This window comes from Daucus carota, chromosome 7, assembly GCF_001625215.2.
Source record: "Daucus carota subsp. sativus chromosome 7, DH1 v3.0, whole genome shotgun sequence".
Lineage (NCBI taxonomy): Eukaryota > Viridiplantae > Streptophyta > Magnoliopsida > Apiales > Apiaceae > Daucus > Daucus carota.
In genome coordinates this window covers 34,126,052-34,231,305 of record NC_030387.2, presented here as the reverse complement: position 1 = coordinate 34,231,305, position 105,254 = coordinate 34,126,052, and the positions used below count along the sequence as shown (strand labels likewise).

Sequence of the window (105,254 nt, the reverse complement as noted above, 5' to 3'; positions counted from 1 at the left end):
GCGCGCGCGCGTATAATTTGCTTAGTATTTCATGAGTATTTTAAATATGAATATATTAGACATATTTGTATTTTGAAATTTAATCGGTCTCATAAGGTATGAATAATTTAAAATTAGATGATTTTGATGTCAATATAATTAGCTCAAAAACAATCATGTTGAAACGTTTTAGATGTCTAGACAACTTGAATTTATGAATTGAAATAATATTAAATATTAACTTATTTAAGTTCTATCAACTCTTTCAACTTATTAAGTTTCTCAAAATAAAATATTAAATATTTTTTTGTTCACACGACGCATACATATTATATGTATGGTAGTAAAACACAAATGTCAAGTTAGCACAGTGGTATGAAAGAAATGGATGTTAGTGGATGCCCCATGTTGGGCTATTATTAATATAATAGATTTTATAAAATACTCTTTTTTGAAAAATATACTCTCCCCTTTTTTTTAATTTATTCAAAATATTTTATTAAAAATATGCAAAACTTTCATTTTTCTGAATTTTTTAATAAATAAATTGTGTTGCAAATAAGTGACCGGAGAAGTTAACATATAATGCAATAGAAAGTAACTCCAAATTTTTTCAAAAAAAATTTGCTTTGTATTTGATTACTGATCGTATTAAAAAAAATTTATATATAATTACTTATAGTCACATATAATATTTTCGTAAATATTTTTGGAAGATAATAAAAATATAGTATATTTGGTAAATTTTCAATATCTTATACAAATTAATTTCCAGTGCTAGCTGGTTGATTTAAAAGAATTTTTTTTTTGTCACAAGATACTTTCTGGTATAACGAATTGTATCAGAATACAAAAGCTGGTGCCAGGAGTTCCTTTCGTTCAAGAAAGTTTACCATCTACCCTCGCACATGCAAAGATGACCGGGGACGCTTAGACAATAAAGCTTTAATGTTCGATATGAAAACACCCATAAGAAAATTTGTTTAATAAAAAATCATATAAAATTTTGTGGCCATTTTACATCACTTATACTTTGGTAGTTTGGTAGAGAAGTCACGCGTCGGACGGGGGTGCATATTCTTTCCGTGCTCACACGCTTTTGCGACTACATAAACGTTTCAGCCTGCATATGTATCTCTAGTTAACAAGTTTCTCCCTGATTTTATACTGTATTTGCTTCCTTGTTCTTCAAGATTCACGCCTCCTCTGTATTAATCCTTTTCTTGCTTTCTACTTTTACTATCCTCTCTACTACTTGTACTCTTTACGGTTTATACGTCGTCATTGCATTGATTCTTTTCTCTGTTTTCACTTTGCCTGATTTCGCTACAGCCGAGACTGCGTTATTGAATGATACTCCTTCCGTCCCTCCCATTTTTTATCGAATGGGTTGGACACGGAGGTTAAGAAATATGAATAAAATAGTGGAAAAAAGAAAGAAAAGTGCGTGAAGTGGCGGTACCCATTGATTTTTAATGTATAAAAAGAAAAGAGTGGAGTAAAAGTAGTTTGAAAAGAAAAGAAAAGTGGACAAATAGTGGGACCCATTGATTATTTTTTGGTAAGTTTTGAAATGTCAAAAATTGGATGAAGTGTAATTAAAGAAATGCGTGGGGACTGGGACGGAGGGAGTATAGTTTAAGTACTTGACTGATCGATCCGGTTGCCAAAAATATGTCTGCCAGGAGTTTGTTGCTGTATTTTACTCTTCTTGTCTTCTTTGCCCTAGGTTTGCAAGCTTCGGCTGAGACATGTTCTCGATGGTATGTTTTTTTATGTTTCTTTACGTTTTACAATGAATCCCACCTGTATAAGACTTTTATATATAAATGACATAAAATACATGTCATTAAGATGTTCCAGCAAAGACAACAATGTCATTTATATACCTTCAGGGTGAAGAAATCCTGCATTTCTTTGAGATTTGTGAGTCTTGTGAAAACGTTTCCAATTGGTCCAGATACTGATTCATTGTAAAACATAAAGAAACATCAAAAAACATACCATCAAGAACATCAGTCTCAGCCGAAGCTTGCAAACCTAGGGCAAAGAAGACGAGAAGGGTAAAATACAGCAACAAACTCTTGGCAGACACATTTTTCGCAACCGGATCGATCAGTCAAGTGCTTAAAAAAAAAAAAAAACTTTTGCCTCGGCAGGAGTTTGTGTCTTTTGTAGTGCTTTTCTTGCTTAGCTTTCGCGGTGTTTATCCGTTGGAGATTTTGTTGTTTTTTACTGTTATTCTGGTTTATTTCTTCTTGGTTGGTGCTGCCTCTTCGAGTCTGTTCTTAGAGGTGGTGGTTGAGAGGAGTCCTCTCGTTGTAAATTCTCTTTTCTATTTATAAATTCTCACGAGGTGCCGCCCTCATTTACCCAAAAAAAAAAATTACCAAAAATTGTCAATGGGTACCATCATTTGTCTACTTTTTTTTTCATTTCACACTATTTTTACTCCACTATTTTCCTTTTCTACATTAAAAATCAATGGGTCCCTCCTGCCACTTCACCCACTTTTCTTTCTCTTTTCCACTAATTTATTCATATTATTTTGATTTTTTACACATAATTTTAAATTATAAAAAAGTTTTTATTTATCAAATGTTGGTCAATAAAATGTTTATAACTCACATTTTTATTTTAGAAACTAATAATCAAAAACATGTATGTTATAAATTTTATATCACTCGAAAAAATAAATAGACATGAGTCGGCTCAAAACAAATTTAGTTGAATCAAACTTATTTTCCATCATCTCATATTATAAAAATATATAATTTCATAATTTTATTCATTAAATAATAACCAAAAATATCTATTTTACACATTTTAATCACATGCAAAAAGTCACATAGACATGAAATACATAATGTACACATTTATATGAGTACTAGCTGTCTGCTGACAACTTACACAAATTTAATATAATCAAACTTATTTTTCTCGATATTTTATTACATAACATATTGAACAACCTTTGTTCGTAGCAAATTGATCTCATATCCTCCTATTAAAATGTAATGATGTTATTGATTGGGCCACGAAAATCTAAAGAAGCAAACCTAGTCATTAGGTTATTTCGCAGGCCCACTAAACAAAAGGTCTCAAGTTTTATCTGACAAGTGTACGTGGCGCCTCTCAGATCGCTTCGTTCTAATTTTCTAATTTTCTATAATTTTTGAATGAAAATTATCAAAAATTAAAACTACTTTTTTTAGTTTTGGGTATATTGGAAGCAAATTTCAGAATCTGATTTTGTTTCAGATTATTTATGGAATATAGAAATTTGAAAATTTTAATCTGATTTTGTTTCAGATTATATACTTATATAAAGGAGAAGCGAGGAGCGTGTATGTGGCGCCTCTCACATCGCTTCGTTCTATTTTTCTAATTTTCTAGAATTTTTTAATGAAAATTATCAAAAATTATAACTACCTTTTTTAGTTTTGGGTATATTGGAAGCAAGGTTAAGAATCTGATTTTGTTTCAGATTATTTATGGAATATAGAAACTTGAAAATTTTAATCTGATTTTGTTTCAGATTATTTAATTATGGGAAAGAGTAGAACTATTTTTTTAGTTTTGGGTATATTGGAAGCAAGTTTCAGAATCTGATTTTGTTTCAAATTATTTATGGAATATAGAAACTTGAAAATTTTAATCTGATTTTATTTCAGATTATTTAATTATGGAAAAGAGTAGCATATAAGTCTCTCTGCACCTATAAATATCTCTATAGATTGTAGGATTTTGGATCATCTAAACACAACATCCTCTCTCTCAATATCACAACCCTATCTACCTCTGGTGATAGTTGTCTTTCGATTTCTAACTCGGTTGTGTCGTTCTTCTGCAACGAAAAATGAAGGCTGTTTATACAGTATTAAAAAAATAAAAGTTGTTGCAAGCAAAGGTAGTTAGAGACCGCTACGTAGGAGTCGACAAATCCAAATATGGGAAAAAAAATAAAGTCTTTGACATGATATTGATGGTCAATAAATTAACTATTAGTGAGGTATGTTTGTTGGTTATTATTTTATAATATTTGTTTTGTTCATCGGACATGTTTGTTGTTGTTAATTTTTATATGATTTATTTTGTATACGGAAAAAAATTATTCATGTATTATCTGTTTGCTCCGTTCAAGCAACCTATTGTGCACAATCAATCAAAAAAATTGGAGGAGGTGACAATGTAAGAACACGATTACTTTAAAAAAAACATAAATAAAATTAAGATTCATCGTACTTTAAATTGTTAATTACGTGCTTAAATTTATTTTCATTTTTTCATCATGAATTATAGTCCAGTTTTGCAATTTTATATATTATTAGTGGTATTACATCAAGATTTTCATAATATAAAATTTATTTTATCCTACAAATATTAATTTTGAATCATTAATATACTTTTTATAAACATCCATAAAATTATTTTATTCTACAAATATTAATATTAAATCATTAATATAATTTTTATAGGCCGCCGCAACGCGCGGCTTCTCAACTAGTTTAATATAATCAAACTTATTTTTCTCGATATTTTATTACATAGTAACAAATTGAACAACCTTTGTTCGTAGCAAATTGATCTCATATCCTCTTAAAATGTAATCATGTTATTGATTGGGCCACGAAAATCTAAGGGGCCGTTTGGCTGAGCTTAAAATAAGTGCTTCTTGCTTAAAATAAAAAAGTGAAGTAGAAGTTAGAAGTTAGTTAAGACTTATAAGTGATTAAAGTGTTTGGCAAAAAAGTAGAAGTCATGAAACAAAAGCTAGGAATCGTAGCTTTTTTTAAGTGCTTCTCGACTTTTTACACAAACGGTACGAATAAGTGCTTCCAACTTAAAAGTCCAGAAGCGGAGCTTAAAAGCCCCGCCAAACACCCACTAAAGAAGCAAACCTAGTCATTAGCTTATTTCGCAGGCCCACTAAACAAAAGGTCTGAAGTTTTATCTGCCAAACCCATTAGTAATCAATATCAATTCAATATTTCAATATCAATATTCAATTCATTCAATATCAATATTCTTGATAAAACAGGCAAGATCATTCATGTTTTTTCAAAGCCTGTGATGGTAAAGAACGCGTTTCATGCGGAAGTCGAAGCAATTAAATACATAATGGACTTAATTCTCAGTCATAAATTGCCAGGAGGGCAAGTAGCTATCTGCTCAAATTGCACAGAGGCAATTCGATTTTTCCGTAAGGTGCATCTATGAGCTTGTACTCGAAACATCAATCCACAATCTTTGATCTTTATTGAACTCTACACTAAGTCTATTTTATATTCCTAGAGAGCTCAACATAGAGGCCGATGCTCTAGCTAAAGGAGGCCTGCATAGAGCTTTATCAGCTTCATATTGGGAGTTATGATTATTACGCTAAAGATATGGACTAGGGGAAATCTTCTTGGATGGAGATTTAGATTGTAAGGTCATCTCAGCATGGTTCTGAATGAAATAGCGAGGAGGCGACTAGAGTGAACAAGCATGGATGGTAATACAGTGCTATATAGTTTATGTATTTGGGTGGTTAGTGGTGCTCATATATGAGCATCCATTTTCTGGGAACTAGTTTATCTTTATTCTCGGGCTCAAGTTGGTTGTAGAGTCTGCCTTGAGTCAGGGCCGGCTCAACACTAAGGCGAGCTAAGCGGTCGCTTAGGACCCCAACCCTAAAAAGGGGCTCAAAATTTTTCATAAGTTTTACATTATTATATATTATGTGTTTTCTATTTCTTGTGTTATAGTACTTTTCAATGTTTAATTAGTTTAAATGTTACATTAATATACAAATAAACCTAATAATAAATAAAAAAACAACATATAAAATGGTATATAAATTTTGTGTAAAATAGAAATATAATTAATTATCATCTCATCATAAATAATTTTTGTGCATAATTCTATAATAATCTAAAATATACATTATTTTTAATAAAAATTATTTTTTATATATAGAAAAGGCCTCTTGTTAAAGTTTGCTTAGGGCCTCAAATCTAGTTGAGCCGTCACTGCCTTGAGTCTGTTTGTACTTTTATTATTAATCAAGGTTTATAAAAAAAAATAATATTCAATTCAATTCAACATCAATCAATATTCAATATTTCAATTTATTCTTAATAGTTGCTAGTAGACCTGACAAACAGTTCGTGTCGTGTACTTTCGTGTTTTCGTGTACTGAACCCTAAACCCGAACCCAAATTGTTTCGGTTTCGTGTACCAGTTCTGGAACACGTACACGAACCGAATTATTTCGTGTCAACACGAACCGTACACGTTAAGTACACGAAAAATTTCGTGTACCTTCCGTGTACCACAAACAGTCCGGATGAAATGTACACGAAATACACATTTGTACACGAAAGTACACAGATTTCACAATTAATCTATTATTTTTATATTTTTCTGTGACAAACAATAGATTAGACATATAATAAATTCATAAAATAACATAAATGAAATAATATAACTGAAATTGATTAAAGAATATATATAAATATGTATAATATATTTTTTTCATTTATATTTATTTATTTAGTTCGTGTACTTTCGTGTCGTTCATGTACTTATATCAAAAACCGAACCCGACACTAATAGTAACGTATCAAAAACCGAACCCGACACTAATAGTAACGTGTACTTTTCGTGTTCGTGTACTTTCGTGTTCGTGTACCGAATATTGAAAACCGAACCTAAACTTTTCGTGTCGTGTTTACGTGTCGTGTACCGAATTGTCTGGTCTAGTTGCTAGCACTAGCCTTTCTTTTTTACTGAAATCACCCTCCCTCTTTTTTAGCATTACACTATCTCTTTTGGGCATATCAGTATTTTCCTTTTTTCTGGATCTTCTGATAACCCATCGGATCTGACCCAGATATTTCCTATACAATTTTGTACTGGAGCTTGGAGGTGCTTAGAGCAACTCCAGCAGCTTCCCTATTTGGAGTCTTAAACCAAAATATGAGGAATATGGGAAAATAATCCACTCCAACAGTATCTTAGTGATTCCCTAAATCACTAAGATCCACTAGCCATCCCTTATCTTTAGGGAACCTCTCTCCTCTCCTAAATCTTATTTTATAATAAACTAGTTGAGAAGCCGCGCGTTGCGGCGGCCTATAAAAATTATATTAATGATTCAATATTAATATTTGTAAAATAAAATAATTTTGTGGCTGTTTATAAATAGTATATTAATGATTTAAAATTAATATTTGTAAAGTATATTAATGATTAATATTAATATTATAAAAATCTTGATGTAATACCAATACTAATATATAAAATTGCAAAATTGGACCATAATTCATGGTGAAAAAATGAAAATAAATTTCTACACGTAATTAACAATTTAAGGCACGACGAATCTTAATTTTATTTGTTTTTTTTTTTTTGAAAAGTAATTATGTTCTTACATTGTCACTTTCCTCCAATTTTTTTGGATTGATTGGGTACAAAAACATCTAACTTAAATCCGTGAGACAGCGGTCTATAATTACCATTGCCTGTAACAACCTTTATTTTTTAAAACTCTATAAACAATCTTCACTTAAAAGTTGCTTGAACGGAGCAAACATATAATGCATGAATAATATTATTTTCCTGTATACAAAGTAAATCATATAAAAATTAACAACAACAAACATGTCTGATGAACAAAACAAATATTATAAAAGAATAACCAACAAACATACATCACTGATAATTTATTTATTGATTCATCTATCAATATCATGTCAAGATTATATTCTTCTCCCGTGTTTGGATCTGTCGATTCCCACATAGCGGTCTATAACTAACTTTGCTTGTAACAACCTTTATTTTTTTAATACCCTATAAACAACCTTTACTTAAAAGGTGCTTGAACCGAGCAAATGTTGCATAAATAATATTTTTTTGCAAATATTATAAAAGAATAACCAACAAACATATATCGTTGCACAAGAACGGCACCACCGAGTTAGAAATCGAGTAAGAGAACTATCACCAGAGAGAAGTAGGGTTGTGGTATTGAGAGAGAGGAGGTTGTGTTTAGATGATTCAAAACCCTACAACCTATAGGGGTATTTATAGGCACAGAGACTTGTGTGCTACTCTTGACCATAATTAAATAATCTGAAACAAAATCAGATTAAAATTTTCAAGCTACTATATTCTATAGATAATTTGAAACAAAATCAGATTCTGAAACATGCTTCCAATATATCCGAAAATAAAAAAGGTAATTCTAATTTTTGATATTTTTTATCCAAAAATTCCAGAAAATTAGAAAAATAGAACGAAGCGATGTGAGAGGCGCAACCTACACGCCCCTCGCTTCTCCTTTATATAAGTATATTGATTTTGAATACAAACATGTTCTCTCTCTTCACCTATTGCAATAATGGTAACTTTTAATAATAAAATAGTATATAAGGAATGAATATAAGGAATATTGTTGGAGGTGAGAATAGCTATTATTATCTTAAGTCACTAGGATCCAATATTTTATATTATATTTAAGGAATGGGCTAAGATGCTGCTGGAGATGCTCTTAGAGCAAGTCCAACACTATGCTAAGAGGTTCCCTAAAAATATTATAAAATAATATGTCTTTGTGATTTAGCACAAAATTTAGCACATGAGCTCCAATAGTACTCCCTATATCCATTCCCTATTTTATAATAATATTAAATTTAAACAACTGCCATCTATTTGGAGTGGAGGAAAGAGGGAAATGATGTGGAGAGAGAGAAATGAATATTTTAATGATAAAAATAGTTTAAAAGTGGCTAGCATATTCTAAAAATAGGGAAGGGGATGCTTGTGCTAGTGATTTAGCACATCACTAGCATAATGTTGGAGTGCAATTTTATCCTATATTCCCTATTTTTGAATTTAAGACTTGATTTAGCACACCTATTAGACTTGTTCTTACTATCGGGTCAGAGTGCTTCACTGGGTTTTGACCAGTCCTTTGCTGTTTCCTGGCATAACTGCTGGCGGAAATCATGGCGTGTATACACACACTCCTTTTCTTCTGGCGGAAAAACTCACAATTCAAAATTTGAGAATGATTGATAAACTAATCATTCATCGTCGCTGTAGGTGGTCGTGAGCACGTTCCGTTCGCGCAGTTGTCTCCTTCCTATGCTCGAAATTCTTCAAAACATCGATCTATCCGTGAAGATGCCAAAGATGTTTTTAGTCAATACAGGCAGAAAACAATGGTGAACAAGGAGAATATGTTGCCTGATTTTGTTTTGCAGCAGACTTTAAAACCGGGTAATTGGATTGTGTGTTTATCGCCTTACAGTTTTTTCTCAGTTTCGTTAGATTTGTTCTTAATTGAGTAATTTTATTTTTGTTTTGAATTAAGTCATGTTATTCACATCTCCGAACGATATATAAAATTGTGCAAGATTTTGTGAAACTATGCCTGTTATTATGTTTAAATTTTAATATATCTTGATGTATTTGTGTTAACGTTTTGTGTGCAGAAAATTAAGAATCCAATCAACAAAGGAGGGTGGAAGACATTGTTTTTCAAATGGAGTCATGGGTATACAGATATGAGTATGTAAATTTGTACAAACGGAGGAGTCACGGGTATACAGATATAAGAATTGTTTTTCAGGCAAATCTGTATACTTCCGCCATCATCTAGGTAATGCCATCAGGAAATAAAACTCTTTTATTAGTTTATTTAGATTAAGAGATAAAGGTGCTCATTCCTCTCAAATCATTATTTTTTTTGCCCATGCCAGCGTGTTCAACTGAGGCCCATCAATACAAATTCTCTGGCTTTTCTCATTACCGGTAAGTATGTATGTTTATTCTTCGTATGATATGCAGTTAACTCTTTCATTACACATCTAACTCTGTAAGTTTTCCTTATTAATATTTTTTCATCCTGATCTCTTTGCTGCAGTTTGAGGACTGTACATTTGAATGGCTCTACTTACAAAGTTAGATGAAAGAGTTACAGGGTTCAAAAGAAATTGCAGATTTCAGACGAGGAGTTCTCGAAGGTATGATCTTTTTGTTTTATTTAACCATCGAAATTAACGATTGATATTGGATCCCTGTTCTTTGTATGTTTGTTACTGTGTATCATACATTGTGTTGGATCATCTAATGTTGATTTTTATGTTTTGTTTCGGGAACTTAATCCTAGTAAACAGTGGAGATTTGCATTCTTATCTTTGGGTAGACCAGAGTATATATCTGCTAGACTCAGACATTGATAGTATATCATGTTATTAATAAATATTGATTTAAATGATGAAAATATATTATTGTGATTGTAACTTCAATCCAACTGGACTTTGGCTGATAAAATTCGACGGGTAATGAGAAAATCGCTATATTCTGCACAAAAGACATGCTATCATCCATATCTAGAACTTCTAATTACACACATTCAGAATCCGCTCTTTTTCTACAGGACACGAATACAAACTCCACGACTATTAGAATAGAGGGCCACCTGAGATTTGCCTATGCTATGACACCACGAATTCTAGCTTGAGCCATCCTCACGGCGAGTCTAATTAGGAGTATATAATAAAGGTATCTTCTTTGCGGACTTACTTTCACAGTATTTTTGATGCAATTGGTGTTCTAAATTCTACACATATAAAATCACTTATTGTCATAAAAACAGCGCAACTTTTCTTGGTCTTGCATTGTTATCTTTATCAGTTGTGTATAATTTGGCCTTGAGCTAAAAGAACTAACTTAAAAATGAATGCTGAAACTATTGGTTCTTATTTGGGTGAAAATAGTGATCCGAACACTATTCAGATTTCTACTGGACACCGTGGTATATTCCAGTTGTATTATGTTTGCTTTAGTGACACTTTAGAATGCTAAAGAAACCACCTCTATATATTATGTAGGTTGATGCATACCAACACCTTTACATGATGTTTCTTTAAAAATTCAAAACAAAAACTCTAGTGATGAATATGCATACTCTGGTACCTGCATTCTTTAAGAAAAGTGATGAATATGCATACTCTGAAGTGATAAATATGCATACCTGCGTTATAGTCTATAATCGATAGCTTTGTACATTTGCTATATTTTAGGAGTATCGCTGGAAAGGCAAGAAAAATACTGTAAGGCCGTTCAATAATATTCTGTGGTTCTAACAGTTTCAGAATGAGAAAAGAAAATTCTGTAAAATAGGGGTACGCCATCCAGGTAAGTGTCTAATATAAAACACTCTGATGATGTTATTTAAATGCAAGTGTGCACAATTTGTTAACGCTTTTTGTCCTCTGTAGCTTGGTATCATAATGACTCAAGTACAAGACCGAGAAATTTGTTGAATTCTTTCAACAAAGTTGGTGATAACAATGTTTCAGGAAGCCAGTTTAGACCAGGTATGGTCAAGTACATCAACACATGAGATTTCAGCTATTTGTTAAATCTTTAAATTTATATATTGTTTGTGATTGTGTTTTTTCCTAATTATCCATATAAATTAATATAATTATGTATTGAAATATTGTATCATTTTTAATAGAAGATTAATTTTTAAAATAATAGTTATATTTTTGTTAAATATTTAAATTTATTTATTATTTGTGTTTGTATTTTTTCCTAATTTTCCATATAAATTAATATAATTATGTATTGAAATATTGTATCATTTTTAATAGAAGATTAATTTTTAAAATAATAGTTTTTTTTTATAGATGGTTGTTAAGTAGACACTTTTATGGTGTCTTAATATTTTTATGTTATTATTTTTTTATTTTTATATTACATGTTTGATCGTCACTTCTCAGTCGATAAATCTCTAAAAATGTAACTCACTATGAGATATATGAATAACAGATTTTAAATTTCCATGCACCTCAATGCATAAACAAAATGCAGCTCATGCAGGTGATAGTCATAGCAGCAGCTTCGCATCGATGTCAGGAACTAAGGCCGGTCTGAGGAAAACCACCTTTCCAGATGCAGGAGACATGGGTTAGTACCTCTGTTGACAAATATTTTGGTCATTACCTCTTATGACTCTCTAATCTCTCTAATACCGATGTTCCTCATGTCCTGTTATGAACAGACAATGTTGCGGATGACGATACTAACACTGACTGAGGAAGAAGAAGGTTTGCAAGCTTTTAATCCCCTGCAATTCCGTGTTCCTTGCATGTGTCTTGGATTTTTGAAAGAAGTATATCACCTTCGAAATTTCACAGAGCCCAGACGCGGACAGTACACACAGTGGCGGAGGCACATTAAGGCCAGGGTAGGTCCAGGCCCTCCCTGGAATTGGGCCAAAAAATTTTAATTTTTTTTTTTTTGATTTTGGAAGCCCAGCCCAGCCAGCATTAGTCCCGAAAGCCCAGGCCCACAAATCAAATAACAAAACCACGCAACAGGGAAGCGGCAAGCGAGAGCAGTAGCAAATTAAGTGAAAAATATTAGAAAAAAAACAATACCCAATTTGTGATTTTTGAATTGTGAAGACAGAGTGAGTGACGGGTACAAACTAAAAAGCACCGGAGCAGTCGAGCAGAGCCCCTGGACATAGGGGTGTCAATGGATCGCATATCCGGTCCGACCCGGTCCGATCCAGGAGCTAACGGAGCGGATATGGATCACCTAAAATAATATCCGATCCGGAAAAAATCCGGTCCGAAAAATATCCGATCCGATATGTATAGGATATGGATTTAATACGATCCGATTTGAAAAAAATCCGATCCGACTAATATATATATATATATATATATATATATATATATATATTTATATTTATGTGTGTATATATATACTCTATTAAGATATTACATATATAAATAAATAAATAAAATTAGAGAGCATTTGAACTTGGATAGTTGAACTTATTAGACATTTGGTTTGAGAGTTTTGAGTTGCATTAGTACAACTTTTTTAAATTTCAAAGTTTCTAATATTTTATTAGAAGATTTGTAATATTTATAAGTTAACGTAGTGTTTTTAAATCCTAAACTTCCGGAATTTATTAAAGACTCTAATATTTGAACAAGTGTGTTTTTGTATTTTAAAACACCACATTTTGATTTTATAAATTATTATTATTAGTGATTCCAACAAATTTTTATAGGTGAAGACTTTTTTTTTTAAATATAAACGGAGCGGAGCTCCGATCCGAAAATCCGAAATCCTACGGATTAGGATATGGATCGTGTTCTAAAAAATCCGGTTGAAATCCGATCTGAATCCGGTAAAATTAAACAGATCAGGATATGGATCGTGCCTGATCCGATCCAGATCCGATCCATTGACACCCCTACCTAGACACAGCACGCTCTTCAGTCTTTTACTCTTCTCCGCTTCATAACTTCAACATTCTTGATTCTTCCAATTCCAAAAGTTCATTCAAATTTTTAGGTAATTTCAGTTTAGTATTTTATTTGTGTATTTGTAATTAGATTTTAGAAAATTAATTATTTTTGATTTATACACCACTACCGCAATGACATATTCATAGATATTTTGGAAAGACAAGTTCAAGAGTTAAATGACCGGTTTGACGAAATTGGTACTGAATTACTTTTCGGTATGTCATGTCTTGATCCTCAAAACTCATTTTCTGCATTTGACAAGGAGAGATTGCTAAATTTTGCAAAATTGTATCCGTTTGAATTTTCACCGGTTCATATTATGGAACTTGAATGGGCACTTCCTGCCTACTTTCAAGAGGATGAAAGATTTGTGGATCTTGATGGAATTGCGGAACTTGGTAGAAAAATGGTTGAGACAAGAAAACATTTGATTCATCCTTTGGTTTATTTACTTATCAAATTGGCTATGCTTTTACCGGTCGCAACAGCTGGAGTGGAAAGAGCATTTTCTGCTATGAATATTGTCAAGACTCGGCTTCGTAATAAGATTGGGGATGAATGGTTAAATGATCTCTTGGTAACATATATTGAGCGAGACATTTTCTTAAGCATAAAGACTGAAGAGGTACTTCAAAGATTCTCACAGGGGAGCACTTTAAACAGGTAATTGTAATGAATTATGTTGTTTATGACTCTTTTTTTTTTTGCACTTTTCTACTTGTAGTTGGGAAAAAAATTAGTTTATTTTGGCGCTCCCTAATTTTTATTCCTGGCTCCGCCATTGAGTACACAGCCCATGACGAGAATGATACCAAAGGAGATCTGCCTGGTTTGCAAAAATTCAGTTATTACATGCTTCTATGATTATTCAAAAAAAACCGGTAGAATGCACATACATCTTCTGCATAACCGCATTGTTTACAAATTTCTGGAAAGGCTACTTGTACCTTGGTCCACCAACAAAACTTTGTTCTAAATGTAAGGCTGTCATGTGGAACGAGGAACGGAACAACAAAGGTGCAAAATATAGCGATCCGTCTTTCTCAATCTGTTGTAGGTAGGGGTGCCCATGGGTTATCAAAACCCGCCCAAACCGATCTAACCGACCCAACCCAACCCTAAACCAACCCGAAAATATTTAACCCGAATTTTGATTGGGTTGAAAATTATTAAAACCGATTTAAATGGGTTGGGTTAGGGTTTTGCCTATAACCCGCCCATTCTAACCCGACCCGCATATTTTATTTAATTTTAGTATATTTTATTTGTTTTTATTGAAACAATTTTAGGTTTCTTTCTATCTAAACTAACATTATATCACATATTACTTAAATTCATAATAAATGCATGAAACGATTTCTAGTTTGAACGAATCATGAGTTCCGCTTAATAAGAACTAAGCTATTGGCAAACAAACTTGATAATGAGCTCAACTTGTCTTGAAAAGATTGTGAAGGTTAATAAGAACTAAGCTATTGCCAAACAAACTCGATGATGAGCTCAACTTTTCTTGAAAAATTGTGAAATTACAAAACTAAGTGATCTTATCTCGCACTCATTTTCTAGTAACCTATTCTACCCAACCCAAACCGACCCAACCCGAAATAAAATCTAACCGACCCAACCCGATGAATTTTAAACCGAATTTTAGTTGGGTTAAAAATTAAAATAACCGAACTAAATGGGTTGGGTTAGGATGTAACATATAACCCGCCCAACCCGACCCGCGGGCACCCCTAGTTGTAGGAATGGTCAAGTAGAGCTGGAACCCGAAAAACAACCACCTCCTTATTTGGCAGAGCTCTTATCTGGTGGTGAGAAAACAACGCATTTTCTCAGCAATTTAGTATCAACATGCTTAAATATTATAGCTTTGCTGTAGTGTTATTATTTTCACCATTAATGTTTGGTGCAGAAATATATTACAGATTCAAATTGACTATAAAAATGTTACTTTCTCTTCCCCGATGTAGAAAAATTATTCTTGAAAATCACTGCTTCTTATTACTTTGGTGAAGTTGACTGTTGCATTGAGGTTTGTGACTATTAGCACTAAAACTTCTCAGAGTCTACTCCAAGTAATGGATCTGGACTTGATTCACAACTATAGCCACTACTTTCATTTACAGGTTTCCGGGATAATTTGATTCTACAGCTTATCAACTTTATGTGTTGGGTGCCAGCAGTAGTACAGGCCCCTGTATGTAGTATACAAAGCCACATTATCTTGAATCAGATGAGGTCCATTTCCATGCATTGTAGGAATAGCTAAATTATAAATGTCAATATCCAGATTACAGAGGCTATTTCCCTCCCATTTGCAGGTATTGTGCAACTATTAAGTAAGTTCTCCAGGAGAGAATCTGTTAGAACCAGGATGTTTAAAGTGCATTTTTCTGTAATGGCTCAATATATCTTAAAATTGCATATTTATGTCAGGGTCTGGAGGATAAAGCTTGGCGGACAAAGCAAAGTAGTGTTCAGCTTCTAGGTGCAATGGCTTACTGTGCTCCTCAGCAGCTGTCTCAGTGCCTTCCCAAAATTGTGCCTAAGCTGACGGAGGTATAACTTTATATAGGCTCAATAAAGATGTATTATATGTAATTTAGTACACTTCGTTATTTGGGGAAAATGAAAATTATATTTTGATGCTAAGTATATTCATTTTGTCCTTAAAGGTTTTAACTGATACCCACCCTAAAGTACAGTCACAGCACAGACGGCACTACAGCAGGTGATATCATGTTATTGGTTAAAAAAAGAATCTACTGAACACTTTAAACAATGTCACTATGTGATCAACTGGTTTAATGAAGAATGCAAATTAATCAGATGTTCAAGACTTCAGCCAGTGATAACATGCAGATGCTTATGCTGAGGCTATGTCCAGCTGACCCGTGTCTGCAAAAAGCTTGCTTACTTTCTTGGTTGCATATTACAGGACTAATGCTCCAAATGTGGCATCTGACATTGAGTTTGGTATACAAAATTGAACTTCAGTGAGTTGGGGTCTGAATCATTGGATTCTATGTCTAGGCTCCTTAAATTTCCTGAGTTACATATAAAATTTTTGTGAATAAATACCTGTGAATGACCAATATAATCCTAATTTGTAACCACGCTTGATTTGACTACTTAATTATATGATATGGAGAGAGGATGACAATTTTTTAATAAATCTTAACACATAAAATTGATTTTTGTTATATTAACCTTAAAAGCTAATTTAGTATGTACATATCATTTCTGTATTTTCAATCATAACTATTATACAAATTTTCATTTTCCATTCTATTGATGATTATTTATTTTTTCACTTATAGAAAGAAATTCAGTCAAACATATTTCGTCTTTGAATCCGCTCAATAATATCTATTCATAGTTGAAGTTTTAATTACTAAATATATATTATCATATCTATGTATACGTACATAATAAGATGCTAATTGATATTCAATTGTAGTGCTCTATCTAGATGAAATGCAGATGATTTTGATGTCAATATGATTAGCTCAAAGACGTTCATGTTAAAACGTTTTGGATGTTTAAGCAACTTGAATTCATGAATTAAAATAATTTTAAATATTAACTTATTCAAGTGCTATCAAAATTTTCAACTTATTTGAGAGTTTATGTTTCAGTTCTCTTTTCAAATGAATAAAATAACTCATGAATTAATTTAAAACTGATGGTGATTAAGTTTCTCAAAATAAAATATGGTTCACGTGGTTTGTAGCTCTATTGTGTGAGCTCGTGGGTTTACCCAGTGCGCAAATGAAGAGTAGCGGCTGCGGATTCCTACGTTAAAATAAATAAATATCAATTATTCTTTTGTTCACACGACACATAGGTATTATATGTATGGTATTAAAACACAAATGACAAGGCAGCGTAGTGGTACGAAAGAATGAGATGTTAGTGAATGCTCTCGAGTTCGATTCTTCAAAGCCATAATTTTTTAAACAAATATTAGACAAAAGGATAAACATGTCTTTTCACATGAATAAAAAGTCTCATAATTTACTTGCTCACATGCCCATGTTAGGCTATTATTAATAGAAAGCCCTAAAACCCGGTATCTAGTAATTTGATTTTTATAGAGATTAGTTTTTGTTTTTGAATAATTTGATGCGATCAGTTTAATATTTTAAAATTTAAGATGATTGTTGATATATATATTTTATGAACATTTAGTTATTTTATGGTCTTGACTATCGCTCTAACTTTCTAATATTATCGTGATTAACCATAAAATGTATGCTACTTTTTTACATCAATTTTAAGAATTTTACTTGTTTGAACAATTTTATTTGACTTAAATTTTCATATTTCTCCATCCATGCTACAACAACTTCAAGTTTCGAATCTCGTCAACAACATATCATAATAAATTATTAATTCAAACACATATAAAAAATTATTAACTATTGTAATACACACCTGCATCGCACGGGTTATTAGCCAGTATATTATCAAAGCTAAATATGAAAAAATTTGAGCGTCGGTTTGTAGTCAGTACGGTGAGTTATAACCATTAAATCACTTGATTAAATTGACCACAATTGTTAGATTTAATTTTCTATATTTCTACATCTATGCCACTAAAGATTAAGGGTTCGAATCCGGTCAACAACATATCCAAATAAATTATTCATTTTAACACATATGAGAAAATTATTAGCAATTTAAATACACACGTGTATATATCATACGAGTTATAAGTTAGTGTATCGTAATCGACAATATAATATATTTAGTTATAGTTAATTATATTCCGCTCTAAAGTATAGTATGAAAAGTATGTTTTACACGGCTTTACATGTATTTAAGTGATATAAGATACTGTATTCGCAATGACATACTACATGTCAAATACAATATTTAAGTATATCATCTAAATTATAGAAATTAACTTGACAAAAATGATTCCTATAAAGATTGTACCATTAAAGGCAAGAAAAACAAATATACACTCATTATTCTAATAAAATCTAAGACGGACGATTTGTACTTTCGACATATTTGATCAATAGTGCAAATCAGTACAACTCATACATTTATCTACAGTCGAATCATCTACATTATTTTTAAATTTTATCTTGTATAAACACAAATTCATGTTTTAATTCATTTAGTTTGTTTGTTAATTTTTAATAATCATCTAATATATTTAAAACGAAACATAATCCAATTATTAGACTAAAAAGATGTATAATTTAAATGAAAACTAATTTAAAGATAAGTTACTATTACTTAATTATATGATATGGGGAAAGAATGACCATTTTTTTATATATTTTTTTTCATAAATCTTGACACACAAAATTGATTTTTGTTATTTTAATCTTATAAGCTAGTTCAGTATGTATATATCAATCATAACAATCATACCAATTTTCATTTCTCATTCTATAGATGATTTTACTTGATTTTTTACTTATTGGAAAAATTTCAGTCAAACATATTTTGTCTATGAATCTGATTAATCATCTATTCATGATTGAAGTTTTAATTACTAAATATATAGATATTATCATATCTACGTACACGTACATGATAAAATACTAATTAATATTCAATTGTAGTGCTTTATATAGGCGAAATGCAGGTGAATATAACGTTATTAGCCATATGCTGCATTCGAGAACGCATCATTTTCAAAAGTAACCATCATTTAAATATAAAATGATATATTAGCACATATCGGGTCGAATTCATGTACCATTTCCGCAACTGTTTCTTTTAAAGACAACGTTATCTCAGACTGAGACAAATTATTCTTAAATAATATATTTTCAGAATTTACGATTTTTAATCCAGTCACTTTTATGATACAGAAATTATCTCTATAAATAAAAAATAGACTACAAATCATTTATTATAAATTTATATTATTAGATGATATATTATATATTAATAAATATAAAAAATAAAATCATTATTGAAAATTGATGGTATTTAAGTCTGTCTAAATAAAATGTCAAATATTTTTTTGTTCACATGGCATATACATATTATATGTATTATATTAGAATACAAATATCATTTGACATAGTGGTAAAAAAAGAGGTAAAGTTTAGTGGATTCATGAAGTTAAATTTTATCAAATTACAAGAATAAATTAGTCTTTTCAAATGAATTAAATGTCTTGCAATTTAAATTAGTAGTTTAATTTAGTGTGTGTGCGCGCGCGCGTATAATTTGCTTAGTATTTCATGAGTATTTTAAATATGAATATATTAGACATATTTGTATTTTGAAATTTAATCGGTCTCATAAGGTATGAATAATTTAAAATTAGATGATTTTGATGTCAATATAATTAGCTCAAAAACAATCATGTTGAAACGTTTTAGATGTCTAGACAACTTGAATTTATGAATTGAAATAATATTAAATATTAACTTATTTAAGTTCTATCAACTCTTTCAACTTATTAAGTTTCTCAAAATAAAATATTAAATATTTTTTTGTTCACACGACGCATACATATTATATGTATGGTAGTAAAACACAAATGTCAAGTTAGCACAGTAGTATGAAAGAAATGGATGTTAGTGGATGCCCCATGTTGGGCTATTATTAATATAATAGATTTTATAAAATACTCTTTTTTGAAAAATATACTCTCCCCTTTTTTTTAATTTATTCAAAATATTTTATTAAAAATATGCAAAACTTTCATTTTTCTGAATTTTTTAATAAATAAATTGTGTTGCAAATAAGTGACCGGAGAAGTTAACATATAATGCAATAGAAAGTAACTCCAAATTTTTTCAAAAAAAAATTGCTTTGTATTTGATTACTGATCGTATTAAAAAAAATTTATATATAATTACTTATAGTCACATATGATATTTTCGTAAATATTTTTGGAAGATAATAAAAATATAGTATATTTGGTAAATTTTCAATATCTTATACAAATTAATTTCCAGTGCTAGCTGGTTGATTTAAAAGAATTTTTTTTTTGTCACAAGATACTTTCTCGTATAACGAATTGTATCAGAATACAAAAGCTGGTGCCAGGAGTTCCTTTCGTTCAAGAAAGTTTACCATCTACCCTCGCACATGCAAAGATGACCGGGGACGCTTAGACAATAAAGCTTTAATGTCGATATGAAAACACCCATAAGAAAATTTGTTTAATAAAAAATCATATAAAATTTTGTGGCCATTTTACATCACTTATACTTTGGTAGTTTGGTAGAGAAGTCACGCGTCGGACGGGGGTGCATATTCTTTCCGTGCTCACACGCTTTTGCGACTACATAAACGTTTCAGCCTGCATATGTATCTCTAGTTAACAAGTTTCTCCCTGATTTTATACTGTATTTGCTTCCTTGTTCTTCAAGATTCACGCCTCCTCTGTATTAATCCTTTTCTTGCTTTCTACTTTTACTATCCTCTCTACTACTTGTCCTCTTTACGGTTTATACGTCGTCATTGCATTGATTCTTTTCTCTGTTTTCACTTTGCCTGATTTCGCTACAGCCGAGACTGCGTTATTGAATGATACTCCTTCCGTCCCTCCCATTTCTTATCGAATGGGTTGGACACGGAGGTTAAGAAATATGAATAAAATAGTGGAAAAAAGAAAGAAAAGTGCGTGAAGTGGCGGTACCCATTGATTTTTAATGTATAAAAGGAAAAGAGTGGAGTAAAAGTAGTTTGAAAAGAAAAGAAAAGTGGACAAATAGTGGGACCCATTGATTATTTTTTGGTAAGTTTTGAAATGTCCAAAATTGGATGAAGTGTAATTAAAGAAATGCGTGGGGACTGGGACGGAGGGAGTATAGTTTAAGTACTTGACTGATCGATCCGGTTGCGAAAAATATGTCTGCCAGGAGTTTGTTGCTGTATTTTACTCTTCTTGTCTTCTTTGCCCTAGGTTTGCAAGCTTCGGCTGAGACATGTTCTCGATGGTATGTTTTTTTATGTTTCTTTACGTTTTACAATGAATCCCACCTGTATAAGACTTTTATATATAATTGACATAAAATACATGTCATTAAGATGTTCCAGCAAAGACAACAATGTCATTTATATACCTTCAGGGTGAAGAAATCCTGCATTTCTTTGAGATTTGTGAGTCTTGTGAAAACGTTTCCAATTGGTCCAGATACTGATTCATTGTAAAACATAAAGAAACATCAAAAAACATACCATCAAGAACATCAGTCTCAGCCGAAGCTTGCAAACCTAGGGCAAAGAAGACGAGAAGGGTAAAATACAGCAACAAACTCTTGGCAGACACATTTTTCGCAACCGGATCGATCAGTCAAGTGCTTAAAAAAAAAAAAAAAAAATTTTGCCTCGGCAGGAGTTTTTGTGTCTTTTGTAGTGCTTTTCTTGCTTAGCTTTCGCGGTGTTTATCCGTTGGAGATTTTGTTGTTTTTTACTGTTATTCTGGTTTATTTCTTCTTGGTTGGTGCTGCCTCTTCGAGTCTGTTCTTAGAGGTGGTGGTTGAGAGGAGTCCTCTCGTTGTAAATTCTCTTTTCTATTTATAAATTCTCACGAGGTGCCGCCCTCATTTACCCAAAAAAAAAAATTACCAAAAATTGTCAATGGTACCATCATTTGTCTACTTTTTTTTTCATTTCACACTATTTTTACTCCACTATTTTCCTTTTATACATTAAAAATCAATGGGTCCCGCCTGCCACTTCACCCACTTTTCTTTCTCTTTTCCACTACTTTATTCATATTATTTTGATTTTTTACACATAATTTTAAATTATAAAAAAGTTTTTATTTATCAAATGTTGGTCAATAAAATGTTTATAACTCAAATTTTTATTTTAGAAACTAATAATCAAAAACATGTATGTTATAAATTTTATATCACTCGAAAAAATAAATAGACATGAGTCGGCTCAAAACAAATTTAGTTGAATCAAACTTATTTTCCATCATCTCATATTATAAAAATATATAATTTCATAATTTTATTCATTAAATAATAACCAAAAATATCTATTTTACACATTTTAATCACATGCAAAAAGTCACATAGACATGAAATACATAATGTACACATTTATATGAGTACTAGCTGTCTGCTGACAACTTACACAAATTTAATATAATCAAACTTATTTTTCTCGATATTTTATTACATAACATATTGAACAACCTTTGTTCGTAGCAAATTGATCTCATATCCTCCTATTAAAATGTAATGATGTTATTGATTGGGCCACGAAAATCTAAAGAAGCAAACCTAGTCATTAGGTTATTTCGCAGGCCCACTAAACAAAAGGTCTCAAGTTTTATCTGACAAGTGTACGTGGCGTCTCTCAGATCGCTTCGTACTAATTTTCTAATTTTCTATAATTTTTGAATGAAAATTATCAAAAATTAAAACTACTTTTTTTAGTTTTGGGTATATTGGAAGCAAATTTCAGAATCTGATTTTGTTTCAGATTATTTATGGAATATAGAAATTTGAAAATTTTAATCTGATTTTGTTTCAGATTATATACTTATATAAAGGAGAAGCGAGGAGCGTGTATGTGGCGCCTCTCACATCGCTTCGTTCTATTTTTCTAATTTTCTAGAATTTTTTAATGAAAATTATCAAAAATTATAACTACCTTTTTTAGTTTTGGGTATATTGGAAGCAAGTTTAAGAATCTGATTTTGTTTCAGATTATTTATGGAATATAGAAACTTGAAAATTTTAATTTGATTTTGTTTCAGATTATTTAATTATGGGAAAGAGTAGAACTATTTTTTTAGTTTTGGGTATATTGGAAGCAAGTTTCAGAATCTGATTTTGTTTCAGATTATTTATGGAATATAGAAACTTGAAAATTTTAATCTGATTTTATTTCAGATTATTTAATTATGGAAAAGAGTAGCATATAAGTCTCTCTGCACCTATAAATATCTCTATAGATTGTAGGATTTTGGATCATCTAAACACAACATCCTCTCTCTCAATATCACAACCCTATCTACCTCTGGTGATAGTTGTCTTTCGATTTCTAACTCGGTTGTGTCGTTCTTCTGCAACGAAAAATGAAGGCTGTTTATACAGTATTAAAAAAATAAAAATTGTTGCAAGCAAAGGTAGTTAGAGACCGCTACGTAGGAGTCGACAAATCCAAATATGGGAAAAAAAATAAAGTCTTGACATGATATTGATGGTCAATAAATTAACTATTAGTGAGGTATGTTTGTTGGTTATTATTTTATAATATTTGTTTTGTTCATCGGACATGTTTGTTGTTGTTAATTTTTATATGATTTATTTTGTATACGGAAAAAAATTATTCATGTATTATCTGTTTGCTCCGTTCAAGCAACCTTTTGTGCACAATCAATCAAAAAAATTGGAGGAGGTGACAATGTAAGAACACGATTACTTTAAAAAAAACATAAATAAAATTAAGATTCATCGTACTTTAAATTGTTAATTACGTGCTTAAATTTATTTTCATTTTTTCATCATGAATTATAGTCCAGTTTTGCAATTTTATATATTATTAGTGGTATTACATCAAGATTTTCATAATATAAAATTTATTTTATCCTACAAATATTAATTTTGAATCATTAATATACTTTTTATAAACATCCATAAAATTATTTTATTCTACAAATATTAATATTAAATCATTAATATAATTTTTATAGGCCGCCGCAACGCGCGGCTTCTCAACTAGTTTAATATAATCAAACTTATTTTTCTCGATATTTTATTACATAGTAACAAATTGAACAACCTTTGTTCGTAGCAAATTGATCTCATATCCTCTTAAAATGTAATCATGTTATTGATTGGGCCACGAAAATCTAAGGGGCCGTTTGGCTGAGCTTAAAATAAGTGCTTCTTGCTTAAAATAAAAAAGTGAAGTAGAAGTTAGAAGTTAGTTAAGACTTATAAGTGATTAAAGTGTTTGGCAAAAAAGTAGAAGTCATGAAACAAAAGCTAGGAATCGTAGCTTTTTTTAAGTGCTTCTCGACTTTTTACACAAACGGTACGAATAAGTGCTTCCAACTTAAAAGTCCAGAAGCGGAGCTTAAAAGCCCCGCCAAACACCCACTAAAGAAGCAAACCTAGTCATTAGCTTATTTCGCAGGCCCACTAAACAAAAGGTCTGAAGTTTTATCTGCCAAACCCATTAGTAATCAATATCAATTCAATATTTCAATATCAATATTCAATTCATTCAATATCAATATTCTTGATAAAACAGGCAAGATCATTCATGTTTTTTCAAAGCCTGTGATGGTAAAGAACGCGTTTCATGCGGAAGTCGAAGCAATTAAATACATAATGGACTTAATTCTCAGTCATAAATTGCCAGGAGGGCAAGTAGCTATCTGCTCAAATTGCACAGAGGCAATTCGATTTTTCCGTAAGGTGCATCTATGAGCTTGTACTCGAAACATCAATCCACAATCTTTGATCTTTATTGAACTCTACACTAAGTCTATTTTATATTCCTAGAGAGCTCAACATAGAGGCCGATGCTCTAGCTAAAGGAGGCCTGCATAGAGCTTTATCAGCTTCATATTGGGAGTTATGATTATTACGCTAAAGATATGGACTAGGGGAAATCTTCTTGGATGGAGATTTAGATTGTAAGGTCATCTCAGCATGGTTCTGAATGAAATAGCGAGGAGGCGACTAGAGTGAACAAGCATGGATGGTAATACAGTGCTATATAGTTTATGTATTTGGGTGGTTAGTGGTGCTCATATATGAGCATCCATTTTCTGGGAACTAGTTTATCTTTATTCTCGGGCTCAAGTTGGTTGTAGAGTCTGCCTTGAGTCAGGGCCGGCTCAACACTAAGGCGAGCTAAGCGGTCGCTTAGGACCCCAACCCTAAAAAGGGGCTCAAAATTTTTCATAAGTTTTACATTATTATATATTATGTGTTTTCTATTTCTCGTGTTATAGTACTTTTCAATGTTTAATTAGTTTAAATGTTACATTAATATACAAATAAACCTAATAATAAATAAAAAAACAACATATAAAATGGTATATAAATTTTGTGTAAAATAGAAATATAATTAATTATCATCTCATCATAAATAATTTTTGTGCATAATTCTATAATAATCTAAAATATACATTATTTTTAATAAAAATTATTTTTTATATATAGAAAAGGCCTCTTGTTAAAGTTTGCTTAGGGCCTCAAATCTAGTTGAGCCGTCACTGCCTTGAGTCTGTTTGTACTTTTATTATTAATCAAGGTTTATAAAAAAAAATAATATTCAATTCAATTCAACATCAATCAATATTCAATATTTCAATTTATTCTTAATAGTTGCTAGTAGACCTGACAAACAGTTCGTGTCGTGTACTTTCGTGTTTTCGTGTACTGAACCCTAAACCCGAACCCAAATTGTTTCGGTTTCGTGTACCAGTTCTGGAACACGTACACGAACCGAATTATTTCGTGTCAACACGAACCGTACACGTTAAGTACACGAAAAATTTCGTGTACCTTCCGTGTACCACAAACAGTCCGGATGAAATGTACACGAAATACACATTTGTACACGAAAGTACACAGATTTCACAATTAATCTATTATTTTTATATTTTTCTGTGACAAACAATAGATTAGACATATAATAAATTCATAAAATAACATAAATGAAATAATAGAACTGAAATTGATTAAAGAATATATATAAATATGTATAATATATTTTTTAATTTATATTTATTTATTTAGTTCGTGTACTTTCGTGTCGTTCGTGTACTTATATCAAAAACCGAACCCGACACTAATAGTAACGTGTACTTTTCGTGTTCGTGTACTTTCGTGTTCGTGTACCGAATATTAAAAACCGAACCTAAACTTTTCGTGTCGTGTTTACGTGTCGTGTACCGAATTGTCTGGTCTAGTTGCTAGCACTAGCCTTTCTTTTTTACTGAAATCACCCTCCCTCTTTTTTAGCATTACACTATCTCTTTTGGGCATATCAGTATTTTCCTTTTTTCTGGATCTTCTGATAACCCATCGGATCTGACCCAGATATTTCCTATACAATTTTGTACTGGAGCTTGGAGGTGCTTAGAGCAACTCCAGCAGCTTCCCTATTTGGAGTCTTAAACCAAAATATGAGGAATATGAGAAAATAATCCACTCCAACAGTATCTTAGTGATTCCCTAAATCACTAAGATCCACTAGCCATCCCTTATCTTTAGGGAACCTCTCTCCTCTCCTAAATCTTATTTTATAATAAACTAGTTGAGAAGCCGCGCGTTGCGGCGGCCTATAAAAATTATATTAATGATTCAATATTAATATTTGTAAAATAAAATAATTTTGTGGCTGTTTATAAATAGTATATTAATGATTTAAAATTAATATTTGTAAAGTATATTAATGATTAATATTAATATTATAAAAATCTTGATGTAATACCAATACTAATATATAAAATTGCAAAAATTGGACCATAATTCATGGTGAAAAAATGAAAATAAATTTCTACATGTAATTAACAATTTAAGGCACGACGAATCTTAATTTTATTTGTGTTTTTTTTTTGAAAAGTAATTATGTTCTTACATTGTCACTTTCCTCCAATTTTTTTGGATTGATTGGGTACAAAAACATCTAACTTAAATCCGTGAGACAGTGGTCTATAATTACCATTGCCTGTAACAACCTTTATTTTTTAAAACTCTACAAACAGTCTTCACTTAAAAGTTGCTTGAACGGAGCAAACATATAATGCATGAATAATATTATTTTCCTGTATACAAAGTAAATCATATAAAAATTAACAACAACAAACATGTCTGATGAACAAAACAAATATTATAAAAGAATAACCAACAAACATACATCACTGATAATTTATTTATTGATTCATCTATCAATATCATGTCAAGATTATATTCTTCTCCCGTGTTTGGATATGTCGATTCCCACATAGCGGTCTATAACTAACTTTGCTTGTAACAACCTTTATTTTTTTAATACCCTATAAACAACCTTTACTTAAAAGGTGCTTGAACCGAGCAAATGTTGCATAAATAATATTTTTCTGCAAATATTATAAAAGAATAACCAACAAACATATATCGTTGCACAAGAACGGCACCACCGAGTTAGAAATCGAGTAAGAGAACTATCACCAGAGAGAAGTAGGGTTGTGGTATTGAGAGAGAGGAGGTTGTGTTTAGATGATTCAAAACCCTACAACCTATAGGGGTATTTATAGGCACAGAGACTTGTGTGCTACTCTGACCATAATTAAATAATCTGAAACAAAATCAGATTAAAATTTTCAAGCTACTATATTCTATAAATAATTTGAAACAAAATCAGATTCTGAAACATGCTTCCAATATATCCGAAAATAAAAAAGGTAATTCTAATTTTTGATATTTTTTATCCAAAAATTCCAGAAAATTAGAAAAATAGAACGAAGCGATGTGAGAGGCGCAACCTACACGCCCCTCGCTTCTCCTTTATATAAGTATATTGATTTTGAATACAAACATGTTCTCTCTCTTCACCTATTGCAATAATGGTAACTTTTAATAATAAAATAGTATATAAGGAATGAATATAAGGAATATTGTTGGAGGTGAGAATAGCTATTATTATCTTAAGTCACTAGGATCCAATATTTTATATTATATTTAAGGAATGGGCTAAGATGCTGCTGGAGATGCTCTGAGAGCAAGTCCAACACTATGCTAAGAGGTTTCCTAAAAATATTATAAAATAATATGTCTTTGTGATTTAGCACAAAATTTAGCACATGAGCTCCAATAGTACTCCCTATATCCATTCCCTATTTTATAATAATATTAAATTTAAACAACTGCCATCTATTTGGAGTGGAGGAAAGAGGGAAATGATGTGGAGAGAGAGAAATGAATATTTTAATGATAAAAATAGTTTAAAAGTGGCTAGCATATTCTAAAAATAGGGAAGGGGATGCTTGTGCTAGTGATTTAGCACATCACTAGCATAATGTTGGAGTGCAATTTTATCCCATATTCCCTATTTTTGAATTTAAGACTTGATTTAGCACACCTATTAGACTTGTTCTTACTATCGGGTCAGAGTGCTTCACTGGGTTTTGACCAGTCCTTTGCTGTTTCCTGGCATAACTGCTGGCGGAAATCATGGCGTGTATACACACACTCCTTTTCTTCTGGCGGAAAAACTCACAATTCAAAATTTGAGAATGATTGATAAACTAATCATTCATCGTCGCTGTAGGTGGTCGTGAGCACGTTCCGTTCGCGCAGTTGTCTCCTTCCTATGCTCGAAATTCTTCAAAACATCGATCTATCCGTGAAGATGCCAAAGATGTTTTTAGTCAATACAGGCAGAAAACAATGGTGAACAAGGAGAATATGTTGCCTGATTTTGTTTTGCAGCAGACTTTAAAACCAGGTAATTGGATTGTGTGTTTATCGCCTTACAGTTTTTTCTCAGTTTCGTTAGATTTGTTCTTAATTGAGTAATTTTATTTTTGTTTTGAATTAAGTCATGTTATTCACATCTCCGAACGATATATAAAATTGTGCAAGATTTTGTGAAACTATGCCTGTTATTATGTTTAAATTTTAATATATCTTGATGTATTTGTGTTAACGTTTTGTGTGCAGAAAATTAAGAATCCAATCAACAAAGGAGGGTGGAAGACATTGTTTTTCAAATGGAGTCATGGGTATACAGATATGAGTATGTAAATTTGTACAAACGGAGGAGTCACGGGTATACAGATATAAGAATTGTTTTTCAGGCAAATCTGTATACTTCCGCCATCATCTAGGTAATGCCATCAGGAAATAAAACTCTTTTATTAGTTTATTTAGATTAAGAGATAAAGGTGCTCATTCCTCTCAAATCATTATTTTTTTTGCCCATGCCAGCGTGTTCAACTGAGGCCCATCAATACAAATTCTCTGGCTTTTCTCATTACCGGTAAGTATGTATGTTTATTCTTCGTATGATATGCAGTTAACTCTTTCATTACACATCTAACTCTGTAAGTTTTCCTTATTAATATTTTTTCATCCTGATCTCTTTGCTGCAGTTTGAGGACTGTACATTTGAATGGCTCTACTTACAAAGTTAGATGAAAGAGTTACAGGGTTCAAAAGAAATTGCAGATTTCAGACGAGGAGTTCTCGAAGGTATGATCTTTTTGTTTTATTTAACCATCGAAATTAACGATTGATATTGGATCCCTGTTCTTTGTATATATGTTTGTTACTGTGTATCATACATTGTGTTGGATCATCTAATGTTGATTTTTATGTTTTGTTTCGGGAACTTAATCCTAGTAAACAGTGGAGATTTGCATTCTTATCTTTGGGTAGACCAGAGTATATATCTGCTAGACTCAGACATTGATAGTATATCATGTTATTAATAAATATTGATTTAAATGATGAAAATATATTATTGTGATTGTAACTTCAATCCAACTGGACTTTGGCTGATAAAATTCGACGGGTAATGAGAAAATCGCTATATTCTGCACAAAAGACATGCTATCATCCATATCTAGAACTTCTAATTACACACATTCAGAATCCGCTCTTCTTCTACAGGACACGAATACAAACTCCACGACTATTAGAATAGAGGGCCACCTGAGATTTGCCTATGCTATGACACCACGAATTCTAGCTTGAGCCATCCTCACGGCGAGTCTAATTAGGAGTATATAATAAAGGTATCTTCTTTGCGGACTTACTTTCACAGTATTTTTGATGCAATTGGTGTTCTAAATTCTACACATATAAAATCACTTATTGTCATAAAAACAGCGCAACTTTTCTTGGTCTTGCATTGTTATCTTTATCAGTTGTGTATAATTTGGCCTTGAGCTAAAAGAACTAACTTAAAAATGAATGCTGAAACTATTGGTTCTTATTTGGGTGAAAATAGTGATCCGAACACTATTCAGATTTCTACTGGACACCGTGGTATATTCCAGTTGTATTATGTTTGCTTTAGTGACACTTTAGAATGCTAAAGAAACCACCTCTGTATATTATGTAGGTTGATGCATACCAACACCTTTACATGATGTTTCTTTAAAAATTCAAAACAAAAACTCTAGTGATGAATATGCATACTCTGGTACCTGCATTCTTTAAGAAAAGTGATGAATATGCATACTCTGAAGTGATAAATATGCATACCTGCGTTATAGTCTATAATCGATAGCTTTGTACATTTGCTATATTTTAGGAGTATCGCTGCAAAGGCAAGAAAAATACTGTAAGGCCGTTCAATAATATTCTGTGGTTCTAACAGTTTCAGAATGAGAAAAGAAAATTCTGTAAAATAGGGGTACGCCATCCAGGTAAGTGTCTAATATAAAACACTCTCATGATGTTATTTAAATGCAAGTGTGCACAATTTGTTAACGCTTTTTGTCCTCTGTAGCTTGGTATCATAATGACTCAAGTACAAGACCGAGAAATTTGTTGAATTCTTTCAACAAAGTTGGTGATAACAATGTTTCAGGAAGCCAGTTTAGACCAGGTATGGTCAAGTACATCAACACATGAGATTTCAGCTATTTGTTAAATCTTTAAATTTATATATTGTTTGTGATTGTGTTTTTTCCTAATTATCCATATAAATTAATATAATTATGTATTGAAATATTGTATCAATTTTAATATAAGATTAATTTTTAAAATAATAGTTATATTTTTGTTAAATATTTAAATTTATTTATTATTTGTGTTTGTATTTTTTCCTAATTTTCCATATAAATTAATATAATTATGTATTGAAATATTGTATCATTTTTAATAGAAGATTAATTTTTAAAATAATAGTTATATTTTTATAGAAGGTTGTTAAGTAGACACTTTTATGGTGTCTTAATATTTTTATGTTATTATTTTTTTATTTTTATATTACATGTTTGATCGTCACTTCTCAGTCGATAAATCTCTAAAAATGTAACTCACTATGAGATATATGAATAACAGATTTTAAATTTCCATGCACCTCAATGCATAAACAAAATGCAGCTCATGCAGGTGATAGTCATAGCAGCAGCTTCGCATCGATGTCAGGAACTAAGGCCGGTCTGAGGAAAACCACCTTTCCAGATGCAGGAGACATGGGTTAGTACCTCTGTTGACAAATATTTTGGTCATTACCTCTTATGACTCTCTAATCTCTCTAATACCGATGTTCCTCATGTCCTGTTATGAACAGACAATGTTGCGGATGACGATACTAACACTGACTGAGGAAGAAGAAGGTTTGCAAGCTTTTAATCCCCTGCAATTCCGTGTTCCTTGCATGTGTCTTGGATTTTTGAAAGAAGTATATCACCTTCGAAATTTCACAGACAGTACACACAGTGGCGGAGGCACATTACACTACAAGAATATGCGTCATTTACGACGGATAACTTACGACGGATTCGTGGGGGCGCGCGAACTTACGACGGAAATCATAATATCCGTCGTTAGATCACTGTTTACGACGGCAAACTTACGACGGAAGTCTTGTGCGCCTGATCTTACGACGGATTATTGATTTCTGTCGTAAGTTATTACGACAGATTTATTACTCCGTCGTAAGTTTCTTATTATAATATATTTAAATTAGAAAAAAATCAAAAGAATTCAGTTCTGAGTACGGTGTCGTTTTTACATTAGTAACTTACGACGGAGTTCGGTCTTCCGTCATAAATTCGTTATTTTAATTTTTTTTAAATTAAAAAAAGAAGTGAGTGCCAGATCGAAAGGCGGCGCCGTTTTTTGCATACAAACTTACGACGGATTCCGTCGTAAATTCACCAACCATATTTAATGCCACCCGCCACATTTAAAAATCATTTTGGATGATCTGACCTTACGGATGTTATTGTAATGTGTTAATATTGAGTAAAATAAATTTTAAAAAATTAGCCTTTTATTTGGTGTGTGAATTTTGTAGTCAAATGCGGTCAAAATACTTAGACTTTAATGAAATATTTACCTGAAACATGAAACTATTTTTTTAAAAAACGTTTTTGACGATCCAACCGTACGGATGTTATTATAATGTGTTAATATTGATTAAAATAAATTTTTTAAAAAATAGCCTTTTATTTGGTGTGTGGATTTTGTAGTCAAATGCGGTCAAAATACTTAGACTTTAATGAAATACTTACCCGAAACATGAAATTATTTTTTTAAAAAACATTTTTGACGATCCAGTTATTATAATGTGTTAATATTGATTAAAATAATATTTTTAAAAAATAGCCTTTTATTTGGTGTGTGGATTTTTTTAGTCAAATGCGGTCAAATTACTTAGACTTTAATGAAATACTAACCTCGAACATGGAATTATTTTTTTAAAAATCATTTTGGATGATCCAACCGTACGGATGTTATTGTAACATGTTAATATTGATTAAAATAAATTTTGTAAAAATTAGCCTTTGATTTGGTGTGTGGATTTTGTAGTTAAATGCGGTCAAATTACTTAGTCTATAATCGAGTACTTACCTAACACATGTAACTATTTTAAAAAAAATTATTTTGGACGATCCAACCGTACGGATGTGAATGTAACATGTTAATATTTATTAAAAATAATTTTTGAAAAAAATAGCCTTCGATTTGGTGTGTGGATTTTGTAGTCAAATGCGTTCAAATTATTTAGCCTATAATCGAACACTTACCCAAAACATAAAATAATTTTAAAAAAAATCATTTTGGACAATCCAACCATACAGATGTGATTGTAAGATGATAATATTGATTAAAATAAATAATAAAAAAATTAGCCTTTTATTTGGTGTGTGGATTTTGCAGTAAAATGCGGTCAAATCACTTAACCTTTAATCAAATACTCACCCGAAACATGAAACTATTGTAAAAATAATCATTTTGGACGATTCAACCGTACGGATGTTATTGTAACGTGTTAATATTAATTAATTTTTTTAGAAAAAATAATTTTTTATTTGGTGTGGATTTCTTACTCAAATGCAATAAAATCACTTGGTTTTTAATGGAATATTTACCCGAAACATTCAATTATTTTTCTAAAAATCATATAGACATTTAAAATATAAATTTTAGTTATTTTATATAAAAATACAAATATTTTCAATATATATTTTAAATCAAAAATATTTTAATTTATAATTATATATATATATATATATATATGTCTAGTACAGAAGGGGGAAAAAAGGAGCGGGATTACGAAAAAGAGACTGAAAAAAAAAGCGGTGAAATTCCCCCCAAATCCAAACGCATCGGGCGCTCTCTCACAAAACACACATCCGATGCAATTCTTACAAAATCCTCTCACTACTCACCCTCAATCTGCAGTATGTTTCTAGCTACTGATTTCTATTTTTTTTCAATCATCTGTTCTCTTATTCTTTTCCAAAATAGGTCGTTGTCCTTCGGAAGACACTATGTTCGCTGCAAGTTGCATCAGAGAAATTCATCGATTCATCATTACTCTTCCTACAGGAACCTCCAAATTAGAGTAAATTAATCTTCGGTTAGTTTATTCTCATCTTTGGTCTTCACTTTATCTCATCTTTAATTGTTGAGACTACAAACCAGAAATTAGGTATTATATTTATGTTTGGGCAACTTAATTTAATTATTAATTGAATATTTGGGCTAATCAATTCATGTACTATTTGTGTGTTTGGGCAAAAACAAATTAGTAATCATTTTGTGGAATTTGAGTATGAATTTTTTCTTGGCTAAGAAGCACGATTGAGATTAGAGGTGGACAAGTTATAATTTGAGATAATAAGAACATAATCTGGGTAGGGATTGTAGGTTTTCAAATGATATTTGACAGGTGGAAAAATGATTACATTGTCTTTTAATATTATAACTACTTGAATTTTTTATTAGCTTATAGCATAGTATTAAAACTTGGTCCTCTGGTTTTTGGATTCGCTGAGTTCTTCCTCTGGTTCAGATTGCTTGGTTAGAAAATGAGATAACATTTTTTGACCATTTGGTGGACTAGAAATAATTGAAAGAAATGCTGCAGGCACCGCAGCTAGTCGGACATATTATTGTATCTCATTTTTTGAACATACACTGAACAAAATCCTGGTGCAGATTTATTGATCATAGTAGGAATACAATAATGGGTATCAATAATATTAAGTTGGAGCATTATCAATATAATTGAATCTTTCTTTTTTCGTATTATTTTCTATTTGTATTTGCAACTTTTGTAGGATACAAGATTAAGTTTAGATCAATATAAAGGAAGGTGATATAATTAAATTTTTAAATAGAGTTTAGATTAATGTGTATGATTTTTGTGTGCATTACAGCTATGCAGAGTCAACAAGTGTGCGGTGGGTGTAGGACTATTCTTCTCTATCCAAGAGGAGCAGCAAATGTTTATTGTGCAGTTTGCAATGTAGTTACTACGGTACCACCACCTGGTATGGTCTACTGCTCTATTTCTCTATTTGCATTTGTCTATATTATCTAGTAGTCAGTAAACATATATTTTCTAACATGATTGTCCTATTGTTTCCTATTGATATGGGTCTGCAAGTCATATTTTTTTTTAAAAAAGGAGCGATATAATTTATTATGTTAATGTAATTACTTTTACTTGAGTATTCATGTGATATCAGACTTGTTGTTTACCTTAAATGGTTGAAATTAAGTGTTATCTTGTTAATGTATCTGGTACCTGTTTCTAAAGATATTATCGATTCCCATGAAGATAATTTGGCTGATTTCAAAAAGATGTATTTCTGTCAGTTGGAAAAACTATTCTGTCTTAAGTTGTAAAACGACATATAGAATTTGAATGTTGGGACTTAGGTGCATTTGATCTTGCTGTCCTGTGTCGGTGTTTGGTTCTGGAAAAACTAGTGTGGCGTATATTGTGATGCCACAACTGGATAAGAAACAAATATTATATGCGTTACAAGTAGTTCAAGTAGTACATATTTTTTTCAAGTAGTTTAAGTGTACTCTTTGATTTTTCCAGTGCCTCATGTAGTACATATTTTCTTTCTATAAATCTGCTGAGCTTGTTTTACCTTGCAAGCTAACTGTTAATTTTCCGTGTTTTCTTAAGATTACATATCAGTGTTTTACTGGAAGAAGAGAACACGAAAATCAGCTAACTCGGAATAGAAAGTTTTTGACAGTTGTTCATGTTGTGATGTAAGTTTTTATAGCACTAAAGCTTAGCAGTTTATATTAAATTATGAAGCATCAAGTGTACTTTGTGTAATGTGTCATTACTATTAACAGCATGTTCCTGAGATGTTGCTGTGATAGAAGTCACTGATGAACCTACATATAATGGACCAAATGCTAATGAATTGACAAGAAACAACATAAACTCCATGGTCCTGTGCAGCATCTGAGATGTGATGGCAGTGACAGCCGAACTTTAACAGACACTTGAGAATATGCATGCCCTTAACAAGATGTTTAGTCTGGAAGCTGAAATATCTGTTTTGGAGCAAAAGGTACGAGCTAAGGTGGAGCAGAACCAGAAGAAAGCACCCTTACATTTATTTAGTTTATTATAACGACACTGATCATCATGTTTTGGAGTCTGAATAAGAGAGAAAGTTTCTCATCTTGCTGTCACTATTTGAGCTGTTGTGAATCTTCATCCGGATATATACAAATATTTTTTAGGATGTTATTTAATGAAATTATGATATAGCGGATTGATTCATTTGTTGGATTGTTTCTAAATGTTTGTTATAGTAGTAAAAGATATTGAAGAGGATTGGATGTGTGGACTAGTTTCGGACCTATTTTGAATGCTATAAATGGCAGGAATATAGAAAATAAAACAGTTTTTTTTAATAGATAAATTTCAACTTACGACGGAAATATATGTCGTAAGTTTAAGTTATCTCTAGAACTTGCGACGGACGTTCATAATAGAATTCGTCGGTAGTTACTTTACGACGGACAGTTCTGTCGTAAATTGAATACTTACGACGGATTTAATATGTCGTAAGTTTAGTTATTACTTTAATGAAATTGTGGGTCCCACCAGGTAGAATTTACGACGCTTTACTATACTTACGACGTTTGACCATACTTACGACGCACGTGAAAAATTGTGACGGTTTTTCGAACTTACTACTTGAGAAAAACGACGGAAATATTCCGTCGTAAATTGTGAATTTACGACGGATATTAGGCTTAATTTCCGTCGTAAATACCCTGTTTTGTTGTAGTGTTAAGGCCAGGGTAGGTCCAGGCCCTCCCTGGAATTGGGCCAAAAAATTTTATTTTTTTTTTGATTTTGGAAGCCCAGCCCAGCCAGCATTAGTCCCGAAAGCCCAGGCCCACAAATCAAATAACAAAACCACGCAACAGGGAAGCGGCAAGCGAGAGCAGTAGCAAATTAAGTGAAAAATATTAGAAAAAAAACAATACCCAATTTGTGATTTTTGAATTGTGAAGACAGAGTGAGTGACGGGTACAAACTAAAAAGCACCGGAGCAGTCGAGCAGAGCCCCTGGACATAGGGGTGTCAATGGATCGCATATCCGGTCCGACCCGGTCCGATCCAGGAGCTAACGGAGCGGATATGGATCACCTAAAATAATATCCGATCCGAAAAAAATCCGGTCCGAAAAATATCCGATCCGATATGTATAGGATATGGATTTAATACGATCCGATTTGAAAAAAATCCGATCCGACTAATATATATATATATATATATATATATATATATATATATATATATATTTATTTATATTTATATTTATGTGTGTATATATATACTCTATTAAGATATTACATATATAAATAAATAAATAAAATTAGAGAGCATTTGAACTTGGATAGTTGAACTTATTAGACATTTGGTTTGAGAGTTTTGAGTTGCATTAGTACAACTTATTTAAATTTCAAAGTTTCTCATATTTTATTAGAAGATTTGTAATATTTATAAGTTAACGTAGTGTTTTTAAATCCTAAACTTCCGGAATTTATTAAAGACTCTAATATTTGAACAAGTGTGTTTTTGTATTTTAAAACACCACATTTTGATTTTATAAATTATTATTATTAGTGATTCCAACAAATTTTTATAGGTGAAGACTTTTTTTTTTTAAATATAAACGGAGCGGAGCTCCGATCCGAAAATCCGAAATCCTACGGATTAGGATATGGATCGTGTTCTAAAAAATCCGGTTGAAATCCGATCTGAATCCGGTAAAATTAAACAGATCAGGATATGGATCGTGCCTGATCCGATCCAGATCCGATCCATTGACACCCCTACCTAGACACAGCACGCTCTTCAGTCTTTTACTCTTCTCCGCTTCATAACTTCAACATTCTTGATTCTTCCAATTCCAAAAGTTCATTCAAATTTTTAGGTAATTTCAGTTTAGTATTTTATTTGTGTATTTGTAATTAGATTTTAGAAAATTAATTATTTTTGATTTATACACCACTACCGCAATGACATATTCATAGATATTTTGGAAAGACAAGTTCAAGAGTTAAATGACCGGTTTGACGAAATTGGTACTGAATTACTTTTCGGTATGTCATGTCTTGATCCTCAAAACTCATTTTCTGCATTTGACAAGGAGAGATTGCTAAATTTTGCAAAATTGTATCCGTTTGAATTTTCACCGGTTCATATTATGGAACTTGAATGGGCACTTCCTACCTACTTTCAAGAGGATGAAAGATTTGTGGATCTTGATGGAATTGCGGAACTTGGTAGAAAAATGGTTGAGACAAGAAAACATTTGATTCATCCTTTGGTTTATTTACTTATCAAATTGGCTATGCTTTTACCGGTCGCAACAGCTGGAGTGGAAAGAGCATTTTCTGCTATGAATATTGTCAAGACTCGGCTTCGTAATAAGATTGGGGATGAATGGTTAAATGATCTCTTGGTAACATATATTGAGCGAGACATTTTCTTAAGCGTAAAGACTGAAGAGGTACTTCAAAGATTCTCGCAGGGGAGCACTTTAAACAGGTAATTGTAATGAATTATGTTGTTTATGACTCTTTTTTTTTTTGCACTTTTCTACTTGTAGTTGGGAAAAAAATTAGTTTATTTTGGCCCTCCCTGATTTTTATTCCTGGCTCCGCCATTGAGTACACAGCCCATGACGAGAATGATACCAAAGGAGATCTGCCTGGTTTGCAAAAATTCAGTTATTACATGCTTCTATGATTATTCAAAAAAAACTGGTAGAATGCACATACATCTTCTGCATACCTGCATTGTTTACAAATTTCTGGAAAGGCTACTTGTACCTTGGTCCACCAACAAAACTTTGTTCTAAATGTAAGGCTGTCATGTGGAACGAGGAACGGAACAACAAAGGTGCAAAATATAGCGATCCGTCTTTCTCAATCTGTTGTAGGAATGGTCAAGTAGAGCTGGAACCCGAAAAACAACCACCTCCTTATTTGGCAGAGCTCTTATCTGGTGGTGAGAAAACAACGCATTTTCTCAGCAATTTAGTATCAACATGCTTAAATATTATAGCTTTGCTGTAGTGTTATTATTTTCACCATTAATGTTTTCAAAATTTATAGTCTATTAAAAATTTATATATAATTACTTATAGTCACATATAATATTTTCGTAAATATTTTTGGAAGATAATAAAAATATAGTATATTTGGTAAATTTTCAATATCTTATACAAATTAATTTCCAGTGCTAGCTGGTTGATTTAAAAGATTTTTTTTTTTGTCACAAGATACTTTCTCGTATAACGAATTGTATCAGAATACAAAAGCTGGTGCCAGGAGTTCCTTTCGTTCAAGAAAGTTTACCATCTACCCTCGCACATGCAAAGATGACCGGGGACGCTTAGACAATAAAGCTTTAATGTTCGATATGAAAACACCCATAAGAAAATTTGTTTAATAAAAAATCATATAAAATTTTGTGGCCATTTTACATCACTTATACTTTGGTAGTTTGGTAGAGAAGTCACGCGTCGGACGGGGGTGCATATTCTTTCCGTGCTCACACGCTTTTGCGACTACATAAACGTTTCAGCCTGCATATGTATCTCTAGTTAACAAGTTTCTCCCTGATTTTAAACTGTATTTGCTTCCTTGTTCTTCAAGATTCACGCCTCCTCTGTATTAATCCTTTTCTTGCTTTCTACTTTTACTATCCTCTCTACTACTTGTACTCTTTACGGTTTATACATCGTCATTGCATTGATTCTTTTCTCTGTTTTCACTTTGCCTGATTTCGCTACAGCCGAGACTGCGTTATTGAATGATACTCCTTCCGTCCCTCCCATTTCTTATCGAATGGGTTGGACACGGAGGTTAAGAAATATGAATAAAATAGTGGAAAAAAGAAAGAAAAGTGGGTGAAGTGGGGGTACCCATTGATTTTTAATGTATAAAAGGAAAAGAGTGGAGTAAAAGTAGTTTGAAAAGAAAAGAAAAGTGGACAAATAGTGGGACCCATTGATTATTTTTTGGTAAGTTTTGAAATGTCAAGAATTGGATGAAGTGTAATTAAAGAAATGCGTGGGGACTGGGACGGAGGGAGTATAGTTTAAGTACTTGACTGATCGATCCGGTTGCGAAAAATATGTCTGCCAGTAGTTTGTTGCTGTATTTTACTCTTCTTGTCTTCTTTGCCCTAGGTTTGCAAGCTTCGGCTGAGACATGTTCTCGATGGTATGTTTTTTTATGTTTCTTTACGTTTTACAATGAATCCCACCTGTATAAGACTTTTATATATAAATGACATAAAATACATGTCATTAAGATGTTCCAGCAAAGACAACAATGTCATTTATATACCTTGAGGGTGAAGAAATCCTGCATTTCTTTGAGATTTGTGAGTCTTGTGAAAACGTTTCCAATTGGTCCGGATACTGATTCATTGTAAAACATAAAGAAACATCAAAAAACATACCATCAAGAACATCAGTCTCAGCCGAAGCTTGCAAACCTAGGGCAAAGAAGACGAGAAGGGTAAAATACAGCAACAAACTCTTGGCAGACACATTTTTCGCAACCGGATCGATCAGTCAAGTGCTTAAAAAAAAAAAAAAAAATTTGCCTCGGCAGGAGTTTGTGTCTTTTGTAGTGCTTTTCTTGCTTAGCTTTCGCGGTGTTTATCCGTTGGAGATTTTGTTGTTTTTTACTGTTATTCTGGTTTATTTCTTCTTGGTTGGTGCTGCCTCTTCGAGTCTGTTCTTAGAGGTGGTGGTTGAGAGGAGTCCTCTCGTTGTAAATTCTCATTTCTATTTATAAATTCTCACGAGGTGCCGCCCTCATTTACCCAAAAAAAAAAAATTACCAAAAATTGTCAATGGGTACCATCATTTGTCTACTTTTTTTTTCATTTCACACTATTTTTACTCCACTATTTTCTTTTTATACATTAAAAATCAATGGGTCCCGCCTGCCACTTCACCCACTTTTCTTTCTCTTTTCCACTACTTTATTCATATTATTTTGATTTTTTACACATAATTTTAAATTATAAAAAAGTTTTTATTTATCAAATGTTGGTCAATAAAATGTTTATAACTCACATTTTTATTTTAGAAACTAATAATCAAAAACATGTATGTTATAAATTTTATATCACTCGAAAATATAAATAGACATGAGTCGGCTCAAAACAAATTTAGTTGAATCAAACTTATTTTCCATCATCTCATATTATAAAAATATATAATTTCATAATTTTATTCATTAAATAATAACCAAAAATATCTATTTTACACCTTTTAATCACATGCAAAAAGTCACATAGACATGAAATACATAATGTACACATTTATATGAGTACTGTCTGCTGACAACTTTACACAAATTTAATATAATCAAACTTATTTTTCTCGATATTTTATTACATAACATATTGAACAACCTTTGTTCGTAGCAAATTGATCTCATATCCTCCTATTAAAATGTAATGATGTTATTGATTGGGCCACGAAAATCTAAAGAAGCAAACCTAGTCATTAGGTTATTTCGCAGGCCCACTAAACAAAAGGTCTCAAGTTTTATCTGAGAAGTGTACGTGGCGCCTCTCAGATCGCTTCGTTCTAATTTTCTAATTTTCTATAATTTTTGAATGAAAATTATCAAAAATTAAAACTATTTTTTTTAGTTTTGGGTATATTGGAAGCAAATTTCAGAATCTGATTTTGTTTCAGATTATTTATGGAATATAGAAATTTGAAAATTTTAATCTGATTTTGTTTCAGATTATATACTTATATAAAGGAGAAGCGAGGAGCGTGTATGTGGCGCCTCTCACATCGCTTCGTTCTATTTTTCTAATTTTCTAGAATTTTTTAATGAAAATTATCAAAAATCAAAACTACATTTTTTAGTTTTGGGTATATTGGAAGCAAGTTTAAGAATCTGATTTTGTTTCAGATTATTTATGGAATATAGAAACTTGAAAATTTTAATCTGATTTTGTTTCAGATTATTTAATTATGGGAAAGAGTAGAACTATTTTTTTAGTTTTGGGTATATTGGAAGCAAGTTTCAGAATCTGATTTTGTTTCAGATTATTTATGGAATATAGAAACTTGAAAATTTTAATCTGCAGATTTTATTTCAGATTATTTAATTATGGAAAAGAGTAGCATATAAGTCTCTCTGCACCTATAAATATCTCTATAGATTGTAGGATTTTGGATCATCTAAACACAACATCCTCTCTCTCAATATCACAACCCTATCTACCTCTGGTGATAGTTGTCTTTCGATTTCTAACTCGGTTGTGTCGTTCTTCTGCAACGAAAAATGAAGGCTGTTTATACAGTATTAAAAAAATAAAAGTTGTTGCAAGCAAAGGTAGTTAGAGACCGCTACGTAGGAGTCGACAAATCCAAATATGGGAAAAAAAATAAAGTCTTGACATGATATTGATGGTCAATAAATTAACTATTAGTGAGGTATGTTTGTTGGTTATTATTTTATAATATTTGTTTTGTTCATCGGACATGTTTGTTGTTGTTAATTTTTATATGATTTATTTTGTATACGGAAAAAAATTATTCATGTATTATCTGTTTGCTCCGTTCAAGCAACCTTTTGTGCACAATCAATCAAAAAAATTGGAGGAGGTGACAATGTAAGAACACGATTACTTTAAAAAAAACATAAATAAAATTAAGATTCATCGTACTTTAAATTGTTAATTACGTGCTTAAATTTATTTTCATTTTTTCATCATGAATTATAGTCCAGTTTTGCAATTTTATATATTATTAGTGGTATTACATCAAGATTTTCATAATATAAAATTTATTTTATCCTACAAATATTAATTTTGAATCATTAATATACTTTTTATAAACATCCATAAAATTATTTTATTCTACAAATATTAATATTAAATCATTAATATAATTTTTATAGGCCGCCGCAACGCGCGGCTTCTCAACTAGTTTAATATAATCAAACTTATTTTTCTCGATATTTTATTACATAACAAATTGAACAACCTTTGTTCGTAGCAAATTGATCTCATATCCTCCTATTAAAATGTAATCATGTTATTGATTGGGCCACGAAAATCTAAAGAAGCAAACCTAGTCATTAGGTTATTTCGCAGGCCCACTAAACAAAAGGTCTGAAGTTTTATCTGCCAAACCCATTAGTAATCAATATCAATTCAATATTTCAATATCAATATTCAATTCATTCAATATCAATATTCTTGATAAAACAAAAGGTCTGAAGTTTAGAATGCTAGTCATATGATGTATTTTAAGTTGATTGTTTTTTGTGGAAGTCAAGTACTACCTCCGTCCCATTTTATGTGAATGGGTTTGACTTTCACGGAGATTAAGAAAAATGTAGTAAATGTAGTTGAAAAGTGGGTAAAGTGGTGGCACCTATCAATATTTAATAATAGATTTGAGATAGTGGAGAAAAGTAGTGGGTGTAATAGTGTTTATTTAATAATAAGAGAGTATAAAATATAGAGTTAGTGGGTGTAATAGTGAAAAGTAGTGTTCAAAAATAGTAAGTATTCTAGGTTCATTCTTTTTGGGACGTCCCAAAAAGGAAATGAGGTCACATAAAATGGGACGGAGGGAGTATATGAAAAGGATATGTCCTGGTTATCTCTCTCTCTCCCCCTCTCTCCCCCCTCTCTCTCTCCCCTCCCCTCATTCTCTCTCTCACTCATGGCCAGCTTTAGTATTTCGGCCATTGTGGTATTTCGACCTGATTCAGGATTCAAAATTTCCTTTTGGATCAAAAGTAATATACTTTTGCAGCGGGAAACAAAGATGTTGGATCTGAGATTCAATTCATCGGAATATGGGGAATATGATGACTAGAAGATATTACTACATGTTTATTAATCGATGTTTTAACATGTTTTTCTTTAGCCTTTTGTCATTTTATGAATGTTTTTTGTGTGTATTTACACCACAATCAAGGTACGCTATTTTAAACTTTTGAAGATTTATTATTATATTAATTTTGTTGGGTTTTATGTTTATAAGCGTTAGATGTAGACGTGAATTTTGACAGTCTTGAATTCATGTATCTGCTACTTGTTTTTTTCTCGATCACTTTGTTATGAGATGTTGAAGACCAGTACTATAGTTGTTTTGGTTAATCGCCATAGCCTTTTGAAGGATTATTTCTTGTTTAAAAGTTTAAGTTTTTTGTGCACTAACTCTTGCTAGTTTACACCTTAAGATTATTATTTGTTTTTATTAATATTTGATTGGTTTTGTGATTACTTGTTGTTTCTTTTTCTTCTAATTTTTCCAATTAATGAAATGTGTGAAAAAAATTTAGTCAATGTTGGTTCGTTGGGATAGTTCGTCAAGTTTATTTGCAATTGTGTTTTTTGAGTTTGTAAGAGTTGGAGTTTGTATATCGATCACTAGTACAAAAAACACCTTTTGCAACGCACCTTTTGTGTCGCCTTTTTAAAATGCCGTCGCCTAAAACACTCTTTCGCGTCGGTTTTGATATTAACCGACGCAAGAAGTATTTTCTTCAATTTATTGCGTCGGTTCTTCAAAGCACCGACACCTAAAGGCATCCTTTTGCGTCGGTTCTTCAAAGCACCGACACCTAAAGGCATCCTTTTGCGTCGGGCTTGAAAACACCGACGCCTAAAATTTGGTTTTTGTGTTGGTTCACCTAACACCGACGCAATAGAGTTGGTCAAAGCAACGCCTCTCTCACATGCCGACGCCATAGATAATTGGTTTTTAAAAATTAAAAATTAAAAGTCAAAACTTACGAGCAGTACTGAAATATATCGGGTATACTCAGGACATAATATATCGAGTAATCTCACCTCTCACCCACGATAGCTTCACACTTACACGTAAATTCGCTTCTCTCTCAATTCGCTCGCTGCTCGTTGGGTTCGTTGGCCTCTGCTGCTGCGATAGATTCGTGTATAGATTCTTTGGCCTCTACTGCTGCTAAATCTTCTATATCTATCTACAATTTGCTCGTTGGGTTTATACACAAGAAGAGGGGTTGCTGCCAAATCCATTGGTTCAATTCACAAGAGGGGTTGCTGTTAAATCACAAGTAGAAGGGTTTCTGCCAAATTGCTGGGTATGTAAATCGCTGGGTTTTTATTATTTTGTATTTAATCAGAAGAAGATGGGTTCTTGCCAAATTCGTTGGTTTAAATTTGTTGGGTTCTACTAAAAGAGGGGTTTCTGCTATATTTGTTGGGTGTATCTTTAATTGCTATATTTGTTGGCTTCAAATTGCTTTGATTGCTCTGATTGTACAGTATAAGAGTGATTTGTACGGTTTTTGGTGAAACTGCCCACTTAGAAATGATCTTTTGCTGAGTTTGATTATACTGATCGACATACATAACATTGAAGAAGTTAGAATCTTCATACATACATAGATACATATGTAAATTGTTCTGTTTTTTCTACCCTGCAAACATGAATTTTTACCATATTTGATACCATTTCTTAGCTTAATTATAATGATATTTTGAAACTTGTGTGTGCCCTCTGATCTGAATATGCTGTGTGGCTCAATGCTAATTGATTATGTACTCTCTATGATGATAAATGTTTTAAATCGAACATGCTGTTAAAATATGTATTGTTACCCTGTACAATGTTTGATTAGTCTTCTTTCTAACTCGTGACATAACTATGGTAAGAAATTTTGAGAGATTTTTTGGGCATGTTTAGAGCATAGCTGGTTATAAAAGATTTTCCAAAAATGCTTGTATTAAAATTCTCAGTTGACTTAAGTACTATTATTTTCTCTTAGCAGAACGCAAAGTATGTCTAAGTGATATTTTGAATAACTAAACTATGGTGTCTTAAATGTCTTGATATACCTGCTCTGTTACTGGTAGTAGTTACTAATTTAATATCTGATTTTAGGTGTTAATTGTTAGCTTTTGATCATGTACAAATTAAGCTAGCTAGCTCTGCAAATTCTACTATTATTCTCAAGGCCATTACAGATTTTAGGAGAGGATATATAAGATCAGTCTCTTTCGTGTTATGAATGTTCTTGAAATTCTCTGTTTCTATTTTTCTTTCCGTGTTCTGAATATCGTAAACTGGAAATTCAGTAGAAATTGCAGTACTAGCAAAAATGTACAATATAGTCTGGCAGTAGGCATTTTGTTGTGTTATTTATGTCAGAAGAGGCATGAAAATAATAATACCCTGTTTTCCTTAGAGTATCGGCTTGTGCCAATTCAGGTTCTAGTATATACCACATGCCTCCATATAACTTAGTTATTGCTCGAGTCTGCTAGTTCTACAGATTCAACCTAACAGACAACTCGACTTAGACTCGTGAGTTTCAATAGGTGGTTAACTCTAGATAAAGATTAAAATATAATACACTAAACAGGTAATTCTCTAGCACAACACTGAAGCTCATAATATCAAAAAGCATAACAGAGTACTGCTGTCAAAAGAAGTTATGAGCTTCTTTTCTCTTTTTCCTATTAGGTCTGCTTAGTATACATTAACATTTTCTAGAATTCAGTAGCTTATGTCTGTATATATAGACACTGTTAGTTTAAAGTATAGAATATGCTACTTAATTCTTGTTCTCTAAGCCTAGCAGTAATTAACAGAAGTTGTAAGGGGCTCTGGGCCATTGGTCTACTTCACATACCTTCATTGTATGCGTATGATAATCTTATCAACTTGCTCATGCATATTCCACTGTCTTTTTATTTCTGTGCTAATAGGACCACTGTGAATCAATCCTTCAAGATAAATATAGATTATTACATTATACCCTTTTTACTTAAGTAGTCCACCATTTCTGGTTCTCTTGTCTCTGGTCTTTTAAATGATAACTTGCTGTTGGATCCAGGTAGGTGAGTAAACTACAGGACTTCTTTCTAAAAATTTTATAGAGGAACAAAGACTTCTACTGCTTGGTGATACTTGCATGCTAATTGCTTCGTAAGTTCTGTTTGCTCTTTACAACTTTTTTTTTCGTGGAAGATAGTTGAGCTATTAGTACTTGTACAACTTGCATCAACTTAAATTATATTATGACTTTTCTGTTTATTGTTTGTTAAGGGCCTGAGAAATTATGATATTTGAAATTATATGGTAGAATCTTGCTTTTGAAAGTACAAAACAACTAATTACAACAGAAAAAATAATTGACAAATTTAGCTACTTCCCTACTTCTCAGCTGTAGCTATAGATACAAACAAATAAACCGTAAGACATTAACACAGATATACCAGCACATAACAGAAGTTAACTTCAGCTACAGATTATAGATGTGCCAGCTAGATTACCTTAAAATCAACCTTTACATGAAAAATGGTTTTTTTTTTCTGGTAAGGATTTACATTAAGAATGATTTAATACTTCAAAATCAGTCATATAATTATACATCTCTTTGGTATAACAATTTAGAAAAATCATATTTTATTTGTTCTGAAATAATATTTTAACTTTTTATATTTAGTTTGAGCTATGAAAAAAAAATCATTATTCTTTCTATATTGTTTTTAATTTTGTTATAGATAAATTTAACATTTATATTTCAAAAAAGAATATCGGAAAGATAATATATAAAAATATATTTTCCACCTCAAATTATGTGCTAAAAATCAAAAAGACTATTATTATAGAATATATTTAACAAGATCATATGTATCTCATATTACACATAAAATATTTTTATGATTATTAATGAGTTTAAAGTTTATTTAACTAAACTATATATTTATTAAAAAAATAGTCATTCAGATATTTTCAAAAACAAATCAAATGATATTATTCGTTCAGATTAATCAGATATATTATTCATTCATATATTAATTGTTCAGATTTATTAAATGACCCCTAATTGTATTGTAAGGTGATGATATATACTATTACGGAAAACTCTAAAACATGGCCAGTTTATGCAATATAAATATTTAGCGTTGACTGCCCCATAATTCTGTAGCAAATTTGGTTTTAATGCCAAGGTTTATATAATTGTTGTGCACCCTACAACAAACCCCCTTCACCCAAACACCCAACTACACATTTTAAACACAAAAACACGACGAGATTAAACAGAGTTCTTGATTCACCTCAAGTAGATTATTCATGATGAATTGTGTATATATATATATATATTTATCTACTAACTTTTCTTTCATATATTGTATATAGATATATAACATGGATCGTGCCACATGGATGTATAAATTACCGCGGGTCGCACATGAGTATGTTAGTGGGGTTAATGAATTCATTTCATGTGCGGTGGAGAACTTAAAGAAGAAAGGCACTGAACATGGTAATGAAGAAATGATCACATGTCCCTGTCGCGACTGTTCTAATTTAAAAAAGTATCCTAATGTCGAGACAGTGCGTGAACATTTATTTCGACGTGGTTTCATGAAAGATTATACTAAGTGGATTTGGCATGGTGAAGGAATACAATCCAGAAAAACAGAGACAATTAGCAGAAATAATGAAAATTATGGAGATGATATGGATGATACCAATAAAGAAGATGATGTAGAAAACGACAGGGTCCATGAGATGATTGAAGATGTTGAAGATCTTCTAATGCACCAGCCAGAAGTTCTTGAACACTTGGTTGATGACTCCAAAAAACCTTTGTATCCCGGGTGCAGTGATCAGTTTACGAGGTTGTCAACTACCCTTAAATTGTGTAAGCTTAAAGTGAAGAATGGATGGAGTGACAAGAGTTTCACTGAAATGCTAAAACTTCTGGCAGACATTCTTCCGCTGAAGAATGAGCTTCCCACTTCCACCTATGAGGCGAAGAAGATATTGTGTCCGATGGGTATGAATGTGAAGAAGATACATGCATGTCCAAATCACTGTGTGTTGTTTCGCAACGAGCATGAACATCTACACGCCTGTCCAAAATGCGGAGCATCTAGGTTCAAGCGGGAAGGAAGTAATTCTTGTATTAATGACAAGAAGAGGCCTCCGGTCAAGGTTTTGCGTTATCTGCCTATAGTGGAACGATTCAAACGACTCTTTGCAAATGTAAATGATGCGAAGCTTTTGAGATGGCATGTTGAACGAAGAAAATCAGATGGGATGCTCCGACACCCAGCCGACTCACCACAATGGAGAACCATTGATGGAAAGTTTCCGGAATTTGGTGGAGAACTTAGAAACCTTCGACTTGGCCTTTCTGCAGATGGCATGAATCCGTATCGCACTTTAAGCTCACAACATAGTACTTGGCCGGTTGTTTTAACCATTTATAACTTGCCTCCTTGGTTATGCATGAAGCGCAAGTACATAATGTTGGCGTTGCTAATACCCGGCCCTACAGAGGCAGGGAATGACATAGATGTTTATCTCCAACCACTTATTGAAGATCTAATGTTATTGTGGGATCAAGGTGTGGAGATATATGATGCCTACAGCCGAACAAACTTCATCCTGCATGCCATGGTTTTCTGCACCATAAGCGACTTTCCTGGATACGGAAATCTATCTGGGTACAGTGTCAAAGGAGCTAATGCTTGTCCGATTTGTGAAGATGCGACGATTGACATTCACTTACACAATTGCAAAAAAAATGTATACATGGGTCATCGTACTTTTCTTCCTCTTAACCACCCTTATCGTAAGAACAAAAAGTCTTTTGATGGGACTATCGAAACTCGAGTGGCTCGTTTACCTTTAACCGGGAAGGAGGTTTTTCAACGAGTCAAAGATATTGATGTTGTGCTTGGGAAGTTATATAAAAGGCCAATCGTAAGTAGCGTCTGGAAGAAGAGATCTATTTTCTGGGATCTTCCATATTGGGAGCACTTGCAAGTCCGGCACTGTCTTGATTTTATGCATATTGAAAAAAATGTTTGTGAAAGCATTATTGGAACTTTGTTGAATATACCTGGCAAAACAAAGGATGGCATGAAAGCCAGATTAGACTTGCAGGAGATGGGTATTCGGGCAGAGTTAGCACCGCAACAATCTGGTAAACGTACATATCTACCTCCAGCTTGTTTCACTTTGTCTAGAAAAGAGAAAATCAGCTTGTGTGAGTGTTTATCTACTGTGAAAGTTCCATCTGGGTATTCCTCGAACCCTAAAAATTTTGTCTCAATGAAAGATTTGAAGCTGATAGGTTTGAAGTCACATGATTGTCACGTTTTAATGCAACATCTACTTCATGTTGCAATTCGTGGCATATTGCCCAAGGACGTGAGACTAGCGATCACGAAACTTTGCTTCTTCTTTAATGCTATATGCAGTAAGGTAATTGATCCCATGACATTAGATAAATTGCAAGCTGACATTATTGTCACACTTTGTGAATTTGAAATGTACTTCTTTCACTCATTCTTTGACATAATGGTGCATTTAGTGGTTCATCTTGTGAGAGAGGTTAAGATTTGTGGTCCTTTATATCTGCACCAAATGTATCCTTTCGAGAGATTCTTGTGTATCTTAAAAGCATATGTAAGAAACCGACGTCTGCCCGAAGCCAGTATAGTTGAAGGGTATACAATTGAAGAGACTATTGGATTTTGCACGGACTATCTAGCATCTACTGATCGGGTTGGAATTCCAATATCTCGTCATGAAGGAAGACTTCAAGGTCAGGGTACGTTGGGACATAAAATGATATCTCCTAGTGCTGAAATGCTTGATAGAGCCCATTTATTCGTATTACAACACATGACTGATGTCCATTCCTACTTACAAGAGCACTTGTTCGATATTCAAAAAAATCATCCTTCTAAGAGCGGAAAATGGGTTACAAATGAACACAATCGATCATTTGTTAAATGGTTTAGAGATCGAGTGATGTTGCAATATTCATCAAGTCATTCTTCCGTTTCTAATACAGTTAAATGGCTAGCATATGGTCCTGACATGCCAGTGAGATATTACCAAGCATATGATGTTAATGGGTATACTTTCTATACACAATGTCAAGATCAGAAAAGTACAGTGCAAAATAGTGGAGTCTGTGTAGAAGCTTCTTCTACGGAATTTGATAGAGGCAATTCCATGACCTCAAGAGATATAAAGAAGTCGTACTATGGGGTGATTGAAGAAATTTGGGAGCTTGACTACAGGGATTTCAAGGTTGCTCTCTTTAAATGTAAATGGTTCGATATAAAGCGTGGTGTTCGGATGGATGACTCGGGTTTCACTTTAGTAGACTTTGTTCGGTTTGGCCACGAGGATGACCCATTCATATTTGCTACACAGGTTAACCAAGTATTTTATATTCGAGATCCCGCTGATCCTAAGTGGTCCATTGTTCTTCAAAGTAAACGATGCATTGTTGGAATTGATAATGTTGAAGACGAGGAGGAATATAATCAATTTGATGATAATCCCCCTTTCTCCATTGGTATACAAACGACCACATTAAGGGAAGACAATGTAGATATAAATTATGCACGCAATGACCATGATGAAGGGGTATGGATTGATGGTCATCTATGAATTCCATGGAGTTCCCTCTCGGAAAGGTAATACAAGCTTGTCATTTTTCTCTGTTATCTGTCAATCTGCTACATCTTATGCATGAAATATTAGTCAGCCTAAGATATATAATGAGCCTGATCTTGCATTTTTCTCTGTTTCTGTGAGTGCTTTTATAGTGTTGCTCTAGTTTATCTGTAATTACTCATATTACTTTGGCATATAAATTAATTTTCTTTCTCAATTGTTTGCAGAGGCCAGAGCGTGCTCAAGAATCTGTCAATCTGCCACATCTTGCTGTGCTGACTACCCGAGTTACATATATCCAGAACTGTCGGAGTTAGTTAGTTCTTGCTTGTGTTAGTTCCTAATGTTCTTAAAACACTGTCAAATGAAATAGGTAACATGTATGATGCATATAATATAGTGGCACATTTTACTAGGGAAAAGAACATAAAACCGCAGAGAAAAGTGAATTTCTAAATAGAAAACTAAAAAGTGAACATTAATTTATGAGTGAGAATCCTATGGACGTTGTAAACCTCTCCATGTACTTCCACACAGCCCTATTATCCTTTCAGTTTTTAATTTTGTTCTGGTAGTTGTCATTTGTGCCAGATTTAGTCAATTGGCAATATAGTAAAAATGAGCCTGATTTATAGAAAACATATATTGTTTTATTATATGTACCTATGCTGTTAACTTTAGAGATAATTATTTTATTATAAAATTAATTCAGTTTGTGCTTGTTTGGTCAATTTCATGGTTCAGATGAAAAGTACCTCTAAAGTTTATTTTAGCAATCAAAACAACATTAAAAAAGAATTTGGATATGGTTAAGCAGCACCGATTTCTTTAATCAAACTTTATGAATGAGTATTCCAGTTGTTACTAGTAATCGGAAGTTTGGATTCATTTACATGAGTAGTATAGAATTTTTGTTGCTAGGAGCATGATCAGTACAAGTGAGGTATGCTCACACCCTTGCTCATGACAAAGACAAGCTTGATCACCTCGACTGCAGTTTGACATATTCTTAGTTTATTCTTAATCTAAATTTATAACTATATATTTTGTTGCAGGTAATAGCCATGAATGATGATGATGCAACATCAGGTTCTCGTTCAGTAAGCAACAAAAAGAGGGGTCCTACAATCTGCAAAAAACTGAAAAAAAGAATTGAAAACCAGAAATTGGAGTGTACTATTAATTTTGATGAATATGGTCAGCCATGTGGGGACATGCTTAAAGATTTCACCATCTATCTAGGATCAGTTGTTCGGTTTCAAGTTGATATTAATTTGGAGAGTTAGGATGCAGTTAATCAAGGATTAAAAGATGTAATTTGGGATGATATTAAGGTATGTTAGTATTTTTGCATATATTAATTAAAAGTTGCTGACTGAGCCAAATTCTAAAAAGTATGGAAGGCGTCCTTGCTTAAGAATGTAATATCGAATCCATCTGGTATTCCTGTATTTGTTAGTCTTTTCATGTATAGAGTAAAGGATTACTGTGTCGAAAATATTAAGTTACAATTTGGAACTTTCGAAAGTTAAATAATTAAATCTGATGATAGTAAGTTAATGATCCCAGAAAAACTAAGCAACACAAAAGCCAAAGATCAAGTCTGGCACGCCACCCATGGAATTAAATGAACAATGATATTTCTATGGTTTTTTGTGCTTGTTATGTGCAGTGCAAGGCTGTAAACTACAAGTGGTTGAACCCTGTACCCAACCCCTAATATAACAGAGTATTTATTTAAATGTTACTATTTACAGAGTCATTGGAAGCTTGATGATTCACGAAAGAAGTTTGTGTTGGAGAAAGCAGCAAAGCATTGGCGGGATTTCAAGGGCAAGTTGACAAAGAATTTCCTGCGAGCCGGAAAGGATCCTTGTGAAGTTTATCATTTCATCAGCCGAGAGCAATGGGAAACATACAAAAAGAGACGCGAAAGTGAGGAATTTAAGGTAAATATTAATCAGCAGGATTTGAACTATGGACAGTATAGAATCTGTTAACTACTTTTTTTGGGATACAGACCTGTTTCTACTTGCATGCTACTTGAAAAATAGGATATTAAAATTCTCAAATATCTTTTGTATTGTTCAAGTAAAAGATTGTAAGATTCTGTAGCTTCCTAAGAGGCAGGCCACAGAAACAGTATATACAAACTAGCTTTTAACTTCTTTAAAAAAATAGGACAAGCTCTGCAATACTTACAAATAAAAATTAAAATTGCATAGTGCTCTTTACTAAGCTTCAATTTTCTCAACTATAGCAGCCTAACAGTACATCCCTCATTTGACAGTATTAACATGATTGTACATATTTGACCTTCTTTACCACTTGTTTCTCAGGCAATAAGTGAGAAGGCAAAACAAAGTCAGAAACATAATGAACATGTGCATTTTCTTGGTTCGAGTGGATATAGAGCAAAAGACTAAGTGGTGCATTGAGGACCCCATAGCTAATCTAGAAAATTTGGAATCTCTTGACTCGTCAATTTTATCGAGTGATCGTAGCAGCCGGAGTTATGACTGGGTTAGAGCACGTACAAAAAAGAAGGAGGACGACAGTTATTACATTGCAAATAGCCAGACAAAGGAAGTCTTTGATAAAATGGTAAATTATCTAATTTTGCGCTTTATTAAATTGTGATTACCTTTTTCTTGCGCCTTAGACCTCATTATTTTGAATTCTCACGACTTCATATCATTCTTATCATGCAGGGAGAGTTGCAGAAGCAAGTTTCAGATGGAAGTTGGACACCACAGGGTCATGATGATATATTATCACGAGCACTTGGACGTAAGGAACATGGAGGACGTGTTAGAGGTGTTGGTGGAGGAGCAAAAATCAAAGATGTCTTTGGATCGGGAAAAAGCAAACAGAGTGGGGTCATCTCAATGGATGAATTGGCCACGATCACACAAGAAATCACAAAGAAAGTTCAGAGGGAGTGTGATGAAAAGATGGAGATGATGAACACAAAACTTCATGGGATCTTTCAGTATTTAAAACAAATGGGCCTATCACTCCCTGAGAATAGTTTCATGGATGATATCGAAAATCCAAGTCCTAAGATTGTTCGAAGTAGCTGCCAGTCAGTAGGAGGAGAAGATCATATATCAGAGCTGATGGTATAACAATTGTCTAGTTAGTATTTATACTATAATTGTCTTCATTTTCTTTATTTAAAGTTCTAAGTAATGCTACTGTACTTGTATTAAAATGCAGACACCAACTCTTTGTCGGCTTTGCGTGCTGGATAAGGTAAAAGGTAGAGTTGTTGTGGCTAGGGGCACTGTATTCCCGTCGAACAATGAAAGGGGTAACATGATCCATAATAATCCAGTCGCCCCACAAAATATTAGAGTATCTGTTGATGATGTTGTACCAGAATATCAACTGACTCCCCTTCCAGTGCCTTGTTCTGAACATGAAACGATAGGAAATGCTGAGGGCAGTTTTGTGCAGTGGCCTAAGGAGCTCGTGAACTTAGGACAGGTATATAATTTATATCTAGGCATTGAATTTTTTTCGCATTCAATTGCTTTTTTTTTTTGCTTCTAATGGTGATTTATTAGGATCCCGTATCTTTGGAGAAGAAAAAAGGTCTTGAAAAAAGCCCGAAAAATGTTGTCAGAAGGCCTGAGAGTAAAGGTTCAACCACTCCAGTGAAGAAAGGCTCGGGTGATAATAATTCAACTCAAAATTGTCGATCCTTACGGTACTTGCTTGAGCAATCTGGTTCAAAAGGTGCAACCTTTACTTTTCAAGATGGAGGAATTCCCATTTATGTGACATATGAAGATGTTGATCAATTTCTAAAAAAGTGTTGGTTAAATATACCCATCTTGGAAATCTTTTCGAAGTAAGAATAATCTTTTTTAAAATATCTGCTCTTGAATTGTTTATTATTATGCATGTTTATTGTGATATATAATGTTGCAGGTACATTGCGAAATTATGCAAAGAGCTGAACGATGATACATTTGCATTTATGTCACCATCTAGACTGGTGATAAATCACAAGCGTGACTATAAACGTATTGATGAAGTCATTCAGTATATGACAGAGTTTTTAGTTGCGAACAAAGATAAGCGTTTTATCTTTGCACCATACATCCAAGAGTAAGAACAAAATAAATTTATTTGAGTCATTTTGTTGATATTATAATCTATGTGTATTCATCATTTTATGTGTGCATTTCTGTAGTGATCACTGGATGTTGCTTATGTTCAGTTTGGAAGAAAGTGTTATTTATGTGTTCGATTCTTTGAGGAGGGAACGAGATATACGGTTGACGACACCAGCACGAACGTAAGACATATTTTAATTTTAATTTACAGTACTTAATTATACATAAAAGATGTGGATTACATACTGACCTATTCCTGTTGCATAGTGTATTTAAACTGTATGTACCACAAGGTGGCAGGAAGAATAACATAAAGGAATTTCTTTGGTATCATACAGATTGTTATTTTACACCAACTATAAGAAAGATTGTAGAAGGGGGGGTTGAATACAATCTTTTACAAATTAAAAGATTCAAGAAACAATACACTTAAACACAGTAAAACAGAAAACACCAAGTATTTAAAAATACGGGTGGATTGAATGATCCACCCGTGAGATTTTATATAGAAGAATCTGTGGATTGATTACAATTCGCACAGCTGCTGATTCATCACTCAAACAAGTTCTAACTCTCAGATTTTTCTCTCAAGTGATTTGAACAAGTTCAACTGATGCTACTAACTTGGTTATATACTCCAAGTTTCACAAAGCATTTAGCTAGATTACAAAATGCACTCTAATCTAAAACAATGCTGCACAACTTTGTCTTATGCATGCTTTCTGAGATGTCTTCATCTTTGACCATCATCTTGATTTGATTCAGATTGCACTGCATGAGATAAGTATGTTTCTGCTTCTTCTTTATTTTCCTAATTAGGCTTCCATGTCTATTTTAGTGTAATTCGATCCATGTGATTTGTCAGACTTAAGCTCTAGTCACTTTCAACTGCTCTCTGCTTCATCAGTTGAAAGTTCTGGTTACTTTCAACTGCTCTTGACTTCATCAGTTGAATGTTGTGCTAGGCTCATCAGTTGAAAGAAATACAGACTTCATCAGTTGAATGAATTACAAACTTCATCAGTTGAATGCTGTTCCAGTTTCATCAGTTGAATACTTTGTCTTCAGTTGAAACATCATCCAATCTTCATCAGTTGAATAGTTACATCTCATCAGTTGAATATCCTTCACTTAGATAAAATTACATGGCATTGGATATTTACAATTAGCCATCCTATTCTACCCATCCGTTGATAATTCCCAAAGATAAGAAATATAACAATTACAACTGAAATTTGATAAAGATTCTAAGTAAGACATGTTACAAAAATGTTTATGTTATCATCAAAAATTATTGATTCCTAACAATCTCCCCCAATTTATGACTGGAGAAGATGCAGACATAAATTCTACACTTGATGATAACAAAACATTAATAAAATAAAATGCAGAATTTAAATACAAGAGTTAGAAAAGTTTACAGATGATCATGCTCCTCTAGACTGAGCAGTTACTTGTTCCTAGAAGATCTTCTTCTTCTGGACTTAAGTTTTTCTTCAAGAATATTAATCTGTTTCTGAAAGATCCTGTAGAACCATTCTTCATCACTATCTTGTCTGTTGAGCTTGGATTGGAGAGTCTTCAGAGTATTCAAGCTAGCAACCTTGAGTTGATCTTTAGGTCTGAAAAATCTCCTAACACCTTGATTGTCCCTAAATTCCATGACTGGAGTAGGTTCATGGTGAATTTTCTTTCCAGTGTAGGGAATTTTCAGCCTTCTTTGCAAACTAGCATCTGAGTTCCATTCCTTCCTGATCTCAAGGATTCTCTTTAGTACCATTTGCTTTGCAGGTGGTTTAAATCCTCATGTCCTCTTCATAGATCCATATATTTTTGTTAAAGAGCTGAATCCCTCAGAATTCAGAACTCTGTGAAGAGGCCAAATGACATCACCTTTGTTTTTGTAAGAGAATACCAATCTTTCAGGTAGTTTTGAAGTTGCTTCTATTCCTCTCACTTCTTGAAGATCATCCAGCTCCAGCTCCAACTCAGATATTTCTTCAATGTTAGCAATAATGAGATAGTCATCAGGATTTTCAGGTTCTTTTGGAGGTTTAGGAGGGTTAGCCATCTTCTTAGCAACAGACTTGACTTTCTTCTTTGGCTTGGAAGATTCTTGAACAAGAAAAGCTGGAATTGGGATATCTTCCAAGTCAACTGGCTCCTCCTTTGGCATTATTGGCTCATCATGGAAGTTGACATCTGGATGTACCACTGTGGTGTCCTTGATTGGATAGGAAGGCTTTGAGATAGGCTTTTCTGGCACTTCTTCTCTTCTCTTGGCTGCCTCAGGCATCTTAGTTTTAGATTTGACTCTCTTTTTCTTTGGGGAAGATTCAAGAGGCAATCTTTTCTCATTTAAAAGCTCAGCTGCCAACTCCTCTTCAAGCTCAATAGCATATCTTTCATCAACCTCTATTTGATTCAAAGAGAGTTGAGATTCAAACTCCTCTTTTTCACATTCTCTGGCCACCTCTTCAGCTTTTGCAAATGAGTAGTGAGGATGGCCAGTTCCAATAAACAACTTCTGGCCTTCTCTATAGATGATGGCAAAATGAGCTTTTAAAGCCACATCTGTACAGTCTTTGTAACTTTTGATCTCTTGGCCCAAAAGCTTGTATTCATTTTTGTCAGGCCTGGCTAGTGGAAAGTAGATTGAGCTTGAGTCTTTTCCAGGCTTGGAGTAACCACAATTGTTTGGAAATAGAATGGGCTTGAACTCATTCACAAATGATGGCTCACCCTTTTCTCTCTTTGAAGGAATGACAATTTCAGGTGTAATCACCCTGAGAATTGTAGTTGTGGTGGCTACAGAAGATTTCTTTCCCAATTGAGCTACTCTCTTTGCAATAGAGTTTAATTCTGCAATCCTTGCAAGCTTTTGCTTTTCCCTTTCAGTATGGAAAGGAGGAGGAATTTGGCTGATTAATTCTGCAGGAGTTGGTAATTCTTTCTCCCCCTTTTTGTTAGCAGCAAGTGTAGAGGATGAACTGGGAAGTGAAACACCAGAGGAAAGAAGAAGATGTTGAAGAAGTCCAGTCTGAATTCTTTGATGCTGCAACATCTCTTCCATTCTAGAGTTTAAGATGTGGACATTTCCTTCCAGAACTTCCACTTGCTTTTCCAACTTAAGTTGCTTTTGCTCAGATTCAGAAAGTGCTGATTTCACTTTAGCTGGAAGCTTTTCATCAATTTGCTTGGTCAAATCAGTCTTGACAGAGACAATGAGAGAATTTAGATGCTCTATCTCATGCTGAAAATGGAGAGATTGATACTTGTGAAGCTTGAGGTTGTCCAGAGCCTGACTGGCAACAGTAGCAGAGATGGATGAAGAGGAGGATGAGCTTCCAGATTGTGGTTGAAGAATGGTGGAGACTTGCCTTTGTAGTTCCAAGCTAACTATAGCTGCATTGGCAGACTGCATGGAGACCCAAGAAGGAAGAGAGGTGGGAAGTTGTTGGTCACCAAGAGATTCCTCAAGAGCATCATTGAGGTCTTCATCACTATCATCATATTGAAAGTCATCTCCAGCATTGGCAGGCAAAGCTGTAAGTGCCTCCTTTGCTCTAATCATTGAAGATGTAGTGTGAATCAGATTGAGGTGCCTCTCAGCTGCTTGATTATCAATTCTGGCAAAGTCTTGAATAGTAGTCATCCCATGAGTAAAAGTCTCAGGGTCTAGTGAAATACCATCCAATATGGATCTGTATTCAGCTTGAAAATCTTGTTCACTAAACCCTTCATTGACACCTGCATTTCTCTCAATTTCTCTCTTTTCTTGCATCAAGGGCTCCCCTTGGCTCACCACACCACTCACCTCTCCCTCACTTACCCTTACTAAAGGGTCACTCTTATCCTCTCCTTTTTCCTGGCTAGAAGAAAATGCCAGACTCTCCACACCCTCTCCTTTTGCCAGCTCACTAGGCTGCCTCTCCACTCCATAGCTCACTGCACTCAATCCTAGAAGTGTTTGTGCTACCATGTGATCAACTGCTGTAGAAGGAGGTAAATTAATTGAAGTAACAGCAGTTGTCAACTGATGAGGGACATCAGTTGAAACATGAGTAGAGGAGGCTTTCAACTGATGAGAGTTGTTAAGCAGATCAGTTGAAGGACAAACACTATTCAACTGATGAAGGAGATCAGTTGAAGATAATGAAGAAATAGGTTTAGAAGCTGTGATAGTTGAGTCTGTGGTGATTGATTTTAGAGGAAAATCCACAGAACACACTGTCACAGAAGAAGGAATTGGAAGAGAAAGATCCAACAAATCATCAAAATGATGATGATCAATCTCAGAGGGGGGCTTCTCCAAGAAATCCAAAGATGGAGAATTTCCAAGTGTGGTGTGAATTAATTCCACATCCACAGAAGAGGTTGGGGATTGTGTTTGAGTAGTAGAGATGGTAAGATCATGAATATGGGTGATTTGTTGAGATGAAGAAGGGGGCTGTGACTCCACATTTATTGGAGTCACATCAATCTGACTTTGAGAAGTTATTGCCTGTGTGTGTGCTGAGTGCTTGAGTTTGTCACTTCTCAACTTCTTTCTCCCATAAGCTTTTATTGGTGAAGAAGTGGTGTCCCTCCCCCTTTTTAACTGTGTCCCTGGTTGGGGACTATTTTCAATAGCAACATCCTTTTGGGAGGATGATGCTAGGGATGAGTTAAATTCCATATTAACATCTACAGTCTTTTGCAGAGTGGCCAGGCTGGTCAACACACACCTCTCCATCCTTATGCTTAGGGCTTCTTTTATGTTCACCCTTTCCCTCCCCCTCACAACCTCCAAACACACTCCCCTCAGGTTTGTTTTTCTTGGATTTTACAACAGGTGCCTTTTGGGAGGCATCTGAGGTTGGTTTAGAAGACTTGGATTTAGAAGGTTTTGCCACTTGTGTGGACTGTTGATGGGCCTCTTCAACAGCCCTGATGGCAGAAAGCAAGGAAGATGAGGGTTGGGAAGGAGTAGTAGGAAAGCCATGTACCTCTTTTTCCTTACCAGCCTCCATTATTGGCAGGTACACCACCTCCAAGGAGGGATATAGATTCATCCTTAAGAGGTCTTTAAAGACTCTCTTTTCCTGCACAAAACTGGGAAGCTTGGCTTCCTTGTTAGTGATGACTAGCTTTGCATTAAGATGATTAGCTAGCATCATGAGAAATCTAACATAATAAATATTCCTAGGTCTATCAGTTTTATCACCTAGTTTCTCCCCAATTTCTTGGATCATCAAACCACCAAAGTTGAAATATTCATTAGTCAGGTACATGTAAAGCATTTGTAAAATCTGGGAAGTAAGAGCATTGAAATTACTAATTTTACCAGAAAATGCCTTAATAAAAGCATCACACAAATAACTCCATTCTCTCCTAAGACCTATTCTTTCTATTTTTCCTAAGGCATCAGTTGGCAAAACATAGTTCATGGCATAAAGTAAATTAACCAACTGAACATCACTAGGCAAAGATAAAACAGTATCTTCAGGAATTTTAAAGCATGCTTTCATAACATCAGCATTAACAGAATGAATTTCATTATTAATAGAGAAGGTTAGAGTTTCATTCTCACTATTGAACTCTGCAGAGGTCCACATCTCCTCCACTATTTCATGGTAGATGGTAGGAGCTCCAAGCATAGCATAGGAGAGCTGACTTGACTTGATGAACTCCATCATCTTGTGATACTCCTTCTCTTCCACTGCCTTGGTATCCACAAATGATGCGAAGTTGTTCTTCTCATAAATGAACCCACTTGGTGCAGTATACTTCTTCATTGGTGCCATTGCAGTTACAGAGAAAGCTTGAAGGAAAATTAGAGCTTGTTTTTGCACAGAGAGAGAAGAGAGCTTTAAGAATTCGAAAGAGTGAGATGAAAAGAAATGAAAATAAATTAAAACACTTAAATACTTTCTCAGAAAATTGCTGTGATTGGCTGAGAAATTACCGTTGAGAAGAAATTACTCTTATTGAACTCTACAAAAATTACACACACGATCGTGTGTATAAAGTAGGAGAGAGACAAAAGAAATTTCAACGGCTCAGATCTGATAATGCTTTCAACGGATGGAATAAGCGCCTCTTTAAACTTCCTGTTCAACTGATGAAGATCAGTTGAAAGCGTTTTCAACTGGTGTCATCAGTTGAATGAAAAACAGAACAAGAGGATATTGTTTCAAACATCAGTTGAAACAATTTCACTAGTTCATCAGTTGAAATATTATAGACTATATCCAGAATTATAACTAATTCAATTTTGATAAATCAAAATTAATCAAATTCTGGATGCCAAATTACAGAAAAATTCACTCTTAAATTAGGAGAAATTTAACATACCTAATTTACTTACCAACCTTGTGAATGTGGATTCATCAAGAGGCTTTGTGAAAATATCTGCAATCTGTTCTTCACTTGGAACAAAATGCATTTCAACAGTACCAGCCATCACATGTTCTCTTATGAAGTGGTATTTGATGTCAATGTGCTTGGTTCTTGAGTGTTGTACTGGATTTTCAGTTATAGCAATAGCACTGGTGTTGTCACAAAATATTGGGATTTTTGAGAGATTTAATCCATAATCAAGTAATTGATTTCTCATCCACAATAATTGTGCACAACAGCTTCCAGCTGCAATGTACTCAGCCTCAGCTGTAGAGGTTGATACAGAATTTTGCTTTTTGCTAAACCAAGAAATCAATCTGTCACCAAGAAATTGACAGGTGCCTGTTGTACTTTTTCTATCAATTTTGCATCCTGCAAAATCAGCATCTGAATATCCAATTAGATCAAATTCAGAGTCTTTAGGGTACCAAATACCAAGATTTGGTGTTCCCTTAAGATATCTGAATATTCTTTTTATAGCAATAAGATGTGATTCTTTAGGATCAGATTGAAATCTAGCACAGAGGCATGTAGAAAACATAATATCTGGTCTACTAGCTGTCAAATATAAAAGAGAACCAACCATGCCTCTATAATTAGAGATGTCCACAGATTTCTCATTAGGACTTAACTCCAATTTGGTGGCTGTTGGCATGGGAGTCTTAGCTTCTTTGCAATCCAATAAATCAAACTTTTTAAGTAGATCATAGATGTACTTAGTTTGATTTATGAATATACCTTCCTTTACTTGTTTAACTTGTAAACCAAGAAAGTAAGTGAGCTCTCCCATCATGCTCATTTCATACTGACTTTTCATTAGATTAGCAAACTTCTTGCAAAGTTTCTCATCTGTAGAACCAAAAATTATATCATCTACATAAATTTGAACCAGAATAAAGGCACCATTTACATTTCTGTAAAATAGTGTTTTATCCACAGTTCCTCTGGAAAAATGATTATCTAACAAGAATTGAGACAGAGTGTCATACCATGCCCTTGGTGCTTGCTTTAGTCCATAGAGTGCTTTTAATAAAAAGTAAACATACTCTGGAAATTCTGGATCTTCAAAACCAGGAGGTTGACTGACATATACCTCCTCTTCCAGTTCACCATTTAGAAAAGCACTCTTGACATCCATTTGATAAACTTTAAAGTTTGCATGAGCAGCATAGGCCAGGAAGATTCTTATTGCTTCTAGTCTTGCAACTGGTGCAAAGGTCTCATCAAAATCAATTCCTTCAGACTGAGAGTATCCTTTAGCAACAAGCCTTGCCTTGTTTCTGGTGACAACTCCATTCTCATCCACCTTGTTTCTGAATACCCACCTTGTTCCTACAATTGTTCTGTTCTTAGGTTTGGGTACCAGCTTCCATACATTGTTTCTCTCAAATTGATTTAACTGTTCTTGCATTGCAAGAACCCAATCAACATCTTTGAGAGCATCTTCTATGACTTTAGGTTCATCCTGTGAAAGGAATGCACTATACAAACACTCATCTTGAGTTGCTCTTCTTGTTTGTACAGATGCATTTGCATCTCCAATAATTAGCTCAAAAGGATGATCCCTTGTCCACTTTCTTTGTGGTGGAAGTGATTGTCTTGATGATGTGGCTTCATTGTTGAAGTTCAGGTTTCCATGTTGGAAAGCTCCCCCTACATTTGACATCTCATTATTTTTAGACTGATTGAAATTTTGAGACATTCTTTCAACTGATGATCCTTGAGGTGTTTCAACTGATCCCTCAAATGTAGTTTCAACTGATGCTTCAGTTGAATTTCCAGTAGCAGCTGTTTCTTGCACCAGAGAGTCATCAGTTGGAACATTAATTCCAGGATTAATTCCAACATTTTGAATAGTGTCATCATCATCATCACTATCATACAGATCACCTTCACCTTCATTCTCAAATCTGAGATTATCATGAAATCCTTCATCTGAGAATCCTTGAATCTTCTTATCATCAAAAACTACATGGATTGATTCCATAACAATGTTGGTTCTCAGATTATATACTCTAAATGATTTTCCATTAGAGTATCCAACAAAAATAGCTTCATCTGCCTTGGCCTCAAATTTTCCAAGATTTTCACCTTGATTTCTTAGAACATATATAACACTTGCATCCAAATACATGAAGAAAGCTAATTGTTGGCTTCTTTCCTTTGAAGAGTTGGAAGGGAGTTAAATTATGAGGTTTGGTAATTAGTGAAATGTTTTGAGTGAAACAAGCAGTGTTCACAGCTTCAGCCCAAAAATAGGTTGGAAGTTGAGCTTCATTAATCATGGTTCTTGCAGCCTCAATAAGAGTTCTATTCTTCCTTTCAACAACACCATTTTGTTGTGGAGTTCTTGGTGCAGAAAACTCATGAATAATTCCCTCTTCTTCACAAAATTCTTTCATCACAGAGTTCTTGAATTTTGTTCCATTGTCACTTCTTATCCTTCCAACTTTGACATCTGGATTGTTGTTTAATGCCTTGATATGATTGATGATGATTTTCCCAGCTTCATCCTTAGAATGCAGGAAGAAAGTCCAAGTAAATTTTGAAAAATCATCAACAATCACTAGGCAATATTTCTTCTTTAAGATGGACATTATGTTGACTGGTCCAAATAAATCCATATGCAAGAGCTGAAGGGGCTTCACAATTGATGAAAGAGTTTCGCTTTTGAAAGAGCTTCTCTTTTGCTTTCCTAGCTGACAAGCTCCACATAATCCATCTTTGGAGAATTCCAGCTTAGGTAGGCCTCTTACCAAGTCCTTCTTAACTAACTCATTCAAGGTTTTGAAATTTAGATGAGACAATCTCTTATGCCATAGCCAACTGTCATCTGAACTTGCTTTGCTGAGAAGACAAGTGATAGATTCAGACTTTACAGAATTAAAGTCAGCTACATACACATTTCCTTTCCTTTGTCCAATCAGAACCACATTGTTGTCATCTCCTTTGGTGACAACACAGGCTGCAAGAGTGAAATTAACTTTGTAACCTTTATCACAGAGTTGACTGATGTTAAGCAAGTTGTGCTTAAGACCAGACACCAATGCAACTTCATCAATGATGACATTTTCTTTTGCAATCAAGCCATATCCCATAGTATATCCTTTGCTGTCATCTCCAAAGGTAATGCTAGGGCAAGCTTTCTCCTCAAATTTTGTGAGCAGGGAGGAATCACCAGTCATGTGCCTAGAGCATCCACTATCCAAGTACCACAAATTCTTCTTGTGGTTTCCCTGCACACATTACATAAACAGATCAAGTTGATTTTGGTACCCAAATTGCTTTGGGTCCAGATTTGTTAGTCTTAACAGCCTTTTCCACTTTCTCAACTTTTTCCTTGGATTGAATTGGTTCAATCTTTGGCTTTGGTTGAGAAATTGGAACATCAACTCTGTTTTCAAACACAGGCCTTTGAGGCATGCATACATTGTTCATTCCATGCAAATTTGAATGAAATTGAGGCATGTTAAAGGCATTAAAGTAAGGATTGAACATATATGGCATGTTCGGCTGAGAATAAGGATTATGAGGCAATAAACCAGGCATCATATTCATAGCAGATAAATTCATGTGAGGAACAGATGTCATAGGAATAGGCAAAGATAAATTAGGAGCAATCACAGTTTTACAATTAGCAGATAAATGATTTACACTACCACACTTACTGCAGGTTTTCCTAAGAGCACTAGCATTGGGAGTGTAATTAGTGTGCTTGTTAACTCCTATTTTGCCATTTCTATTTCCTTTCTTCTTTTTAGTCTCCTCAGATTTATGCTCACTAGTATCCAACTTCTTCTTGTTCTTGTTACTGGAATTAAGAGTGTTATTAACACTATCACTGGTCTCAGAAGAACTATTCTCACCTTTAACAAAATTCTTTTTAATAGGACCATATTTCTTGCTGAGCTTCTTGAGAACTTTCTTGTCAACTGGTGAGTTTTTGTTCAACTGATGACTCTCATCAGTTGAGACTTTACTCTTCAACTGATGATCATCATCAGTATTCTCATCACTTGAACTGTTCTCAGATATCTCAAGAATTTTCTTATTCCTTTTCCATTCATTCTCCACAAAGGTCTCTCTACCTTGCATGTTAATGATATTGGTGGAGACATCTCTACCAGATTTCCATTTGGCAATAATCTCTTGTTCCTTATCAAGCTGCTTTCTTATGATCTCTTCTCTCTTCAGAACAACCAAGAGATCATCCTTGGCTGTCTGACACTCAATTTTCAGCTTCTCAAACTCAATAAATTGAGCTTCTAAGGCACTGTTTCTATCACTAAGAAAGGTGTTAGCTTCCTTAATTCTACTGTTTTCCTTAGTAAGAGATTTTAAAGAAACATGCAAATGATACAATTCAGTAGACATTTCATTAATGGTAGCATTGCATTCATCTTTAGTTAATTCAACTAGGTTTGTAGTGAATACCTGACTACTGCTTCCAGTGTTTTCTTCTTGATCTATGGAGTTGGCCATTAGAGCTAGATTGACAAACTCCTCCTTTTCATCAGAATCATCTCCAGTTGCCCAATCATCCTTTGTGATGAATGCTCTTTCCTTTTGTTTGAGAAGTTCATAATATTTCTTTTTGTAGTCAATGTTTTCACTTGACTTCTTCTCAACTTTAGGCTTTCTGCACTCATTTGCAAAGTGACCTGCAATCCCACAATTGAAGCATTTGAATTTTGATCTGTCAACCATGCTTCTGTCAGATTTTTGATTGCTTTTGAATGATTTTGCAGAATTGAAATTCTTTTTGAATTTCAGTTTGGAGAATCTCCTTGATAGGAAGGCTAGATGTTCATCAATTCCATCACTTTCTTCACCAGAATCAGCTTCATCTTTCTCTTTTCTTTTTCCTTTGCTTGACTCTGAGCTCTCCTCTTTGACCAACTTATCAGTTTCTTCAGCTTGAGACTTTCCCTTGTCCTTGACAGTATCTTCTAGAGATGCAACTAGAGCCACAGATGAATGCCCTTTCTTTTGGCTTTTCTCAATCTCTTCATCTTGCTCCATTTCAAGCTCATAAGTCTTTAAGGTTCCATACAGTCTCTCTAGAGTATAATCTTTAAATTCTTGTGTATTTCTGAGAGAGACTGTCATGGGTTTCCATTCTTTGGGAAGAGCTCTTAAGAATTTCAAGTTTGAATCCTTAACTTGATATACTCTTCCAAAGAGTTTTAGACCATTTAACAGGTTTTGAAATCTGTTAAATGTATCACTCAAACTTTCACCAGCCTTGAAATGGAATGACTCATATTGTTGAATCAGAAGCTGCATTTTGTTCTCTCTCACTTGCTCATTCCCTTCACAGATGGTCCTGATGGTGTCCCAAACTTCTTTGGCACTTGTGCAGCTGATAACACTATCAATCATCTCTTGATCCAAACCATTGAACAGAAGATTCATGGTTTTCTTGTCCTTGTGCACTTCTTCAGTATCTTCTTGAGAATACTCATGGATAGGTTTTGGGATCATCTTACCTACCATATCTTCACCATCAGCTCCCATACTGGTGCAGACCTTCATTGGGACATGAGGTCCTTTTTCAATGCAGTTCACATAGCTTTCATCAATGGACAACAAATGCAGATGCATTCTCACTTTCCAGTGAAAATAGTTGTCTTTGTCAAGAACAGGAATCTTCACTCCAGCATCCTTCTTTCCCATCTTTCTTTAGCAGTGTTGATCTTTTTCCCTGTTTGTTGGGAACCTGGCTCTGATACCAATTGTTATTTTACACCAACTATAAGAAAGATTGTAGAAGGGGGGGTTGAATACAATCTTTTACAAATTAAAAGATTCAAGAAACAATACACTTAAACACAGTAAAACAGAAAACACCAAGTATTTAAAAATACGGGTGGATTGAATGATCCACCCGTGAGATTTTATATAGAAGAATCTGTGGATTGATTACAATTCGCACAGCTGCTGATTCATCACTCAAACAAGTTCTAACTCTCAGATTTTTCTCTCAAGTGATTTGAACAAGTTCAACTGATGCTACTAACTTGGTTATATACTCCAAGTTTCACAAAGCATTTAGCTAGATTACAAAATGCACTCTAATCTAAAACAATGCTGCACAACTTTGTCTTATGCATGCTTTCTGAGATGTCTTCATCTTTGACCATCATCTTGATTTGATTCAGATTGCACTGCATGAGATAAGTATGTTTCTGCTTCTTCTTTATTTTCCTAATTAGGCTTCCATGTCTATTTTAGTGTAATTCGATCCATGTGATTTGTCAGACTTAAGCTCTAGTCACTTTCAACTGCTCTCTGCTTCATCAGTTGAAAGTTCTGGTTACTTTCAACTGCTCTTGACTTCATCAGTTGAATGTTGTGCTAGGCTCATCAGTTGAAAGAAATACAGACTTCATCAGTTGAATGAATTACAAACTTCATCAGTTGAATGCTGTTCCAGTTTCATCAGTTGAATACTTTGTCTTCAGTTGAAACATCATCCAATCTTCATCAGTTGAATAGTTACATCTCATCAGTTGAATATCCTTCACTTAGATAAAATTACATGGCATTGGATATTTACAATTAGCCATCCTATTCTACCCATCCGTTGATAATTCCCAAAGATAAGAAATATAACAATTACAACTGAAATTTGATAAAGATTCTAAGTAAGACATGTTACAAAAATGTTTATGTTATCATCAAAAATTATTGATTCCTAACACAGATGTTCAGGTAGTAATCTTGTTCATTAATATGATTCTCTTCGTTGACATGATTCCTTCTCATAAATATTTTTTGTTTCTCTTTGTAGTGTCCTCAACAACTAGGAGGTACGGAGTGTGGATTTTTTTATAATGAGGTACATGTATGAAATAATCACGCTTTCTCAAAAAAATCCTAACACTAACTGAAAAGAGGTAAGAAAAAACTAGTTAATAAATCTTTTAGGATCGAATATTAAACTCAATATGTTATCATCTGAATATTTTATTATCTGCAATTGCAAGGGTCTTGGTTCAAGGAGGTATAAGAAGAAAGAAATTAATGAGGTTCGAGAGTTGTGGGCTGAATTTTTTACCATTGAATGTCTATAATCAGGTATGACTTAGATGAATTAGATTATTTTTTGTTGCCATAACTAATTAACTTACATGTGTACTTATTTGAAATCATATATAGAACTCATGTATTGATTTACTCATATTATGCAGATGGACAGTCTATGAAGGTCACTCCAAGTTTTTAGTGATGAAATGAAGAAAAGACTCAGACTGATTGGTAGATTTCATAGACATTCTTAGTGTTTGTATGTAGTAAGAAAAATTTAGACTGATTACTAGAATTCATAGACTCAGATTGTAATATAATTTCAATGTACATTTTGATTGCTGTAATGGATGTAGATTCCTAGCTAACTAAATTTGTTTGATTTAGTGTTATTCTTTTTGTGTACTTTCATTTAGATTTCTTTACATGAATTAAGGATGAGCAGGTTATTAATTAAGGATGAGCAAGTTATTATTGTATATATATATAAATATTTTATTAAAAAAAGGACTTTAAGCGACGGCATTTTCAAAAGGAACCGACGCAGTAGGATAAACTTTAAGTGACGGCATTCAGAAGAACAGCCGACGCTAAAAGCATCCACTATAAGCTACGCCCCTTTGACCAACCGACGCTATAAGCTTACCCTATAGTGTCGGTTGTCTGACCAGGTGACGCAAAAAGGTCAACTTTTTGCTACGGCTCTTTGACCGACCGACGCTGTAAGTTCACCCTTTAGCGTCGGCTGTTTGACTACCGAAGCAATAAAACAGCTTTTAGCGTCGGTTAATGGTTCTTTTGCGTCGGCACTGAACCGATGAAAATATACTTTAAGCGTCGCCTAATTTGACCGATGCAAAAGGATCACCCTTTAGCGTCGCGTGCATATACTACGCTGGAATGCCGACGCTAAAGGCCTAATTTGACCGATGCTAAAGGTCCATTTTGTATCGTTACTGTTGGTGACAAAAGTGCTTCAATGTCGATGAGATGGTGCTATCACTTACTGTGATTTTGAAATAATATATTATTGAATAATTCTCTTGCATGATTTAAGGTTTGTTTGGTATAATTGGTGCCATTTTTAATTTTATTTAATTGGCTTTAATAGTAGTAAATGATGTATTTAATTTTAGCTATATTAAATCTTTAGTTGACTTGCTTAATTTGTGCTAATTTTTGAATTTTATTTGACTTGTTTGATTGATGCTGATTTTTGAATTTTGTTTACCGAGTAATTGCTAATAAATATATTTTCTAAATGTTTTAAATTTATTAATTTTATTTGACCGTAATAAATTCATATTATGGTGAGATATTACATTAATTAGTGATCGACTCTTTTAAATTGAATTGATTGATGTCATAATTTTTTTATAAATGATTTAATTATTATTTGTGCCTTGATTGAGGCGAATTTGTACCATTCATGGGTGGCCATAAATGATGGCGTATATTTTGGCTTGTAAGAAGCAATCAAATATATTTAATTATTTTAGTGTTTAACCAAAGATCCTTCTTTGGTTAGACTTTATTCTAATTTTTCAACTTCAGAAATATAAACACACACTTCTACAATACTTAATTATTGGATATATTATCCTTTATAATTTTTAACTTATATAATATTGTATATGAACTTATCTTCTTCTTTTTGCGTGTGTTTTTTTGCAGGATCCTTGGGAGGTGTTAAATGGGTATTTTCCTATCAGACATTAAAGCATTATTATCTAAGCGTCCTGAGATATCTTTGCATGTCTTTCGGTTAGATGATAATCTATTTTGAATCAATGAAATTCCCGGTAGCGGGTTATTGTATCTCGAGATACAACTCATCTATGAGTATGTAGACCCTGACAAAAAAAAAAAAATATATTCTTGATAAAACAGGCAAGATCATTCATGTTTTTTCAAAGCCTGTGATGGTAAAGAACGCGTTTCATGCGGAAGTCGAAGCAATTAAATACATAATAGACTTAATTCTCAGTCATAAATTGCCAGGAGGGCAAGTAGCTATCTGCTCAAATTGCACAGAGGCAATTCGATTTTTCCGTAAGGTGCATCTATGAGCTTGTACTCGAAACATCAATCCACAATCATATTGTAATCACCATCATTCTCATAAACATTCCAGTTCACTCGAGTCACCTCCAGGCGATCAATGGAGAAAGACCCTTCGTTTTCCACCAATTCTTTCACTTCTCTAGGAGATGGAGTGTACTGAGGGATGTTAAACTCATCCAGTTTCTTCTCTTCTATCAGTCCCTGCACCATATTATGAAAGCATACATTAATTCATCTTAATTCCAAAAGTTGCTCTTAGCACTATGACATGAATTACTTGGTGACTAAATATCAGACTCCGTGCACAATATGCTAGAAGCATGGGAGTAGTATTGGAACCCGTTTGACTGAGTTCAAAACTGTGACTTATGTTATTAAAAATACGGTTTTAAGTCCGTTTCTGCCTATTTCTAACTTTAAGTTAGTTTTTGCCTTATTACACAAAACAAACATTTTCTAGTTTAAAGTCAAAAACGGTTTTAAGCCCTGGCCTTAAAGCCCACACAAACACAACCTGCTCCTAGCCTAGGATTTTATTGAGGTGATATTGCTATGGACAGAATTTAAATTAATATTTAGCCTGCAGTTTAATTTCTGCTCATGCCTAGATTAAATTATGTGTATAAGGAGTTGAGATTATATATACTTGTGAAACCATGTCCCTGAGAGCCATGGATAAAAGCTCCCATATATAACAACACTCTTTGCTTGATGGATCGTCACTCTTTCTCCCCAGAAACGTCAAAACCATGCAGCCTCCTGTAACGAGTTCCTCAGAGCGACAATTGAGAAATGCTGTGAAATCTGTTTGAAATTGTTGATGGTATGCCTTAAGCACACTTGGCGGGCTTGTACTCGCCATGTAGATATTCCCTTTGTTAGTCTCTTCCAATTCAGGAACCTGTTCTCGAGATTCAATTAGTCAGTGTTCCAATCCAATAACATAACTTAAAAGCAACAATCAAATAGTTCTTAATTTTGGTACCTGAGAAAGCCATTGAAGACTGTAGGAAGAATGGACGAAATGAAGAGTTTTCGAGAGAAACAGCCTCTCATAAAATGAGCCAGGGACACCAGTGAAGAAACAAGGTCCAAAGGCAGAGCCCATCTGTTCCTTCAATCTGTCTTGGAATTTTGGCAAGGCCCTGAAAATGGAGTTGAAATCGTTCCGTGGAAGATCATTCAAGTAGACCTGAAACTCTGGTGACTGAAAGCCGCCTTGTTTGTGGATCTTGTCCACGGTTTTCATGATCCCGGAAATGGCTAGTAGTGTGTTTGGTCCGGATGAACAGCCCAGGTCTGCGATGCATAGCTTTTCAGGGAAGGTGGAGTTGCAGTAAAGATCAATCACAGCTTCTTCCAGTATTGGCCTTGTCATGGATAACACTTTTTCCTGACCAAACATTATAAAGTTGACAAACTATTTACATATAAATATATAATAAACGACACACATGGCAGAGAGAGAGGGGAGGGAGAGGGACTGCGAGAGAGGGAGAGAGTGAGAGAGAGGGCGAGGGAGAGAGAGTAGAGGGAGAGGGGTGGAGAGAGAGGGAGAGGGAGGGGGAGGGGGAGAGAGACTGCGAGAGAGGGCAAGGGAGAGGGAGAGGGAGAGAGAGAGAGAGAGAGAGAGGGAGGGAGGGAGGGAGGGAGGGGGAGAGAGAGAGAGAGAGAGAGTTCATACTTGAACAAGGGAGTTGTTTGCATAACTAGCATCTCCTAATCCTCCATTCATGTGAAGCACGACGTTGATCACTTCCATCTTTTTTTTTTTTTTGCTTTCTGTTGCTAATAGATTTTCTTGTGAGTTGTAAAGACTTGATACGATGATGTCGCTCTATTTATAGAGTTAATGAACTGTTGGCCGGTGCTTAAAGAGTTTACCAAGCCTCTCCAGGTATACTCAAAATAGTTACTTAATTTTGTAGCAGTAACTACTCCCCGGTGATTTTACATGCCTCTTTTTATTTTTTACTAGTCAAATCAATTATATTTTAACTAAAATTTATATATTAAATAATTGAAAAAATATAAAAACTTATATCATTTGAAGGTGCACTTAGTCTGTTTTATGATATAACTTTCAGTTTTGTTATATAACAAATAAATATATTTTAATTTTTAGTCAAAAATTAGTTAAATTGACTTTTGAAAACGGAAATAGACATGTAATTTGATATGGAGAGAGTAACGAGTAATTAAAATAAGACAATCAAAATATTCAACAAATATTTTGTTGAAAAAAATAATAATTCATCATATGAAAATATTACAAAAAATTATTTGACAAATAAATTAATTTAGTGTATATATCTTTAACTTCAAATCCAAGACATTTTAAATCCAGTCGTACCACCTGCTCAAACAGGGGCTCCTACTAAAACACAACCGCCCGACACTGTTGAATCAAAATAAACAAAAGCTTGGAGCAAAACCAACCAAATATATTTGTTTATAAACCATGCACTATGCATACATGTTCAAGTTTTATTTATTCACATGCAACACATTTACTAGGCATACATGCATCAGTTTGCCTTTCATCAAGATGTCGTGCATTGAATTAAATCACTGACATCATCTCATATTGATGATTACTCTGTGCAACCAATGATATATACTCCTCGTCCTCGGTCATTTTTTATAGTATTCTATTTTGACTTTGTACAAATGATTCAAGGTATACTACATAAAAGTAACTTGAGGGTGATCATTCCAGATAGATACTCCCTCCGTTAATATGTATAAGGTTAGGGTGAAAAAGAAAGAAAAGTGAAGAAGTGATGGGACCCATTGAATATTGTGTGTAAGTTTTGAAATGTAAAGAATTGGATGAGACATTAAAAAGGAAAGTGTAAAGAAATGGGAGGGACGGAGGGAGTATCTTTTATGAATATAATATTACTTTATATAATTTATATATGAAAACATTCAAAAAAGAATTCACAAAAACTATTTTATGTAATAAATAATTGAATTGTCATGTAAAACGTGATAAACTAATATTTTATGACCTGAATTTAATAAAAAGTTATTATAAATTAAAAATTTTGAGAATTTTTTATTAAAAATTATTAAAGAATAGAGTGCATTAAGAATAATGTTAAGTATTCCGTAATAAATTTTTAATTAGATTTGTTATGAGATATCTTTATTATTGAAATACCCATATAATCAACTAATATTTGAAATGAATTTAATCTCAATTCAAAATCGCTAACATTCATCTTATATTAATTATTTCTATTTTTTGATCAATATACTCCATTATTGCTATCAGCTATTCATCGCAAGTTGATGGCATGGTGTACGGTTAAATTAATTCATCATCTTTTTGCTTTTAAAAACATGATTAGTTCAAAAATAAGGATTTATTTTTGAAAAAAAGAAGTTATGCAGTTTATTTGAAATCTTTTTAGTTATTTTTCTAAATATTGAACAAGATATACTTTCTTAAGATTTAGTTCCTAAAAAGAGTACAAAAATATATATATTTTTGTCTGAAAAAAAAACCTTTATACCACAAGGTTTGCATCTAAGTATTATGTGTCTGTCAATGTTCCATCATATTATTTATATTGGTGGTAATTGGTTTGATTTTAAGACTTTCATAAAATATAATTTTATAAATTAATATTTTGCATAAAAATTTATTATTTAAAAAATATTTTAAATAAATTGTGAAATTTTGTTTTATATACAATTATACCAATAATAAAAAATAAGTAAAATTGAGAAAGTCCTATTCACAGTAATTAAAAATCATAAAATATTAACTCTAATTAATATAATCGTACAAAGATCAGTATATATTTTGGTGTAAGGTTTCATCGTAAGTGGTCCAACCCCTGCAGCCAACATTAACACCACAATGAAGAAGAAGCTGTACTAAAATTTGACCACATAGTCGCCGGTAAATAAAAATCGCATATTATTAATTTAGTAATATAAGTGTACAAGGATATCAGTATATATTTTGGTGCAACGTTTCATCGCAAGTGGTCCAACCCGTATTCCGGCACAGACAACATTAACAACACAGTGTAGAAGTTGTACTAAAATTCATAGTCGCCGTGTGTTTGAGAACCTGTACTTGCATGGAGCTATTGCACGCGGATACAACACGTGATTTATGAACCGGCAATTATTGTTTATTTATACATTTTTAAAATATGTTAAGGAATTTTTTTTTTAACTAAAATTTAAAATTATAAAGTACCTAATTGTATGTCAGTTGTATGATTACAATAAGCACCACTCTTTGTTTCAGTTGTCCATTCGAGGACTTGTCCCGACGAAGAACTCATTAATTACCTTATAATTTTATTTTACAAAATCACATATAAAAGTGATAATATTAAGTGAAAAATTAAAAATTAAAATAAATATAGAGTAATTAATTTTGTAAACATCATCTTTCTGTGAGGGAGTTCTATGTACCCTCCTGTAAGAGAGTTCTATGTGATCGTACACTTGGAACTCACACACCCACCCATCCACGCTCTGTCACCATGATGTTCGAAGAACAAATCAATCATTTTCATTTTTCGGAACACATGTTTAAATACCAATCTCCAATTCCATTTCAGAAACTAGAATATTAAATCAAGAAAGGATAAAAGTTCGGAAAAGAAATTCTGTAGAAATTTTTAGGTTCCGCTTCGGAAAAAATCCATGAAAAATATCTAAATGTTTTTACTTGAGGATATTTTTTAGAAACTTTTCATGATTTTTCTAGAAAAACTATCGAGTACATTTTTAAATTTTTTTGAGAGATAATATTTCAACACCTTTGTGTAGAAATATTTTTGAAATGTTTTCTCGAGAAATATTCGGGAAAATTTTGCAAAAATAATTATTCATTTAAAGGTAGATTAAAAAAATATTTATTTCCTAAAAGAATTTTGATTAAAAATATTTTGAGAAAAACAATTTCTAAACATATATCTTCGATAAACATTTTCTCACTAAATTATACTTTTTCTTCATCTGGTGTCCAAATCCAATATATGAAAAATGGATCCAAACAGTGCATGAGGATAATTTTTATGATAAAATTCATTTATTCTGAAAAGTTCTATAAATATAATAAATATTCGAGAAAAACGTCCCAGACTTATTGCTTAAAATAAAGAAGTGGATTATAAGTGAAAAGTAGGGTTGAACTTATAAGTTATTAAAAATGTTTGGATACTCGTGACTTATTTTGTTATAGTAAGCTCCAAATCTAAAAAAAGCTAGGTTTCCTAACTTTTTATATTCCTAGAGAGCTCAACATAGAGGCCGATGCTCTAGCTAAAGGAGGCCTGCATAGAGCTTTATCAGCTTCATATTGGGAGTTATGATTATTACGCTAAAGATATGGACTAGGGGAAATCTTCTTGGATGGAGATTTAGATTGTAAGGTCATCTCAGCATGGTTCTGAATGAAATAGCGAGGAGGCGACTAGAGTGAACAAGCATGGATGGTAATACAGTGCTATATAGTTTATGTATTTGGGTGGTTAGTGGTGCTCATATATGAGCATCCATTTTCTGGGAACTAGTTTATCTTTATTCTCGGGCTCAAGTTGGTTGTAGAGTCTGCCTTGAGTCAGGGCCGGCTCAACACTAAGGCGAGCTAAGCGGTCGCTTAGGACCCCAACCCTAAAAAGGGGCTCAAAATTTGCTAATGTTTTACTGTATATATTAAGATAATAATATTAAATTTTTGTTTGTTAATATGAAAAAAATAAAATATCTAAAACAAATATGAATTATTGTATTTTAAAAAGATAATATATATAACATGAAATATTAATAAATATATATAAGATTAACTTACAAAATGAGAATTAAATGAATCAAATGATTTTAATTTTTTTTAGTGATATGTGTATTAAGTACTTACTAAATGTAATAAAATTTATTAGTTAAATATATAATACTTATTTTATTTTTCATAAGTTTTACATTATTATATATTATGTGTTTTCTATTTCTTGTGTTACAGTACTTTTTAATGTTTAATTAGTTTAAATGTTACATTAATATACAAATAAACCTAATAATAAATTAAAAAAACAACATATAAAATGGTATATAAATTTTGTGTAAAATAGAAATATAATTAATTATCATCTCATCATAAATAATTTTTGTGCATAATTCTATAATAATCTAAAATATACATTATTTTTAATAAAAATTATTTTTTATATATAGAAAAGGCCTCTTGTTAAACTTTGCTTAGGGCCTCAAATCTAGTTGAGCCGGCACTGCCTTGAGTCTGTTTGTACTTTTATTATTAATCAAGGTTTATCAAAAAAAAAATAATATTCAATTCAATTCAACATCAATCAATATTCAATATTTCAATTTATTCTTAATAGTTGCTAGTAGACCTGACAAACAGTTCGTGTCGTGTACTTTCGTGTTTTCGTGTACTGAACCCTAAATCCGAACCCAAATTGTTTCGGTTTCGTGTACCAGTTCTGGAACACGTACACGAACCGAATTATTTCGTGTCAACACGAACCGTACACGTTAAGTACACGAAAAATTTCGTGTACCTTCCGTGTACCACAAACAGTCCGGATGAAATGTACACGAAATGCACATTTGTACACGAAAGTACACAGATTTCACAATTAATCTATTATTTTTATATTTTTTCTGTGACAAACAATAGATTAGACATATAATAAATTCATAAAATAACATAAATGAAATAATAGAACTGAAATTGATTAAAGAATATATATAAATATGTATAATATATTTTTTAATTTATATTTATTTATTTAGTTCGTGTACTTTCGTGTCGTTCGTGTACTTATATCAAAAACCGAACCCGACACTAATAGTAACGTATCAAAAACCGAACCCGACACTAATAGTAACGTGTACTTTTCGTGTTCGTGTACTTTCGTGTTCGTGTACCGAATATTGAAAACCGAACCTAAACTTTTCGTGTCGTGTTTACGTGTCGTGTACCGAATTGTCTGGTCTAGTTGCTAGCACTAGCCTTTCTTTTTTACTGAAATCACCCTCCCTCTTTTTTAGCATTACACTATCTCTTTTGGGCATATCAGTATTTTCCTTTTTTCTGGATCTTCTGATAACCCATCGGATCTGACCCAGATATTTCCTATACAATTTTGTAGGTGCTTAGAGCAAGTCCAACACCATGCTAAGAGGTTCCCTAAAAATATTATAAAATAATATGTCTTAGCTAGTGATTTAGCACAAAATTTAGCACATGAGCTCCAATAGTACTCCCTATATCCATTCCCTATTATTATAATAATATTAAATTTAAACAACTGTCATCTATTTGGAGTGGAGGAAAGAGGGAAATGATGTGGAGGAGAGAGAGAAATGAATATTTTAATGATAAAAATAGTTTAAAAGTGGCTAGCATATTCTAAAAATAGTGAAGGGGATGCTTGTGCTAGTGATTTAGCACATCACTAGCATAATGTTGGAGTGCAATTTTATCCCATATTCCCTATTTTTGAATTTAAGACTTGATTTAGCACCTATTAGACTTGTTCTTACTATCGGGTCAGAGTGCTTCACTGGGTTTTGACCAGTCCTTTGCTGTTTCCTGGCATAACTGCTGGCGGAAATCATGGCGTGTATACACACACTCCTTTTCTTCTGGCGGAAAAACTCACAATTCAAAATTTGAGAATGATTGATAAACTAATCATTCATCGTCGCTGTAGGTGGTCGTGAGCACGTTCCGTTCGCGCAGTTGTCTCCTTCCTATGCTCGAAATTCTTCAAAACATCGATCTATCCGTGAAGATGCCAAAGATGTTTTTAGTCAATACAGGCAGAAAACAATGGTGAACAAGGAGATATGTTGCCTGATTTTGTTTTGCAGCAGACTTTAAAACCGGGTAATTGGATTGTGTGTTTATCGCCTTACAGTTTTTTCTCAGTTTCGTTAGATTTGTTCTTGATTGAGTAATTTTATTTTTGTTTTGAATTAAGTCATGTTATTCACACCTCCGAACGATATATAAAATTGTGCAAGATTTTGTGAAACTATGCCTGTTATTATGTTTAAATTTTAATATATCTTGATGTATTTGTGTTTTTGTGTGCAGAAAATTAAGAATCCAATCAACAAAGGAGGGTGGAAGACATTGTTTTTCAAATGGAGTCATGGGTATACAGATATGAGTATGTAAATTTGTACAAACGGAGGAGTCACGGGTATACAGATATAAGAATTGTTTTTCAGGCAAATCTGTATACTTCCGCCATCATCTAGGTAATGCCATCAGGAAATAAAACTCTTTTATTAGTTTATTTAGATTAAGAGATAAAGGTGCTCATTCCTCTCAAATCATTATTTTTTTTGCCCATGCCAGCGTGTTCAACTGAGGCCCATCAATACAAATTCTCTGGCTTTTCTCATTACCGGTAAGTATGTATGTTTATTCTTCGTATGATATGCAGTTAACTCTTTCATTACACATCTAACTCTGTAAGTTTTCCTTATTAATATTTTTTCATCCTGATCTCTTTGCTGCAGTTTGAGGACTGTACATTTGAATGGCTCTACTTACAAAGTTAGATGAAAGAGTTACAGGGTTCAAAAGAAATTGCAGATTTCAGACTCAGACATTGATAGTACATCATGTTATTAATAAATATTGATTTAAATGATGAAAATATATTATTGTGATTGTAACTTCAATCCAACTGGACTTTGGCTGATAAAATTCGACGGGTAATGAGAAAATCGCTATATTCTGCACAAAAGACATGCTATCATCCATATCTAGAACTTCTAATAACACACATTCAGAATCCGCTCTTTTTCTACAGGACACGAATACAAACTCCACGACTATTAGAATAGAGGGCCACCTGAGATTTGCCTATGCTATGACACCACGAATTCTAGCTTGAGCCATCCTCACGGCGAGTCTAATTAGGAGTATATAATAAAGGTATCTTCTTTGCGGACTTACTTTCACAGTATTTTTGATGCAATTGGTGTTCTAAATTCTACACATATAAAATCACTTATTGTCATAAAAACAGCGCAACTTTTCTTGGTCTTGCATTGTTATCTTTATCAGTTGTGTATAATTTGGCCTTGAGCTAAAAGAACTAACTTAAAAATGAATGCTGAAACTATTGGTTCTTATTTGGGTGAAAATAGTGATCCGAACACTATTCAGATTTCTACTGGACACCGTGGTATATTCCAGTTGTATTATGTTTGCTTTAGTGACACTTTAGAATGCTAAAGAAACCACCTCTGTATATTATGTAGGTTGATGCATACCAACACCTTTACATGATGTTTCTTTAAAAATTCAAAACAAAAACTCTAGTGATGAATATGCATACTCTGGTACCTGCATTCTTTAAGAAAAGTGATGAATATGCATACTCTGAAGTGATAAATATGCATACCTGCGTTATAGTCTATAATCGATAGCTTTGTACATTTGCTATATTTTAGGAGTATCGCTGCAAAGGCAAGAAAAATACTGTAAGGCCGTTCAATAATATTCTGTGGTTCTAACAGTTTCAGAATGAGAAAAGAAAATTCTGTAAAATAGGGGTACGCCATCCAGGTAAGTGTCTAATATAAAACACTCTCATGATGTTATTTAAATGCAAGTGTGCACAATTTGTTAACGCTTTTTGTCCTCTGTAGCTTGGTATCATAATGACTCAAGTACAAGACCGAGAAATTTGTTGAATTCTTTCAACAAAGTTGGTGATAACAATGTTTCAGGAAGCCAGTTTAGACCAGGTATGGTCAAGTACATCAACACATGAGATTTCAGCTATTTGTTAAATCTTTAAATTTATATATTGTTTGTGATTGTGTTTTTTCCTAATTATCCATATAAATTAATATAATTATGTATTGAATTATTGTATCATTTTTAATAGAAGATTAATTTTTAAAATAATAGTTATATTTTTGTTAAATATTTAAATTTATTTATTATTTGTGTTTGTATTTTTTCCTAATTTTCCATATAAATTAATATAATTATGTATTGAAATATTGTATCATTTTTAATAGAAGATTAATTTTTAAAATAATAGTTATATTTTTATAGATGGTTGTTAAGTAGACACTTTTATGGTGTCTTAATATTTTTATGTTATTATTTTTTTATTTTTATATTACATGTTTGATCGTCACTTCTCAGTCGATAAATCTCTAAAAATGTAACTCACTATGAGATATATGAATAACAGATTTTAAATTTCCATGCACCTCAATGCATAAACAAAATGCAGCTCATGCAGGTAATAGTCATAGCAGCAGCTTCGCATCGATGTCAGGAACTAAGGCCGGTCTGAGGAAAACCACCTTTCCAGATGCAGGAGACATGGGTTAGTACCTCTGTTGACAAATATTTTGGTCATTACCTCTTATGACTCTCTAATCTCTCTAATACCGATGTTCCTCATGTCCTGTTATGAACAGACAATGTTGCGGATGACGATACTAACACTGACTGAGGAAGAAGAAGGTTTGCAAGCTTTTAATCCCCTGCAATTCTGTGTTCCTTGCATGTGTCTTGGATTTTTGAAAGAAGTATATCACCTTCGAAATTTCACAGAGCCCAGACGCGGACAGTACACAGCCCATGACGAGGATGATACCAAAGGAGATCTGCCTGGTTTGCAAAAATTCAGTTATTACATGCTTCTGTGATTATTCAAAAAAAACTGGTAGAATGCACATACATCTTCTGCATACCTGCAATATTGTTTACAGATTTCTGGAAAGGCTACATGTACCTTGGTCCACCAACAAAACTTTGTTCTAAATGTAAGGCTGTCATGTGGAACGAGGAACGGAACAACAAATGTGCAAAACATAGCGATCCGTCTTTCTCAATCTGTTGTAGGAATGGTCAAGTAGAGCTGGAACCCGAAAAACAACCAACTAGTACAGAATAGGTCTTTAGCGTCGGTCAAATTAGACCTTTAGCGTCGGTGTTCCAGCGTAGTATATGAACGCGACACTAAAAGTATGTTCTTCTTGTGTCGGTTAAAAAGGCGACGCTTAAAGTCTGCTTTACCACGGTTAAACTGCGACACAAAAGACTTGTTAACCGACGCTAAAGGGTTGGTCTATAGCGTCGGGTCGTCAAATAACGACGCTATAGGCCAAGCCTATAGCGTCGGGTCGGTAGAATGCCGTTGCTTAAAGTTAGGTTAAAGGTTAGACCTATAGCGTCGGGTGGTCAAAATGCCGTAGCTTAAAGCCATACTTTTAGTGTCAGTTATATTTCACAATATGCCAACACTAAAAGATTTTTCTTTAAATTTATATATTATTCAGTTGCCGAGCATTATTGATATATACTATATATATTGTTAACCTGCACTTCCTTCAATATGGTAAAGAAATCTAACATGAAATTACCAAAATCAATAGTAGAAGGGAATAAACCTCTTTCTATTATAAAATGCAAAGATCAAAATCTATAAACACCAGCTTCACATTATAGCAAAATGTTGTACACAAAATCATATATCCTTGTTGAAGCTAAAGTAATGAAGTACATTAATTTAATGAAATACTAAATGCCAAAAGATAAAACTAATCTAAACGATATTGTTGGACCAGCTAGCAAACAAGTTCCGGAATCTGCGATGGAAGAGCATCCACTTTCACAAAAACCTGTAAATATCAAACAGAAAAGTAACACAAGTAATTAACCTTTGACAATTGAATTAATTAAACAAAAGTGAAGGCTAGCTAACAAATCCATTCCTTTCCTTTTCCCTTTTCTTTTTAGATACAGAGCTATTTTTTCTTCACTTCAAGAATGTTGCCATGTGTGGTAATAATAAACATATTTGAAGGCTAGCTAACAAATCCATTCCTTTCCCTTTCCCTTTTCCTACAAGATAGATGATGTCGAAACATATTTTAGCAAATAGTACATAATGGGCATAATAATATATCACAGTGGACATATTCAATATGTATAGCCAATTTAAAAACACTACAGTTCAGATACAAACCATTTTGCCTTGTAGGTACTTGATTGGCTTGCCTTGTACATTGAATTGTATATATACAGATACTTACTGGTGACACATCACCTAATCTCGGCTGCTAATGAAGTAAAAGAGTATAAATTATACTAATGTAGCAAAGATTAAGAAGTTGAGGTAAACCTGAATTCCTTTTGACAACTCCTGCTCTGCAGTTGCAGTGAGAAGTATGGAAGAAGTAATTTTTTGTCCTAAATACCGCAGTGGGTCAGAGTGGTCTATCTCTTGTAAACCCTGCCTTTTTTGGCTACTGGAACCGGATTTTACAGAAACTACAGTGGCTGAATTCTTCTTAGCTGCTCTTGCTCGTCTAGCTTTTCATTGTGGTTGATGCATGTTCATATGTATAGATATATCTAATCCGGTACTTAACCATATAACTGAAGACAAAGAAACCAAAAACAAAAAGCCGCAGATATGACTACATCATATTGTATTCTGGCCTGAAAATACCATCACATCAGATAGCTTTAGATCTCAAGTTCATTTTTTAGAATCTATTAATCTTATTACTAGTGGCAGACGTCGAACAGATACTGCTAGTTAAAAGAAACAGACACTGTTTGTAAAAGATAAGGATGTAATTATAGTTTTCTTCGCTTGCATTATAAAATTCTGCCCTTCGGCAGCAAAATATCATAGTTAATTACATCAGATTCCCCTTGATTTGACACTCAAACAAAGAGATGAGACAGAAAAAATAATAGCAGGCGGAAGGAGATAAAGGACTAAATTGATACTGCTACTTTTAAGTATAGATCACAATCCTGAAAATTTTACTTTAGCATAACACAAACCTAAAAGTGGACTAACTATACAGTAAGCCTCACTATTATCATAATGATGTATCCGAATGTCATAATCTTGGCAGTGTATGTATAATGCATAATCCAGGATTACATCTTCTAAAGGTATTTATAGACCTGGACTTACAAAACTGTCTATACTACTATTGTATTGCTACTATTGTATATATTATAGGTTGGTACTCGTAAACACAGACCCAAACATTAAGGAGGAATTATACAGAAACTTTTGAATAAGAAATAAATCATAAAGCCCAAGGGAGGAGCTGATTTTTAATCTGGATCAAAAACCAAGCCACTGCCTAATCAGCAGAGCGTCATGTGCTATTAATTTTTATCACACTTCAGACAAAAGGCATTGACCGATTGACTTCTATAATCATGACCATTAAATCAATGATCAAAACAAATCATTGAACACAATAATGTCATTGGTCTTTGAGTTTCTTATATAATTATAAAAAGCAATTGTGCATTTTTAACTACAGAGAGAAATTAACGGTCAGCAATTAAGACAAAAAAAACTATATACACCTTTATTTATTTTTCTTTCATTTAACTGGTTATGTAAAACGGATTGAATCTTAAACTGAAGCAATAGGAAGCATGTCCCTAGCGCAAAGAAGAGTAGCAGTGTCGCGAAGCGACCAATAGTCTGGCAACATTCATATAACATTCATATAATAGTCGTGTAGTAGGTGTACCTTGACGATGTTGTTACCCCAAAGAACACAGCCATGTCATTCAATATTAATCTTGCAAGTCTTTGAACCTCTGCGAAACTTTACTAGCTTCTTCCGGATCCTAAACTTTTTCCATTCTGAACAATCAATCGAACAGTTACTCGATATAGATGCATCTCTGACCTGAAGTGTTTACCATACTTTACAAGTAACTACTAATACGTATCCAGAAAATCAATTTTAGAAATCCAATTTACAAAAGATTATGGTGAACCTCAGGCTTCCTGGCCCCGCCTATGTCCATCAACAATGACTGCAAAAACAAATACTGCCGTTGCCCTCTGTTCTGGAAAAGCTTCCAAAGAATCAAGAAACCTGATAAAACATGTATGCCCACAATCCTTGACCAAATCAACCTGACAAGACTATCAAGAATGCAGTTAGTACATTTTCAAGATTTAGGTGTGATTAAAAACCAGGGTAGCATTTTAATGCGGGAAGCCTAACATGATACTTACCCCCAGGGCCTACTATCGAATTTCTGAAAGCCAATCAGGGTGCAAGAGATGCTCGTGATATAGACTAGGTGAAAATAAAGTTCATGAAACTGCATCAGAAAAATCTGCACTATTCTCTCTGTTCTATTACTAATATATGGTCACTGATTATACAGTGTCAGTCTATGTTCAATTATTTATATGATAAAGACCCTCTACTAGTTTCTTGCAGTATATCTATCGAGAAACAGCTGACTAAATTTGATGGTCGTGTACTAAACTTCGAACAAGTAGAACATGCATTTATTTCCAGTCTCTCCTTATATATTGTAACAGACATCATAAAAGGTATAAATAGCTAATATTCAATAGAAGCTACACAAATTTCCTTTCTGATATAACCAAATACTTAAAAGGTTGATAAAATATATAACTCTAACCTCTGTTTTTCCACAGCATACCAGGATGCAAGGACCTAACACCATGAGTTCCGTCAAAAGGTGCATGTTTTTTTCCATAGTTTTGACATGGCTAGTTTGCTCATTGAGAACCTTTTAGCACTTGAAGGCTCTGTCCAAACATGTCCTGTAATTCTGTAAAACCTGCATTTTCTGAGGGTAAACAAAAAAACAGGATTGCATGGGACCAATAAGATATTATCTCAAGTCCATAAAAAAGAAAAAAGCTTGAACCAAGCAAGTTTAGTGATATAGTCCAATTTGAAAGCATCTCAGAAATGACTGATTTATACAAAGACTAAAAGACGGTAGTAAAGTATAAACCTCCCAACTAACAAATCATGAGTATACAAATTTATACAAAGACTAAAAGACGGTAGTAAAGTATAAACCTCCCAACTAACAAATCATGAGTATACAAATACAAGATTAAAAATAATACTAATACACCAAATTTTGTGTGTGGCTCCGCCATTATAATGTACACAATTGGGAATGCTAGAAGCTGCAATTTTACTGGTGCCCATGTCAGTTCAGGCAGAATGGATTAGATAAAAGGACCATAATAAACTGAGGTCATTACTTGTAACAAAGTGCTATATTTAAAAAAAAATACAGATCAAACAGTTAGCAAATTAACATATTTGCAAAAGAACAGGGTCTAAAGAACATGATCATATAATCACAAATCACAAAATTAAAGCAACATAAATATAAAAGAACAGGGTCCTATAATACAATAATCATCTAAAACATAAATCTAGGAGGGTTCAGATTTAATGTATACATACCAGCAATTTAAGAAACCGCTATTTTGATGAAGAACCCTAGTTTTGCAGCAGACCCAATAAATTGATACAACCCAACAACTGAATGATCCTCCAGAGATGTTCCGATCGACTATTTGAGCAATGAATCGATGTAAAACCAGTGAATATCAGTATTCGCAGCAGACCCGGAGAAATCAAGATGAGATATTGAGAGATTGACAAAGAATCGAGAGATGAGGAGCAATAGAGAGATTGAGCAGACCCAAAAACCAGTGAATCGAGAAATTTCGTCGAGAGATTGAGAGAGATTTCCAGGCTCCAGCAAATTGATTTTCGTCGGGAGTGTATATAGTGTATTGATTTGTATTGCGTGAATTGGGAGGCTTTTGACAAGTGAACCCGATGGAGGGAGAGTCAGATTATAATTATACTTTTTAAAAACATTATCTATTAATTTACAGCGTCGGTGTTTAGCGAACCGTTGCAAGAAATATAACCTACAGTGTCGGTATTTAGTGAACCGTTGCAAAAAACATAACCTACAGCGTCGGTGTTTCCTGGACCGACGCAAAAAATATGTTTTAAGCGTCGGTTTAATTTTGACAGACGCCAAAAATGTGTTTTAAGCGTCGGTTAAATTTTGACCGACGTAAAAAGTATATTTTAGGCGTCGGTTGTTTAAAGAACCGACGCTATAAATCAAATAAATTAAGTTTATGCGTCGGTTGAGAATAGGACCGACACTAGAAGTAGTTTTAAGCGACGGTTTTCAGTATAACCGACGCAAAAGAACCGTTGCAAAAGGCATTTTCTGTACTAGTCCTCCTTATTTGGCAGAGCTCTTATCTGGTGGTGAGAAAACAACGCATTTTCTCAGCAATTTAGTATCAACATGCTTAAATATTATAGTTTTGCTGTAGTGTTATTATTTTCACCATTAATGTTTGGTGCAGAAATATATTACAGATTCAAATTGACTATAAAAATGTTACTTTCTCTTCCCCGATGTAGAAAAATTATTCTTGAAAATCACTGCTTCTTATTACTTTGGTGAAGTTGACTGTTGCATTGAGGTTTGTGACTATTAGCACTAAAACTTCTCAGAGTATACTCCAAGTAATGGATCTGGACTTGATTCACAACTATAGCCACTACTTTCATTTACAGGTTTCCGGGATAATTTGATTCTACAGCTTATCAACTTTATGTGTTGGGTGCCAGTAGTAGTACAGGCCCTTGTATGTAGTATACAAAGCCACATTATCTTGAATCAGATGAGGTCCATTTCCATGCATTGTAGGAATAGCTAAATTATAAATGTAAATATCCAGATTACAGAGGCTATTTCCCTCCCATTTGCAGGTATTGTGCAACTATTAAGTAAGTTCTCCAGGAGAGAATCTGTCAAAACCAGGATGTTTAAAGTGCATTTTTCTGTAATGGCTCAATATATCTTAAAATTGCATATTTATGTCAGGGTCTGGAGGATAAAGCTTGGCGAACAAAGCAAAGTAGTGTTCAGCTTCTAGGTGCAATGGCTTACTGTGCTCCTCAGCAGATGTCTCAGTGCCTTCCCAAAATTGTGCCTAAGCTGACGGAGGTATAACTTTATATAGGCTCAATAAAGATGTATTATATGTAATTTAGTACACTTCGTTATTTGGGGAAAATGAAAATTATATTTTGATGCTAAGTATATTCTTTTTGTCCTTAAAGGTTTTAACTGATACCCACCCTAAAGTACAGTCATAGCACAGACGGCACTACAGCAGGTGATATCATGTTATTGGTTAAAAAAAGAATCTACTGAACACTTTAAACAATGTCACTATGTGATCAACTGGTTTAATGAAGAATGCAAATTAATCAGATGTTCAAGACTTCAGCCAGTGATAACATGCAGATGCTTATGCTGAGGCTATGTCCAGCTGACCCGTGTCTGCAAAAAGCTTGCTTACTTTCTTGGTTGCATATTACAGGACTAATGCTCCAAATGTGGCATCTGACATTGAGTTTGGTATACAAAATTGAACTTCAGTTGGATTCTATGTCTAGGCTCCTTAAATTTCCTGAGTTACATATAATATTTTTGTGAATAAATACCTGTGAATGACCAATATAATCCTAATTTGTTACCACGCTTGGTTAATTAGGCTCAACACCCTGCTGGTAGTTTTTTTTTAATGTAACGACAGAAAATGTCATTTGGCATCTCCTTTGTATTTTATGAGTTGGGTTTGATCTAAAGCTTATGCTATGATTTAAGTTTATATATCACAGGAACTTCTTCTGTGACGATAGATTGTTTTTTCCGTTTGTCTTGCTGCTTAACTTCAAAAGTATAGGCACTGATAATATGCAGTTGATTAACCTCAGCCTTTTATCTGTTCAATAATGCTTAATTTCAAATGTATAGCCAATGATGATGTACATGTCTGTTTGTTTAAGATATAAGCATTATTCTAACGGATCAAGGTTTTGTCATCTTTGATGTGGTATAGTCATTTTCGGGTGGTTAAAGACATGCAAAAACTATAGCAAAATGATAAGATGTGTTGCTGTTAATGTTGGCTATAAGGTTATTCAATGGTTGGATTGTGATTTTAGTTACGACAAATGATCAAACATAGAACACTATCATATGACCAGTACAACTGGATATATAAATGAGATAGTTAGGGGTCATTTGTTAACCTCTGGACGAGACTAGATTAGCTGGATGATGTTTCATTCAGGATTCATGTCATTTGTTTAAGTTTGTGGATTTATGGACGACATCGCCATATCTTCTGGACGACCGGGGTTTAATAACGTAGCTGAATGGTTCAAATGAATAGCATGTGTACACTTTCGCTTTTTGTGGGCTTTTTTGTACTTTAAATTTTATAATTTATAATATTTTTTATATGTATATAATTTATAGTCTTTATTTACATATTTACAAATTATTTTGATTATATTATTTATTTATTTATAAATTTTATTTCTTATATTTTTTTACTCATCCAGAAACTTGATTAGATTTAACAAATGATAAAAAAAATTATTCATCCTGAAATTTTACTCCTTCAGATTTTTTACTCATTTAGAAAATTAATTCAGATTTAACAAATGACCCTTTACAAATCACAACTTAGGTGTTTGAATGTGAGTTTAGGATTATAGGTTCAAGGAACATTAGATTCTAATATAATCTGAAATTAATACTTTCTGGTGGGGTTGTCTAATGGAATGAATTCATGTCTACAGTGTTTAAAGATTAGTGGAATCTATAATACTTTCTTTTATCTTAAAAAGTTACATGTGAAATTTTTTATAAAATTTGGAGTGGTCTCATTTGTATTTTACAACTAAAAATTTTAGTTAAGATAAATTTATATTTAAATATTGATTTATTGTGTATGGAAGTTATATGCTTATTATCAATATTATATTTAATTTTGTACATTTAGTTATATTTACTCTTAATTTTATATTCTTCTAATGTTTTTCCGTTGCCTATCTACATTTTATTCAATTCTCAGACCAAACAGCTGCCGTGATTTGTGCCGCATACCATAATTTCTGCCATTGAAGAAAATGGAATGTGACTTGATTACATAGATCTGACAATCAATTACACATTCACAATTAAAGGTATCTTCATCCTATCCGAATGTATATCCACCGTCACATAGGTATTTTATCTTTTTCAACCTTTTATTTCTAGAATTTTAAAGAATGTGCACATGGATAAGGTTGTATGTTTTAAATAATTAGGTATATTGATTTATTATTGCCCGTGCAGAGTAATGAAGAATGATATGGCATGGAAAATAAGAATTATGAGTATGGTAGATTACTGTTTTGGAGTATGGTAGATTACTGTTTTGGAGTGTAATTAAGAATGACATATAATAGTCTATATAATAGTCTATAATAGAGCAGGAAAAACTCTCATGACAGAGTAGTCTTTCAATTAAAAAAAATTATTGCTTTTTGAAATTGATATCAATTAAGATTCGTATTGGATTATGCTTTAGATTTCCAGTTCAAAGGTAATATAGATTATTCTAGGAATAGTGTAATATTCATATAAAGATTAGTCTATGAAAAGCGGTAAGAATATATAAAATATGAAAATCTAAGTATAGACAAGTGGAAGTAGGCCTAGCGCAGAGAGATTTACAATCCTAGGCAAATGTCTCTGTTCACCAGGACCATATGTAGCAACTTAATAAATTTCACAGGTGGTAGGACTTGATATTTATTTTTTTTATAATGTAGAGAGTACTCAAGTTGGTCAAACAAGATCGGCCATAGCCTCTTCTCTCAGTTACTCATTCAAACCCTAACTCATAAGCCGTTCTGGGTTTTGTTTATAGGCTGCATCGCGCAGGTATTTTGATGAGCAAAATTTTGGAGACTCGGGAGTTAGAGTGTGATAAATATTTAAATCTATTTTGATTGATTTGAATGCAAATGCCAGAAAAAGAGTTGATACAAATAAAGTTCCGAATTTATGATGGAACAGATATTAGTCCGTTTCGATATCCACCAACTTCAACTGTTGGTACTCTCAAGGACAGAGTCGTTTCCGATTGGCCTAAAGGACTATTTCTGTAAGAGAGCTGTAGTGGATTTGAGGATCCCAGAATATAGTATATGAAGAAGGGAATAGGGCTTTCAATGAGGCTGTATTGCAGATCCAACAGAATTTCCTCTGGGATAGAGAAAGGACTTGTATGAAGTTGCAGGGTTGGAAGTCACCATAGATTCAGCTAAGCAGAAGATGCGAAGTTCTCTTGCAACACTGAAGGTTGGAGAAGGGTTTGCAAATCCTCTTGGTTGGTAGGATAAATCTCAAGGGCATACTGGTAAGAGTGAATTGGAGGTCAGTGTTAGGGATAAAATACGAGATTCAATCTTCTAATACAAAGCACACACACAACAATATATTTGACGCGGAAACCCACGTCCCAACTTGTATTATTAATCAAAACCATTATCAATAATACAATCAACCAAACTTGGATACTCAAGCCTACTACCTAAGTCTACATCTTGAGCACACCTATCAAACACAATATGACTATGTATATATAGCCATCTCAAACTTAGCCAAATCAGAATCTAACTCTAACTCTGAAATACCTAAGTGCAATTGGAATCCAATTCCGAAATCTTTAACTCAAATCAGAATCCAATTCCAACTAGGTTAATACTTAACAATCCTCTTCTAACTTTGTGACCAAAACATATCTTTAATAATAATTGTCTAAACATACAATTATTATCCTTATATATTTTGGATATAGCACCTCAAGTTGAAGTTTCGTAAGTTTGAAGGCAAAACTGCGGAGGATTGGCTACAGGATTATGAGTAGCACTTAGTTATTTTTGGGCTTGAGCCGCCATAAGAAAGTAGCAATTGTGTAATGTACTTCGAAGGAGTGGCATAATCATGGTATCAAGTTTACACTTATTAATGGTCCGGAATCTGATTGGATTATGTTTTCAAAGCAGTTGGTAACAAGGTTTGGAATGATGGAGCGGGGTTTAGCTTTATGAAAATTTTAATCAACTCAAGCAGAGTATAGTGGAAGAGTACTTCAGTCTTTTAGAAAGATGTATGGAGTAGTTAAAAATAAAGATGCCCTCCCTCACTGAGGACTATTTCATAGAAATTTTTCTAAGTGGGTTGCATGGAAGTTCAACAAGCTATGAAGTTACTGGAGCCTACTTCACCAAATCAAGCTTTCAATAAAATCAGGAACCACATTCCCACAGTGAAAAGTTCCAGGAAGTCAGAACTGCAGAGTCATTCCAAGGAGGAGACCGCTGGCAAAGCAAATCTGTTGACTCTCGAAACCAGATACTTTGAATAGACTTTAGAGGAGACGCTTAAAGAAGAGTATGTTCAGGGTGAGAACGTTACAGCTGAGGTTTTAGCAGATGTAAATCATGTGGAAGCAAGGCCGACTCAAGTAGATTTGAGGCGCTAAGCAATTCTTTAGCAGGAGACCTTTTCAAAAATATATTTTATTTAAAATATTATATATTTTAGATTATTATAAATTTATGCACAAAAATTATCTATGGTAAGATGATAATTTATTATATTCCATTTTACACAAAATTTATATACCATTTTATATGTTGTTCTTTTTATTTATTATTAGGTTTATTTGTATTAACGTAACATTTAAACTAATTAAACATTAAAAAGGTACTATAACACAAAAAATAGGAATCACATCAATTATTATAATGTAAAACTTATGAATAGTAAAATAAATATTATATATTTAAATTATAAATTTTATTACATTTAGTAAGTATTTAATACACATATCACTAATAAATTTAAAATCATGTGATTCATTTAATTCTCATTTTTTAAGTTAATCTTATTTATATTTATTAATATTTCATGTTATATATATATTATTTTCTTAAAGTACAATAATTCATATTTGTTTTAGATATTTTGTTTTTTCATATTAACAAACAAAAATTTAATTATTATTATCTTAATATATAAAATTCTAACAAATTTTGAGGCCCTTTTTAGGGTTGGGGGCCCTAAGCCGCTTAGTTGGCTTTGCTGTTGAGCCGGCCCTGTGTGGAAGTCTGTGTACATGCGAGTGAAGGGGGACAAGGGAGTCTGAGTCTCTGACTATAGTCCTGCAAGGAGAGAGGAAGAACAAGACTCTGAATATAAACTAAAAATTATACATTGTGATTTATAAATGAAGGCATATACGTAAAATTTGATTCTAAATTATATGTACAATAGCAGTTGATCTGTTCTATTATTTTAGAGATTCGTAAAAATTAAATTGTAATTCAATTATCGAACTTCTACCAGTAATATTGAACTTATTGTTATATTTCTTCATTCCCAATAATTTTAACTTCCATAATTTTGCAGTATGAATCAAAATCAAGTATTTTATTATATCCCTAAACAAAATGAATAATATTTTATTAAGCTATAAATACTTATAAAATACATCTAAATATTATTTTTTTTGAAATTATTGAAAGTTATTTAATTTATAAATATTACAGAGAATTTTAGCATGTGTAGCTCGAGTATAATTCTCTTCAAATTCAAAGTGAAAACAAAATTTAATTACATATGTTATTTTACACTAACTATAAGAAAGATTGTAAAATGGGGGGTTGAATACAATATTTTACAAATTTAAAGATTCAAGAACAATACACTTAAAACACAGCAAATAGAAAAACACCAAGTATTAAAAAATACGGGTGGATTGAATGATCCACCCGTGAGATTTTATATAGAAGAATCTGTGGATTGTTTACAATTCGCACAGCTGCTGGTTCATCACTCAAACAAGTTCTAACTCTCAGATTTTCTGTCAGGTAATTTGAACAAGTTCAACTGATGCTTCTAATTTGGTTATATACTCCAAGTTTTACAAAGCTTTTAGCTAGATTACAAAATGTACTCTAATCTAAAAACAATGCTGCACATATTTGTCTTATGCATGCTTTCTGAGATGTCTTCATATTTGACCATCATCTTGATTTGATCCAGATTGCATTGCATGAGATAAGAAGGTTTCTGCTTCTTCTTTATTTTCCTAATCAGGCTTCTATGTCCATTTTAGTGTAATTCGATCCATGTGATTTGTCAGACTTGAGCTCTAGTCGCTTTCAACTGCTCTTTGCTTCATCAGTTGAAAGTTCTGGTTACTTTCAACTGCTCTTGATCTCATCAGTTGATTGTTGTGCTAGTCTCATCAGTTGAACGAATTACAAGCTTCATCAGTTGAATGCTTTTCCAGTCTCATCAATTGAATTCCTTAGCATCATTAATTGAATACTTTGTCTTCAGTTGAATGCTTGGTTTTCATCAGTTGAAACATGGTCCAGTCTTCATCAGTTGAATAGTTACATCTCATCAGTTGAGTATCCTTCACTTTGATAAAATTACATGGCATTGGATATTTACAATTAGCCATCCTATTCTACTCATCTGTTGATAATTCCCAAAGATAAGAAATACAAAAATTACAACTGAAATTTGATAAAGATACTAAGTAAGACATGTTACAAAATGTTTATGTTATCATCAAAAATTATTGATTCCTAACAACATACTTTGATTAACACATTATCTAATTATTTGATTTTGATTTCAATAAAACACTTAATTTAACATTTAATAAAAAAGGCATATTTAAAGAGAAACTGATAATTAATCTTTAATATGATTTTGTTATTTTTAATTAATCAATAGTGAAAATAACTTTAAAATTTATACGTAAACATAAACTTTTTAGATATTACATTAATTTTCTCTCTATAGAATAATTTTGGATGATTTTAGGATTTTTTACATTAAATTTCTGTGTACGAAGATATAAAAAGTTTATGTTAATTTAGGATAATTTTAGAATTTTACACATTAAATTTCTGTGTCTCAATTTAAGATTAAGAAGTTTAATCTTTTCCGTGTGCGAAGCACGGGCAATATTGCTAATTACTCCCTCCATCCCAAATTAGATGGGCTCGTTGACTTCGGGCACACACTTTAAAGTCCATTGACCGCATAGCTACATTACTTATTATTAAAATTTTATCTTTATAAATAAAAATTCAAATATGAAATTTTCGTTTACATAAGAAAATTTTTAAAAATAAATTTCAGAGCTAGTCGATCAATGCACCTTAAATTACGTGCCCAAAGTAAATTAGTTCAACGGAGTATACAAGTAGTTACACGAATTGGGCTAACAATAACAAAGCCCAAATTCGAGTACTCAGTCTCCAAAACAAAAGAAAAGAATTAAAACAATACTAGATGGCTTGAAGTCAGCAATACAAAAATAGTCGAAAGTGTTTTTTTTTCCATAGGACCTTCATGTCAGCGAATTGTACCGAAATAAAATACCGAAAGGATTGGAGAGCTTCTTTCATACATGAAAAACTTTCATCTTCAAAAGACATGTTGAAAAGGCTCACAAAAATTAGATAAAATTTTTGATGTTTGAAAAAAAAACACTCGAAAAAAAAGCAAAAATCCGCTTAACTGTAAATTTATATGTCAAAATTGGAAGCGCAAAGTAAGAGCAAAGAGGTGCTTGTACTCCCTCCGTCCCATTTTAGTTGTCACTTTTGGTTTTGTGTCGGTCAAATTAACCAAAGTTTGACTGAAATTTATTAAAATTTTATCAATTGAAAAACAGAAAAAATATGTCACCGGAATTTTTTTTTAATCTACTTTAAGATGTAATTTTCAGTTTTTTTTTAAAAATAATGAAAATGTGACTTATAATCTTTGGTCAATGATTGATCAATTTGACCAACAAAAATAGATATGTGACAACTAAAATAGGACGAAGGAAGTATTATTTTCCTACGGTACGTACAATGATGAATGACTGCATTTCAATTTATAGCAGAAGGTTTAGAGCAAGTCCAAGAGTGCCATATATTGATGTCCTGAATCAAAAGTTAAGGCACGTTAACCAAATCAATGCTCCAACAGTGTCCTAGTGGTGCTTTAAAACACTAGAACATGTAACAAGTGATTTATTGTTAAGGCACCATTATGCATGCCCTATCAAAAAAAATAGTTTCCTACTATTCCACTACATCTCTCTCCTCCCTCCTTTTCATTTCCCTCCAATAACAATTCAAATATGTATTATTATTTTAATAATAAAGCACAATAATAGGGCATATTTTTGAAGTTGATATATTAAGATGATGTGCTAAATCACTAAGACACTATATTTTATTATTTTTATAAGATATTTGTTAGGACATTGTTGGATTTGCTCTTAGCAACCTGCTAGCGTGAATACAATAAATATAATTGTGGGCTGGTATTGGAAACATAAGTTTGTTCCGTGTATTGGACTTCCCCATTCTAGAAGGTGATTTTGACAATCACCTTTTGCTTTCACATCATAACACCTCTTTTGTTATTCATAGGTCCCATTTATTATTCATAAGTCATAGGGGTCGTTTGGGTGAGCTTAAAATAAGTGTTTCTTGCTTAAAATAAATAAGTGGAGTAGAAATTAGAAGCAAGATAATACTTATAAATGACTAAAGTGTTTGGGAAATAAATAGAAGTCCTGAAACAAAAGCTAGCATTTCTAGCTTTTTATAAGTGCTTCTTGACTTTTTACACAAACGGTACGAATAAGTGCTTCTAACTTATAAACCGAGAAGCTCGGCTTAAAAGTGTTTCCCAAACACCCACATAATTATACAATTTTTTCCTTTTCTAACTCATAACAAATGGGCCCGGGATTTTTAATAGAAAATTTTAAACATCATTAGAACTATATTTCAAACATACTTTTCCAAATAATAAAAATATACATTGATTTATAAATAAGTATTATTTATATAATAACTATCTCTCAAATGCACTATTAAAATAGCAAAAATTAGAGAGTTTTATATATCGACAATAATTATACTATAGATAAGTATTGTTTTTATATTATAGTTTTATATAAATATTAAATATATTAATTCGATTTGATAATTTTTTTGCTAGGTATTTAATTCAATAATTTAAAACAATATAAAAGAGGCTTTCTTAATAACATAAATTTTCGGTAACTATGAAAGAGATTTTATTAGACAATTGAAAATTAAGATCTTACAAAATGTTATTCTTAAACAAGATTGTAGATTTTAATATTCAAAATATAACTATAGTTTAGTCTTTTTACGATGTTGCAACTAGAAATAGTATTGAGATAACATAAATTAATTTTTAAAATTGAGATAAAATGGATTTGATTTGTGAAAGTTGTGTATCATATTTTTATAATAAATGTCAAAACTAATATATTTGTAAGATAAACATTTTATTTAAAATAAATTTATAAATTATTCATTTGATATATTTCTTTTAAAAATTATATAAAATATTTGTTTGACAACTTTTAACTAATATTATTTAAATAGTAATTAACAAATAAAAATTATAAATTTCGAATATATTGAAAAAAGAAGAAAGAAAACAAACATGTGAAATATATATAGTATTTATATATTAATAATGAGATTAAAACGAAGTAAATTCTATTTATCAGTATCAAGTTTTTAAATTATTATTTTTGTACTGGTATTATATTAATTTGAACATAATATTATAATACTAACAAGTATGTATGCACATATAAATATATTTAATATAAATTATTTAATAATAATAATTAATTATCGTAATATATAATTTGATTATATTTTTATTCAACCCGTGCATATGCACGGGACTAAACTAGTACTCCCTCTGTCCCATTTAATTGTAGACGTTTTTTTTCAACTGCTCGACACGCATTTCAATACTCTTATAAAATATAGTTCCGTAACTTATTTTTGAGATTTTTTTTTTCAATATAAAAATATAACATCCAAACTTTAATTCAGAAAAAAAAAATTAAAAATAAATTACACAACTACATTTTACAGATGCATTAAAGTCCGTTCCGCGTCCCACCAATGTATACCACTCAGAGGACCGGAGGGAGTAAGCAATAAGTTCACATCCACTATCATAATTAGGCACGCATCTTTCCATTCATATTCTAGTTTTATACTCCCTCCGTCCTTTCCATTTCTTTACACTTTCCTTTTTTGGTGTCCCATCCAATTCTTTACATTTCAAAACTTACCAAATATGATTAATGGGTCCCACCACTTCTCCACTTTTCTTTCCTTTTCACACTACTTTTACTCCACTATCTTCCTTTTATACATTAAAAATCAGTAGGTCCCACCACTTCACCCACTTTTCTTTCTCTTTTCAACTACTTTATTCATATTTCTTAACCTCCGTGCCCAACCCATTCGATAAGAAATGGGAGGGACGGAGGGAGTAGTATTTTAAGATCGTAAAGTAGCCATTAATGGTGGATCAAGATCGTACCATATAAGGTTCGTCAAATGAGATGAAATAACCTTTGATCATAAAAGGTTCTGCAAGTAAATCGAATCCTTTTGATTAAGTGTAACTACTAGTATTTAATTAGTAGTGAGTTACACACTAAGATTAAATCATATCATAGTAATCATACCCACCATTAAACATCCACAATCTACCTAACGACAGATTGCTTCTTCTATGGCTTTGAGTGTGTGCCCATGGGCACATGCTAAGCGCGAAATTTGATATGTTTGGCAGATTTTGATTGGTGTGGTTGGTGTATTTGCAGGGGGTCCATCATTATTAAGATATGAGAGCCAATCAAAATCTCCCAAACTTATCAAATTCCGCGCTTAGCATGTGCCCATGGGCACACACTTGGAAAACCGTTCTTATATAACTATATATAGCTATCAGATTCTGAAGAGAAAAAGCAATGGCAGATATTAAATGATGGACAAAATGAGGTAAGTCAAAGAGAATGATGAAAAAATAGTTATAAAAAGAGAGCGACGAAAGTTTTCCACCATTTCTTCACAATTTCTAAAATACTCTCTCTGTTTTTTTATTATTTGATACTTTGAATTTTGACACACATTTTTAAGTGTTTTGACTGTGTAGTTAAAAATATTTTTTTAGGTTAAATTTTTTTATGAATTAATATTTTGTTTGTAAAATAATTTTAGAGCTCGGAGTTGTACGATTGTCTGGGAGTGATAAGTTATAACTGTCCATTCCTGGAACTAGGGGTGTGCATGGTGCGGTTTGGTGTCTGGACATTAACCGTCACCAAACCGATGAATGCGGTTCGGTTCGGTTAATCATCATTAACCGTAACCGCACCAATTAAAACGGTTTTTCGGTTGCGGTTAACCATTAGTCAGTTGCGGTTTTTTTTTCCCCAGTTTTTCCACTATTATTTGCTAGTCTTGTGCATAATGATTTTTTTAAAAAAATATAATTTTTTCATGAACATGTACAATATGTTCAGTTACTGTTTACTATTGTTTCTACATGAGGATATAGGAAACATTACATATTTTCATCTAAAAAACCTTAATATACAATAAAAACTAAAACATGCATATTTTGACAAGAAATTAGATTATGTCAAGTCAATAAAATTACCCAAAATCAACTAATCATGAAATTCAAATAAAAAGTTTTCAAAAAGTATATAAATAAAAAAAGTAGAATACGTTTCATAATAAAATTTGATCAGCAGATTAACAGCAGAAATATTTCTGCTTTGTGGCAAATCACAATAGTCCTAGTTTTCAATCAAGCGCTCCTCTAAATATTTGGGTGCCCGGTTATTTAAGTGACTCAGCAAGTATGCAAGTACGGGTCTGTGGAAGAAGAACCTCCATATAAAATTAGATGTGAAGTTTAAAAATGACTAAAGTGCTTTATTACTATTATTAATATATATATATAGGGGATGGTTCAATGAGGAACTTCCCAATCCGAGTAACTTGGTAACTTTCCATCTCAGCCGCACATCACATCTCCATGCGTCTAATCCTAATTGTAAGTGCTTACTAGCTAGTCAAGTGTGTCTCTTGATTAAACTGCTCAGACACCTGACCATATATGTTGACACATGTATTTCTATTTTATATTATAATATTATCTATTTCTTATTTTAATATCAATTTTGATCCATATTTTTAATTTTTTGGGTATGCTTTTAAATTATAGTACCTAAATTAAAATACATCAGAAACTATACTCAACATATTCAACGTAATAACATATATTTATACAAAATTGGTACGTATTTGTTCTTATTTTTTTATTTAAAACTTTTTTGCTCTATATTTTATATAAATTTAAGTGCTTTATTTAATAAAAAAAAGTTTACAAAGTAGAGAAAGAATATAAAATAAATAAAATAAATTATATAACAAAAAAAAACTACAGAACATCTGGAGAAAAAATAAAAAACAATATAGCAAGAAAATACAGAACATAAAAAATGTTATAAAAAAAAAGGGTACAACAATGTGACAAGAAGGAATTTATAATAAATAAATTGAATTATATAACAAAAAAACTACATAATACGTGGAGAAAAAATAAAAATCAATATAGACAAGAAAATACAGAACATAAAATTATTATAAAGAAAAAAAGGTACAACAATGTGACATGAAAGAATATATAATAAAAAAATTAAATTATACAACAAATAAAATACAAAACATGTGGAGAAAAATAAAAATAAATAGAGACAAGAAAATACAGAACATAAAAAATGTTATAAAGAAAACAAGGTACAACAATGTGAGAAAAAAGAATATATAATTAAAAAAATTAAATTATATAACAAAAAAACTACAGAACATGTGGAGTAAAAAGAAATTCAGTATAGACAAGAAAATACAGAACATAGAATTTCGATAAAGAAAAAAAGGTACAACAATATGACAAAAAAAAACATATTACAAACAATTTAAATTATATAACAAATAAACTACAGAACATGTGGAGAAAAAACAAAACTTAATATAGACAAGAAAATACAGAACATAAAAATTGTTTTAAAAAAATGGTACAACGGTGTGACATAAAACAAAATTTTAAATTATATAACAAATAAATTAAGATGCGGAGAAAATATTAAAATAGAAAATACATAATATGAACAATGTTATGAACAAAAATGGATATAATAATTTAATAAAAAATGAAATTATAAGAAAAATAATTTATTTATGTAAGAAAAGTATTAACGGTATCTAAATTATAAAATTTAATAGTAGGTTGTTATTCAGTTTTTATAATAGATCCTGTACTTTTTTTATTTTTTTACCGAACAGGGTTGTACGTGTCTTATTAGTGTAACGTGTCTTTATTAGTGTAGTGTACGTGGTGTCTCCTATTCATGCACCGTGTGCTAATCTTAACCTAGTTCCCAAGTTACCAAATTAGTTGGATCCCCAAAAAGAACGACCCTATATATATATATATATATATATATATATATATATATATATATATATACATATATATATTTCGGTTCGGTTAATTTCGGTGCGGTTTTAGCATAAAACCGAAAATAAAACCGCACCACTAATTTCGGTATTTTATCTCGATTATTTTCGGTTTTATTTGCAGTTTGGTTTTTTTCGGTGTGGTTTTTCGATTTTTTTCGATTTTTTTTTGCTGTTTCGGTTTTTCCTACTCGCCCCTTGCCAGATGTTAATAAAAATGCAATAACACTGTAAATCCACTATGGTCGTAAAGGCGTTAATTAGATAAACCACAATTATAAGGGTTCGGTATGATCAAGGGCTTATATATAATATGAACAGTGCAGTACACACGTACATTAGTTCTTAAGGCCATGGTGCAGATAGGGGTGACAATTTCGAATAACATATCGTGTTCGTGTCAGTAATCGAGTCGATTTCTAATTGAAATTGAATAAAAACGAAAATTGAAGTTTTTAGAAACGAAATTCTAATTTCGAGTCATTTTACGTCCATTTCGAGTCAATCGGATTTTGTTTCAATAAATCGGATTACGGATCCGAGTCGGATTCAAGTCGAGTTCCGAGTCGGTTTGCAGGCTATGTGTCAAGACGCCAAGGGCTGCGAACTCAAAAGCAAAATGCATTACAACATTATTGTCACGGATTTTAACCCAAAAGGGTCCACTGACCATGTAACTGTGTCTTAAAAATGCCGAAGAATATGCACAGTGTTTTCGCAAATAAATGACAATCAGAATCTTAAAAAATACGATATAATTGCTAATGATGATTTGGAATAAAATAAATATATGATGTATAATTAAATAGATTTTATTAATTAAGTCCGGAGAATTTGACTAAGCGATTTAAGTTTGCAAGTAATTGTTTAAAAAAAAAAAAAAGTTTGCAAGTAATTATGATAAACTTGAGTGTACATATGGCTATAGCCTCTCCGTTAAGAGATGAAGTAACTTTATGTATATTTATGATTATTGGCTTTATTGTATTATAAGAAAAGATCTCCAGGTTAATTTCTGACGCACATTAAAATTCACAAGGAGTATATACTTTATAGGGCTCCCTTGCAAAACTAACCAACTTGAACGTAAGTTTTTCAAAACTAACCGACGTTCAATTTTTCAAAACCCGAGCTTAATCTTCTCCACAATGCAGGTCGCTTTATACACGGGCGACCCATAAGAATACACGTGCTCTGCCTACTTTGTATGTTCTTATTTTTACACACACTCAACTCAATTTATAACTTCAGTAATTTAAAATGAAACTTCAGTAATTTAAAATTCATTTTATATTAATTTATAAATTCTTCACGATGTAGAATTATCAAAGTAACCTTAATCTTAATATCAATGTTACGTTCTTTGCTTTTCAAAAAGGAAAAACTTAAAAAACAAAAAACTGAAACCAAAACTTAATTTTTATATTCATCGCGTCATCACTTTCAAATTTTTTAAAAATAATAGAATCTTTTTAATAATTTATTGGAATTTGGAACGGATTCCATCTTAAATATATAAGCATTAGGTCTAATTTTATTGAATTCAACCAATTATATATCAAATTTAAATTAATTTATATTGAAGTTTTTTTTAAAAATGTAGCTTTAATTTAAGTTCAACATTATACTAATCTCGATTTCTTTATTAATCAATTTTTTTACATTTGCAATAAGTTTATTTTATCAATAATTTTTATACTATTATTATAAGAAAAGATGAAATCTTCAGCTCATTCATCACACGTGCGAACCAGTTTGTTTTTCTAATATTATCAATTTCGTGTTTGGAAAATGTACTATTATTATGAATTTTATTTTCTTATTAATTTCAATAAATTAATTTTGACTATTACTCTTACTAATTTTCTACTATTTTTAATATTTTATTCTTTTTGATTATTATTTTTATTAATTCCGAGTATTACTTTTTTATTTAAAAAAATATTTTCATTTCTATTTTTCATTAAATTCGACTATTTTTAAAAAATTCCAATTATTACTTATATTATTTTACAAATATGTGTAAATATTATAACAATAATATTTGTAAATTCCGATTATAACAATAATATTTGTAAATTCCGATTGTAACAATATTATTTTACAAATATTTTTTCTTTTTTTTGGATTTCGTTTATTATGTTTACCCTTTGTAAATATAATTCGATTATTTAATATTTTTAAACATAATTCGATTGTTTAATATTTGTAAAAAAAAATTCGAATATTTATAAATTTCGATTACAACAATAATTCTTGAAAATTCCGATTATAACAATATTATTTTACAAGTATTTTCTTTTTTTACAAATATTTTCTCTTTTTTATCGATTTCGTTTATTATTATTTTTACCCTATATGCAAATATAATTCGAATATTTAATATTTGTAAATATTAAACAATAATATTTGGAAAAAAAGAATTCGAATATTTGTAAATTCTGATTATAGCAATAATATTTGTAAATTCCGATTATAACAATAATATTTATATATTCTGATTATAACAATATTATTTTACAAATATTTTTTTTACATATATTATTTTTTCAATTTTGTTTATTATGTTTAACCTATTTGTAAATATAATTCCAATATTTAATATTTGTAAAATAATATAAGTAATAATCGGAATTTTTTAAGGAATAGTGGAATTTAATTAAAAAATTAGAAATAAGAATATTTTTAAATAATAAAAGAAATAATCAGAATTAATTAAAATAATAATCCAAAAGAATTATATGTGTCTGCAGCTGATTTGACGGTGAACGACTACATCATTACAGCACAGGTCGCCCTCGTTAGGGGCGACCATCAATTTCATAAATCAACATGTGTGGGTCGCCCGAGTTATATTGAATTAGATTGGTTAGTTTTGAAAAGTTGAACGGAGACCGGTTAGTTTTGAAAATTTTACGTTCAAACTGGTTAGTTTTGTGAGGAGCCTACTATATAGTATGTCGAAACAGCTGGTTCGCATGCATGCAGTTTGTGGTTTCAATTTTACTATATAGTATGTCGAAACAGCTGGTTCGCATGCATGCAGTTTGTGGTTTCAATTTTCAAATGGCTAGGTACTCCAGACCAACAGTCAAAAGACTCATTTTAACATATATTAAAAAAATTAGATATTGTTTATATTATTATTTATTACTCCTTCGGTCTCAAATAATAGACTTGTTTTGATTTAGTCAAATTGATCAAATTTTAATCGATAATCACATAAATTATATAATTAAAAAAATGTCAATTAATATTGTATCATTAATTCGCAGCTCCTTCTCAAGTTATTCATACTTAGGACAAGTTGTGGATGAATGCAGGAAGCTTTTGGAGAATCTCCGAAATCAGAATGTAGTGCTTCGTTTTGTTAAGCGTTCTGCTAACAGTGTCGCTCATTATGTAGCGAGGTATAGCTGTGTCATAGCTGAACGTAAGTGGGAAGGGGAGAATGTTCCCCCTGCTTTTTATCATTTGCTTTGTAAAGATTTTCATGATTAATAAATCTTTCTTTCCGTGGAAAAAAAAAACAATATGCATGCATGAAGCCACAGCCCACAGGACCACAGGGCACAAAGCATCTTCAAGACCTTTAGAGTTCAGCACTATATATAGGTCTCTTACTTGTACCCAGAGCTTCATAATTTAGTTGCTTAACTTCCATTCTAGTTTCACCACAGTCATCCGAATATATAACTATCTGTCTGAATTCAACCGGAAGCCTGATGACGACAACAAAAGAATTTGGGTCCCCAGTGGTACTGATAATGGTCAGTGGGTGATAACTCCAAATCTCGTCCAAGGTTCCGGTGCACTGTTCCGGGAAACTTCAGGCAAGACCTAACCTGCAAAACAACGCGACACGGGGGGTGACATCCCGCGAGGCGCCTCCGCCGTGATAATCAGTGATCGGAATGTGCTTGACAAGTTAGGGAAATCAGAGAGTTTTCACTCTAAAGATATGGTGAGAGATGCTTTCTAGGGAGAGTTTTAGGAGAGAATTTTGCACTTACCTTCAACTTTGGCTGGGGAGTCTCTTATATAGGCCCTCGGCCGCCATTGTTGCTACAGTGGCGGGAGTGGGTCTGTAGACACTCCCCAGCATGGGTGACTGCTTTGGTGCAACCACTGTCCTTTTTCTGTCCTTTTGGGATTTGTGCATGCCTGTTATCCTGTTTGCCTGGTACTTAGTAATGATAAGATCTGACTTTGGGATCTCCGAGTCCTGTAGCGGGGGCGGGTACTGTTGAGGGTTACTGTAGCGTGGTACCTTATCATTGCCCCCTACTCCTTCCATCT

The 105,254-nt window shown here is 32.6% G+C and overlaps 2 protein-coding genes and 8 long non-coding RNA genes across 25 annotated transcripts; 9 read left to right on the top strand and 1 right to left on the bottom strand.

Moving 5' to 3' along the window:
• The first annotated feature begins 9,470 nt into the window (after window positions 1–9,470).
• Window positions 9,471–9,993, top strand: LOC135147808 (uncharacterized). The gene is made up of 3 exons (XR_010285629.1): window positions 9,471–9,628; window positions 9,729–9,780; window positions 9,893–9,993. It is a non-coding gene; the product is annotated as an uncharacterized LOC135147808 (long non-coding RNA).
• Window positions 9,994–14,250: 4,257 nt separating this feature from the next.
• On the top strand, window positions 14,251–16,369 carry LOC135147844 (uncharacterized). Of its 4 annotated transcripts, XR_010285732.1 has the most exons (7): window positions 14,251–14,364; window positions 15,054–15,121; window positions 15,223–15,548; window positions 15,632–15,649; window positions 15,747–15,869; window positions 15,986–16,041; window positions 16,140–16,369. It is a non-coding gene; the product is annotated as an uncharacterized LOC135147844 (long non-coding RNA). The 4 variants fall into 4 exon arrangements; XR_010285729.1 differs by lacking the exons at window positions 15,223–15,548; window positions 15,632–15,649 and having other exon boundaries at window positions 14,339–14,364; XR_010285730.1 differs by lacking the exons at window positions 14,251–14,364; window positions 15,054–15,121 and having other exon boundaries at window positions 15,128–15,548.
• A 12,558-nt stretch (window positions 16,370–28,927) lies between these two features.
• LOC135147809 (uncharacterized) lies at window positions 28,928–29,450 on the top strand. The gene is made up of 3 exons (XR_010285630.1): window positions 28,928–29,085; window positions 29,186–29,237; window positions 29,350–29,450. It is a non-coding gene; the product is annotated as an uncharacterized LOC135147809 (long non-coding RNA).
• A 420-nt stretch (window positions 29,451–29,870) lies between these two features.
• On the top strand, window positions 29,871–31,634 carry LOC135147635 (uncharacterized). Its single transcript, XR_010285293.1, has 5 exons — window positions 29,871–29,994; window positions 30,516–30,630; window positions 30,714–30,812; window positions 31,313–31,408; window positions 31,503–31,634. It is a non-coding gene; the product is annotated as an uncharacterized LOC135147635 (long non-coding RNA).
• Window positions 31,635–33,485: 1,851 nt separating this feature from the next.
• Window positions 33,486–35,981, top strand: LOC108203950 (uncharacterized). 2 transcript variants are annotated; one of them, XR_001803580.2, is made up of 5 exons: window positions 33,486–33,621; window positions 33,689–33,800; window positions 34,603–34,716; window positions 35,367–35,455; window positions 35,546–35,981. It is a non-coding gene; the product is annotated as an uncharacterized LOC108203950 (long non-coding RNA). The 2 variants fall into 2 exon arrangements; XR_001803579.2 differs by having other exon boundaries at window positions 33,486–33,800.
• Window positions 35,982–44,530: 8,549 nt separating this feature from the next.
• On the top strand, window positions 44,531–69,124 carry LOC108196049 (hypothetical protein). Of its 12 annotated transcripts, none has more exons than XM_017363127.2 (14): window positions 44,540–44,842; window positions 46,601–46,692; window positions 51,426–51,530; window positions 52,254–52,532; window positions 52,956–53,147; window positions 53,538–53,802; window positions 53,910–54,320; window positions 54,418–54,687; window positions 54,768–55,054; window positions 55,135–55,314; window positions 55,400–55,504; window positions 68,497–68,544; window positions 68,693–68,783; window positions 68,897–69,124. In XM_017363127.2, exons 6-12 carry the CDS (start codon window positions 53,575–53,577, stop codon window positions 68,510–68,512), a joined length of 1,497 nt encoding a protein of 498 aa, XP_017218616.1. In that variant the 5' UTR covers window positions 44,540–44,842; window positions 46,601–46,692; window positions 51,426–51,530; window positions 52,254–52,532; window positions 52,956–53,147; window positions 53,538–53,574; the 3' UTR covers window positions 68,513–68,544; window positions 68,693–68,783; window positions 68,897–69,124. The 12 variants fall into 12 exon arrangements, with proteins under 12 accessions (XP_017218611.2, XP_017218613.2, XP_017218610.2 ...); XM_017363125.2 differs by having other exon boundaries at window positions 44,541–44,842; window positions 68,497–68,602; XM_064081258.1 differs by lacking the exons at window positions 68,497–68,544; window positions 68,693–68,783; window positions 68,897–69,124 and adding an exon at window positions 55,590–61,825 and having other exon boundaries at window positions 44,539–44,842; window positions 51,426–51,510.
• Window positions 69,125–70,766: 1,642 nt separating this feature from the next.
• On the bottom strand, window positions 70,767–72,593 carry LOC108195310 (S-adenosyl-L-methionine:benzoic acid/salicylic acid carboxyl methyltransferase 3). Its single transcript, XM_017362267.2, has 4 exons — window positions 72,481–72,593; window positions 71,782–72,189; window positions 71,443–71,697; window positions 70,767–70,997 (listed from the first exon to the last, which is right to left on the bottom strand). The coding sequence occupies exons 1-4, from the start codon at window positions 72,556–72,558 to the stop codon at window positions 70,818–70,820; spliced, it is 921 nt and encodes a 306-aa protein (XP_017217756.1). The 5' UTR covers window positions 72,559–72,593; the 3' UTR covers window positions 70,767–70,817.
• A 6,834-nt stretch (window positions 72,594–79,427) lies between these two features.
• On the top strand, window positions 79,428–80,563 carry LOC135147650 (uncharacterized). Its single transcript, XR_010285337.1, has 3 exons — window positions 79,428–79,743; window positions 80,265–80,379; window positions 80,463–80,563. It is a non-coding gene; the product is annotated as an uncharacterized LOC135147650 (long non-coding RNA).
• A 6,736-nt stretch (window positions 80,564–87,299) lies between these two features.
• LOC135147637 (uncharacterized) lies at window positions 87,300–88,495 on the top strand. Its single transcript, XR_010285295.1, has 3 exons — window positions 87,300–87,651; window positions 87,768–87,823; window positions 87,922–88,495. It is a non-coding gene; the product is annotated as an uncharacterized LOC135147637 (long non-coding RNA).
• Window positions 88,496–88,515: 20 nt separating this feature from the next.
• LOC135147636 (uncharacterized) lies at window positions 88,516–90,950 on the top strand. Its single transcript, XR_010285294.1, has 3 exons — window positions 88,516–88,629; window positions 89,576–89,687; window positions 90,416–90,950. It is a non-coding gene; the product is annotated as an uncharacterized LOC135147636 (long non-coding RNA).
• Window positions 90,951–105,254: the final 14,304 nt, after the last annotated feature.

What these genes read in the sequence shown, in the direction of transcription:
- LOC108196049 (XM_017363122.2), top strand. Translation starts at nt 47,920, where the DNA reads ATGGATCGTGCCACATGGATGTATAAATTACCGCGGGTCGCACATGAG.
- LOC108195310 (XM_017362267.2), bottom strand. Translation starts at nt 72,558, where the DNA reads ATGGAAGTGATCAACGTCGTGCTTCACATGAATGGAGGATTAGGAGAT. An exon ending in CAAACAACTCCCTTGTTCAA is followed by an intron (nt 72,190 to 72,480) that starts GTATGAACTCTC and finishes ATGTTTGGTCAG; the next exon opens with GAAAAAGTGTTATCCATGAC. An exon ending in GTCTTCAATGGCTTTCTCAG is followed by an intron (nt 71,698 to 71,781) that starts GTACCAAAATTA and finishes TCTCGAGAACAG; the next exon opens with GTTCCTGAATTGGAAGAGAC.